Source organism: Phalacrocorax aristotelis, chromosome 4 (assembly GCF_949628215.1).
Source record: "Phalacrocorax aristotelis chromosome 4, bGulAri2.1, whole genome shotgun sequence".
In the NCBI taxonomy this organism is placed as follows: Eukaryota; Metazoa; Chordata; class Aves; order Suliformes; family Phalacrocoracidae; genus Phalacrocorax; species Phalacrocorax aristotelis.
Genome location: NC_134279.1, coordinates 69,463,759 through 69,607,937, shown reverse-complemented (window position 1 = coordinate 69,607,937; position 144,179 = coordinate 69,463,759). Strand labels below are relative to the sequence as shown.

The following is a 144,179-nucleotide window of genomic DNA, read 5'->3' as shown; positions in this document are numbered from 1 at the left end:
GCAGCCTTCTCTTCTCCAGGCTGAACAACCCCAACTCTCTCAGCCTGTCTTCATAGGGGAGGTGCTCCAGCCCTCAGATCATTTTTGTGGCCTCCTCTGGACCTGCTCCAACAGGTCCATGTCTTTCGCAGTGCTCCAGGTGGGGTCTCACAAGGGCAGAGCAGAGGGGCAGAATCACCTCTCTCGACCTGCTGGCCACACTGCTTTTGATGCAGCCCAGGATATGGTTAACTTTCTGGGCTGCAAGAGCACATTGTTATATCTCTAATGATGCAGACATTTGTCTGTTTGAGTATTACCTTCAATCATGCATTGGGAGATACTTATGCTAGTGGCATTATCATTACTGTTATAAAAAGGGATCATTTCTCTTTTTCTTCCAACAACTTGACTCACCACTCTATTAAGCTACATTTGTTCATATTTAGAAGCTATTTTTCAGATATCCATTTTCAATCCAAGCCAAAAATTCTTTTCACAATTTTCTTTCCACTTCAGCTGAAAATGACACAAGCTGACAAAAGGAGATCAATTTCCAGGTAATGTTTGTCTTTCTATTTTTACTAATCCCCTTGTTCCTCTGTCTGTTGGTCCCTCTGTAGCCATCACTGTGAGCGATTTTACAGAATAGTAGAGGAGGTAAGGACATGTGGTTTAGTGTAGTACCAGGGGCAGAGGTCACCTGGCGTGAGCAGAGTCAGGCAACCTGTGCAATCATGCAGCTTCACAGTGAAGTACAAATGGGGTGGACTACATACACCTTATGTATATCTGGTAAATCCCACCCCAGTTCTCAATAAAGAACTAAGAAGCAGCCAGGATAGAAAAACTCATTAATTTTTCATTCATGTCAACTTTTTCAGGATTCTACAGAAAAAAATGGTCATGTTCCACAGCAGGAACTTCTAAAAAATTTAATTGATTGCAGGATGTTGCCCTAAAGTTGAGGTTTGCAAACACTCATGAACATTAGTCATTTTACGTGAACACCGTCACACTGACGCTGGTCCTGTGGCTGCAGGCACAGCTACTGCTTGAGACAGCAAAGGACTGGCTGTGGCTTGAGGAACCAGTATGATTCTTCTTCTCTAACGTATCTTCAAGGTAAATTAGTGATGTAGCAATAGACAGTGAGGGTTGATGAAGCAGGGTTGGAGGGAGGAGGGAGGAGTGGGAGAGGAGTGGAGCTGAAGGACCCGTCGTTGGATTGGCATTGAGAGGTGGCTCACTTACAGACAAGGAAGAATACAGAGGAAGAAAGGGAAATCTGGAGAGGATGTTTACACACTGGAGGTAAGAAACTAAGAAAGAAACTTAATCAAGTGAGTAACTGAAAATTAGTATTATTTTCCTTTGAAGAGAAAAAGTAAAATCTCCCTCTGTGCAACTCTTCCTCTGGAGTGACTACATCAGTAGACAAAGGAAGAACAATGGTTTTCATCTAGCTGGACTTCTGTAAGGCCTTTGACATGGTCCCCCACAGCATCCTTCTCTCTAAATTGGGGAGATATGGGTTTGATGGGTGGACTGTTTGGTGGATAAGGAGTTGGTTGGATGGTCACATCCAGAGGGTAGTGGTCAAAGGCTCGATGTCCAGATGGAGATCGGTGACAAGTGGTGTCCCTCAGGGGGCTGTACTGGGACCAGTGCTGTTTAACATTTTCAACAATGACACAGACAGTGGGATCATGTCTACCCTCAGCAAGTTTGCAGATGACACCAAACCGAGTGGTGCAGTTGACACGCCTGAGGATGGGATGTCATCCAGAGAGACCTAGACAAACCGGAGAAGTGGGCCTGTGAGAACCTCATGAGGTTCAACAAGGTCAAGTGCAGGGCCCTGCACCTAGGTCTGGCTGACCCCCAGTATCAATACAGGCTGGGGGATGAAAGGATTGAGAGCAGCCCTGCTAAGAAGGACTTGGGGGTACTGGTGGATGAAGAGCTGGACATGAGCCGACAATGTGCGCTCACAGCTCAGAAGTCCAACCACATCCTGGGCTGCATCAAAAGCAGTGTGGCCAGCAGGTCGAGGGAGGGGATTCTGCCCCTCTGCTCTGCCCTTGTGAGACCCCACCTGGAGCACTGTGTCCAGATCTGTAGCCCTCAGCACAGCAAAGACATGGACCTGTTGGAGCGGGTCCAGAGGAGGCCACAAAAATGATCTGAGGGCTGGAGCACCTCCCCTATGAAGACAGGCTGAGAGAGTTGGGGTTGTTCAGCCTGGAGAAGAGAAGGCTGCAGGGAGATCTTATTGTGGCCTTTCGGTACTTAAAGGGGGCTTATAATAAAGACAGGGACAAACTTTTTTAGCAGGGCCTGTAGCGATAGGACAAGGGGTAGTGCTTTTACACTAAAAGAGAGTAGATTTAGACTAGGTATAAGGAGGAATTTTTTTTACAATGAGGGTGGTGAGGCACTGGCACAGGTTGCCCAGAGAGGTGGGAAATGCCCCATCCCTGGAAACCTTCAAGGTCAGGCAGGACTGGGCTCTGAGCAACCTGATCTAGTTGAAGATGTCCCTGTCCATGGTGGGGGTGTTGGACTAGATGACCTCTTAAAGGTCCTTTCCAACCCAAACCATACTATGATTCTGTGATTCTATGAATTATCAAGGAAATTTGTTAACAGTTATAACAGCTACGTGGGGAAGGGAGGTGAAGTAGAAAGCTACAAAGACTAGTGATGAAATTTGATTTCTTTTTTTCCCCTCCTGGCTCCCCCTAGTCTAGAAGGTGATTTCTCATCTCATTATTGTCAGGTTTGAGTCATGATCTGAGCTGTAGAGCTGGCAACACAGCAATTCCTAGTTAGGTCTAGAAAGACAGATGATTTTATCCTTTAACTGGAAGAAGTAAAGATCACAAACACACCTGGGACATGTCCCCAGAAGCCTAAGAAATGTTGTAGAAGGGCTTATCTGCTTTGTCTAAATTTGTTCTGGGAAGCTGGAGTTTGAACATCCCATCCCAGACAAAAACAAAGCAATAAATCCAGGCCTGTTGCTTGCTGTGCTTTAACCACCAGGCTATTGTAGCCAGGTGAGCAATAAAGAAAGGAACGAGCTCAGAGGAGCTCTTTGAAACCTTCCCAGCAGATCTCAGTCTCTGGACCCCAAGGGCTGAAAGCTCATCCACCCACCTCACAACCCTGAGCTGAGGCCCAAGATCAACTCCAAGGTCTGGCATTTGATGCCAGCTCTAGACAGCTCTCTACAGCACGCTGGAGATCTTTGGGTAACCCTTTTGAGGCGTCCTTGCACAATATGGAATCTGGACACCTGCCTGTGTCTTTGTACTCCAGCCTGGAGGCCAGGCTGTCCCCCCTCACTTGCGAGCACTGAGGTCCTTCAGTAGCCTTAGACCACAGCAGCTGAGATGTGGCTCTCTTGCCTGGGTGCTCACTTCTGGCTAGCCTGGATATTTTATTCTCAAGTGCTGACCATTAGGACAATCTTTTCATTGAAGACACGTTTAGAGAGAGTATTGGCTCTACGATGTAAACTTTCTGAGTTGTGTTTGGGATTTTTGATCCTCAGAATGAAGCAAACCACAGCTGAGAGGTGTGGGATATGCTGCTGAGGTGCAGTCCGGCATTGCTTGGAAAGGGCACGGAGGGTGAAAGGAGCCTCCTGCCTTTATAATCCCAAATGCCCTCAGTCAAACCTCCCATGTTTTCTTATGGGCCAGGCCAGGCACTTGCTAGAGTCCTTGTAGTTGCAGACTGCTCTACCAAGGCTGGGGAAAACATGGGTTCATGAATTACTTTACCAGCTCCATAACAGGCTATCAGCTGGAAACATGTATCCCATATACTCTGGGAGGTTAATAGGCCTCTTTTCTCCACCATGTTTTGCAAAAGACCACTTGACTCTGTACAACTGCATGAATTCCCAGCTCAGGACTGTGGTAGAAGCTAAAAGAAGACCTCACTAGACTCCTGTCTGTGTGTGTTTCACTGGGCTTCCCTGTATCACAGAGGTTTGATGGTATTTGGGAAAAAACACATCTGTGTATCTAATTGTCATCATGTTATTCATTCATTTGCTCTGGAGTTGTTCTCATTCATGCAAAACTTTCATTAGCTTCAATGAAGCTCTCTCTGCAAAGTCTCTGGCCATGGTCTCTTATTCACTGCTATGGCTCCAGCAGAAGGGACGTCCCTCAGCTTGACTTTGCTAGCCTGGACAGCCATCCTTAATCTGCAGTGAGCCTTCCTGAGATGGTTCCTGTAATTTAAAATAAAATAAAAATACACTAGTTCAAAATGGCTCCACCTCATCAGCATGAAGCATGATTTACTGCAATAGCATTAAATTACTAATGACCTTTGGGGAAGAACTTATTTTTCTGAAGCTACTCACTTTAAAAGATCCGAAGGTTCTTTGAAAGCTGCTGACATATTTGAAACATCACTAATGATCCCGTTGGAAGATAGGTTAGCAAGTGAAGATGAAAATGCCCAGAGAGCAAGTAAGCTATATTTGTTATATAATTCTAGTTACAGCTTTTTACCTGCATGCTGTTAGCTCCTTTTAAGATATTACATATACCTCCCTAAATTTGTCCACATCTTGTGCTTTTGGGCTGATTGTGGTACAGACAGTGCACACCTGCTGTGTGCAGCTGAGCTGAATGCTGCTGGGTTGCACTTCTGTGCTAAAGCTGCAGTTGCTTCTGGCCAAAATGTGGCTGTTTTCCTGCTACACCCCCGCAGCATCGCAACCCCGCCGCCCCTGCACCGGCTCTGCATTACACAGCTGCAAGCAGTGCAAGCTGGCTGACCTTTCTAGAAAAGTCCATTTTTCTTTACAAAGGTCTTGACATTAAACTGGCAAATGTGCTGAGAGGTGTGATGAGTCCACGCCATGGCTTTCAGAAATATATGAATGTAATCATTTGATTAAGGGCTTGAGCATATACTGAATCTTACAAGCTGTAGAAAAGTTTGCGAGGCAGTATCTTTAGCTTGTGATAGGTTACTTAGAAATCTGTTTCCTCTGATCACCTTCTCCAGGGCTTTAACTGGTTACTCTGTGTTGTTCCCCACAAGACGGGTGCCCATTTGAGAGATGAATCATCTCCTTTTGCTTTTAGGCTTTTGACTTACACCCCATTGGAGATTCGCTGGAGAATGGCAACAGCTTTATTCCTGCAACCTGCATTGTCTACTTGTGAAATCCCCAGGGAACTTCTTTAATAATATTGTGGTTGCTTTAGTGTGTCGTGTTTCCATGTGCAGGTCCTCTAAGAGTCTTCCAGATTCCTCCTGGGGCTCTGCATCCTTTTTTAATTATTTCCATCCCTCCTTTATTCCAGCTAAGAATAAAATGCTCATCAGGCTTTTTAGATTTATGTCAGAATGAGTCCTCTCCTTTTCTTCTGGGAGGCAAATGCTTTTTCAGTATTCTCTGTTTTGCCCTCTGTTGCATATCTCACTGCCCTGACCTGTACTTTGCAACTCCTGAGCTAAGCAGAGCTGCAGTTCAGGGTCTGGCAAAGAGCTCTTTCCACTCATGCTTGTCAAATGGAAAGTAATTTTTGGAGCGCTGAACTTGGGAACTTTGGCATTTTCTTTCTGTCTTGGATTTTTACTAGTTCAAAATGAGTCACCTCCTGCCACTTGATGATCACAAAGAATTAAGGCAGCCATTTTCTTTTAGGAAGCTCTGGTACAGTATGAAAAACATGGTGGGCCAAAGGGTGGCTCTCCTCAGCCTGAAAGTGCAGCACTGTGCTTGGACGAATGGCTTTGCCCTGTGGCTGAGCACTGGGGCATCAGCTCTTACTTTGGAAAGTACATGGAAGTGTCTAAGAACAGTAATTGTATTGTCAATAGGCTTTGCCTCATACAGGAATGTGTGTAGGTAGTGGAAACTTTTTAGGAGCCAGCAAAGAGGCAAACATTGCCAAGTGTGAACCTGGAAACTGGTTTTCTGGTTTCCTACTCCATATTTGAAAAAAACATAAACAGAAAGTTTTGCATAGCATTTTCCTGAGAGATAGTGATGCTACACACTATCACTGTCTCCGAAAAGTGGGGAAATTGGACCTATTACCAAGATGCATGAACTCTGGACAGTGCTCTGCAGTAAGATATAACAGAGAAATGAGAAACAGCTCATCAGGAACAGTCCTTGGCTTGTCCCAACTCCCAGACTCTGCCTGGGAAGTTTTTGGGAGACTGCCAGTTGGCATGGGCCAAAGCTGAGCTAGGGACCGCTATAGTGCTTTCATGCTATAGACAACTGTAAGGTTAGAGTGACCAGGCATGTTTCCTTTTGGTTTACAGGCTCAGACTTAACCGTCAGAGATCATAAAGAATATTGTTATTTTTCAGACTATCTGGTCTCACCAAGACAGGTATTGTTCCTCTGTGCACCTCTGTTGCACCCTCTGACCCCACCAGCCTGTGTGGGATTTGCAGGGGGAGCATCTCTGAACGTGGCACATGTCTGTGTGCCCTGGGATGTGCATGCGGGCTGTGCAGAAGGGAGCTTTCACCACCACGGACCAGGAGCACAGGCAACAGTGGCAGAGGGATCAGCTCTGGTCACTCTCTTGGCCCCACCAGCAGCTACGCTGTGAAACCATATGGAGAGGCAGCCAGGTTGCTGTGATGTACGGCAGGAGGTTTCCACTAGAGACCAGGCAGCTGCTATGACCATCACCTATTAGTCTTTCAAATGAAACATAAATTCTGGCTCTGCAGTAAGGGTGCAAATTAGAGAATTATACAGGACTTGCATGCAGGTCTTCACAACTGCCTGGCTTTGGATGAGAGCCTAGGAAATACTGACTTGTTTAAGAATAAATTTAGTGGCTAAAATCTTTACCAATGAGAAGGGCCAGGCGATGGTGTCCTCTAGAGTTTAAACATAACCTGCTACTCTGCTGGGCTGAAAAGAGATATACGGTAAGGGAGACATTCATCTCCTTTGCTGGTACAACAGGCTCGCATCCTCTCTGGTGTGATCTGAAAGGTAGTTTCCAATGCACAATAAATTTTGCTTTGCTTTATTATTTTAATAGCGGTCTTGGGCCAAACTGCAGCTTTCCCAGGGGAACTGCAGTGTTCCCCAGGGGTCTGTGCTGGGTCCAGTCCTGTTCAACATATTCATCAATGACCTGGATGAAGGGACAGAGTGTACCCTCAGCAAGTTCACTGATGGTACCAAGCTGGGAGGAGTGGCTGATGCACCAGAAGGCTGTGCTGCCATCCAGCGAGACCTGGACAGGCTGGAGAGCCGGGCAGAGGGGAACCTCATGAAATTCAGCAAGTGCAAGGTCCTGCACCTGGGGAGGAACAACCCCATGCACCAGTACAGGCTGGGGGCTGAACTACTGGAAAGCAGCTCTGCTGAGAAGTACCTGGGAGTGCTGGTGGGCAGCAAGCTGACCCTGAGCCAGCACTGTACCCTTGTGGCCAAGAAGGCCAACGGTATCCTGGGGTGCATTAAAAGAAGTGTGGCTAGCAGGTAGAGAGAGGTTATCCTCCCCCTCTGCTCTGCCCTAGTGAGACCACGTCTGGAGTGCTGTGTCCAGTTTTGCCCCCCCCATTTAAGAAGGACAGGGAATTGCTTGCGCAAGTCCAGCAGAGAGTTACCAAGATGATCAGGGGAGTGGAGCATCTCCCTTATGAGGAAAGGCTGAGAGACCTGGGTTTGTTCAGCCTGGAGAAGAGAAGACTGAGGGGGGCTTTCATCAATACCTATAAATAGCTGAAGGGTGGGTGTCAGGATGATGGGACCAGGCTCTTTTCAGTGGTGCCCAATGACAGGCCAAGGGGCAATGGGCACAAGTTGGAACGTAGGAAGTTCCACCTCAATATGGGAACAAACTTCTTTCCTGTGCGGCTGCCAGAGCAGGGGCACAGGCTGCCCAGGGAGGCTGTGGAGTCCCTTCCCTGGAGACATTCAAACCCTGCCGGGACGCGTTCCTGTGCCCCCTGCTCTGGGTGTGCCTGCTCAAGCAGTGGGGTTGGGCAAGGTGATCTCCAGAGGTCCCTGCCAACCCCTACCATTCTGTGATTCTGTGATTCACCATCTTTTACACAGTTTTTGTTGTGAAGCATGTGGGGAATGTACTAATGTTGAATTTAATCCTAAGGACAGGAGAGTGATTCCAGAAATTATCTGTGACACATTATGTAGTAATAGGTTGTGCTTTGGAAGTTGAATTCAAGCCTTTGTAGGCAAGAAATTGTGGAACTTAATGCACATCGATTACATGCTATAAAATGTCTTATGACTTGATAGAAAAGTATGTTTTCTGCTGTCAGCTGTAATATTACAATTAAATCAGTTCTAGACACCTGGCTGTAATATCTGAAGTAGCTTGGAAGCGGAGTGATGTCAGTTTATGCCAGGTGGTTCAGAGCCTGTCTGTATGTGAATCCAATGCACACCTTAATTTTTAAAAAAGGCTCTAGCTCTGAAATACTTGAATGCTGGCTTTCCAGAAATGTGGACCAGAGTTTGGTGTGGTGCTGTGTGGATGTAAATAGGAGTCAGGACTTAGGATGACTTACTCCCAGGAATACCACTAAAGAAAACAGCTTCTGCTACTCCTGCCCTCCCAGATAAACTGTTTACAAATAATGCACCCAGCCCTTCGCAGCTGGAGCCTGAGACACGGTCAACAGGTGAAAGCACTTGCAAATTAGAAAGTTTTGCAATGACTGAATTAATATTCTGCAACAAAATGCTATCTTTTGTTTATGCCATTGCCAAATTGCTTTAAAAGTCCATTTAGGTAAATGTCATAGGTAGAAGGAGTTATTTTTTTCTAAAAAGCACAAAACCTGGGTACTGCACAGTCTGATCACCTGTGCTTTTAATGGCAATAATTAGCATTACACTTTAGCACCTGCCTTTGACAGAATCAGCAGAATTTGATTAAGAATCAACAGAAAGATCCAGGAAATAAAAAACTGGAGTCTAGATAAAGTCTATACTTATTTGACAAAAACAGCACATGGAAATGGATATTTATATTTATACCATCTTTTCTGGCTGAAGGATCTGCAAACTTTATACAAATTAAGTCAAGTGATTTCTCAAAATACAAGACATGCTATTTGTTCATTACCATCAGAAGAAACTACATATGTAGGTTGTTTGTATGCTATGAATAGGAGTAATAACGTTTACACAGCAACTCTAGGCATGAAACAAGTACTAATTGAAGTAAATGGCAAAGGGGAAAAATGTAGTAATGGCCTTGTGTTCTTCATCATAGCCTTTCACACTACTAGCTATGCTTGAAAATAAAACTTCAGTTAGCTGCCCCTAGAGTATCATTAGACAATGCACTGAAGGTACTGTATCTTGATTCTTCATGTATGTAATATAAACAGTACATAAATATCTACAAAAGGCACTTCTGATAATCTACACCACTGACAATTTGTGACAGCTAAAATCTTTTGCTGTGCTCTGTGCAACTCTTGTGCCTCCACCTCCGTCCCCTGCTTACGCCTGCCCAGGGGCAGCCTGGCCCTGCCTGGGGCTGCTGGAGCACGGGAGGAGAGGCTGGAGCTGGGCATCCGGGCTCCCATCTCATTCCGCCGTGGCTGGCCTGGAGCTGTCAGATTATGGGGAAAGGTCCTGCTTGGATTGGGACAGTAGAAGAGCTTCACAGGGCCTGTTCAAGCATGGCAATGGCTGTAGATCAAGAAAGATCTAGTGAGCAATAATCAGTTGCCTGTGTAGGTTTGATCTTTTGACACCAATATGCATTTCAATACAAATCCCTGGAAAGGAGCTGTACCTTTTCAGTTATATTGTTGCCTACATTTACTACAGAATGAATACCCATTTGCAAGGCAATATTAGAAAAACAGGCTCATTTTTGCCCAGTTGGGCTCATCTTCCTGGCTGCCCTATAGTCAAGGGAGGGAAGGACACTCCAGGACACAGTCTGGGGAGCAGGCAGTAGGCAGGCAGCCTCAGGAATAAGGCCAGACTTTGTGGATGTCTCTCAGTGCCTTGGCAAGCCTGTAAATCTTTTCCTACTATGAGCATCCTTTATCACCAGGAGAGTTTGCATATTTCACATTTCATCTTAGCATAAAATTTACATTTCTTGGGAGTGTAAAGGACCGGGATTTTATCACCATTATAGTGACGTAAACCCAGGGCCAATGTATGCAAAGTTACATAGGCACAATAACAGTCAGAATCTCACCAGACTCGAGAGGATTATTTTTACTTTAGGAAAATATGATTTTTTCAGCTTGTGGATCTAAAATTTAATTATATGACTGTGGAAACAAAGCCCTGCATCCAGCCCTGGCTACAGCTGGGGCACTACTTTTGGTGGGAAGTAATGTAACACTATCATCACTTATCACTGTGGTATCCAAGTGTTACTTATTTTTCTCAGTCTTCCTGCAAACTGCACATATTTCTCAGCTTTGCAGCCTGATATTCCTGGCAAAAAGTGATTAAAAGTGTGACTCCAGCAACCCTGGTATCTCTGACAAAATAGGCAATGTCAAGATAGACAGGGAAGGAATAATTTAGATAATTCATAGGTTCATTTTTTTCCCCCCTCTATGTCACATCTTTCTATTTAAAATTAATTTGTGTAACCTGTAAAATAGGAAGGAGATCATTAGATTACTGCGCAGTTGGACAGAAATTTGACTGAGGCAGATTTGATCTCTGCATGAACCCTGTTGCAAAGAGCTGGAACTTGAGTTCACTTCCTTAAAGACCAGCTCAAACCATAACATTTTAAAATTATTTTTAATAATTTGAAAGAGTCATATTTCAAAATCTGTCTGCTTGCTGCATTGCAGCTGGATCTTTTCCCAGTGCTCAGGTGCTGACAGAGGAGCCCTTTTTCAAAGATGCTCATGGCCCAACTCACTATGCTCATTTCATGTCAAAATCTAACCACTTCTGTTATTGCTTAAATGCATTTCAAAGTCTCTTGAAAAGCCTATCCTTTGTCAGTAGTTTATAAAGAGTAAAAATCCAACAAACTAGACACTGCCAGACACTAGTGTCAGTCTGTGCGCAGTGGATGCATGGGGCACAAGAAGTGTGTGTCCGACAGTGGGATGGGGGCTCCGGGGAGGCAGAAATTTTAAAACTAGCCCTTATTTTTCTTATTCTGGTAGAAGAAAGCATTAGACTTTATGAGCATTAAAACTCAGGGTGCTGCTCTAATTTTAGGGTATTCCTTTGTTTTCATTATACTGTCAAAGTTCTGTAATTTTTTTCCTGAAGATCTGAGGTCATTCAGCTATTTTAGCAGCTGGCAAAGTGCCACTGCTGAGTGAAGATAACTTTTGATATTTGCCAGTTATTCATGACATTCATCAACATGAAGGCTTTTTAGACTGCCTTCTCATAGGTAAAGAAGCATCCTATGGACAAGATGATTTTACTGGCCGGTAGATTGGTATATAACTGAGATGCTGTAATAGGAGCTTGCTATACATATGATAGTTGACACCCCCTACCCCACCACCTTCTTCCCCCCCACCCTGCTCCTGCCTTTCCCTCCGATATGTCCAGTGTTCACTCTTTGCTTGTCATGTGCAGGATGCTCTTCTTCCTCCTCTGGGCTATGGATGCTGCCAGCATGGCCAGGTGCCTCCGTGTTTGGCACTTCTCTCCCTCTACCTGTCTGTGTTTATTCAGAGCCTGTTACAGAAGTACTTCTGAATGCCTAAATCCCAGCTAAATTCTCTGTGGCAGGGGTCAGTAGCTCCACTGACCTCAGCAACTCTGTAAATGCTTTTAAGTGGTCAAGATTATGGGCATAAATCAGGTACTCCAGGAAGAGTTTTGTGTTTGACAAGCAAGATATAATGACATCTACCCAGGGCTCCTGCAGCTGCTGTGGAGAACATTTCGTGTCTGATGTGGTTGTCTGTAGGATAAGCCAGGTAGGATGATCCCATAGGAGATGCTGCCTGGCTGGCTTGGTCACATAAATGTGAGCTTCTGAGCCAGAACAGTCTCGCTGCCAGTGAGGTGACATGACCCAAGGCGGAGAGTTAAGTTTTAACTGCCCAGGAGTGAGACATGGCCCATGAAGTGTGGATTGGCCACATCTGCACTGCAAAATGCCTTTTATAACAGTAGTAATGGAAAGAGATGACAGTATGGAGAGAGAAGGCCCCTTCCATCCCCAGGTTCACTGGTACTGAAGTGGGTTCTGGCTCTGAATGTCATTTACAATTGAGCATGTAATAATATACCTTCATCCGCAGTTTCTAGAGCCTGAGAGCAGATTGCAGTGGATTTATCACAGACTCACAGGTTGGAAGGGACCTCAGGGATCATCTAGTCCAACCTTTCTAGGAAGAGCACAGTCTAGACAAGATGGCCCAGCACCCTGTCCAGACAACTCTTGAAGGTGTCCAACGTGGATGAGTCAATCCCTTCCCTGGGGAGATCATTCCAGTAGTTGACTGTCCTCACTGTGAAAAGTTTCCCTCTCGTGTCCAATTGGAATCTCCCCAAGAGCAACTTGTGTCCATTCCCCCTTGTCCTCTCCATGGGACTCCGTGTAAAAAGGGAGTCTCCATCTTCTTTGTAGCTACCCCTTAAGTACTGGTACATGGTGATGAGATCCCCTCCAAGCCTCCTTTTCTCAAGGCTGAACAAACCCAGCTCTCCCAGCCTATCCTCATATGGCAGCTTCCTAGTCCTTTGATCGTCTTGGTGGCCCTTCTCTGGGCCCCTTCCAGCCTGTCCACAGCCTTTTTGTATAGATGGGACCAGAACTGTACACAGTACTCCAGGTGTGGCCTGACAAGCGCTGAGTAGAGCGGGATGATGACTTCTTTGTCTCTGCTGGCGATGCCCTTTTTGATGCAACCCAGCATCCTGTTGGCCTTCTTGGCCACAGCAGCACACTGTTTGCTCATGCTGAGCTTTCTGTCCACCAGGACCCCCAGGTCCCTTTCAACAGAGCTGCTCTCCAGCCAGGTGGATCCCAGTCTGTGCTGCACTCCCGGATTATGTTTTCCCAGGTGCAAGACCTTACACTTCTCCTTGTTGGCCCACTCTTCCAGCCTATCCAGATCTCCCTGCAGAGCAGCTCTCCCTTCTGGAGTGTCTACTTCCCCACTCAACTTGGTGTCATCAGCGAACTTCATCAGGATACACCTGGTGCCGTTATCCAGATCACTTATAAAGATGTTGAATAACATTGGGCCCAATATCGATCCCTGGGGGACTCCACTAGTGACAGGTTGCCAGTTTGAGAAAGAGCTATTTACCTGGCAAAAAGTAGGTTAGGGATGTTAGACGCCTCCTCTCTCCCTGTTTGTGTGTCCTGGTGAGGTGCTATGCTCCCAGTTAAGAGTGGGGGCAGAACCATGTATAGCCCTTTCTGCCTCAAGCCACTACTGCCACAGAGCAGACTGTGTTACATTTAGTTTTATCCTGCTGCTTAGAAGCACTATGACTTGCTTTGGCTGTGATAGGGATGACCAGCTTCCCCGCCTCCTCTCCGCCTCATCTGACAGTCTTTGTAAGGGAAAGAGTCATCAGATTCCCCTGTGCCTCCAAATGCCCTCTCTGACAGGAGAAAAAGACCTTGAGAAGATGACGAGCAGAGATGAGAGCAGCTCCTTTGCAGTCCCACTGCTCTGCTCTCAGAAGAGGACGAGCAGAGCCTGCAGATGGGTTGCACTTTTTCCCGTCGTGACAGCTCTGATACCAGCACAACTCCATTGCTTGCTGTGTGGTGTTAGCCAGTGCCGCTGTGATGTCTGAGATGCTGAGAGAGGTCATGGGCCATAGTTCACCTGTGATATATACATTAAAACTATTACTAAGTTGATGTAAACATGCTTTTGAAAGATAATCTTTAAAATGTACTTTACAGGGTGTCTCCCCTCCAAAAGATAGCTATTTAAGGTAAAGCACTATGTAGCTACTAGAAGTAGATTGTGAGCTATTCGAAGTTGATTACCTCTGCTAATGAAAGGACTAAAATTCTGCAGCTGTGCAGCTTATGTTTACTGTGGAGCAGATGCTAGGATTTTGAATATATACTGAAGAGACTCCATTTTCTGTTTATTTTCAGCATGGTGTTTGTTGCTTGAGCATATATTATTGTGACTCATTTGGGAAGATTAAACTTGTGCCTACCAAGTTCCTAGTGCACAGCAAGGTGCCTTGAAGGTTCTTGATGGTTGATGGTAGAATTCACTCCTTCATTTAACCACGCTGTCTTAATGAGGAGTGCATTTACAGCACCCACCAGTCCTGTCCAGATGACACAGATTGGAGTCTTCCCACTCCAGAACACCAACACAAATTGCTGCTGCCACTAAAACTGAGCCAAGAGAATAAAATTATTTAGCAGTGATTTTTTTCCCCACATGGCTTTAAAACAGAGTGTAGTTTAGTATTGTGGCATTTCTCTGTTGTAAAATTCAGCTGTAATTACTAGAGACTCTACGGATCAATATGTTCAGCATTTTAAATTTTAGATGCTAATTAAAACATTTTTCCTATTCCCATTGATTTCCTTTTTTTTTGACTTTTTCCATCACAGTCAAGAGGAACACTGTTATACCCTGTCTCTGTGGAAAACGTACAGCCGAGAGCAGCTAGCCGTGTTTGAAGCGGTGTTAGCTAGAAGTGATACAACTAGTATGGCTAACTTTTCCTCTGATGGACTGTAAAACAATGTCAGGGTAAAATACATTCTAGGCAAGTAAAAAATGATGATCTCTGCAGCCTACTCCTTCTGGAGATAGAAATATATGGATTAAGAGGAGAGAAGCTTTTCTGGATGAAGTAAGTCAAAAATTCAACAATTATCTCTTGTATCCTATCAGTTTAGAAAATTGGGCTGAAAGGCTTTCATTATAGTGAAAAAAAAAAAAGAAAGATTAAAGGAGCTGAAACACAGGTTATTCCACATGGAGTTAGAAACATCTGTGTCTGATCTGTGTCTTGAGCATTGCCTGCTTGCAGCTCTCTCCTGGCCAGGGCCATGGGGATTCGGGGCACTTCAAAGGAGTGAGAGGAATTGTTGTTATGTTCCTGCTTGCTATGCAGATTCGGGCTGTTCATAGTCGCTTTGTGATGCTCTTGGCTTTATCCTGCCTTGTACCATGTTGCCAATGATTTACTCCAGAAGTCTGAACCTGTGAGCCCCAGAAGAGTGTCGCACAAGGCCATGGCAGCCACCTAGTACCTTGTCAGAGAGAGATTAATTGCACCTAAACCACCTTTATACAATTTATTCCTTAAACTAACCCAGAGTGGAACCTTCCCCAGCTCCCACAGCCATCTACTCTAGAGTCATGCTATCTTTACTGCTAGAAAAAAATTCAAATTACAATTGAACCCCAGTAGTTCTTACTGCAACCAGCAGGAGCACAGTTAATGCCCTCCATTTCTGCAGCAGCCTCTTACATCTATGGGTTTCTCAGTGAGGTGAGGTTTGTTTTTTTTAATGCTAAGCCCTGGTTCTTTCATACTTTCCTCAGAGACTGATGTCTGTCAGTACCACAAAAACTTGTTTCTCAAAACCTTTGCACTGAGTTTGTTTCGTGTCAGTGCATTGTTTTGTGATTTGCTGTAACGACTGAACTTACCTCGTTGTGAACCCTGAGCAGTGGCTCAAACAGCTGTGGTCGGCTTGAAGTCTGAGTGGAAAACGTATAAAACACAATTATCTTCAAAAGCCTGCAGGACTGCAGTCCTGCAGAAGTCTGTGCCCACGATGCATAGGCTGACAGAGAGCACAAAACAATGTAATACCTGGATAGTATGAGGAGAGGGTTGGAACTTTGTGAGGAGAGGAGGTGCCGTGGAAATCGTGCTTAAAAGAAGATGCTGAAACTAAGGAAAAGGATGTTCTCAATGGATTGTTGTAGTTTTGAAATTGATTCAACAGGTAGGCTGAATAATGTGATTGTCCCCTCCATACCTCCATGTCCTTAGTGGTTCCCCTAAAAACATCCATCAGGAGCAGGGATTTTGATGTGGCCAGGCACGTTTGTGAGCACCCACTGAGCCAGTTCAAACATGGAGAACAGTTCCAGTTTGTGTGGAAAAAATGGGGGATTTTGCTTTGGAGGACTAAATTGCAAATTGTTTTACTGTACCTGAGCTAGCTAGTCATGTGTAATCCTAGGGTTTAGCTGTCAAACCCGAAAGAGTCTGAACCTATGATTTCACACACATTTTTTTCTATAAACATTGTGTTAAAGTATATGATGCAGGCATCAATAGATTAATATAATTCCCCATTCTACTGCAAGTGTAAACTAAGCAGTACAGAAAGAACTTCATTATTTCAGTATTAACAAGATCATAAATATTCATGAGGCACTCAAATCTGCTAGTTAAACTGTGTGAGAATTTCTGAATATGCTTTATATAGGACTAGAATGAAAATAACTCATGAAAACTTATATTCAGTGGCTTTTTAAGCTGCTCTAAGTTTGGCAAGAGTTATGATTTGCAACCTATTATTATTTGGCCCTAGATTTGCACAGACAGCTCACATGGAAGTACACTGATAGTTATTACAAACTTTGCATCTATAACTGGGATGAAAGTAGAAAAATCCAAACCAGCAGGGGTCTGCAATCCCTCTTTGCTCATTGTTCACAGTTGCATTTGTTTTTAAAGGACTAGAACTATTCCAGTGATGATCTATAGAACTTCTTTATAGCTAAAGAAAGCAAATCACTAAACCCTTCACAGATGATACATAAATAATTTAATTTAAAAATCCGTGAACTTAATTTAAAAATCCAGAACTGGTCTGGAGAAGTGCTTCAGTTCATGCAGTTTAATAAAGTCATACTTAATCCAACATGTGCAAGAAGATACAGTTTACTGTATTTATGGATTACTGCTATTAGAATTGGGAAACTTATTCTTTTTAAATCTTGTAAGGCACATAAAATCATAATTAGATATATATTTATATATATATAATTAACATATATATATATAAAGAACTCTGCACATGAAAATACATATATAATTATTCCCCTACTGGGCATATGATTTCCATTATTCTGGGAATGGATCTGGTAACAGAATGCAATTATTCCAGTGACAGGCCATTTTTGTACACATGCTCTGTTTTGAATAAAAAGATCTCTCTGCACTTGTAATTTTGGAAATTAATCACATAGCTGCACTATTACCCAAGACCAAGACTTTGCTTGAGTCTGAGGTGCACATTTCTCCGTGCATGATGATTATTTGAATACATTGTAGGAGAAACTTCTGAAAACAGCAATTAGCTGAAAATTATCTGAAAATGTCTATTAAAAAAACGCCAAACCAACCCTTTCATTACGATCATAACAACAGAAGGCATTTAAAATTCATGAGCATTCTTGATAATACACTGCATGTATATAAGGAATAACTAATACTAGCTGTCTAATGTATGTTTTGCCTTCTGTTTTGCATTGGGACACATCTGATGCAGAGCAATTAGTCACTGCAGTGACAGAACTGCTTTTGATGCACCAGATAAAAGTGAGATCTAACCAAACTGGTACACGATTGCAGTGTCATTGTCAGCGGGCTACCACACCTGAAGATAAGCAACTTCTGACCATTACACATTTTTTTTTTTCCAAGCAGTGATTTTTGCTTAAGCTAGAAATATTTGTAGGCATTTATGCTATGTGTTAAGTCTAATGTGCTGAGGATGCACCTTAGGTCAGAGGGTCAGCTAGCAGAGCCTGGCTGGTCAGAGCCTGGCATTTAGCTGCTATTTCTGCTTCTCACATCCCCTTCACAGGTTGGTTTTTGTCTGAGAAGCTGTGGGAAACATAAGCAAAATGCAGCAAGGTAGAGCGGTGCTGCTCCTCCTGACGTGTGGTAGGAGCTTCGCAGCCCCCAAAACTGTTGTGCAGGTGAGAGGTGAGCTGGGTCCTTCCAGGACAGAGGCAGCTGGAGGAAGAGGGTCTCTTTGAGCCTCAATACCTTTGTGGACCTTTATAACATTTGCTCTTGTGCTGCTTCGCTCTTCCTCTCTTATGGCCCCCAGGTAAATCGAGCTGACAAAAATACAGACTTTGAAAGGGGTCGTGATGATGTTATTTGATGAGGTATTAAATAAATAAAATTCAGGGTTATATTTTGGTTTTATAATGTAAGAGAATTTGATCTCCCAGGTGTCTACACCTTAGAGAGAGGCAAGGGATGGAGTTCTTTTGCTGTGAAAAATTAATGTACAAAAGAAGAGACCACCAAAAAATACAGAATGAAGCAACTCTTGAAATTCATAAATATGAGACATAAAAGGTCATAGAGCAGATTAAGCATTTATGTGTCCTCTCAGTAAGTTGTAATGTTTTGTCCTTTAAGTAACAATTAAAGGACTAAACTAAGCACTTCTGCCAGGCAGAGGGAGAGGGACTGGAGCTCAGGTCTGCTGCCAGCAGTGACAATGTGCAGGAACTCAGTCCAACCCAATCAGTTGTCAGGAGAACAGATAGTGTGCTGGTTGAGTTGTGTATGTAGGTCAGATGAAATATTACAGCTAAATGCCCAGGGCAAATCCATTCATTATACTAATTTCTACAGAACAGCTTCTAAAAGTACAAAGCAAATTGTAGACGTGGTTTTGATTTCACTCTTTTTAGGTGGTAGTAGTATTCTGGTTAGCTCCACAATAAATCTGTAGGACCACAGAGGTGGGAGACAGTAGTATCTGCTGTTTGAGGAACACGGACCCAGCCCCGCACATTTTTCACCTTCTGACTAGCGCTCATTTATGTTGGTAATCAATCACTTTCACACTGCCTCAAGCATTTATGTGAATATTCAATGCTGTGTAAAAGTTTTGAGTGAAATCCTGACCTGCAATGGAAGGTAAAATGCCAATTAGCTGCCTTCAGTATAATGCCCATCATTACCTACTTCAGATCCCATCTACAATATTTAATGGTAGAACCTCTCCAGGAACTATGGCCAGGAAATCCGGAGCTGTGTCAGTTTTACACTTGGCTATTTTGTCATTTTTCTTTTGATCATGAAGTAGGAGCAGCCTAAAAGACATTATCATGTGGGGCTGGAGAGAATTTTCTACTGCTGGTGGAGCTGTTTATGGTATAATCATAGAATCATAGAATCATTAAGGTTGGAAAAGACCTCTAGGATTATCAAGTCCAACAGTCAACCCAACGCTACCATGTCTCCTAAATCATGACCTGAACTGCCACATTTACACATCTTTTAAATACCACCAGGGATGGCGACCCCACCACCTCCCTGGGCAGCCTATTCCAATGCCTGGCCACTCTTTCATTAAAGAAATTTTTCCTAATATCCAGCCTAAATCCCCCCTGATGCAGCTTGAAGCCATTTCCTCTTGTTCTATTGCTAGTGACCTGGGAGGAGAGACCAACACCCGCCTTGCTACAACCTCCTTTCAGGTAGTTGTAGAGAGCGATAAGGTCTTGGTCAGAAGTGGCCATCACATAGGGATCCCTGATTTAATATTTTGTATAGAAGAATGTATTGTGAACATATTTCATTTGAAAGGAAAAATAAATGTCTTTGCCTTCAAAATCATATTTTTAAGTAGTCTTGAGTAGCTTAATGACAGTGAAAGCATGTATGATGTGTTACAATTTTCTGTCACTTCTCAATTAAAAAAAAATATTGTGTTAGAGCTGTGAACGCTTTTGCATTCCTGAATGATCATCTCTTCAGCACCACCCACATTGTGCCAACATCACCACTTCATTTGGACTTCATTTCTTCAACCCATTAGTTTGGACTGCAAGACTGACCCCATTTAGCAGCAGAGTTTGAGAATATCTAAAAAACTACCTATTAGGCTTTTTAAATTTTAAGCAATCGAAGCCATCTGTTCTAGTTCATAGAGCATACACAAGCTTGCCAGGCATGCTGAGTCTCCTCCTACCATTGCTGAATTGTTACCTTTTTTTCCTGTCTTGCTAACAGTAATTTCTAATGGTTATTAGTTGAGGCTGTGAGCAATCAAAAGAGGTTGAAAGTTGTACCATATAACGGCTTTGCAAAATTGAATTAATAAAATGTAGCAAAGCTCTTAAAAGAACAAAGAAAACTCAGCACACAATTTCCCAATGATTATCACTAGGCATACTGTTCCAATCTTCATCTGAAAAGCTTCCTTGGATGGAGAAAACGTAGGGGTTTATTTTTGGAAACTGTTGTGAGACTTAGAATCTGATTTATTTATTGATTGGTCAGTGCTCAGATTTCTCCACTTCTATTGCATTTTGGGTCAGCTCATAGTGCTCACTACCACCAGTAAAAATTATGACAGTGTGTCTGAGCAATGAGCCACATACAGTGATGTCTTGTCTCCATAAATTATCCATATATCTCAAAAGAAGGTGAAAGAATGATATAACGACCAACTACAGGCTACTCAGGTCCTCAGAGAAATTTCTTATCTCCTATTAGCTGTAGCTTTTCCCTTTTATATACTGTTGCCTAATTTAAGTTTGAATATCATAAATTTAAATATCTAATCCTATAAAAATTAATTAATTCTAATTTGTGCCAATGATTTCTAGTCTTAGTTATGCATTTTTAAAATTTTCTAGAGTTTAAATTGATTTTTAGTTGCTCTTTGAATAGGTCCTGAGTCATGTACTGTAATAACAAGCCATCCATCTGTCTTGCATCCTATTTTCCTCAGCCATGTTTCTTCTTAACTTTTAAAACTCTCATTTTCCATTAGAAAACTTCAATTAATTATCACCTGCCTCCTCCTATGTCCCTTTTAAGAGAGGGGGATCAGACTTGTGATATTACATTTTTCTTGTGATGCCTGTTGCTATCCTTTTGGCCCTTTGTTTTCTTTGATTACTGTTGCAAAGTGACCAGCGCTTTCATCATTAGCTCAGAGTGATACCTGAGGTGCCTTCCTATATGTTTTATACTAATTAAATCAACCCCGGCAATGTCTAGGCCACTTGGACAGTTTCTCAGACATGGATTTAATCTATCAGCAGCTGCCCGGTCACAAACTCCAAGTCTCTGCCATCTTCCTGGTGGTTACAGCGTTCATGCCCTCTCTAAAGCCTATTTAAAAAGTTTAATAGTGAAGCCATACCTTTCTGCAAGAGGTCCACAGGTTGCACAGTGTCATCCTTTGATCCCGCTGAGAGCTGAGCCCCCTTTCTGTCTCTTAATACTCTTTCACTTCTCAGTTGATGAAAATGTCATTTCTGATGACATGCTGGTGCCCCTCATCCTGGAACATGCTGGCACAAAAGGCAAAGCACAGCCCATGGCAGGGGAAGGTGTTGATGGAGGAAAGAAAAGAAGGGAGGGGGTGGCAATGAGGCCTCCCTGGCAAAAGGCTGAGGGCTTCCAATGTACAAAATGCATCCGAGTTTCACTAGATACTGGAAGAGTGTATTTGGCTTAGTCCAGACTGGATGCTAATACACCCTGCTTCTTGAGGGACTTTAATACAAATCTGTCTTGTAGTTGGATGAAAAGCGCTTTAATGTTTTCCTTTGATGCTTCAAAAGAAAACCCAAAAGTTACCATTAAGGACAACTTTTCTATTCATAACTATTGAAGCCTATTTGACAAAAGGAAATTGGTTCTCTTACTACATGTTGGCAATTATTTTAGCATCGATGCCCAGAACTGGAGCTATCCTGAGAATGATTCCCCCCAGCTTTGTGTCAAGATGATTCCTGTGCTGTGCAACAAGCACGTGAAAAGCTCTTGTTGACTATTAGTTATCCAGCTGATCAGTCTATCACAGCTCAGTGAGCATATTGATTAGGAAGATACGGCTTCAGCCAGCCAGTGATGGAATATAAATTGTCCAACCTTGGTTTATTCTATTGTTGTGTTAAAGCAATATATAATTTCTTGTATTAGCTATTTACCTCACACTTGTTTAACAAAACATAGTTCCACCGAATTTAGAAAAACTCCATTCTTTTTCCTTTGGAGCAAGTAAACCATATACTATCTATGTATAAAAATATGATGTATATAATACAGCAACACATGAATAAATGTTATAAATAAAAAAATTTAATTAAATTATATATATATTAGCGTAGCAGTTTCCACCTAGCAGTTTAGAAAAGTGCAAAAAGAAAAATCTAAGGCTGGCCAGAAGTAGGCAGCCTTGCTAGACAACTTTTCCAAACTTAAGATCATGCAAACTTTAGCTCTAAAGTTTGTTAATGCAAGGGTCTGACTGCCATCAGTCTAGTTCACAACTTGACATAATATCCAAATGGCCCGACTTCTTTTATGTATGAGAATTAAAGCAACCGAACTTTTTCCATGGGATAACATAAAAGTCTCTCTCTATATACATATGCATATATATAGTCTGTAGAGTTTAATTCAAAGGGAAAAAATCATATGAAATTCGGATTTAAGTGATTAACTCTTGAACTTATCTTTGAAAATGTCAGCCTCTAGAGAAAATTTTATTTATAATTTTTATAATCTTTGGCATGCTTGCTTTTCCTTAGTAACCATTGCTATCCTGTTTTCAAATCTGAACTGTAAAAATATTTATATAATTGGGTACAAAAAGTCTGAAACAAAAGGTGGAACAAATGCAAAGATGTGAGCATTGCATTAAGCTTGACTGATTTTTTAACTGAGAGAAACAAGAGAAAATGAAACAAAAATCAACGTCTCTGCATGGCAGCTTACAAAGCAGCAGACAAATTATCTCCTACCCTTACAATATCATGCTCTTATACTCATGTGTTTCAGGGGTCTGACAGAATTATATTTTGCTTTTTACCTTTGGGGAATTATATTAAGACAACCAGCAATGGCAGCAGTCTCATGCTTGGGATTCTTCTTTGGCTTATGAACCAGACTACTAGTGCTCTCACTTAAGAAAACCCAACAAACCACCAACCAACCAATCAACCAACCAACCAGCCAACTCCCCTCCCCCAAATTCAGAAAAGCATTACATCAGTGCTTTTGCAGCATCTGAATGATTATATTGTTTTCCCACATTGAGAAAGCACGCCATCGGTTTACTATCTAAAGAAAAAAATGTGCAGGGTTTCCTAAGCTTAGAACTCCTTTATGTATACCTTGCCTTTCTTGAGTACATTTGTAAGCTTGAAGACGCTGGAGGAGACTTCTGTTGACTTCACTAATCACTGGATGAAAGTCTCCTGAAAGCTTTTCTTCTATGCTTTTTACAGTTTGAAACCCGAGGTTTAAAAGAATTTGACTGGAGCATAGCCTTAGCAGGAATGTCTCAAGAAGCAGCTTGACCATCCACTGCCTGTGTTTCTCTTAGGTCATGGCAAAAGCAAGGTTGATGCAGCTTAGCTTGCAAGGAAGAGGTTTGTAGTGACTCAGGTTATGCAAGATTGCTTATTGAGCTGTGATAACTCGATGAGGAGTCCAAGTACCAGGTTTTTGCTATGAAATTCACCTTTTCACAGGGCTCATGCCCAAATAAGATCACTTGCAGAGAGAATTAAGTATGGACCCAAACCTGAATTTTTTAACAGCTTGAATATTTGCATTAACAAACCTGCTTTATAGCTTAGGTCCATATAGTCCAGGTTTTTAGATTGTATCCGAACTTTATATTCTGGAGTCAGGCTGAAAAAAAAAAGGCTGCAGGCATCTCCTAAGAAAGCTTTACTCAGATTTGTTCTTCCTGCTGTGTGAGGTGATGGAAGCTCTGATAGTTTATATGGTAACTTCAGTACCAAAAAAAGCACATAAAAACAAAGGGAAGAAAGCAAATTTCAGAGAGTTGTTTCTGGTGTTTCTTTTTTCACTTTACTCTGAAGATGAAAATTGCCCCATATGGCTGAACTACTCACATCTTCCCCCACTAGAAACCAGATCCTTGTGGAGTGAAAATTGGCTTCAGAAACTTAAGTATGAAATTCAATTTTTTATACATGTTTCAGATCTCAGGTTTTGCATATCTTTGTAGCAGAAATAGTCATTTGACTGAACTTCCCATCAGAAAGTAGAGCTTTAGCAACTCAAAGTCATTCATTGCAAATGCCAACTTTCTGCAAAAAAGCCTCACCAGATTCAGCTATTTTTATAGGCAGTTATTATTACTACCAGCCGGTTTTAATAATTTACCTCTCACTGATATCTGCACTTTTATTTCTAAAGCCCAATAAAATGTAAGAGAGAATGAAGTGTGGAGTCTGATTTGAGAAGCAAAATGTAAACAATGTTTTAAAAAATATACAGTTTCAGCGATTATTTTCTTCCCCATAACTCCTAACCACCCAACCGTGAAGTCCAGAATTACTCGGGTCATCCAGACGTAGGACTGTACAGTCTTGTGTTGGGACACACAAAACACCAAATACAATGAAACTTGTACAGCTGTAGATATTCAGATTTACCCAGAACAAAACCTACATCATTTTAGTTTAATTCCAAAGGTTTATTTTGCAGTCATTGCGCATGGACATAGTTGATCACACACACGTAACCCACCTGCGGTACTCGTACAAACACCATCTCGCAGTACCTCATCCCAATGGTACAGACAGGAAAAGAGAACGTGGCACCACACAACACTCACTGACAAACACGTGTGCTGTAGACAATTTGATACATTCGACAAGAAAACCAAATGATAAATTGCTGATATTTTCCACTTTGTCCTCTCATTGCTGGAGAAGCTATAGCAGCATAACAACAGGAAAAACCATTACGGAACAACTTGAAGATCAAAACAAAACTCTCATTAGGGTCAGAGATGAGAAAGTTAATGCAGTACCAGCACATCTGAAGTTTCTTCAGAATCTTCCACAACCCAAGGCAGAGGAGACTGCAGCCACCTTCCCCTGCCAGTGAGCAAAGCACCTGCACACATACACATCTGGAGACTGGAATTGCTTTTAACCCATACCATGGGCTGGAGCAAACTGCTGGTGAGACATGCTACCACTGTCCCATGGCATATTCAGCATGTAGCAGCTCTCTTTGCAGTTGCACCGAAAGTGTGTATCTGGAGTGTGCCTATCTCAGGTAGGGCAAGAGATGGGCAAACGGGGTTGCAGAAGAGGAAAACACAACCCCCTGATGTTAGATCTGTACAAGCTCCTGAGCTGTGATAGGAAATTCTATCAAACCATCTCTTTACCAACACGTTCAGAGCTGGGCTCCAAATGAAACTGTAAGCAACTGTAAGACGATTTTATTGTGTTGCAGAAGCCCAATACAACTGCTGTATCTGGCCAAGAGGATATTTTACTGAAGCTATCCAACGGCAACATTATCAACATATAGTGCTTCTAATGTACATTCATGAAAGCACTAAGTGCTAAATCCTCCTAATTCTGATAATAATGGTTTCCAATCCTGCTACCTTGATTCAAATCAGATCATACCGTACCATGTTAGTGGCCCTACCTGCAATTTAAGGTAATTCTCAATCTAAATGAGAGGGTCTGAACTTGCCAGTCTTGCCCTGCAGGCAGAAGAGGAAGAATTTCTTCCTGAAATTGTCTGGAGGGGTGGCATTCAAGCTTGATTTTTACATAGCCATTCACTTAGCAAGCCTCATGTAACACATGGAATAGGCAACTAAAGCCACTGAAAGATGACACATTCATTTGCCATATATATAATTTTACAAGCGGTTATTAGAAGACATCTATCTTCAGTTTTTTCCACAGTATTTGATTAGCTTCTGTATATGGTTATGAGTTGGTACAATCCTGATTCATTCTGTTTCTTAACAGTAGCACCAATACAATAAATCTGATTTTTCATGCTTAATTCTCTTGCTCACATATATTTTTATTTTCTCACTGCTGCTGTACCTCTATCCCAGTAAAATAGCATAAATCCTGGGATAAAGGTTCGTAACAATTTTTCTTCTATTACCCTGTAGTGAAATCGCCCTATTAGGTCAGCTCAGTGTGTGCAGTAAATACGTTACATATAAATAAATCACAGTATAAAACCATATACATAATTTAGTAGTAACAGCTGAACATTAGGATCTCTGATTTTGATTTATGGTATAATTTACAGTGTAAAACAAAACCATAAACAGCTTATTATTTGGGGAAATCTGAAAAAAACAAGTATTGGAAAGCAATTCTCCATTGTGTGTATATATATGAATATAAATATTCATATATTTCTGTATGTAAAATATACAAATATATATGAAGATATACATGATTATTTTTCCAACACACATCCAAATCTATGAACTTCTGGATTAGTAAATATAACTTGTGGAAGCAGCTGGCTCTACCTAGATGCTTCACTTGCTTCTTGTGCCTTACTCCTAATGGAGAGCAGCCCTAAGACTTACTGACTTTCCATATAAAACAGCTAACTACTTGATTTAAAAGTGCTTATTACCCCCTCAGCATCCAGGTACCTAGAAGGGTCAAGAAAAACTATTATTAAATTACAAACTGGAAAGATGACATTCATAAAAAAAAATCCCACGTGGAAGGGAATGGATCACCTAACCCCCAACAGCCTGCTGAGTCTTTCTATCACAAATTTAAGGAGAGGACAGTTTTATAAAGCATTAAATAGCCTAGAAACTTATTAATGTGAACTAGGTCTGGAGCTTCAGGATCTAATGCCCAAATGAAAATTAGTGTTTAAATAAGAAATAGGCACCCAAATTCCTTTGGAGATCTGAGTGTTAAGAAATGACATCTATTGGGTCTCAGGGAAATTTTGGCTCCTAACACTTGTTTTAAAAGGAACTTGAAAAGAAAAGCAAAAAAACTATCAAAATACCCAACCCATGGAAAACCCAGTGTTTGATTTTTTTTTTTTGGCTACACTCTACATGTACCATCAGAGTTCTCTCACTTCATCATGAGGTTTAGTTTTCTTTTCATATTAAAGCTTGTATAGGTATTCTTAAAAAATAAAATTAAAAAAAAAAATATATCCACAGAAAGGCAGTGCCAGCAGACCCAGAAACTAGAGGCAGCTCTATTATTAGTCAATCAGGATTTACAAGAGAGACAAGGAAGCCTATCAGGACCCCGAACTCCCCATTTATGAGAGGCTGGGAGATGTTGAGAGGAAGCAACTGAAAGTCAAAAGAGCTGGAAAAGGAACGGGAGGTTGGGGGAGTGTCATGAGTCTTCTTTCAAGCCCTCAATTCTCATCTGCAACTTTATGACATATTGGGAAATGTGGAGAAATGCGAGCCAGTACCATTTCAGGTTTGCTTGCATCGATTCTTAGCAGACCCCTGCTGGGATCTCTTCCCCTTCCCCTGCCTCCTCCTCTTCCTCCTCCCTGCTGGTGACTGCACACATACCTCGCCGTGAGCACACAGGGGTGCTCACAACCCCTGCTCCCCACCGCCACTTTGCTTCCCCGAGCCTATACTCCCCACCCCACTCACCACAGCACCTATTTCAGAGGTGCCCAATAAAACTCTGGCTCTTATTTATTTAATCAGCTGCCACTGCTCCCACCTCTCATTTCCCCAACCATGACCCTAGCTGCTAACGAATTCACCCATACTCACTTAAAACATATTCAAGGGGGAAGCAGTTCATGCTGGCACATAAAAAAATACAAGTTGTGCATTGCTATAAATGTACTGAATGAAAAGAGCATGTTTTCCCCTGTCCCCCGAAAGAGCATCCTGGGATTTACACAATCCCTTTTTTGGTTTCCCCGTTGTCCACTGAAGACGTGAAGTTTGATTCTTGTTCTGCACTCGATTTCCTCTCCCCCGCGTAGTGGTTCATTTCTTGCATTTCTAAAGATACTTTATTCCTTTTGGCAAATGCCTGGCTGATTTCATTAAATGTCTTATTTTTTGTTTCAGGCAGGACAAAAAACAGGTAAGTAGCTCCTGCAAAGCAGATGGCAGCGAACACTAGGAAGCAGTAGGTCTGTAAACCACCCTGCAAATAGAAAACAAAGGAGGACATTATAAAAGGGACAATAGTCAGAAGAGAAGCAACATCAGGAATAGTTTGAAAGAAAAAACGTGTGGTACGGAGCAATTTTTAACCAAGTACAGTAAGTCCTGGCTTTCATTGCAAGTCAGAGTGCTTAGAAGTTCATAAAAATGCATGAATCTTCAGTTCTTCCAACACTGCCTGCAGCCCATCGATGGGAAAGCAGGTTCCTGGCAGAAGCGCGCAGATCTGCAATCTGGGCGACGCTGGGAGACACCAGACTGAGTTTAGGCACTGCGGGTGTGAGGAGAACAGGTGGCAGCAGGGCTTCTGCTACATGCACGGCTTAACTGAGCCTTGCGCTGCCACGGTATTTCTGGAAATGAGGCAGATGTTTCTCCGGGTTGCTCTGCATAGTGCCTCACAACTTCTAGGTACAAAAAATGAGGCATGCTTTTGTGATGCTCTGCACCTGTACACAACACATGGGAAACCTGGCACAGGCGGCGGCATCTGCATCACAGCAGCTACAGACTTTGAGATTTGCAAAATAAACACGGAAAATAACCCAAATCATAGAATCATAGAATGTCCTGAGTTGGAAGGGACCCACAAGGATCATCGAGTCCTACTCCTGGACAAATGACAGACATTTGTATTATTGCTAAGGTAATGGGACCTTACAACAGGAAAAAAAATCCATAAAATGCACGTCTTTCATGCTGGAGACTAGTGTAAGAATTAACTGAAAATGAAGTACAGGCCATATTTGAATGTTTTGGATTTTACTTCACTGCAAAAAAAGTAAACAGCATAGACAGAAAGAAGTTAATTTGTAAGCTGATTATAAATGTGCATACCAACTAGTAGGATCTGCACTTCACTGAAATGTAAGTATTTCTCGCCCGGTGATTATTAGATCATTTAGTAGCTTTCAGTTACATTTCAATAGTACAGTTTTGAAAAATATTTGATAATTACAATATTGCCAGCTGTGCTTTGTTGAACTAGGAAGAGGTTTGGTATTGTGGCTCCAGTGAAACCTGCCAGACTGTGAGGAAACCTCCCTTCCTCCTCTACTGATTTACCTCACTCTGTGTCCCGGAAACAAATGTCCAATGAACACATATTTTTGACCTGTTTTTATTAACAAGGCTGAATTAAACCAAAACGGGTATCTCTGGCTCCAAAAGTAAGGCGACCTTTCTGTGGTGCCTTGTGTGAGGTCATGAACAGTGAATCCAAGGAGGGCTGTACCCCTGACACCCTCCCCAGGTGTTGCAAGGTGGAGATTACCCCAGGGAAAATCACTCAGGATGGCGGAAGCAGAGGTGGCTTCCTATATATACATATTTACAATTGCCATTAAAGGTATGTATCTGAAACAGTTAAGACAGAGCTAGATAATGGCTTAACCCTGAGTTTTCACATTTTTCTAATACGCTCCCACCATCATTAGTTATACCAGTCCTACACTGCAGGCTGGTTAACCTCCCTGTTTTGGGGGCTCAGGGTGTATGCAATTCCTAGGACTGTTTCTATGTTTCACCTGCTCAGTATACATCACATATGGCATGGAAGAAGAATGTGAATTTGTGTGTGGAACCAGAAAGAAAAAAAGGAAAAACCCAGCTGCTTTCTCATACCGTGGCTGATTGCCAGCCTGCCTAGTCACAATGTTTGCCATGGGTAATTTATTACCTAATCCAGCCCTTCAAATCCTGTCTGTAATAGGAAAAGCTGGAAAGTGCATTCTCTGATATTGACTATGGGCCCTTGAGATCATCAAGTGCTTTTTTTGTTAACTTCTAGAAGCATGAACTCCTGAGCAACCTGACAATCACAAGCCAAAGAGCATGGGTGATGAGTGGGAAAATATCCCGGCATGGGAACAGATATGACTTTCAAGCTTATACAGAGGCAGAAGCAAATGGATTTAGTAGACAGGAAAAAATAACTTCACAGTGCCTCATAAATCATCCTGTCATGTTAAGAATTCAAATTTTGCATCTGTATCTTCTGCATTTGAAATTGTTGTTCAGCCGAGTGGCAGAGCTCCAATCCAGGATCATGTTTTTCCCTTTTTAAAATCTTCATTGAGCTAAATATTGTCTGTGATGAAAACGAACCATTAATGCCTGGTATGAATAAGACTGGCAATCAGATGCCACAAGTTACCTGTGCCTCTTGGTGGTGCAGCCACAACTTTGTCCCACCTTTCTTATTCCTCTTTATTTCTTTGCTGTCTATGATTTGTTATCTTCTTTGATTCATGTCTCCTTGAACCTTTTCTAATGGAACTAAACACTCTCATGAGTGCACATTTTATTTGCAATTATTTTACATAATGTATTTACATTTATTGGTAATAAACTTGCTCTCCTTAGTTTCTGCAGTCCCCTCCAGAAGCAGCCCCCAAGGGCCTCTAACTGAAGTTCCACAGAGAATAAGCTAAAAATTAAACTTTGTTATAAATCCTACAAATGGGATTCTGGGAAGAGACCAAGACTTCACACTCCTTGTGTTCAGCAGTATTAGCACAACAAAGGCCTAATTCCTGGACAGGAACACTGCAGGGCGATCACAAAATGCCCTTTTCCCACCAGCTAGTCTTCAGTCAAAATATTACCTTAAAGCTGGGTATTATTTTAAACACAGAGGAAAGACAAACACTCATTTTCAGAAGCCTTTCGTATCTCACTCAGAGTTCAACTCATATCACCCAAGCCTGCATTTGGCATAGAAGAACGTCATGTGTGAATTAAATTACTCGTTATAAGCACAAAACCACCTACCTGCTCCACACAGGTGTAGGACAGAAGTACAGGATAAAGCAGAAAGAAAATGTTAAATCTCAAATCCTGACTCAACAGAAAACCTTAGTAGGACACAGGTGGGATACAGCTCAGCCTAGATATTTAATCCATTTTTATCTGTTTATGATGTATTCTGAATTGCTTGGTACCGGAGGAAAGATCTGAGGGGCGGAACAATTAATAGACTGACTACAGCATATCTGATGTGCCCATCAAGGGATGCAGAAGGTAGGGATAATGTGCTGGGAAAAGGGTAAATGCCGAGTTATTGAATGATGACTACTACTGGCAAAAAATAAAAGCTACTGATAGATCTGACAGGAAAATGGATCTGTCTTTGTTCCATCAAATTATTATACATTCTCTTATTTATATTTATTATGCCCATGAAGCCTGTATCTCTCATTTACTCTGACATCTGTAATCTCCAAATCCATAGTCTCTCTTTGTTGTTTTACTCCTTCCAACTTGCTAGAGACAAGATGTCTATGGAGACTGTGCAGCTGCCACTCTAGAACTAAGACCCCAGAGTTTTGCTTATCTTGGGCTGGGGTGGGAGTAAAACACTGAGGAAGAGCTTCAGTTGAAGTCTTTAGTGGCAAAGCACAGATACTCTGTGTATTTGGCCCAATGGACATGGTCTCAAGATCCTTTACTGACATGTGCATTCTCAATGATACAAGAATAATGACAACATATATGATGAAATTTGAAAAGGTAAATATTTTTCTATACTTTGTGACATTATTTCACTAACTAGGTTGGACAGATGCCTCGATGTTCAAAAATTGAATACTTTTATCCACCTGAAGAGTAATTTGACTCTTAATAAAAAATACCATATCCAAACAGCTGGAAGGGGAGGGTTAAAAGAAGAAGGGAAGGCGGCAAAGAAGCAAAAGCAAGCAAATTCTAACTAAATACAGAATAAATTCAAGGAAAGTATGCGATTTCTGTTACTTTTCATCTTTCCCGTGTAAGGACACGTTACTTCCTTATAGCCAGCTCTTAGTGCCAGGTACATCAACTCTGGCCACACAGGAGGCACTGAGCCAGTCCCATCCAGACCCCCCTGCCGCATCCACTCAGGCAAGTCTCTTCAGACTGCTCAGATTGAGAACAAACTGCCACTGTCACCAAGGTTGTTCTCCTCCTCCAACACCTGGCAGGCTTGCCAGAGCTAGGAACACATTTCTTTAGCAATACTGGAAGCCAGGCTTTTACATACAAGGTCAGAAACCAAAAGGTTTCTACAACAGTCCGTGCTTTGTAGCTGTTTTCCCCAAACATTTCTTCAGCACACCATCTTGCATGAACATCCAAGGTTCAAAGTTCCCTAAACTTTCAGGTGGTTTCCTAAATAACAACAGTTCTATCTCTTGATAGGCTCACAGGTATTTATTCAGAGTCAAGGTCAGATACACAGGTGAAGGTCCTTGAAAGGCCAGGCTTTCCGTGGGTTACTGATGGTCACCTGCCCTCCCAGGTGCACAGGGGAGAGCAAGAGAACAGCAGACACACTTACTGATGCAATCTCCCAAGGAAAGAGCCTTGGATACCTACAGCCTGTTCCTAGTTAGTCAGCAGGCTAATAAAACCTCTCCAAAGCAAGATTTACATTGGATCTCTCAAGACTGGCGAGGGCTATTGCTATATGGGATTTTAAACTCATCACCTTCTATTTTCATAGCAACTTTTTAAGGAGGCTATTTAAAACACAGCATTTCTGAAAACGTCCTGCCAGCTGAATCCTGAATTACTCATTTTTATCTTCTCTTTTCTGCAGCTGATCAGGGCTCTGCGGTTGTCAAAAAAAGGAAAACCAGGAAACGCTTCACCTAAGACATGCACGCAATTACCACAAAAAGAACTGAAGTTGAAGGACTTGGGCAATTCCCCCAAATCTGATCCCAGGTGTGGCAAGCAATCAAACCTGACTTTGAGGATGAGATGTAGCTGCGTAAGTGAGGTGTATCAATAAGTAGGTGCAGCCGAGCCACATTTTCTTAGGCAAAGAGGTTAAGAAACACATATACACATTAGGCAGAATCTACAGGCATTTGCTCCACCACTCTTTAAATAAAATGGTAGATAATACTTAATTTTTACCATTATGAACAGACCTAAAGTGCCCAGAATGAATGAGCAAAAGAGCTCATTATTTCAAGCTAAAAAGTAAACTGAAACAAATAAAAAACCTGGCATTGAAATGATCAGATTTTTGGTTTTGATAAAAAAAAATTAACAATTTGCCACTTCTGAAGTTGGCTAACTGAGAACAGTCTTCCTGCTAATAGCTTACATGCTGTGAACACTGTAGTCTGGAAAAATACAAAAGTATTTGAGTAGAACATCATTATGTGCTACTTAACGATGGCTGCTTACTGACTTAACTCATTCTGTAGCAAAGGTTAAATTCTAAGCAGGACTGTGATACTGAAAACAGGAAACCAGATATTCTAGGGCAGACACAGCAAAATAAATGAGCAAATGAACAAATTCTGAATCAGATTTAGGAAGCTGAACAAATTAATATTTTTAAAACAGAACTTTTGGCTCTTCCCAGCAAATGCCAAAATGTGATTCTAAATTCTCATCTTGCAATGTCACAGTGCCTTGTCATCGGCAATGGGTGCTTGCATTTGGAAATTGCCATGAAGATTAGAGTCCTGAGATGGGTGTCAAATAGGATTTTGAAGCGATGAGGTCAAATGATAATGGTTAGATGTCTTACTAAAATGATCAGCAGCAAAACAGTTATTCATGTAGACCTTTGAGACTTTACTTACTTTCAAATTAATATAACACACTGAAACAAATGGTTGAGAGAGTTTGTGTCCTTTACCCCTTGTCCTTCTTCAGTTTCAGACATAATTTAAGGTTCCGCTGAAGGTGCAGGACAATGAAGAAGGACAGAGCACTAAAATATAATGTATGAAACATTTCCTAAGTAAAAAATAGAGACATTTTCAAACATGAACTGCAATTTCAACCTGAACCCTCACACAGTCACTACCTCCTCATAAAGAAGTTAACAGATCCTTGTATTTTATACTTGAAGTGGGTTGCTTCTAATTAAGAGCATTTTTCTCATATCTAATCTTCAAATAGTCTACAATCAACTTCTCACCTTTGAGGGAAACTTCAGCCATTTCCCTTAATACAGGTGCACTGTAGTTGCTTTAAACATCAGATGTATTTGTAAAAGCTTAAAATAGCTTGGCTGAGGGAATCTATGTATAGGCTTCTGTGCACACCTTTGCTACAGAAACTCTTGTACTGCATAATAGAAAAAGTCAAGGTGTATTATTACACAGTAAGGAAGTAATAGGGAAAACCAAAAAGACAATCTTGATGGGTAAATGAATCTTGATGCATGAGAAGGAAAATCTCAAGTGTAAAAATAAGGAAAAAACAGAGCAGAAGTGCAGGAGAGCCTCCAGTAACAAGTACAGTTACTCAGAAGTATTACTTCACAGGCAGAAATACATTCGTTTCTGAAAGGGGGAAACTAGTCAGCAACCTGAACTAAGGCTACAAGCCTTGCTGCACCTGTATCTCATGTGATACTGAGCTCCATCTGGATCAAAATCCAAGCAGGTTATTTTTCAAGACACTTACTAGTCTAAAAATAAAGTAAAATAAAATCAAAGTTTACTCAATTTCTAGCTCGTGACAATTTGCACTTCACCTCTTTCAGATGCCTTCTACCCTAATGTAAGTAAAAAGCTTTTAAGAAGACACATGAATATTCAGAGTACTGTCTCTGAGCTCCTCACTTGAAAACCCAGCTAGTAAAAGCACTCACTATTTGGGGGACATGATATCCCCCCAGCTATTTGTTTTCCTTTCCTGTCATCTCAGCATCTGTCAGCCAAAGCGCCAGCCCTGACCTCCTGTGCCAGGGCTGTCTACACCAGCTCAGAAACTGGGCACAATCTGACTACGATGGGCTGCGATGAGCTGCACATCTACAGCTACATCCTCATTTTATTGCCCTTATGCAGAAAGATTAGGCAAACATCAGCACTCAATGCCAAGGATTTCTTCATTGAAAAGGTGTTTCCCAGCCACAACTACAGAGGATATAGGCAGCTCTTCATAATAAATATTTAAAATTGATCTTTTGTCACACACTATTTACTATAGAATCTCCTTCATATCCTTCTTTGCTCATGCTCTTACACTGCTCATTGTTCTAATTTTCTGAGAACAAAGATATTAGTAGGACTTTTTAGTTATTTTAAAGGTTTTCCTAATGTTTGCTATGGCTCAGAATACGTTATCACCTTGTTGGCTGAACCTTCCTGTGAAAATGCAAACCATTATGGGAGGGACATTGATGGGGTATGACAGGACAGCCCCAAAACTTTCCATCAATTTCTCAGACATTACTGAACCCTGCACCAGATCTAGTGACTTGTTTCTCCTTCATAAAAAGCACATAATTTTCCATTGCAAGTGAACCAGACAAGAACTACAGAGGTAATTTCTGTCAGTTGCTAAGTTCCCCAGCCAGAAGAGCCAGGCACCTATCTATAACTTAGGCTTTTTACACAAGTTTTCACAAAGGTCTGAGCATTCATCTCTGGAACATATAGCACAATATATATCTCTTTATCAACATGCTCCAGTTTCCAATGACAGGGAAGCAATGCAAAAAAATAGATGAAGGGGGATAGATATAATTATTATGAATTTGTAAAGCCAAGCTGTTTTTTTTAATAACGGGACAGAACATTCAAACTGCACAGTGACATTTATTAGTCCCTGCAAAAATGAGATATTCTGTGCTACTGCTCTGCCAGAGAGCTGCAAAACATCTTGCAGTTTATTAGTATTACTGCTTCAGTCTTGCTGCAAAAATGCTGCAAGAGAATGATGCCTTTGTATCCCAGTTTTGGAATAACATGTTTCTCCCGTGGCAGAAGAGGGGAAAAATCCCTGCAGTCCTCAGGGACTGTATGTAGGCCTGGCAAGATGAAAAAGAGGGACTCCTGTTTCTAAACGAACCTCATTTAAGTCCTTTCTCCCAGGAAACCATAGCAGCAATTCAGTTGTTTGTCATTTCGATAGGGAGCTACATCATTTTGTGGTACAACCATGTGGAGAGATTTGAAGGCCTCCATCGATCACCTCCCCAGCACTTCTAATGATTTCAAAACTCACTCTTTCCTTGCTGTAGATGTGTAGTCCCCATCCATTACAAAAAAACCAAACAGCACCTTTTTCTAGGTAACACGTAATTTAAGGTCTGCTACACTATTGGATTACGTAAGTCTGTCCCTGCAAACTTACTGTTACTGAAGAGTAACAGCTTAACACATGCCTATTCTATTGCACCAGAGGTTTTCAAGCCTTTTAGATTGTGCTTTTCTGCTGCTGTAAGTTTGTTGTCCCCACTGGCTGCTCCAGCTCATTGCACCTATTTCCACATACACATATACTCTAATTTCTGATTCATGCAGTGTCCCTGTTCTCCACAGTCCAGCACCTCCTCAGCATACCAATTTCTACCAGCTACCACTCACTCTTCAAAATAGATTTTTGAACCACAAGCTCCAGCAAAGTCAGGCAAGGCCTCAGATTTTGCTTCCAGCAACATCAAATAAAACAGAAAATCTAGGGAGGTGATGCCAAGCAATATCCACCCGTAAGAATCTTGAGTCTGGCTAAATTAATGAGGGTGCGCCTCTATCCATTTGTGTACGTACATTTACAAGATTTGGGTTTTGTTCATTTGAGTGCTTTGGAAACAGTTTCTGTTTATACATGTGCCTGTGAGAAAGAGTAGCAGGAGGCTTATGGACAAGCAAGCATATTTGGTTATTTAGCCATTGTCGTGGTTCAGCCCCAGTCGGCAACTAAACGCCACGCAGCCGCTCGCTCACTCCCCCCACCCCTGTGGGACGGAGGGGAGAATTGGAAGAGCAAAAGCAAGAAAACCTGTGGGTTGAGATAAGAACAGTTTAATAATTAAAATAAAATAATTATTATAATAATGATGATTATTATAGTAATAACAATAATGATAATATAATAAAAAGGAAAAGGGAAAAAAACAGAAACACAAATGATACAACCACTCACCACCCGCCGACCAACGCTGCCGGTGCCCGAGCCACGATTGCTCCCTCCCTCCCCCGGCCAGCCCCTCCCAGTTAATATACTGAGCATGACATTACATGGTATGGTATATCCCTTTGGCCAGTTTGAATCCGCTCCCTTGGCTGTGCCCCCTCCCCTCCCAGCTTCTTGTGCGCCCGGCAGAGCACGGGAGGGTGGAAAAGCCCTTGACTAGTACAAGCGCTACCCAGCAACAACCAAAACATCGGTGTGTTATCAACATTTTTTTCATACTACATCCAAAGCACAGCACTACGCCAGCTGCAGTGAAGAAAATTAACTCTATCCCAGCTAAAACCATGACAGCCATCCATTATTCTTCTATTTAAGAGATTCTTGATTAAATAAAAAATTGGAATAAATATCCTGTGGGATGAGAACTTATGGTTTGCGAGTGACTTACAGAAACTCCACTGCTTGAAATACATTTACATGAACTCTTCAGCCAGCAGTTAAAAATATATCAAAACCCCTAGTCTGTTCTGTTCAACAGAAGATTAAATAAACAGAAATTTGCAAGCAATAGAGTATCTGATGGCCGAACGGTGAAGACAGTTAAATTTAAAACAGAAATTGATCCGATTTAGAATTCATCACTGAATACCGTATTGAGAAGTATGAAATCCACTGGAAACCTTCAGTGGTAACTCAGTATTGTACATGTGAGACACATTCTAGTGCAATTAGAAAATACTAATGCAGAAGTGAGTGATATCTGATGCCTTGTACCTTAAACCAGAAAAGCATATATAGGCTCCCCGGTCATATTTTTTTATTTTTAGTCACGACTGCCAAAGGGAAAATGATCTGTTTCCTCTCATTGTCCATAAAAGAAAGAATATATGAAATAGTGAAATAGTAATAAACTTATAGAAGGATGACTAATATAACCTTGAAGGCTTTCAGGTTAGAGATTCTTCAGATTTCTGTGGATGCTTGGTTCTTGCCCAAGCAGTTCTGAAAGTCACAAAGTTTTCTCTGATGTGTCAGAGAAGTTTAACATGTTCTGGTCCTTTTGTACTGAAGAAAATAAGTTATCTTTTCTCCCTCCTCAGCTGTTCATGGTTAGCCTTTCCTTTCTCAAATCTTTTCTCCAGACAGAATACTTTTAGGTTTGCTTTCTTTCACTCCAAGTTCCCAAGTTCACTGCAGTTTTTGCCATTTTGCCCTCTTAATTTTTCTGCATTTTTCAAGATTATTTAGCCCAAAGCATCATTACAGCATTCCAACTGTGCCATCACCATTTCCAAGGAAAGGAGTAATTGCAGTTGTCTTCTACTTTTTTTCTGGGATTTGGATTCTCCTGCCACCACAACCTGCAGCAGCCCTTCTTGCAGTGCCATGTGATGTACCACGGTAACAAAATAAAACACAACCCACCTTAAAGGAGCCACTTGCTGTGTGTACACTTAATGAGAGACACTTCCTGCTCTGAAGGATTCAAGATGTCAACAAACTCATAGAAAACAAGGAACACAGATGCTGGCCAGTCCATTCCCATTACTAATGCAGCCTCGGTTCTTGACAAATGTCTGTCTGCCTGTCTTTTATAGCTCTCCAGTAATGGACAAGCTACAATTTCTCCACACATCATTACACAGTTACACTATTCTCATGATTAAAAGGTTTCCTGATACCCCTCTTGATGTAGTTATCTGAAAATATAACACACATTCTCTCTGCTTCATCACCCTTCTTGCTGGTGAAATCACTGAACAGAACAGGCCTGGACCCAAGATAAACAGAGAATGAGGAAGCAACTGCAAGTGGGTCTGGCAAGCCTGGAAACTTTCTAAACTACGTTGGGTATCAAAGCACCTCCCTGCTAGAGCTGTTAGCTGAACTAACTCCTTTGCGATGCTGAGTTACTGCAGAGGACCTTGTGTTGGACCTCACTAAATGCAAACTTCACATTCACTGTAGCAATCAATAAAAGAATACTACAGTCTCTTAAGTGCTTTATTCTTTCTGTATAACCACAACTAAAAAGAGTATCCCACAACCACTGCCATCACCCGACTTTTTGAATGTGTGGTCTCATCCACCATTGAATATTTTGTCCTTGGTCTTGCAGATTAAGGCATATCACCATCTGGCAGTTCTGCCCTTGATTATATTAATAAGATTCCTAAGGACACACTACTGGACCAGTAAACACTACTACCTGTGAAATTGGGTCCAAGTACCCTGCTGAAAGCAAAACACACTGTTTCCAGATGAGCAGGGATGCAAATTTAAGTTTTTTGCATTTCAAGACCCTCTTCTGAGAATAAGTTCAGGTGCAAATGCAACCGCAGTCTTGTTTGGGGTGTGGGTAGGTAGGGAGAGATAAACCATTGTTGCTGGAGATTGTACAGTGCTAACATAAAAAGGGAACTACAGGCACTAATATTGTTCCAAATGTATCCATATTTAGCAATCAAGAAGCTCTGTGCAGGAAAATAGCTTTGCATTATTTTCCATTATTAACACCCTTCCCCCGGCAGTGCTGAAGATGCTCTTAACTGACTTTGACCTTAAAGAATACTTATTCTCATGTCTACTATACAAACATTCATGTTTTCATAGTGTGGAGTCACTTTCCAGGAAAGAAAGTTAAGATTTGATATCTGACAGGCTCTACATATTGGAACTACAGTCAGCAAACTTAAAACACATAATCTATTATCCTGGGAAAAACAGAAGCCACATAACCACTTCTGCAATTAGCCTAATTTTAAAAGGTCTGCAAATGCAAGTCTAGATTAAAACCGCACATTGCTAGGAAGAAAGCACATAACACAAAGGAGACCTTCAAAATTCTCCTTTATGCTACCTAGAAATAGGTACACTTTTGCTCCCTGTGTAAAAAGTCCACTTCTTTTTTTAAGTCTGTTTCTGAGTTCCAGTCAAAGACTAATTGATGTCATGTATTAAGCTTCTTAGCAACCTGAAGGGTTTATAGAATACCTACAATGTAATTATTGAAAAGAATGCTTCAGTCTAACCACGCAGATGTCACATATTACACGTTACTCCTATTAAAATACCTGGAATTACTCACTAAAACTCACACTCTTAGCGAATCAACAATAAAAATTTAAAAATATATATGCTCTTCTTCCCCCTAGAAGTTCCATTGGCTAAAATAAATTAGGGAACTAAGAACTAATTATTCTGCCGGTGCTATCCATTCTAGTCAGTGGATTTAACCTGAAAATCTGACATATTCAGGTTTGTTATCCTGAGCTGTGATTTAGTTATATATCACCGTTAATAAGGTTAGAACAGAGACAGAACAGGGCATTTAAAGAGGAAACCCCCAGTGATGAGGAAGATCTCCATGTAAAGTACGTCTTGGTGAAGGTGGGCTTCCTGCTCCCCTAGCTGGGGACAATGCTAGTTTTACTCCCAGCATGAAAAGATCATTATAATGACTTACTCCTACAGGAAATAACAATAGCATCATCAACACTTGTGCTCTCACCAAAATGGTATTAGTATTTTTCTCAAGAAGAAACTACAGAAACTGGTTGCCTGGCATTGATTTCTGCAGACCACTAACATCACTGATCCATAAAGAGTAAGGTGAGAAACATCCCACATACACCTGCAGATCTGTGTATCAGGAAGACCCCCTGGAGTCCCTTCCAGCTGGAACAATTATGTAATTATATCCACAATTGCCCAACGCTTTCACTGCAAAAATTTGTTGGTTTATGTCTGCTCATTTGAGACATAAAATATTATCCCCATTCCCAAGGGATGATATGAATAAATGATGGAATTATTTTTTGTGGATGACTACAGAAGCTCATTCTCAATGCACTTTCTGCACACACGCAAAAAAAAAAAAAAAAGCTAAGTACTCACAGGCTTGCATTCTGAGCATAACCTCTTTTAAGTACAAGCAAATACTTGGAGTCTGGTTTATGACAATCAGTTTGCTCCAGGTGTTACAGCTAGCTTGGAATTTACTCAGAAAAAAGCCATAAAGAGAATCTGTGTCTTATACTCCCAGAAGCTAAACTATTAGGAAACAGAAGTTACACTAGGAACATGCAGAGATGATGATTAATCCTGAGCTTGCCATGCCACAGTCATACACTGAGATAGCTGTTGAGATCATAAAGCAACCAGAAGTCCATTTCCATCAATGCATACTATTTTAAAATGAGTAAGTGAATTTTCTCAGTAGGGACAACACCTTAGCACTTTTTCTCAAGAAGAAAGACAACAAACTGTCTACGAGGTAATATCAAACCATATTCATGCTCCCACTGCCAGCTCAGCCGTGATGAGCTGCATGCAAGATGTCCAAGATGGAAATGCTTATTTTAGACCTCAAGAAACTATATTATTTGGAGGTCTCAGGAGAATTGCTAGCCTTTGGAAGACTTGGTTTCGTCTCCTTTTCATTCTCTAAAATAATTTAATATATTAAAGTGTCACATTTTCAAAGACTGATTTGTTATCAACACATCAAAAAGAACAGTTGTGCTTTCGTATGCCTTCTGAGAGAGAAAGTGCTTTAAAACATTTTTCAGAGGATATTAGTCACAAAGGGAATAATGGATTATTTCTAACACTGCGCATCAAAACTGCAACACAGGGCTTAAGTAAGGATCAACATTATTTATCTTGATTGTGAGACAAACCCTGATGCTGCCCTGAATTACCTACAGCAACTCAGTCATCACTAAGAGCAAACAAGGGAGCAAGATTTGGTGTTTGAGGGAGTTTAGCTGAGCTGGGTCTTCACCCAACCAGCTAGTAAATGCTTTCTGTGAGATGCTGACTCCAAAGCATTTCCGCTGAAATTTCAGCAACACAGCTGAAAATCAGATAAATTCTGTAATTTAGTTTAGAAAATTACAGGAATCTCTCTTTGAAAATTTTGACCAGATAGTGTGGTATCTAGCGCAGCAATTTAATTTATGTGGAAGAACACACTGCACATATTTTTTTTTAAAATTTGAATCATTTATGTAAACTTTTTTGTAAAAAAAGGTTTCTAAATCTTTTAAGAAAGTGAAAAAATTAGACAAGTGCAAGGAAAAACACTATTATTTTCATGTGTACCTACTGAAACAATGAAAAATATAACAAAACCAGAAAACAGACATGAACTGAACAACCAATACTGCATATTTTAGGTTCAGATCTTTCAAACGCGTATGAACGCACATTGATAGCTTTATGATTGCAAGCCACCTTTAAATCAAATGCTGGAATTAAGCGTTTGCATTAGTCTCCAAGAACAAGGACACACCATACCTATTTAGATATGACAATATATTCAGTAAGCTTTTCGTCAGCTCACAAAAATTTTGAACCTTTCTAAACAGCTATTTTAGTTAGCTCACAAAAATTTGAGATTCAAATCCAATTACAATGCATTAAAAGTATAAAGTATAGTATATAATGTAGGGGCAAAATGAAAAGTGTTAAAGTAGCAATTATTTCAGATAAAGCATTTTAGTTCCTTCAGGCTTACACAAGCATTATCATGACTTCAAGCATTCTTTCCCAAGTGGCCAAATTACTTTTTTACTATTACATGGTTGACTCAATCAACGTTGTCACATCCTGTAGCTCCATTCTGCAGAGAAGCTCCCTACGCCACTGCTCACGTGTGAAGCAGGAGGTTGTTTATGGATGGCTATGATCTCCTGATACACAAGTGCTATGCATAAACGTGAGATATGCAAGTCAGAGGAGAGGGCAAAGGGCTGAAGTGCTTTCTTACTCCAAATATTCCCTGATGGATGTTCTGCGGGAATGTAAATTTGGAGATTTGGCATCCAAATAACAGAGCATTATGGCCCAGTCCTAGCACCTGCAGGAGCACTGAAATGCTTTGAAGGGAGGGGTTACCATGTCTTTAAGAACTGTTTCAGGCACCTCTGGGCTACTGGCTTAATCAAAGCTGTCCTTGTCCCTTCACAGCTTGTTGTTCAGAAAAGCCTCATGCCTTCATTCTCAAGTGATGGCAACGGGAAAGAGATATTGTTGAGCATCACTCAAGGTGACATGTTTGACATTTCACAAGGTCAAGCTCTATGTTAAATACAAGTCTGAAATGCCTTCAGACCTAAAACCATATCTTCTATAATTCCTTTGTATGTTCTAAGATCCCATGCAATAAGGCTTCTGCAATTACTGTATCGTGCACTAAAAAAAGATTTTTAAAAAGGCACATTTTTGACACCTACTGTCAGACACCTCCTAGTAATCACATAATATCAAATGTACTTGTGAATTCAATGTAGTATCGGTTGCCATTTTAACCTCAGTTCTAATCCTTCACACAAACAAATTTCTCAATAGCCAGTGATGAGGGCTGGAACAGTAGCCACATCTTAACTTCTTTTGTGATTTGTCAAAAAATGGTTTGTATACTAGCCTTTCCATCTCATACATATATTTTAATGTATGACTCAAGACAATGTTTTCTTCTATTACATGTATCTACAGATGGTTGAGGGAAGAAAATCTAGGCATTCAAACTAGTTAATTGGTGACATTTGGAGAACTAACTACCGGTTGATTTTTTTAATAACTCTAAAGTTAGCATATTCATTTCCCAAAAGTTTGGGATAATTTTGTGGAAGCACACCAATGATCAAAAAAGTGTCAATTCTCTCTCAAGCAATCAGATTAGTATTTAAATACACAGAAGGGATTATGCAGTAATTCTGTGAAGGCAGTTTAAAGATTTTTTTTCTGTTTTAGAATTACAAAAATGAGCTAAGGAGAAGCTATTGCCTTTCTGTAAAGAAACAGGTGACTCACAAGCTGAATTTTGAGAATAAGGTTGACTGAAATAGGAAAAAAGTGAAAGGGAGTGAGGAGACATCTCAGTTCGATCTTGTGAAAGCGCTTTAAAAATCAAAGTCTGAGTAACACTGCTTTTATCTTTAGGTGCAAACTCCAAGCTCTTTCTCTTTATTACTTCTTAAAGGAGAGAAAACCAAAAACCCTGCAAGGTGGAAATATAATTTACCTTCACTAAAACTAAACTGGTAATTTTTTAATCACACAATGGGAAATTTTTACGACAAAAAGTGATAAATTCCCTAGGGCTACAGCAAGCTTCATACGGACACACACTAAATCACTAAAAAACCTTTAATATGCATATGAAAAGTCAGAGAAAGTAGTTTGTGTTTTTATTTGAACTTACTGAGTACCTTTTCAAACAGTTCCCACCAGGTGATCTGTCAGGTGGGATTAGCAGGACAAGAAGAGAGAGCCCTGAGTTGCATGAATTTGGATCTGACTGACAGCCAGAGCCCAAGTAACTCCTTGGTTTTGTGCAGGAGGCAGAAACCACAACTTTGGAGAAATGTGATTATTCCTTAAATGTCTCTAGATAATTTAAAAACTAACAAATAAAAGTATTCTGATTATACACCCCTAGATTTGAGACCTCATTCCCTGCCACCTGCCTGGCCACCACAGAGGCAGGCAGTGGGACTGCTAGTGCCTGGCCAGACAGGGTAGAAGGCAATCCCCAATGCTGCTTAAATAGTCAGTCTCTATCTTCTTGGAGAAACAGCTATTAATCCACACAGAAGCATCCACTTGCTGGGTGAGGTTGTGGCTGCCTCCTGGACCATACTGAAGCTGATGACTAAGGCTGGGTTTTTAAAAACACAAGGAATTGTGTGCCTTGTGGGCCCCAGGCTTTGGGAACCAAATTCCTAGCTGATCCAAACATAGACCCACCATCAGTGAAGGAAGAGTTAGTACATGGATTATTACAGGAGCTTGACCCCTACAAATCAATGGGCCCTGACAACATCCACCCGAGGGCGTTGAGAGAGCTGGCTGACATCATTGCAAGGCCACTCTCCATAATCTTCGAGAAGCCATGGAGAACAGGGGATGTCCCAGAGCACTGGAGGAAGGCAAGTGTTACCCCTATCTACAGAAGGGCTCGAGGGAGGATCCGGGGGCCATCACAAGTCAAATGAAGCACGTGATTGGGAAAAGCCAACGTGGCTTCACTAAGGGCAGATCATGCTTCACAAACCTGGTGGCCTTCTATGACAAAGTGACTTGCCTGGTTGACATGGGGCGGGTGGTGGACATCATTGTCTACCTGGACTTCTCCAAGGCCTTTGATACAGTCCCCAACAGTCTCCTCCTGGAGAAATTAATGCGTTATGGCCTAGACAAGTGGTCTGTGCAGTGGGTGGGGAACTGGCTGACAGGCCGCACCCAAAGGGTGGTGGTAAATAGCTCTTTCTCAAACTGGCAACCTGTCACTAGTGGAGTCCCCCAGGGATCGATATTGGGCCCAATGTTATTCAACATCTTTATAAGTGATCTGGATAACGGCACCAGGTGTATCCTGATGAAGTTTGCTGATGACACCAAGTTGAGTGGGGAAGTAGACACTCCAGAAGGGAGAGCTGCTCTGCAGGGAGATCTGGATAGGCTGGAAGAGTGGGCCAACAAGGAGAAGTGTAAGGTCTTGCACCTGGGAAAACATAATCCAGGAGTGCAGCACAGACTGGGATCCACCTGGCTGGAGAGCAGCTCTGTTGAAAGGGACCTGGGGGTCCTGGTGGACAGAAAGCTCAGCATGAGCGAACAGTGTGCTGCTGTGGCCAAGAAGGCCAACAGGATGCTGGGTTGCATCAAAAAGGGCATCGCCAGCAGAGAGAAAGAAGTCATCATCCCGCTCTACTCAGCACTTGTCAGGCCACGCCTGGAGTATTGTGTGCAGTTCTGGTCCCCGCTCTAGAAAAAAGATGTGGACAGGCTGGAAGGGGTCCAGAGAAGGGCCACCAAGATGATCAAAGGATTGGGAAGCTGCCATATGAGGATAGGCTGGGAGAACTGGGTTTGTTCAGCCTTGAGAAAAGGAGGCTTGGAGGGGATCTCATCACCATGTACCAGTACTTAAGGGGTAGCTACAAAGAAGATGGAGACTCCCTTTTTACACGGAGTCCCATGGAGAGGACAAGGGGGAATGGACACAAGTTGCTCTTGGGGAGATTCCGATTGGACACCAGAGGGAAACTTTTCACAGTGAGGACAGTCAACCACTGGAATGATCTCCCCAGGGAAGGGATTGACTCATCCACGTTGGACACCTTCAAGAGTTGTCTGGACAGGGTGCTGGGCCATCTTGTCTAGACTGTGCTCTTCCTAGAAAGGTTGGACTAGATGATCCCTGAGGTCCCTTCCAACCTGGGATTCTGTGATTCTGATTCTGTGACGGAATTGTCTAATTCTCCACTGCATTTGGTAGATGTTCTAACAACCTCAGTGGGAAAAGAATTATGTCTGTATTTTCTTTTGAAAATCTCACCTTAAATGTCTAAGCTGGCAAGTCCTTACTCTGTGCAGTAAGACTGGTGAAAACCACTCACTGATTTCAGCAATCATGAAAAGAAACTTAAGGCTCTGAGCAGTCTAACTGAAATTAATGTCAGCAGCAGCACAGACTTTGGAAGGATGACAGCCTTTATACTCCTGTTGACTTTTGAAGGTGATCCAAGTAATCAAAATGAGTAGAGACTTTTTCCTTTTACAAGAAATTTTAAATTAAGTGTCAAACTTAGATCAAGGGTCAGACTTTGTAAAACTTTCAAGTTCTCCCATAAACTATCTCATACAGATAATTTTTAACAGTACTACTTAATAAAAGCAGTTTTACTTGTCAAATGAAAATGAATATATAGTCTTACAATATAATTTTACAGTATCTGCAAATAATGTTATACAGTATTGCATATGATAAAGTATCATATAATTTTTAGCTGTAAGAAGGCACAAACAGCATTAACACCTCCTTGCCTGATTTAAATAACAGAGATTTAAATCTCCTACTCAGAGATGATTTGTAGGGTAATCCAAAATGTCTCTCCTGGTTGTGAGGAGCTGCGAGTTGCCTGGAGGGCTTGCTTCCCTCTGTGCCCTTTCCCTGCACCTAGTATTTTCCTCTGTGCATTAAAAAAAAACACAATTAAGACTTCTTTATTTTATGCTATAGCTATAAGCTTCACTCTTAAACTGTTATCAGTGGAGCTGGATGGCTCTTTAAAGAGTTTAGACATGGTTGGTCAGGGGACTGATCAGCTGTCCTTCAGCTCCTGAGATAAAGAACCAGTTCCTGTGTGAGCTCCAGAGACTGCAGCCGGTCCTTGGCAGAGGTTCATGGTCAGGAAAAGGACCTCAGTGTGTGTTTGAATGAGAAGCTGCTTGAAGCTTCCTTTGTCAGACAACAACACATCAACAATGAGGAAGTGTCCTTAGGAATCAGAAGGGGAAAAAGCTATTCTATGTTGAACTCTAAATTTTAATCTTTTTAAAATTTTAAATATTTTTTTTAGAAAATAAACTTTTCCTGTTAGAATAAAAACATCATTTGTCAGGCAGCTCTTGATGAAACTGGCCTCAGTCCTCCATGAGCCTAGTTCAGCCAAGGAAATAAAGCAACCCACTAAAAGCAAAGCTTATGGGAGCCTGAGGAAGCTGGGACAGGAATGAATTCATCCATGCATCAACTAGGCTGGAGCAGGAAGGAACAAGCTAATGAGAATAAAAGCCTGACAGAAGAGATTTAAAAAAAGAGAGCCATGAAGCCAAGCTTAGGCAGAGGAGGACAGGAGAGGACCTATTCCCCAGTGAGACTAATACAGATTCTCAAAGGCTAGGGTAAAGATGGGTGGCCTAAAGGCTGAAGTAAAAGGCAGTAACAATCACCATCAGTGACTGTGAACTCTTGACACAGCCATCAGACTGAATTGCTAAAGCATTTCTGTGGGGAATTTGCCACACAGGGTCGTCCACAGTTACAACAATTTTTCTTTTGCAGGACAGTTTTCTCCAAGGCATTCAAACAAGGAGATATGTGGGTAGCACAACTGAACTGTATCAAAAATATGGTAGGAATTTTATCCACTTCAATAAAAACATTTGTTATTATCTGAAAATTACAATTCAAACATCATATGCTACACTATACCAGCTATATCATAGCATATCAAATATCAAGGTGGTGGAGTACCTGAATGAAAGGGAAGAGCAGTCCGACTGCGAAGTTGGAGAGCCAGTTGACTGTCCCAGCTATCATGAATGCGGCCGGCCTCTGTGACTGCTGGAAAAACTCTCCGGTGAGGACAAATGGAATCCCACCTGAAACAGGGTCCAACAAGTCAGTGGTTTTAGTAAACTACTTCTGCCAACAGCTGTTTCACTTACAGAGATGAACATGCTCTGTGCTACACACCTCAGTGACTGGCACTGCTCTACAGCTCTCTGCTCAGGTGTACGCAGGGGCTTCTGAGCCAGTAAAATGTGATTTGTCAGAATCATACTTTAGAGAAGTGACACCTTCCTCTTTCACGCCACCACATCTCCTGTTTTACATCCTTCCAGTGATGGCAAGCAGGTTCAGCAGTGAATCTGCACAACAGCTTCTAGAGTACCATGTGACGAGCCATTTATTAAAAATAAGAATTATTGTTTCTACTGAAATGCTTGAAATTCTGAAAATTCAGAAATACTCCAAAATACTTTTAGACCTTAACAGTTGGAAAGATGGCTCCAAAGGAATTAAACAGGGTGGGTTTTTTTAATCATTATTACCGACTTTATTTCAGCAATAAAAAAGGCAAAACATTTACTTCTCTATGAGCATACTTTTCATCAATGCTTATTTAATAGTTTCCCTTACTAGATATACCGCTGGCACTTCTGGCAAGGTCTATTTCTCCCATCAGCCAAGGACTCTGACCTCCACAATAACAAGCTCAGTTGAATACCACATTTGTCACTCGTGTTTCCTTCCACTTAGGCAGTGGACTATTTTGTACAGCAATGGCATGTCGCTGGCATGACAATAACCCCCAGGGAATAGCTGTCTAGTAGCTGAAAGTCTTTGGATTCCTTCATTCCAATAGGATATTTCAATAGAAATATTTAATTTTTTATAGAATAAGACATGGATTGCATTTGCTGACTGGCTACGTATTTCAGTTAACGTTGCACATTAGACATGCATCTACTTACACAATTATTTCACCAGTTTGGAGCACTGTAAATCTAGTAACATCAGTCAGGTCTCTGGAGCTACCAATTTCTACCTCTAGGTCCTCATGTCTGCCGGTATTATCTGCCTCACTGTTTAGCTTTGTAGGCAAGATCTACATACACACATACTGGGTAAGTCCTTTCTCTGTTTTAAGCATTTTAAAAAGTTTGTGCAAACAATCAAAAGCATATTAATGGACACAGTTCCTCTCAAAAACCTCTACAACAATCCTGACTTCTGGAATATATATAAATTAAGATAAACACATCACCAGAGACTTATGCCTCCAATGGATCTTATTGTATGTTTTTGCTTGATCCATGTGTTTATCTTTTGTACTGCCCTTACTCTTGGACAGTTGTGAATACATCTGTAAGTGCTTTATGGCAACACATTGTCATGTTGACCCTTGTGCTCAGTGGCACTACACTTAAACACATGCAGCATGTAGTATGAATAGGAGCTTGTAAACATGTAGATGACACATGGTATCAGATATTCCTCCATTCCAGATCTTTCAGATGCAGAGACTGAACACATGCATAAAAGAAAGGCAAGAGGATGCACCGAATGGCTATATATGTTAGTAGGCATCACTCTCCATCATCAGCTAATGGGACTTTTTGTGAGAACATACCTACAATGGTAGCAAAGGCTTCAACTGAATTTTCTGATCCAAAGACTGCCAGTATAAATAACACCAAAAAAAGTACAGAGCAAATACATTTATTTACTCCTACTTTATACATAGGAAACTGAGATATGAAGAGTTTAGGCCATCCAAGCCCTAGTTTAGTGTCCTTCTACAAGCCTTATACAGTATGGCTGAACTCTGTGACTAAAAAACTGACCTCTCCCAGTAGCACTTTGAACACGTAGAATAAGCGGCTGAACTGGCATAGCTTATCGAAATTCAAGCAACACGTGGTTTATCAGTCCTCGGTGGCTTCCACTGCCTAGTTTATCATACACTTGGGATTTGGGTTCAAATCCCAAGATATGGCAGGCAAAACAACAATCACATCTGTTCTGTCAGCATCTGTTTTAGATCTCAAATGCCATGCGAGGCAGTGGTTTGCCAGGGCACTTGCCCCTTGGAGAGAGGAACTGGAAGCACGGAAATCATGTAAGCTGATTTATTTGTGATCATTTATTCTGTCATGACTTTGCTGTAGGACAGTCTACAGAGGTGTTGCTGTTCTTGTCAGTATAATAAAAAATGCTGTTCGAGACTGATTTGGGAAAATATACATTGAGAGAGGAAAAAAGCCAGAGGCAAAAAAAAAACACCCAAAAAAATGTACAAAAGGACAGAAACATATCAGAAAGCATAAATGTTATGGAAATAAAAATGCATGGGCACTGTCTTGGAAAAAGGTTCATTGAAATTCAAATGTAATTTCTAGATACATACTAATCATCACTAAAACTTATTATTAGTCACACTTGCACAAAAACTTCTCAATCTAATTTGGAAAATAATCAATTAATCTAGTGATGGTAAAAATAGTATTTTGCAAAGTCTATAAAAAAGAAATTAGCAGCTGCTCTGAGTTCTTTCAAATGTTCTGTAGAGGAATGGGAAAGGTGACACTGACAGACCTCCAGACTTTCTCGTGGCATAGACAAGCATCTCCACAGCATCACAAAACAGAGAAAGTCAGTTTCTGTAGAAGGATGACTTAAGATAAAATATACTGAAGAACCAATGAGCCTGCAAAGAGAAACGAAGCCAGGTCATTGCTGCCTATTGCTATACGTCTAGAAGAGCAGAGACTTGATCTTACTAGGATACAGAGCAGGGGATGTGAATGCCTGCCAAGAGCCATGCCGCTGTGAAGAACACACTCCACAGCTGAGTGAAGTGAAAAAGAAATTATGGTAACCTGAAGGAAAAATGTAAAACCTTAAGACACAAACAGTAAAGACACCTGAGATTAGCCAAACTGATAGCTCCCGGAGACAATCCCCAGCCATTTCACAGCGTCAGAGGTGTGTTCAGGGACCCCTTTTCTCCTGGAACTTGGTTTATTTGAGAAAGAAATCTGTGTGCATGGGATTGAAGGAAGCTGTAAGTATGCTTTGACTAGGTCAGTTTGGATCCAGGCTGCAGTGTGCCACTGCTCAGTCTGCGGAAGCCGGCTTGGTCCTCCCCCCCTCCCTCTTCATAAAATCCCAGGATTTTCCACCTTACTTTTTGAGCAGTTGAGTCAGGACAACAATATGGCACCTCACCAAACACTCCTTACAGAGTCAGTCTCATTGCAAGGTTCTCTGCATAATCTACACTAGGCTAGATGGGTCCATACTGGCCTGTGTTTAAATATAGATACTTGGAAACCACAGCCAGAAGCAAACCAACAAAACCACTGTATTTTTGAAACAGTCTTTTTGTCATGGGTTTTGCAACTTTAATATGTGTTTGAACGTCGGTGAAATAATTTCACAAAAAAGCTAACTGGTGTTCTTTCTCATGGGGGATGAACCTGGCATTAGCATTTCCCCTGGAAGGCTTTCTACACAATTTTCAGTGAAACAGCTTTATTTTAGCTCTGATCATAAAACTAAAAATGTATATTAGGATTTCCTGTAGGAGTTTTTCAGAAAGGTAGCTTCTGAACATGAATTTAAAGAGGTAATGCATTGACCACAATAATTACAGTGATTAATTTCTAAGATGTTGTTCTTTTCAGCATTGCAGTGAACACAATGGAAAAAGCTCTTAACATACTGCAGTGCCATTAAACAAAGATTGTTATACCTGTTAGCATGCTACATCTACTGGAAATTACAAATTCCCTATTGCAGGACTTGCATATCAATGGGTTGTTTAATGAAACTAGATTAAGCCCACATGATACAATAAGACATGCAACAATACTTCTATATCTCTGTATTTTATTTGCTTCCCTCTGTAATTAGTCCAGTTACACTTAGAATCAATGTCATTTGCTGGTAAACATCCAGAATCTCAACCCAATAGTCCTTTATGTGTGAACAGAAATAATATTCTTGGTATACACACTACAGATTTTCAAGTATATATTAAATTTGCACAAGTATCAACATGTTTTCTTATAAAAAAATTAAGTATACATATTTATTGGTTTGTTCAGTGAGCACTAAAATATAAACACTGCTTAGCAGACATTACTCAATTCAATGCAAAAATCTGAATATAGAAAACATGAAAAAGGAAAGAAAATACTGAGATCCTCATTCTGTTTTTATTCAGTACCCAACTGGGAGCTGAAGTCGTGGCTATATGTATGATTTATGAAATGAAACTGTTAAAAGAATAAATGCCTAATACAAATCAGGGAGATTTATTACATTGGTAAATCACCTCTAAAGGTGATGGAAACTTTGCCCCCTAAGAACCAGTAAAGAGAAAGAAACTTACTCCCTGAGCCAGCAGCTCATCTTTCAATACACACTCAAAAGAAAACTCTGTGTGTTCAGGCAGTGGCTCCACGGTCAGCTGTGGGGTTCCCCCCCAACAGAAGGACCACCCGTGGCCACACAGCCTAGTGGCCTCCTGCACGACTCAGCACTCCAAATTCTGTCCTTACAGGAGGGAGACTGGTAATCCTGAGAGCCCCGATTAGGGCAAGAGCTCCCAGACTTTTCAGTTCCATGCTTTGAGAGAGGGAGTCTTCAAAGTGAGATATTTAAGAAAATATGCAAGTACTTTACAACAATGTTCTGTTTTTGGGGGGGGGAAAAGAAAAGTCTGTGCGGCTCTAGACAAGATCAAGCAAAACAGCTTTTGACTGCAAGGCAAAGCATATAGAGAAGACAGATATATCCTAATAGGGTTGGGAGACAAAGTACTATCTCAATGAAAGGCTTCAGTATTTGCAATTCAAGGGGCAAAAGATAACTCCAGAGGGCAGCTGTGGGAGAGAAGCAATAGAAGCGAGACAAAGATCGTGGAAGAAAACTGCTGGAAAAAAACCCTAATACTCTTCAGTGAGAGAGCAAAAAGCTGTTAGTTTCTACCCAGACCTTAGCTATTAAAAAACCCCAAACCAACCAACCAAAAAACCCCAACCAACCAATCAAAACCCAATAAAATCCCCACCAAAGCCCATGGGAAAATATACAGTGGGAGTACTGCCAGTGAGTGATGCAATGCAACTACTGAGTTTCTTCCATCTCTGTGGCCCTATGGATGGAATAAGAATTTTGCAAAATATATATCTCAGTCTTTAAAGAAGTGTTCTGTAACCTGTCAGATTATTTTAACTTGTACGTTGTATTTGATAGAATAATACCCCACCCCATAACAACATTACATAGTCAGATATGACGGATGTACGCCCAGCTCACTCTGTTGACAGAACTGGGAGCAGAACGTGTGATAGGGGTGTACTGAGTCACAGCTTTGTGCTACCGACTCTGTTATCTGTCTCCAGCTCTTCTCCATGGGACAACTGTTGATCTCACCTACTACAAAATTAAGCAAAATAGGCACTTGTATAAAACAGTATAGAGCATTAACCACATTAATTTGTACCATTTGAAGAGCAAGGTCTTTTCTGCCTTAGATTAAAGGCCACTCGAATAAAGAACATTTAAAGATAAGACAGCCTATGGCAAATGAGAAGTGCAAACCATGCTTGTATCAGGAATAGTGTGGCCAGCAGGAGCAGGGAGGTGATCGTGCCCCTGTACTTGGCACTGGTGAGGCCGCACCTCGAGTACTGTGTGCAGTTTTGGGCCCCTCGGGACAAGAAGGACATTGAGGTGCTGGAGCGTGTCCAGAGAAGGGCAGCAAAGCTGGTGAAGGGTCTGGAGAGCAGGTCTGATGAGAAGTGGCTGAGGGAACTGGGATTGTTTAGCCTGGAGCAGAGGAGACCTTATTGCTCTCTACAACTACCTGAAAGGAGGTTGTAGTGAGGCGGGGGTTGGTCTCTCCTCCCAGGTCACTAGCGATAGAACAAGAGGAAATGGCTTCAAGCTGCATCAGGGGGGATTTAGGCTGGATATTAGGAAAAAATTCTTTACTGAAGGAGTGGTCAGGCATTGGAACAGGCTGCCCAGGGAGGTGGTTGAGTCTCCATCCCTGGAGGTATTTAAAAGATGTGTAGACCTGGCACTTCAGGGCATGATTCAGGAGACATGGTGGTGTTGGGTTGATGGTTGGCCTTGATGATCCTAGAGGTCTTTTCCAACCTTAATGATTCTATGATTCTATGAAATTAGAAAACATAAATAATACTAAACCTGGCAAAAAAACAATAATGTAATAATTAGCACTTATTAACACTCTAGTTTTTAACACAATATTTTGTGGAAAGGGGTTTTACATTGATTAACTGGCCTATGATTTAGCATTTATAAAACCTGCTACTCTAACAGCATACAGAAAGCCAGTTCTGGAAGTATTCTGAATTTTGTTGGTCGTAAGGTAATCCACATCATTCAGGGTAAATAAATAAACTAAGCAACATACAGAACAAAAATATTGATATACTCTGTTGCAACATCATTAGTTAAAATGTTCATCCTTGGTTCTCAGGTAATTTACACTGAAATGGCTGACATACAACAACAAGGCTGTTAGCTAATGAGGGAACTACACAATATTCTTTCTACGTCCATTTAGGTAATATTTCTTAAGCAGATAATCCATGTAATTTTGTAATGCAAAAGACACAAGAACACCCTTATCTAAACCACCTGCTACTTTCTTCTTCAGTAAAATTCTCCCTCTTGAATAAAAATTAGTGCATTTTCCTAGAATTTTTAGTTCCACATGGCAGTGCTCTCAAGCAGAATTTTATGAGCAGTCAGTTACTAAATAATTTTTCTCTGAAAAATTTTAATGAAGGCAAATACTTACTACATAACTGATGAACCCCAATACTTTCAGTACTTTTAAGATATTGTTCTTTACATGAATTATAATAATTCCTTTTAAATAGAGCTGTTTCCTGGAAGCCTGAGTAATATCTAATTTTTAATAGCTTTTCCCTTTTTGCTTTTTTTATTGTAATAGAAGCCAGCAGTCCAGATATAAGGCCATTCTGCCAACTGCTGTACAAATCCAATACTTTTTTTTTGTGTTTTGGTAAGATTTTCAATCTGGTGGGGTATTTTGTGATTTTTTTTGTTATTGTCATTTCATTGGGTTTTTTTGTTGGCTTTTTTTACAGTAAAAACTTAACATCAACATTAAATTTCTACTGTGGTATTTAGCAATATTTCTTTTTGTTTCACCATCATAATTCTGCATAACTACTGAAGAATAAAATACAATTAAAAAATACACTCAACTTTAACGACATGTAAATAGCCTTTTAAAAATATCTGCTATATTTTCAGACTGACTTTATCATATCAGAACCCTAATTATAGCCTGACTTTCTGTTCTTCTATTTGAATGCAAAGAAAATATGTCTTTATGACCAGAAGTCTTTATGATATAATTAATTTTATAATTATTCTCAGGAACAATGATGATTAGACACTGATTAACATCACTTGTTAATATTTCATTATTAAAAACAATGATCTCAATGATGAGACCAATGATGAGCGTTTTTACTCTCTGTACTTTAATAAAAGCACAGAAGTGTCCCTTACATGTCTACTCTACAGATGGAAATACCTGAATTAAAGACTCACACAAGTGTGATCAGCCCTAGGTAAGTGAAATACTTATATGGTCACATCACTATGACAGGACTGAAAACAGAAAAAAACTCAACCCCTGTCTAGTCTAGGCTTATTGTTTCTACAATAATCTACTGAAAAAAAACTTAAAACATTTCCCTGTCAGGAATTGAGGTTGACAGCACAAAATGCTGCTAGTTGTGAACCTATGCAGGCTAAAACAGTCTTGAAAAGGCAGTGTGGCATCTCAGGCTTTTCTCATGAGATATTTTAACAAACAAATTAATCATAGGAGCAGCACACAATTATGTCATTATACAGCTGCATTCATCCTGAAGGACCCCAAGAGTAAAAGTAGTGGACCAAATTTTCAGAGAAGCCAGGACAGAAGAGTCTCTCCCTGTCCTCCTCCTCCTGTTTAAGATGGGTGACAGATCACCTCTTCACTGTTTATGATTTCTGGAAACTGTTGAAGTCTTTAGGACATGGAGCCTCAAATGCCAGTGATTGAAGAATTTGGCTGCTGCTCCAGGATGGTAGACAGAGTATGGAGAGCAGTAGATGCAGAACTAATGATTGTAGGACAATAAAAATATTTTATTCTCCTTACTGTGGCCAATAACCAAAATAGATACAGCAAATAGCAATATCTCTTTCCTACCAAACAGAAAGGAAAATGAAGAGAGAGCGAGAAGGTGCCCTTTGACTAGAGAAGTACTAGCTTGAAGAAAGACAGTAACAGTCTTGCTGCTATGAAAGATATAAACCTTCTTTTTGATGAAATTCAGAAAGAGGCCACCAAAGCCATAACTGAGTGTTCCCAAAAAAGTGAAGTTTCCGGAGTAGGACAGATAACATCCAGAGATTCAAAGGAAACAACTGCTTACTTGGTCAAACTCACACCATCAGACTACCCTTGCTCATGCAATTGTCCTTCTGACCTATTTTTCCCCCAAACATCTCCTACTGCTGTTTATTTAGCTTTCTGTGTAGTAAGCTGACTATCAAGAAACACTGTCTAGACCCTAGAGCAACTTTCACAGCAACATAAAACTAGTAAACATTTGCATTTAAATGTTAGCCATGGAGCTTAGCCAAAATAGATGAGATGTACTCAGAACTTCCCTTTGCTGTGCATTGTGCCTGGGCACAAGGAAAATAAAATATTTTCATTGTCTTACATTCATTAGTTCTACATCTACGGTTCTATATGTTTATTAATTTGCACTTTTGTAAGTATAAATATACTAAATCACAGGAGAAACAGTATATTTTTTACTAGGCTTTCTATATCTAGTCCCCATTATTCTGAATGATGTATCTAAGTCACTTATGCAGCTTTTGAATAGATCAATTTTTCACGGTTACATGAAGCTCTAAAACATATGGGGGCATTTTTCCAGCAGGAAATTTCTTAAGTGTTGGAGTTGTGAGCCATCAGCAAGTAATTAACTGTCATTCAGGAAAACATGCTAGTGCAGGTAAGAGGAGTCTCTCAAGTGTCAAAGCATTCACATTTTGAAAGCTTCAATTAAGATAATTTGTAAAATCTATTGTTAGAGGGATAAAGTTAATAAGTTTTTCTGATGCTAAGAACTCCATGTGTCATCTCCAGCAATTCCTCTATAGTTACATTAAAAATATTAGAGGTTCGTTTTTCTTTAGAACTTCCACTAACTGTAAAGAATTGAAACCACACCTGTAACAGAACTGTTAAAAGCTACACATTTACTCTATGCTGCTTTTTATAGAAAGAAGTATTAAAAAAAAAAAACCAAAAACAGAACAGGTATTAATCCCAAAATATATGTTGAATGACACTGTTTTCAATATATTCAAGGGGCATGTTATCTTCCCCCCAGAAAAAAATTCAGTGAAGATGTGGCCAGGTTGAAAGCAATTTTAGTTTTACTTCTTAACAGCCCAAAAAGTCAGTTCACTGAAAGGCAACCAAAGGTAAATTGTCATGTAAAGTCCTTAAACTTCCCATCCTTTCATCTCCTTGACTTAGAAGAAGCAGTTGAGAATACTCCCACCCCATGTACAGGCAGGAGCTTTTTCCATTGATAGAGAAAACCAGAGAAGGAAAGGTAAATCACATCTCCTGTTGCTGTTCCTTCACAGCCCACATAAATTAAAGCAACGGCAGGCTTTAATGTGGCAGGCTGTGATGGCTGGCAGCTGGGAGGCTAAAATGCCAACTGTAAGGCTACTTGTGCAGGATGGAGTGGCACAACAGGGCAGGGGATGGGGCTGGAAATCCCTCAGCAACTGAGACTGGTATGTATTTTATAATTATTATGTATCTCCAGGTTATTATGAGTTCCTGAACTGAACTGTAACTCATGTTTTGAATATTTAACTGCTTTTAGTACAGCATGTTTTAAACCTACTGTTACACCCACAAAAGCCTTTTGATACAACTATCAAAAAACCAAACCTTTTCTTAAATACACAGGAAAATGAAAGAGTATTTCAGCACAAATACCCTTCTTATCTGATGTGGGAACTATTTGACTTTATCAAAGGATGCCTACCTGCTGGAAAAACTGTAAAGGCTTCCAGTTTACAGAATAAAAGACATTTTGAAAATTAACTTAAATTTTCAAATCTACCACTTTTTAACTAAATATATAGCAACATGGGTTTATGTTTCTTTTTAACATGATACACTTTTCTAGTACAAAGAGAAGTTTTTTTTCCACTCAACAAGCTCCAAACTCTTTCTCAAAGTGCACTAAAAAAAAGGTGCACTAAAAGAACGCCTCTGTGGGAGGCCACGAGCATTAGAAATTCCTACATCCCACTCTAAGTGGAGAAGTTAACACAACATCACACAAAGCTTCTGTAAATGCCTATTTCAGGCAATAATACTGATGTTGCCTTTGGTTTCCGTACTTTTATGTCTATGTGTGCGCTTTCACACCTTTGTGTTTCACATGCAAGAGAAGATTATTTTTTTTTTTCTTCCCTGATGGCATTTCAGATTGAACAAACCTCACAGCTTTCAAAGCGATGCTTTTATCACAACCACTCAGCTCTCAATCCAGCTGCATGTTGGCATTCAGAGTAAGAGCACAGGCTGAGTTACACTTTAAATATCAAAACATCTTTGATACACCTCAGGACACAGTAATGATTTCCTCCCAAGTTTTCTTTTGTTTACTTCATAATGTCAATTTAACACATGCTGAATATACCATTCTCATGTTTCTATTGTGTCTGTATTCAGCTGTGCTAGGAAAGACTTCACTCACACACCATAAACTATGGCAGGTATTATAAAACTCAATTATAAGACAAAACTCTCAAAAAAAAATACAAAAAGTGAAACATTTTTTCTGAAATGGTCTGCTTTGTTAATGTTTCTTAGCTGTGTCTGAAAATGTAATTGCCATAAAAACCAACAGTCAAAAAATTAAGATCTTACTACCATAAAATGACTATTTTTTTCAAATTTCCCTTTTCTGTGATGAGAGTGTGACTGGAAACATACCACTGATCTGATTTTGTCATCCTTATGCATACTGAACAGGAGCCTATTTTAAATGTAGGAATTGAAGCAAGGTCACACTGATTCACATTTGATCCTATTCACACTAAATTCAACCTTACACAAACTCCAGTGAAGTCAGCAGGACTTCTTCTCAAGGGAAGTGCCACTCATCCACAGAAATACCTACAGGATTTAAGACCAGAATAACTTACAACAGTAAAGGCAAATGCCCTGAAGCTACTATACAAGAACTAACCAGAGACTCCTGCTTTCTTCTCACCATAGCACCACTGATTTAAAAATAGCAGCTATTGATGTAAATTAAGTCAGGGGCTGCGTGCTCTACATAATGACCAGCTGGAAGATCCTCTCTAGGAACACGCTCATCTTTGTAGACACATGGGCTTTTTGACAAATGGAAACAAAGACAGACTTTATATGGAGGATCAAGCATCTCACAGAGAGATAAAGGAAGAACGCAGGACTTGGAGATAAAGGAACGCAGGATCAGATTGGATCATCCGGTTCAAATCCAATCCTTGGCTCTTTTCAGGCAACATTTCATACACCATTTTTAGAAATTCATAAACCTTGTGTGTTTAGTTTCTCCCTTTGCTGTTTCCATTGAGAAGCTGATATAGAACTCAGCTGCTCTAGTGGATAGGAGTTTTCTTCCAATTTCTATTCTAAATTTATTCATGGCTAGCTAGCACCTAGGTTTGGGTTTTTGTTGTGATTTTCTACAGCAACATTTGCCTTCAGCTTATGCTCTCTTCTCAGTGTTAGTCTCCCTTTCACCCATGTATTTAGAAACAGAAATCATATTCTCAGTCTTTTTTGTTAGACACTATAAAGTTATCCTGTATCTTTTCATACAAAAACTTATTTTCTTCACTTTCACCGTAGCCCTTCTTTGCAGCCTTCCTGGCAAGCTGCTGCATGAGCAGTTTTGTGCTCCAACATTCACCTCTAAGTCATCATCTCAAAAATGATGACATGACACATGACAACTCAATAAGTATTTTTCACATTACAATACAGAGAGACAATGCATGACAATATGACGCATTAGGTCTCTAGGAAAATATGTAAAAGAATGCGCACAAAGTGTTAACGTAAAACAATCTTTCAAATTACTTAGAAGACAACATATAAACAGCTACGGAGAAGTTTTCCATGTGATGCTTACAGATATCATTCTTCTATTCTCCCTTAGCTAACTGGCATTTTCAGAGATCCTTAAATCCTTACCCTCTTTCTGAGTTTCTAAGCTTCTAAGCCTGCCTCTCTCTCCAACTGCCTGCAGTCATACATGCCCTGTTAGTAGAAATGGGTAAACTGTGAAAAACTAAGTGAGATTTCAAACAAATCACTAATCTCAAACTTGGAAGTGCTACCAAAATAACACAAATTTCCTACACAAAGATATCTTGAGTTATGATAATCAAGTAATGGATAGAAAAGCAACCCCTCAGATTTCTGGAACTTCCCCTAGTATTACTGCTTGTTGTAATGAAAGCTGATTTTTTTCCTTCCAGAGGACTTTAAGGAACGCCTGGGGAGCATTCCATGGAAGAGGGGATGTTACTGCATGCCTGCCTCGGCACACGTGTGATTGACCTCCCTCCCAGCAACAGTGATCGAAGGGAGGGCAACACACTTGTGCTACACAAATACATTTTACACGTCTTACTGCAATGACAGGGTCTTGGGTTATTTCTACTTATTCCCAATGGTAAAATAATTCCAGTGCTCCAGTTCACTGTGTTTCCAGAGCCACCAAATATGCAAAGGTTTGATTCAAAAGAGAAGACTTTTTCAATTTCTGAAAGAAGGTGATAAAGGAAGGATTACTTCAAAGACAGGTAATTATTAAAACAGTCCACATCCTCCCACCCTTTCATTTAGTTAAAGACAGGCATCATACCTAACCTTCCCCACCATGGTTTCCTTTCCTGTCTCTGCAGCATTGCCTCCTCCATTTATCAAAATTGGACAGAAGGATGTTACACCTGAATAGAATATTCTTCTAAGGAAGAAATATTAATAAATCTCTTCCTACAAAGTTAATGCATGGAAGTGCTTTATGCCAAGTTTCCAAAGTTCTCAGGGTCGCACTGTATTTTTGTCATGCTTATTTCCATTGGGGAAGTTATCTGGAAGTACATGCCAAGATTGCTGTAATCCCCAATTAATCAGCTGATTGCTTATTTTCCCTGCAAATTTCACCATCTGCGGTGAATCTCTTGACACATGGCAGAAGAGCCATTATCTGGATCAGAGAATGAACATTTACTTGTTATATACAAATTGGAACAGCATCAAAAACAAAGACTGAAAGACCCTCATCCCAGAATACATGACAGCCTCCCTTACAGGTGGGGTCACGTCCCTGCAGGGAAATAAGGAAACTGTCCCTGGATTGGACACATTCCGGTCAGTTGTTTTTGTTGTTTTTTTTGGTGTGGGTTTGTTTTTTTTTTTTCCTAAACTATTTGGCTCGTAGAGAAAAGGGGTCAATCTCCAGCAACTTTAAAACTATCTCCAATCACCCAATGCACACACATGCATATATATATTTTTCATTTTACCCAGCAAAATCAAAAATTGTTTGTTTGCAGGGCAACTGTTGCAAAGGCACAATGGATGAACTGGGAATTCAAGTAAACCGATAAAAATAAGCATAAAAATAAAAAAAACACTTTTTCTGTTTAAGTCAGATTTTAGTGTGGTTGTTCTGAAAGAGACAGATTCTGCAAGCAAAGTTCAACATCCTTTAGTGTTCATGAACAGGCAGCCACACAGGTTTAACTGAGAAAGCAGGGATAACTGCTTTTAGCTTTTCCTTTTTCCTTAAATACTGTCTAAGACAAGGTTAAAGAAGGAAGACATTTTACACGTACCTAAGCCCATCTATCAGTACCCAGATTTCAAAGGAGCTGCACATTTTTTGCCCACTCAGTAAAAGCATTCCAAATCAATGCATTTGCTCATGACACCTAGCCTGAACATCAAAAATGCGTTGTGGAGATACTGAATATGTACCAAATCACACACATGCCTGAATGTACCTGTTGTGAGCATTACTGTTTCAGTCCATGTCTATATGCCTGAAATGCATCTGCAAGCTGAAAAGCCAAGTTCAGAATAATGAAACAAGTAAAAAAACCCCACACTTTAGAGTAACAGCTGATCCTAGCTGTAAAGGAGCAGATGGGACTCATCCATATGCTATCAGAAAGTGGGAGACCACACAATATATAAGCTATCAAGAATGTATCAGATGTTCTAACAAGGGAGAAAATGTTGTATTTTTAAAGTAAATTTTATTGAAAATTATAGCAGTATTTTTATAAGCTCAGTTCCTCACATTATTTACTGCTTTCAGATGGGATAATTCTTCCAAGTACCAATAGGTCAATGAACATAAACTGCATTCATCCCAGATGAAGATCTGTATCTGCAGAATCATTACAAACCATGTGGGATTTACTCTGAAGAGTGCTGAAATGCTCTAAATAACTACAGAAGGAATTAGAACAGATATTAAACGTTAGTAATACCATGCCAATAGTACCTTTTTAACCAACACAAACAAATGACGCTCAGCCTTCTACGAAAGGCTAAAACCATTAAAAATCTGCAACTTAATAATAAAGGCTATGAATTAGTTTTCTTGGGAAAAAAACCCTTTTATTGACCAGAAAGGTGGGAAAATTATTCCTAAACTTCGTCCTTGTCTTGTATGGAATAATCACTGGAGGTGACTTAGAAATTAAACCTATGTTTTTAGAAAAGGTACAGCATTGAAGAAGCTTTCAGGGTAGAGTGCAGCTAATATGTGACGAACCCATTCCGCGGAAGTTCCCTAGGCCCGTAACCTTAGATGTCGCAATGCCAGGAGAACGTGGCATACTGACTGTAAGAGGAGTTGTCCGGAGGGTGGAGCGGTGTGGAGGCATCGCAGCCAGGCTCTGTGATAAATGGAAACTAGTGCGCTGCATATTTGCCACCCTGGCCCAACAGTCCATCATACTTTTGACAAAATGCTGTCCTTTTGGTGAACTTTGCTCATTATAATATCATTATAATACCAAAACACACCTCCATCCCAAATGTTACCCGCCTTTAAGGTGCGACCATCCCTCACTGGGCATGCGCACTGAATTTTTCTAGTCTACACCTTTAGAAGCAAAGCGAGGAAATTTTACACCAATCATAATCAAGGCATGTATGACTAGAGTCACTCAAGCTCCACCTGAAAGGTAAAAAATAGTATAAAATGTGTGAAGAGAAAGAGGGTGTTAGGGAAGATACCATCGCATACCACTCTGACTTCTGTGAACAAGCTGATGGGCTGAGCCTCTCTTACCCCCCCACCGGGACGCCTTTGGGTAAGATTTGAGCACTTGGTTGTACCAAGTGTTTCCCCGGGAAAACTTAGAAACCTCTATATCTTCACTTTAAATCTCTGATGCATTAGAGTTGCTTCATATTTTCTTAATGACCTTGTAGGCTAGTAGAGTTGTTAATTTCCTTAGTCATAGTATCATAGAATCGTTAAGGTTGGAAAAGACCCTTAAGATCATCGAGTCCAACTGCTAACCCATCACTGCCAAGCCCACCACTAAACCATATCCTCAAGCACCACATCTATCCTTCTTTCAAAAACCTCCAGGGATGGAGACTCAACCACTTCCCTGGGCAGCCTGTTCCAGTGCCTGACAACCCTTTCGGTGAAGAAGATTTTCCTAATATCCAATATAAACTTCCCCTGATGCAGCTTGAAGCCGTTTCCTCTCGTCCTATCGCTTGTTACTAGGGAGAAGAGACCGACCCCTGCCTTGCTACAACCTCCTTTCAGGCAGTTGTAGAGAGCAATAAGGTCTCCCCTCAGCCTCCTCTTCTCCAGGCTAAACAACCCTGGTTCCCTCAGATGCTCCTCATAAGACTTGTGCTCTAGACCCTTCACCAACTTCGTTGCCCTTCTCTGGACACACTCCAGCAGCTCAATGTCCTTCTTGTACTGAGGGGCCCAAAACTGAATGCAGTACTCGAGGTGCGGCCTCACCAGTGCCGAGTACAGGGGCACGATCACCTCCCTGCTCCTGCTGGCCACACTATTCCTGATACAAGCCAGGATGCTGTCGGCCTTCTTGGCCACCTGGGCACACTGCTGGCTCATGTTAAGCTGGCTGCCAACCAACACCCCCAGGTCCTTCTCCTCCAGGCAGCTCTCCAGCCACTCCTCCCCAAGCCTGTAGCGTTGCATGGGGTTGTTGTGACCAAAGTGCAGGACCCGGCACTTGGCCTTGTTGAATCTCATACCGTTGGCTCCGGCCCACTGATGCAGCCTGTCCAGGTGCCTGTGCAAAGCCTTCCTACCCTCAAGCAGATCAACACTCCCACCCAACTTGGTGTCATCTGCAAACTTACTGAGGGTGCACTCAATCCCCTCATCCAGAGCAGTTTTATCACCAGTAATTCAAAGAACCTGTGTATCTGTTGCTTTAATAAATTGCACTATTCATTAATCTACCTGTGATCATTGTCATTGAATGTGACCGGCCAAATTAGTTTCTAACAACAAATACTCTGATGGGTGGTTACATCTACAATCCTTAGAAAATAAACCGTTGACCAAGTCTGAGACTAAGACTGGGCTTAGCCGCACCTAGACTCCTCTCGGAGGAGGAGTTTAAAAAGCAAGGGGTCCAGTCTGGACCTTGTGACTCAATGGTAGGGTCTCCCCCTAGCCACTCCTCAGACTCCTACTATTAACGCAATATCTTGTTAAACTACCAGACTGCTACAAAAGAATATTAGATATTGAAGTGTGAAATCTTCCTGCTGAAGGGGTGCCATAAAATATCACTGAGAAGAAAGCAATAGGAAATAGCCATTCAGTCTGGAAAAATCTGAGGTGATAAGGTAAAAGTCTGCAAGATCACAAGAAACTTGAAGAGGGAGTAAGGGGATCAATTGTTCCACTTCTTCCAATGCACGACCTAAAGGGCATCACACAAAGCAAAACAAAGGATGTCATCATGCACAAAAGGTAGTAGACATGTAGATTTCTTTGCAAAAGGATGCTAAAATTTTGCAGTTTCAGACAGAATTAACAACTTCATGGAAGACTACAAAAGTCTTGGAAACTATGTCTCAGGAAGACCCTAAGTTGAAAACAATGGGTGCTGGTTCTGAAAAAGTGTATGCCTGCTTGTTCGGTTTGTACTTTTCTCTAGACACTCTCCAATAGCATTGCAAATGTGTTCAGAAGTGTGTTCTTTCCTATTTACTTCCTCTTGCTAAAACTCTAACATTAGCAGGAAATGAAAGATAAGGTTAATTATCAGCAGTGACTTTGAAAGAAGTTATGGCTTCGTGTACCGTGACACTCCACTGGCATTGCACACTACCCTGAGAAAAAACTTAGTTCCTTGGTATATGTATGAGGGATATATATACACATGTATGTGTATATATATGTATATGTTGTATCTGTCATGTACAGGGTAGCTTAGTATAACTGTCAGAGCAGTTTTGAACAAAACAAAACTAGTTTTAAATCAGTCAGTAATTGCTAGTGAGTAGCATTTGCTATATTCAAGAAGAACCAGAAATACAGATTCCCACTGGTCTACAGAGTTCTGAAATAAAAAAGCAGAAGTACAAACTATTCAGTTTTGATCTCTGTGTACTAATTAAGGACTCAAAGTCCTTGGTAGCCTGCTCGACTGCCTATAAGCAAAAAGCTTTTCCATATAGTTACTCTGCATCTTTCTTGTTTCAACATATGCCTTTTGTCTCTGAAGTGGTCCCAACAACACAACACCAACAGGAGCCTGGCTCTGTCATCGCAACACCCTCCTCATATACTGCTCTTAGGTGCCCCCAAAGCCGTCTCTTCTCCAGGCTGGACAAGTCCAGCTCACCCAGCCCCCTCTCACAGGGCTCCTGTCCCTGACTCAGTGACTTTCCAGTTGACTTGCCCCAGGTTATAGAAGTCTTTTCTGTACTGGGAGGTGGGAGTGAAAAACTTGACACAGTAGTTGCACTCAAATATTGAAGTCATGCCTTGTGATACAAAAGCAGTGGATATCTCACTTTTTGGTAATACTTTCTTTGTTCAGAAAAGCTCTCTTCTCATTCATCCATCTTAAAACGTGGCTAATAATGGAAGTTGCTTTCATATTCTGAAAGAGAACTGCTCCCAGCTAAGAGGTAGCCAAGTAGTTTAGATTTCCTAAGCCCCACTAAACAAAACAGAAAAGTTTCACTGAAGATAAATCTGGTCCCATTCAAGCCAGCTAAAATATTGCTATTGATTTACAGAGGAACCAGAATATGATTCTTCACAACTTCTTCTCAATAGCTGAAGTGTCAATTAACAAAATTTTCATAGAAAACAAAGCAATGTTCAATGCTACTGAGATATTCCACTATAGTCAGGTATTACAAGTGTTTGAACATACACAGAAAAGTGGAGAGGCCAAGTAGGTAGCTACTGGTACTGCATTACTGTTCTTTGGCTTTAAAAGCAATGAGGACAATGAAAAACACAAAATATTTAGTTCTAAAGAATTTCTGTAGAAAGCAAGTAATATCAAACAAAAACTTTTGTCTTGCATATATCTGCAGACACTGCTCCAAAGAGAGTGCAAAGTACAATAGAAAATCCTGAACAGCATCGGTAAAAGGAAAGAAGCTAAATGAAGAAAACCAGAATCCATTCTGAAGAATGGTGAGGTGAAGGAGAAATGTAGGGAGTTAATCTTAATATGCTGAAAATAGAACATGTAAGGACGCTGATCTGCAAGTTCTAGAAATTGGTGGAATGTGTCTGGATACAGAAAAAAAAAATTATTTGTTTCAACAGAGTTTTTTAGAAAAACGAAAGGTAGATGTTGCAAGCAGCTGCACTTAAATTGTTTGAGCTTCTTAAAACTGAAAGGGAAGTTTTCAAGAAGTTTCAAGTCAACATTTGACTTTCCTCAGGTATTCAAAAGGCAAGAGCAGTTCTATTCCACAGAATTCTTTTTAAAAAATATCTCAGCCTAAGAAACATATACCCACAATACTAGGGACTTAGCTGAACCTGAGATTTGTCCTTGCAGAAGGACAAAGGGATTGCAAGATTGTTTGCATTATTTGCCTTGCAATAAGAGCTGGAGGTGAGGAAGAAGAACAGTCTTCATAGGCCACCTACAGTTCAACATTAGGTGCATTAATGACCCTAGTCAAGCCTGTTTGACTCCCTCCTTCCAGTCATCTGCCATATGCAATGGAATAAGCACAGAGATTAGTGACAAACTATCTTTGCAGAAGCAAGTGGAAAATGAATGTTTTGATCTTCTCCCTGTTTTCCTCTAAAGCAGCATAATTTTTCTTCAGCTTTTCCAAAAGAGGAACCACAGCATTACAGCCATGTTTCATTAGTGTCACACAAAACATCAGCAACTCTTTCTTTCCCCAAATTAACCACAATCAATTAATTAGATCACTTCAGTGGTGACGATGTGTAAACAGTTGATTAATGTTTAATGTCAAGCTCTTAATAAAGAAAAAGAGGCAATAAATGGTGCATGAAAAAACCTGAGAACTCATGGGAACAGAAGTCTTGCTTTCAGTTTCACAGCAGAACACCTGTGAAAAAGCTCCTAAAAAGCAGCGGGTTTTTCCCACTTTTGTGGAGAACAGTTTGTAAGAGAATCTTTGAAAATTTAAGCACTGTTTTGACATCTTATTCTTTACATGTGTTGAATTTGGGTTAAATTCCTCTTTTTCTACCTGCAAATAATTTTTGTTAATATTTCATTATGTGGTAGCTGCAGGATCCAATTCTGATCAAGTATCCAAAGGCTAGAGCAACACTATTCAGAGAAATACTACACTTATCTAAGTATTTGCATATTATGCATATCTATGAAAATGCATTTTCCAAAGACACGATGCAATCACAGGATAAATTAGGTTGGAAGTGACTTCTGGAGTTCAGCCTCTGGTCAAAGCAGGGCCAGTTGTTCATGATCTTGTCCAGCTGAGTTCTGAATAACTTCAAGGACGGAGATTTAAAGGCCTCTCTGAACAATGTCTGCCAGTGTTTAACCACTCTCAGCGTAAAATTTTTTCTGTTCTATCCAGTCAGAATTGCCCTTGCTAAGACTTGACTGTTGCTCTTGTCCTTTCATTCTACGCTTCTGAGAAAGGTCTGGCTTATTACTTTTTTATACCTCAAAACATGTTCTTTGTTAAAGTAAATAAAATACAAAAATTATAACCTGGGAGTACTGGATTTTCTATAGAGTTGTATCCATCTCTAAGTAATCAAAACTGTGCTGGGGAAATAGATCTGATAAACTCATTACAACCTACAGAAACAGTTACCTGAGGACATCAGATTTGAAATGTACGCAGTCAGTAAAGGACTACCAGACAAGAAGCTGCTCCACCATCAGGACACATCTACCTTCTCCATCATCTTCCTAAAGAAACTATGTAAACCCTCTTGCACAGCACTCCTCTGTCTTTGGAAAGGAAGAGAATAAAGGAACCACACACAATTGTCCCCCTTCCTCCAGCAGTGTCCAATTTGCATCCTACTGGCATTGAACTACTAACACAAACGTTAATAAATGAAACAGCTTCCAGTCCAAGTGTTTTTATAGATTTACAAAATCATAGCAATCCTGCAATAATAGCCAACATTTAAATTTGGTACTGATAGCAATTTAGGCACCAGTTCTCAATTATGCTGACAGCTGAGTAGGAATGCGTGTGCACATTGGTTTTTATTGAGAATATTGCTATCACTTTGTGTTGCTATCACTTTTTACTGTCTTAGATTACTTGTGGTCATCAGATAAGGGTAAAATGAAGTTCCCTACAAGCAACTTGTTAATATAGTGCCAGTGCAAAAATACCTGTGCTTTGCTGTACAAAGAAACATGAAAAAATATAGCCATACCTGGTCCAATGCAGAACGATGCGATGATTGCAAGGATGCAAAATATACTGAGGTAAGGAAGCCAATGCACGGTTTCCTGGGTAGATAAAAGACATTCACAGTAAGTGTATTGTACATACCAATATTTAAAAAATGACAGATAATAGACTTCCACAATTCCTTCTCTATTTCAGAATTTAGTCTAGGATTACTTTAGAAAAATCGCAGTATTTCTGTAGAAATTTATTACATGATTTGTATTAAAGGCGTTGGCTCTGTGGAATCCCTGTAGAGAAGCACCGGACAAGCTCTTGCACAACAGAAGTCACAACTCAAAGTTTACAACTTCTTGTGCTAAAGTTCAAGCCACCCTGGAAAAGAGATTTTCTTTCCATTGAACATATTTGGCACCTCCATCCTCCTCAGGTATTTCAGCCATGTTTAACAAGAACAACTATGATGGCCCATAGAGCTTCAGAAGTTCCCCAGTAAAAGGCTGGGCTAAAGTCTAGACATGACAGACTGCCTTTCAGTAGAACAGCTATATCTAAACCTTAGCAAAGCACATGAAAGCCACAGTCCAGGGATTTTAGCCTGAACTCAGATCCAAGCTCTCTAAAGGCACTGAGAGAGAGAAGCTGCAAAACCAGAGTAGATACAAATTCCCTTGAAATCAAGCCTAAATGTACCCCAGGTCCTTTACCTAATCTATCATACTTTCAGATTGAGACACTTCTGAAAGGAACTAAACTAGAAGGCACTCAAACTTCAGAGATTTACAACAGCTGAAGGTCTTCATGGATCAGACTGGGTTTTAAAAGATTTGGAAGATAATTTTTTACTGTTTACTTGCAATAATATCCCTCTTCTGGAGAGCTGTCTTATAGTTGTCATGACAAGAACGTGAAGTGAAGCTTTATTGTGCTGTACGTACAGGTAGGTCAAATAAAACTTCGCAATGGTGTGGCATACACCTGCTAGTCAAACTGATTTTCTTCAACAAAGAAACAAGATTTGAAAGTCATATTCATGGCAAGACACAGGAATCAACAACAACAGAAAAACAACTTGATGAAAGAGCACCCAAACCCATGCCATTGGAGACTGTCACCTTTACTTCTCAAAAGCCCTCAGGAACAGAAAGTAACTATATCCTTATGAAAATGGAAGCTAAACAAGGAGAAATTATTTAGATTGGTTCAATAATCCTCCTCTGATCATTTGAAATAGCTGGGAAACTGACTGCTAATAACATCTGAGAACTTAAGTGCAGATGTTCTGCAAAGGCTAAGTCTTTATATTTTCAATAAAAATATCAGAAATGTAACTTGAAAGAAACAGCAACATGGAAATTTTTCACTACTGGAAAAAAAAAAAAAAACATCCAGGCCTAAGAATGACATATAAAGTATGAAAGAAATCTCAAGAAGACTGCATTACAAACAAAGATAAAAACATGGAATATGGGTAAACTATTTACCCAACTTTTGGTAAAACTGTCTTCATAATAGTTCATGATATGCATGAATCTCTGAGTTAAGGAGACTGACTGTGACAAAGCCCCTATGGCTTTTTAATGCAAAAGCTGCTATGGCTAACCATAGTACATTGAAACTAACAGATTCACAAAGAAACAAGAGAGACCTTCAAATCGTTCTGTCAAATTGATTAAAAGGACTGGCTTATGTAGGAATGCCAAGGCAAACAGGTATCGAGCACCTGATGTTTAGGCAAAAGAGAAAGTAAAAATATCTAGTGACTGTAGTCTTACCTGTAAAGTAAGAGAAACAGTAAGTACTGCAAAGAAGACAACCATCAACCCAAAGCCCCCGATGAGAAGAGGCCTCCGTCCAAGCCGTTCAATAACTAAGCCCTGGAAAACAAAAAGTGGCATTTGACTTTCTTGATAAAGCACTGAAAAACTCAGACCATGTAATATGTTCTCCTAGTAAATATGAACACCAAAAATAAATCCATGAGAGTTGATTTTGTATTACTTCTCAGCTATGATGTGTTCGTAATTGTGTTCACAATTATGTTTACATAATTCAATCTCTTTGAAAAAACTAGTCAGCAGAGCATCCTTATTAAAAATCACTTTAAAAAATGGGAAACCATTAAAACCAGTGCTTGTTAATAGTTTTATGCCTGGATTTCCTCCTACAGAACAAATACGACCATATTGATAAGGAAAATGTGCAACTGGTAAATTCAACTTCAATACAGTTAGTGTGGTAGATTTCAGTTACTACTATGTTAAAATTCTTCCATAATAATTTAATAGTAAAACAAGGACTGTACATTAGCTATATAAAAATAATTAATATGATAAAAACTACACAAAGTTTGATTTTTTTCTCATTTATTGTTTATCTTTTTAGGGGAGAAATAACTCTGCATTGGTTGAACTGCTTACAAATTTACACCAAATACCTATAATAATGTGCTCCATAATAACTTAATTCTGAAATGTCAAAAAGTTCAAATCCTTTGACTATTTCTTAATTTCAACATCTCTCTGAATTTAAGCTTAAAAGGCTTAAAATTTAAGCTTAAAAACATTTTAGCATAGATTAAATAATTTTTAATTACTCTAACATTTATTTTTAATTTCTTTTTTGTCCAAACACAGAGAAGACAGTCATGATCTAGGATAGTTAACGTAATTGGAATAGTCAGATAGAACAAATTCACCCATCAGAAAACTGCTCAGACAGGGGAATGTAACACTGATGCTTGTGCACTCATGCACATTTTGAATTTATTTTTAAGACCTGAAGATAAATCAACTTCATTAAAAGCAATCACAGAATCTGAATACTTATCTGCTAGAGCACAACACAATGAACAGATTCTTGAAAAGCTGTAACATGGAATTGTCTTTTCTTTGCTAGTCCGACTCATTAAAATAGGCTTATATATTTTTAGGTCATAACATCTAATGTACTATTCCTGTTTGTTAACTACTGTAATTGCTAATTAGAGTTGGCTTTCTTATGAAAAGGATAAAACAATTTCATGGAGCCTGAAACGTATCACTTCAAATAACCTGAAGTCAGAATCACACAACTGTTTGCCATGTTGTCATTTACTGGACTCTGAAATCCCCCTTTCACACCTCCCTTGAGCAAAAGATAAAATGAGCAACTAAAATGAAATCTGGAGCAATACCCTTAATTCTGGGAGATGATGCACACCATTCCACTGTAAGCATCTAGAAGAATAGTGTTAGCAAAGTACAAAGTCACCCAGGAAAGAAACACTTTGTGTGGCAAGTGCTTCTCCCACAGCATCAGGTTCACCACCAGATTTTAGGATGGGCTTCAAAACATAGAATCATAGTGTAACCAGGGTGATAAAGTTAACCAAACATGGATACTGCTCTATCATCCAACTGAACATTAAGCCTGGGGACAATCAGTGTATTCTTTAATCATTAATGCAATAGATAATGTCTTTCTGTAAGAACCCCTCTCCTTTCAGACTCAAAGCCTAATTTTGAGATCCCAAAACCCTCACTTCTAGTGCTTAGGGTCCAAACCTCTGTTTTAAGGATTACATTAAAGCCTCACTTTTAGGTAGTAATGATTCAGGGTATAAATGGTTGGGAGTTACAAATACAATCTAGGGTAGCTCAGCTAAGGCTGGGACCTGGAGCCGAAATTTAGCCAAGATAAGGAGGTAGCCAAAACAAGAACAGCCTGCACGACGACAAAACCTTGTTGCTTTAGGGAGTCAAAGAGGCCTCAAGATTCGAAGTACCTAAACAAAGTCATGATGACATTTGGCCTTAAGAAAAGCAGACATACAGAGCCATAAAGATAAGGAACTGCAGAGCAGACACTAAACCAGAACAGACCACCCCTCAAGGGCAGTACATACATTATTTACTGAGTTTGCGCGAACACGAGGGTTAACTAGCAGACACAGGGAGGAAGAGTATGTCCTTCATCCAGAGACCCCTGACGACCCCCCAGAGACACCAATAGGCATGCGCAAATAACGTCTGAGTATGTATATCTTTTATCAGAAAGCTAATGAATATGTATATGAAGCACGTACTTAACTGGCACAGAGAGATCTGATGGTATGCACATTATGAGCAGCGATCCCCCGTGCATCTAGCGCCGCAAATAAAGAATGCCTGCCTTTTAACACTACATTGGTGTTACGAGGTTCATTCCTGATTTCGGTGACAATAGAATCATTAAAGTTGGAAAGACCTCTAGGATCATCAAGTCCAACATGCCGACCACGCACCCTCCTAAGCTGGACCTCTGCACCGGAGACGTGCGCAACACAGAAAGCAGCTCTGGGGCAAGCTTTAGCATTCTTTATTTCTTTAAATGAGGAAATACACTCATTTTGACAGTTTCCACAGCTTCCATAATAGAATTTATCTCAGAGCCATGTTTAAAATAGACCAGCACTGATACTATTCACATTTCATGTCGTGCTCATGGGGTCCAAATGTTCCAAAACTACAAGTGCTGCACCATCAAAACCTCTACAAGATGCCAAGTATTTTCCACTATGATTAATGAATCCATCTTGCAAACACATGTGGGTACACATACACTTAACCAAGACTTTTTTTACAGCTATGAGGGACGAAATGTTATCTGATAGGCCCTAAAGAAGACAGAGAGTTCTGCAATAGATGCTGCACATGTACTTTGGCATACCAGGGTATTTCCCTTAATTTTTTCAATTCTGGATTGGTGGTTGTGATTAAACAATCTTGGTGTTACACCAGCTAGTGGCTTTTGTATTAAAGGAGGGTAAGAGATGAATATTTCTTTTAGAGGCAAAAAGTTTCATAGATGGCTCTCATACAGAGCAAAACATGCGAAAAAAAGAGCAAGATGGTTTCTGGTTGTAAAGCTCAAAGAAAAGCAAACCCTAGTTAGTAAGGGGGACAGTTTGCACTAACTCCTCCAAAAAGATGCGTGCATGCACTTGTGCCTACATGCACTGAGAACGGACATATTTGGGCAAATCTAGGTGGGTTGGTGAGGAACTCTCAAGTCCTAACTGAGAGCAGCCAAGCAGAGATACAGTTACAGCAGACCTGTGGGCTCCATATCCTTTTTACAGAAAAAAATAACAGTTTCTAATATATTTAAATTATTTTTATAATAAAAATAATATTTAAAATAAATATTTTTTATAATTTCTTCCTGAGACAATTCAGGAAGAAATAAAGCAAATCCATGTGCAGTCATTCTTTTCCCTGAGCTGACTGATGCCAGGTTTCTCAAGCATTCATCATTACTATACAGTAGCAATTAGGAACTTGAATGGTTCAGCTTCTGAGCACTCCCTGCAGTTTCTGCCCCAAAGAATTTACAGTTACAATTCTTGTGACATTTCTTGTGGTTTATTGAAGGGACCAACTTTGTTCACTGGAAAAAAATAAGCAGCAATTTTGTCCTTATTCACAGGGATGCTATGATGTACCAAAATTGCTGTGAATCGTATAATAATTTCCAAAGCTGATATGAAGTTAAGTACACTGACAACACTAATGAATCTAAGAAATACAGGTTTGGAGGGCTTCTCAATTAGACGTGATTAACTTGCACAGTAAGGGAGAAAGAAATGCCTACTTTCACTGTAAAGCTAAGGACACCTCTAATTTGTTCAAATGCATGACCTACCTCTTGTGTCACCAGTTCCAACCCAACAAAACACATTTGCTTATGGCACAGATCAAATGAGGCACACCAGTCTCTGCTGAAATGGGATACTACACAGAATCAAGCTCACGAAAAGCCAAGTGCAACAATCAAAACCACGCTCCCTACCTGGTTATAAATGACAAAGCTGTGGTTTCAGGAAAAGCAGCATGTGTGTTTGGAAACACATGGGTCTGTGGCTTTGCTGGTCAGGAGGCAAAGCAGACACATCCCAGGGCCCACTGGCAGAACAAAGTTGTTCAACTGGGACAATCCACAACAGAAAAGCCTCTCAGGAGCCACCATCCTCCATCGAGGCCAAAAAGGTTTTTTGAATCGTTTAAGTGCACACACACTTCAACAGCCATTCCGTCGACCTGTTGAGGTCTACAGTATTTCTAACTAAAATTTTATTTATTTTTGAGGATTTCTTAAAAAAGCCCATGACAATACATCAGTACCTCAATTTTCTCTGCTGAATTGTTTGTTCCCCATTTCTTAATAAAGAAAAGAGCTCTGATAAACTCTGAAGTTTCAGCAAATACTTGAAAAGAAAGGTCTAACATGTCTTCTATAACAGCAAGTTACCCTGATGAAAAAAATGCTGGTTTTGAGGTTATAAACAGACAGTAACTTCATTTTTAGTTATGATTATACAGATACAAAACTTGTTAACTTGCAAAACCCACTAAGATGCTTATGACTCATAAGAAGCGGAAGATGATTCACCAGTTTTCAAGTATTTATAGTTCTGAATGCTCCACTGCTATGCACTGGTAACTGTTATCTATTGAAGACCTATAACAAGTCAAAATTTACTATAAGGGGGTAAATGAAATAACAAGAAATTCAGTATATGCTGAAGTACACTCAAAAAAGAATCTTACAACTGTTTTCTGTGATAGCACACTGAGTTAGTTGCCAAATTGTGTAGGCTGATACTTGTTTATGTGTGATCACAAACATGCATTTGTAGAAGCCTATACCCAGTCATGGTAATTAACACAGCTGAAATTACTGAAAATGTGTAAAAAACCCCAAAATTCTCTCAACACAAATGTTTGGTGTTAATAAGGCAACTGACCTGCAAACTAATTTAACAGTTCACACAACTTACTTTTGTCTGGCAGGAAACACTTGAGAATAACGTTAAAAAAGCAAATGTCAATCTTTTCACTTGAGTCAGCTGCAGATACCAAGGCTGACGTAATGAAAGCAGAGCACATTAAAAAAGATCAGACAAGCTTCTCTGGATAAAATGAATGTGTGAGTGAGTCCTACAGCCCACATGGGAGGTCATTGAATACTATTCCCTACTTATTTCCTAGCCTTAAATTATACTAAGAAAACCCTATTAGATTTTCTTGATGTCTCAGATCTGTAAAGAAGTTTGATCTATATGTTAATGTCAAGAGTAGCCACACTTTTTTCTCATGTATTTTGGATGCAGGTCTGAGTAAGTCTGTACGTCTAGATTCAGACTTCATGTGACAAGCTAACTCTGTGTTATTTCCATTTTAAACAGCAGGATTAAAATGGATAATCACATTTATATCACTGTCAGGTCTACTTATGGCACAATGTGTAGCATCTTGCATCCAGGGAAAGGAGAGGGAAAGGAGAGGAACAGGATACAGGGTTACATTTTTTTATTTGTATTTTTATATATATCCATTTATCTATTGTTTGAATTATACAGCTGTAAAACAAAGAAACAGGTTATTTTATTGAAGTATGTAAATTGGAATTTAGAGGCCTAGCACCAAGTTTGACCACGTAAGCACAAGCCGTAAATAAATCTGTGCCTACCCTGGCTCTCACAACAGTTTGCCTGTATCTGTGTTAATGTCATGATAGGATAAGATCCTACACATCTTCTATAGTTATCCGGCTAGGGATTACTGTCAGCAATGGGTGGAATTGATTGCTCAGTCTGAACTATTTTGCAGTAAGACATCCTTAATCAGCTCCACTTGGCAGTGAAATTTTCCATTCACAAAAGAGGGTCTCCATACTCAATGCCTGCCAGAGCAGCACGACCAAGACATAGCCCATGCAGGGATTTGCTCTAGCCAGCTGCTTTCACCTCAGCAGTCCCTGGGAACAGCCCTTAAGGTAGCACAGAAAACCCCCATTACCTTCTTCCTATTATGTCCCTCCAGTAAACTATAGACATTTTTAAAGCAAAGCTCCTTCTGTTGATGATTTACTTGTTAAAAAACACTAAGTTTTGGCTTGTGTCAGGTTCATGTTGCAAAAGCTAGACTAGATCTTGACCTTGATCTACAACAAATTAACATGGCTGGTGCTTTATTTTCTAATGATGGTATTTGAATGCCCTGATGCAGATCAGCTTGAATAGATTGGGAAAAAATCTACTCAAACCCAATTTTTTTAAAATGCTCAAAAGCAGGAGCTACTTTAAAGTCTTTTAAACTTTCCATTTCTGAATATATCCCGCAGAAGGATTTGTACTACATAAATGCAGTCTCTAACCCGCTATATCTTGCATCTTAGGAGAGGTGTTGTAAGGTAGACTTTCATAAGGAGACTTTTTGTCCCAGAAGGCACTACGTGGCTACTTCAACACATGTAATCTTTGTCTATCCAAGAGCCCAAGTGTAATAAAATGATTAAGAAGGAATAATGTCTATCTAAAATGACCCCATTGACCACTTGTGGATTAAGGTAGCATGCATTAACACAGTCAAACGCTGCAGTTCACCCTGCAGTGAAAATGTGCCCACATGCACTCTGACTGTCAACAAATACCATGCTGCAGGAAGCTGCTTGGTCAGTATCTCTTTTTTGTACTGCTGATTATTTCTGATTACATTTTGCCCAATAGAGTGACATAAATCTGAGTATTTTTCCAATCACAAATTTGCTCCATAAAGATTGTGCGCATTTACATTTGAGTTCTGAAATGAGAATGGATTTGTGACTAGGGAGTAATTAGTGACTCCCTGCATCTAGAAGAATTATTTTATATTCCAAATGAATCACCAAGTATTTTTTTGGATTTCACTTATTGTACAGTTAGCAGTGCTTTCACAGGACTGAGCAAAGCATATGTAAATAATCTAAAAATTCATGCAATTGAAATTTTATATCGGCCAAACAAATTAGTGTGGTAGGCAATTTTGGAAGCCAACTGTTTGCTCATTTAGGCAACTATTTATGGCTGCTTAAAATTATAGATGATGAGCTGCATAAATATTTCTCTTGGATAAAATTAACGATCTTCAGTGCCAGGTAACTACTTCTCCCAAAAATATGCAGTAGCATACTGACTAAAGACTATTTTTTCACCACACAATTTATTAGTTAAAATGAGGCTTTCACAATGATGATTAATGAAAATTCCAGAAACCTTGTGAGTGGATGACAATGTCTGAGAGCACTGGATCTGGGCGGACAGAGCACCTGTCTTCTGTTACACAGGGAGAAGGAAGTCAGGGTCTGGCTTTCAACCCCTGCAAAACACTAGGATGAATTATTAACCCATCAAACAGTTTGACAGCAGCTAGAGGAGAGTAAGGTGGTAAGAATAGTCAAAACAGATTTGCTCAGTGCAGACTGGTGTGACCTCTTTCACGGTTGGGGAAGAAGCTGAGTTGATAGAAAGAAAATTAAAAACATCATAGATTTTGACTTCAGTAAGCCTTTTGACACAGTTCCGCATGATATTTTGTATTCGCGCATATGATTTTTTCCTTCCCAAAGTGCAGTACTGGATATCTTTCCTTGCTGAATTTCGTCTTACCAATTTCAGCCCACATGTCTGATTTCTTATGATCTTGCACAGTTGCAAATACTTTTGAGTTTTTCCTTTTGGAGAAAGGTGGCTTCCTTGACTTTTGTGTAATACTGCAAAGGATTTCCTATATTCTTCTGTAGTCTACTACCAAATTATATTTTAACTCATTCCAGGCTTTACACAGCTTATCTCTGTCACAGGCTTTGGAAAGCACATTAGTAACGCCTTGATGCATCACCTTATGGGAAATACTTAAGGCACAATCTTCTCAATATAGTCACAGCTAGTGTCTTTCTGTGAACGTTATATAAAGACCAAATCTGGTACCACAGATAGCAAAACTGGACGCAGGATGCTTTATTTGAATAACATTCCCTTTTGTTCTATGCTGGTTTCATGGAAGGGGGGGAGGAATCTTTTCACACATTCACTTCTGTCTCCATTTCTATTCAGCCTGTTGCCTTGTCAAAGAAAGGCACTGGCAAATTGTTCTTTCTGTCCACTAAGAGTAAGACAACAACTAAATTAAATTAACTTCTGTCATGGTTTAAGCCCAGCTGGCAACTAGGCCCCACACAGCTGCTTACTCACTCCTGCATGGTGGGATGAGGGAGAGAATCAGAAGGGTAAAAGTGAGAAAACTCATGGGTTGAGATAAAGACAGTTTAATGGGTAAAAGTAATAAAGGTAAAGAGTAATAAAGAAAAAAGCTGCGTACGCAAGCAAAGCAAAACAAGGAATTCATTCACTGTTTCCCATCAGCTGGCAGGTGTTCAGCCATCTCCAGGATGGAGGAGGCTATACCCCAGGAAAGCAGGGCTCCATCACGCGTAACGGTTACTTGGGAAGACAAACGCCATCACTCCAAACGTCCCCCGCTTCCTTCTTCTTCCCCCAGCTCTATGTGCTGACATGACACCATATGGTGTGGAATATCCCTTTGGTCAGTTGGGGTCAGCTCTCCTGGCTGTGCCCCCTCCCAGCTCCCTGCGCACTGCCAGCCTGCTCGCTGGTGGGGTGGGAAGCAGAAAAGGCCTTGGCATTGTGTAAGCACTGCCTGGCAGTAACTGAAACACTGTTTTCAGCACAAATCCAAAACATAGCCCCACACTAGCTACTATGAAGAAACTTAACCCTATCCCAGCCGAAACCAGCACAACCTCAATTACTAAAAATTACAAAAAAAGACACAGTAACCAATCTTACTAAGGAATAAGTTTGTGGAGTCCCCTTGCTGTAGAATTTAAAGAACAGACTTCTAATAAACACATATTTGCCAGGGTATTATTTAGATGTATTCTATCCTGCTTCAAAGCACGGCATCATGTTAGGTAACTTACTGCTGTGACACCTCTGTGAGTAGGAAGTCTATTCAGTATTTCATTCCAGAGGATACCAAACTTCAGAAGCAAACTGAAATTAATGGGCGCTCTCATTAAAAAGTAGCTTGTCTAGCCAGTCATCTAAACTGAATCTGTGTTCAGCACAACGGGTGGAGAAGTCTACAGTTAACCAAAAAAACATCCAGGAAGTTCATATCGTCCCTCCAGGGAGAAGCCAGGGCACCAAGTCCATCATGCTACAACACAGGTATTTCATGAAGTAAACTAGGAACTGATGGTGTAAGCAGGAGTCACAGCCAAATTACAGAAATTACAGGAAGATTATGATGCATGTGTTTCATTTTTCAATACCTTGTTTATGTGGCTTTTGCTCGAGAGAAAGAGGAATGGAGCTGTAGGCAAGGCATGCTACTAGCAGGCATATCAAGTGATCTGAGGCAACACAGAGCTATAAAAAGGATGGGATGTTGTTTGCCTTTCCTCAAGGACTACATCAATGTTATTACTATTATGCTGCTGTTCCCAGGAGACACGTTAAAGGGAGACTTTCAAATTTTTCAACAGTTTGAATGATATTTTATCTCACTTAATGGGGGTCATGATTGGATGAACCCCAAGTATTCTTACTGAGGCAGAGTCTTGTGACCACCTAACATATGCATAATGGTCAGAGGTGGTACATGATTTGACTGTGGAGTGCTCCAAAAGCTATTTCATTTACAAGAAAAAAACTTCCACTTCTATTACTGATAGGAGTATCTACTGAAATCCTGGAATTTATTGTCAGTAAAATCACGTTTCTGCTAAAAAGCACAATATATTAAAAAATACCAGGAAAATTAAGTTCTCCCCTCGTTCTCTCTTGCTTCTTCCTTTCTTCCCTCTGAGTAGTACATAAGACATATGCACCTGACTTAATGCTGTCAAATACATTAAAAAAAAAAAGGCAAAAAGAGCAGCTGAGAGGTTGGGAGTGGGAAGAAATCCCTCATCCTTAGTTCTAGGCATGAAAAAAAATTAGAGGAATTTACTTTCAAAATGAGAAGCTGCAAAACCTTCAATTTAAAAAAGAAACTCATGTTGTTGTTCCTCTAAACAGCAGCAATGAAACATTTATGAAGATTACTGAAATAGAATTAAGACTACAAAGCAGCATATCTTTTGAACTGAAACAGCACGCTTGAAGGGAGTGGAGATATCAATACATCAGCATTTCCAGAGGCACAGCAAGCAGCTTAAACAGAAAAAGTATTAAACACACTCCTCTTGGGCATAAAAAAAAGTTACCACACATACCAGGAACCAAAGCAGACACATCCACCTCATTATATATGAACAGTGTGCTCTGAATAAGCACCATAAACTGATAGCACAGAAGGAACTGAAAAGATGACAGACCCTATTTGTAGAATGGCTTTATGGAATCATCTGCATGTAATTTTCATCTGTTTCCGCAAAAGAGAGGTATACTCTTCACTTAAATCACTAGTAGAATTATCATTATTATTTTTAAATATATCTTAAACTTAGAAGCATTTCTGCAGTATCACAAAGAAGAAGTTGTAAGAGGTAGGGATTTCCATACTTCTTTATTTCCACCTAATAAAAAGAATATCCCTTTAATCAAAGAAAAAAAAAAAGGATGGTTTACCCAAAAATAGATTTGTGGAAATTCACAAAGATCAGAAGAAGATCTTTGTAACCTTTGAGAGTCCTTATGTCCTAGAGTATAAGAAAATATACTTGATAGCTGGATTTAGTTTAACATTTTATAGGTCATAAGCAGTTGCTCTGCCACTGGAAAGGATGTTTTTGCCAAAACCATTCTTCTGACATTTTAAAACACTTGTGTGGTGTGTCCAGTATCGTGCAAATACAGTTGGTAAAGCATATATGAAGATAAGGAAAAAATCTAACAAAGAAAGAGTATTTGCTTTTTTGCAACTTTTCATTCCAAAGACCTCTCCATTGTTTCTTATTTATTGCAGTGCAAACAGAAATGTATTTCCTTTAGCAATTAATTGTATATTCACGCACTGAAACTTTCAGGTTTAGTTTGCTCATTTAGTGTATGTTTTTTCCTAGTCAACTCTTCCATTTTGAAATCAGAAAGAAAACAATCTGCATGGATAATTTTTTCTCTTAACATCTTCCTCTGCATTCAGTGCATAGCAAAGGTACATGACCTACTCAGGAGCTCACATGTTACGAAGGGATGCCTGCTTGCCCTCAGTGAGTGAGACAGCAGAATTTAACAATGCATGGGACAACCTTGTTCTAGCAGCTGCCTTGCTTTTCCAGTAAGCTGGGTTACAAACATTTCCTCCTGTCTTTTTAAATGGCTTCCCAGCAGGTACACAAGAAGGCTCTGAGATGTGAATAAACTGCTATCGGGTAAAGCCATTCTACCAGGTGAAATCATTTAAAAGTTATCACTTCATATACTTCAGGCCGTGCTGTTCCTGCCTCCTTCCTCTTCACTCATACAAAGCACCTCAGGATATATCAACTTTTTACGCTCCTTTTATGCAACTAAAACAAGAGAACATCATCTTAAATAAAAAAACCAAAGCTACAAAACTGGGTTTAGGATTGCTTTATCAACCATTACACTTAATCCTCAATATACTGTTCTGTTTATATTTTAACCTGTATAAGGAAATAAAATCAGTAATATCAAGCATGTTAATGGATTTTTATAACCATACTTACAGAAAAAACAGCAGCCACAGTCTCAACAGCACCAGTACTTAGAGTAACATAGGGGATTGTTTCATGATTGATCCCAGCTTCACTAAATATGCTGTTTGTATAGTACCAGATCTGTAACAGAGAGAAGAAAATGAGTTATTAATCATTATGGCTTGAACTACAATATATAGCTATTCATTTCAAGCATCTGCTCCACCAGAGACCAGACTTGTTAAAACACTGAGTACTCCCAGACGACCAAGGGCTGGGCAGGACAACAAATGAAGGGAAGGTAAAAATTTCAGGTGCATTAGTCACAACCCTGCTGTACTTCTGCTTGCAGACCCAACCAGAATTACAAGCAGCTTTAACTCAATTTAGCTTAATTCACTTAGGAGTAAATGAAAGAAACTCACTTTAAGCTTGAACAAGAGGACACAAATAGGTTTTATGTGGCTGAGCCACACTGCTTAAAAAGCAGGTTGGGGTGGCTTTATGGAATATTTCAATGGCACGTAACAGCAAGGGAGAGAACAGGAGAGAGATGCTGAGAGGTGCTGCAGAGACTGCTCTGTTTTAGACAGAGGGTGTGAGATTTATCTCACTTTAACCTCACTGCAGCGTGGACATCTGCAGCTGAGCCATTGCCCTAATCTCTCTTTATTATCAATAGAAAGAAAAGATACTTTTAGAGTGAGAGTCGCGTGGTGGAAAGTAAACAGCTGTTTTTCAGATTAAATGAATCATAGGCTAGAAGGAGCTGCCAGTAATGGACAGAGACACAGGGAGCATGGGGTTACCAGCTTAAACAGACTTTTGCGTTTGATCAATAAAGCCACATCCAGTGGTGACAATATCCAGAGGGAGAATATATAGTAGTAATACTTTAAAATAACAAGTCTGTTAAGTATCAAAGCCCCATTCATATCACAAATAAAGTCTGAAAATCATATAGTATTCATGTTAGACTCAAGGTGACAACAAAGAACTAGCCACAGATTTTGGCTGCCAAAAGAATGCAACAAGGACAGGCTGCCTTGGAGAGAGAAAAGATAACGGAGTTACTAGAGAAGATGAAAAACAATTGAAACAACTGATTATCAGAAGAAAATAAAGTTTAAATCACAGCTGATTACGCAAGACAACAAAAGTGAAAGACAGAGATAATAATGGCACTAAACATAAAAGTACCAGTGGTATTTTTTCTCTTATGCTACCCATGTGACAAGCCCTAACAGGGCAAGCACTGCTAATGAAAATGCTTGTCTGATGAATGGAAGTCTTTTGATCTCATGAAGAACAGTGTTGCATGCCAGCACATTATGCACATGCTACCTCTGTTCATCAAGCCACTAACTCAAGAGCTTTGGAAAAAAAAACAACAAACAAGTAATTCTAAATTCCCAAATAGCCCTTTAGCAAAGCTGTTTGTCCCAGACCAAAGAAGAAAATCCCACTCATCTTACATAAAACAAAAATAAAATAAAATACCAAGAACTAATAAGTCCCCTATATCACCTTGCAGATAAAGAGAAACTGACTGAAGACTTTTATGCCTACTGCTGGCACATCAGCTCTCACCAGAATAGATGCAGTGACGACAAATGATAACAGCAAACTTCTGTGGATGAAGTAATTTGCCTTCATGTAGCGTGCACTGGTGTTAACTATGCATTTCACTGACCTCGCTGATATAGAGCACTGATTGAAGCAAAACCAAGGATCAGCTCCCACTTCCCTCTGACATTTTTATGCCCATTGATAAATTTTTTGGGACCCAGTACTCTGACAACCTATTCACGTCCCATACTCCTACCCAGCATATAAGCTAAAAAGCACAAAAACACAATAAAAGTAATCTTTTCCTCCATACAACAAGTTACAAGATTGAAAAATTCATGCAGGGGAAGTTAGAAACCATGTAATCTAGGCATTTCATTCTTGGTATCAGCTTTGCGTAGCAGGTAAAGCTTCTAAAAATGATGGCGATATTGCAGGTATGCAGACCTTGAAAGAGAAGAAAGAGGCCAAAGAGTCACTTAACCAGACAACTCCTGAATGCGATTTGTCAAAATGCAACAACTAGAACATAAGATGTTTCACAAGTGGTTTTACAGAAGAGCATGACTGACCATTGATGGTAAGAGTGGTAGTAAAACAGCTAGATTTAAAAACTGGCAGGGCAAAGACAGGATGAGGCTGACTGATTATTAGTCTCTGTAGCAGCACAAAAATAAATTAGGGTAAAAATTAACAAGACATACACATTTCAAAACAATTGCAGTGAATGTTTTTCAGCCTGTGTATTGTTAAACAGGGAAATACATTGCTCGAGGATATTACTGAGACAAACTCAGTAGGCTAACGACGACTACTCTCTACTTCCACTTAAGTTATTTTTCTAACATGGTTTTTGTTAGGTAATGATTTCATTAGCTAACAAAATTAGCTAATGATTGGCTAAAAGTTTTGGAATGAAAGAGCTGTGAAATATGGGGCAGAAGGCCCAAAAACCCCAAATCAACTGCTATCAAGTTCCAAATCAACACAGGGAAATCTGATTTTCTATGTCCATCGTGAGTCGCTGTTGCTTCACAGACTGAAGTAAAACTGCCACTTTATCAGTTAAACAGCAATTTTTGTGAGTTTGGAGGTAACATTTTAGCATTCTTGTCTGCAGATTACAGTTAGCTGCATGGAAGTTTGTTTCTTTGCTTATCATAAGGTTATACTCCTATAAGCTCTTAGCTTAAAGTGGCATGTATCGTACGTTATCAGTGGTGTTCCTAAACTTTCTCACACCATTGACCCCTTTAGCACTGACCCACTTTTCCAGTCCTTTTATTTCTCATTCAGCTCCCTACATATATTTCTTCCTAAGAAATCAAACTCTTCAACAGGAAAAGCAAGCAACAAAAAAAAAAAAGATGGGCAACAACACAGGCATATACACTGTGTTGCGCACTGCCTACTCATCCCTTCCTACGCTACCTGATGCCAGGTCTTCCCTGTAGCAAATGTGAAGGGCATGCTATGGTAGACTTTTCTGCATACTGAAAGCATGCATTGCTAGATGGAACCCCATCCCCAGCATGATTTCTTGCCATTTGAAATACAGCCCTCTACCTTAATGCCAGACCCCACAGAAGTGTAGGGATCCCACTTTGGGAATGACTCTCTTAAAGCAATATGCAGCACAGTATATTTCTTGATATGAAAGAGGATCAAGTTCACCAATGAGAACTTTACTGTATTTTTTTGTCTTCTTTAGAACTGCAATACAATAATGGAAGATAAATAAATTTATTATGGATAATATGTATCATGGATAAATTTTATCAGATGAAGAGAGACTAATACAGATTCATTTATTTATGTCAATTTAGGTCAGACTGTCTGGTATTTCGTTATCATTTAATATATTAATATGATCAAGGCTTCACGATGATTTCTGTTCCAAGTGGAAATCAACAAATGTACTGCTTTTAAGGAAAACAAATTTTTACTGTAAAGCAAAAGCCTTAGAAGGAAGCAAGTGTTCTCAGATACCAGCACGATGATTACAGAAGTCTGCCAGTTGGTAATTTCCCCGGAGAGTGACCTGAGACTCTTGCCTGAAAGAAGTCCAACTTTCCCATATGCCCTGCCCAGATGGTAGCTGTGGAAAAGACCAGACGGGCTAACAAGGCACTACAGATAAAGCAAACGATGGGAGTTACGAGTTAGAAGGAAGTGTTTGCGGCCAGTTAAACCTTGCTGACGCCGACTCATACCCAGCAGGTTAGCTCAGACGCAGGCAGGCAAACCAAGACCCAGGTTCAGCAGTATCTGTCACACCTCTACCTGCCCTCTAATCTCCGAGCTTCAGGTGACTTGAGCAAGATCAGCCAGGAAAACCATGCAGAAGACACAAGGAATCGAAACTTTGTCTCTTAATCATGCGTTATCATTTGACAGAATCACAGAATCATGGAATGGTTGGAATTGGAAGGGACCACTGGAGATCATCTAAATTTGCTTGATTTTCCCTACATGGACTATTTAAAAAAATCAATTTCAGAATGCAAATTTGGTATGAATGGTTTTTTTCATGTTTAGTGGATTATATGGGAGGAGAAACAAAGAAATAATAATAATTTTAAAAAGGGTAAGGCTTAAAACAGCTGCCCAATACACAGGTTTCCTGACAAGAATAGTTTTTCCTGAAGGCATATTTTCATGACGTGGCACCTAATGACACTTGAAAACAACTCTGGTGTTCATTTTGGACTGGACATGTGTCACTATCTGCCCATATCCCCACTCAAGTTATGAAACTGCAGCTTTTTTCTGCCACAGAATACCGGACAATTTCTGTCATCTATTAAATAACCTCAAAGCCACAAAATTCTTCCCTTTTCCCTAAAAATTTAGCTGTGGCTTTTTTTTTTAGGCAATGTGCTTCATTTTTTTATCAGTCTGTTTCTTACTTTAAGTGGCATCTTATTTCACTTATGCATTGATGAATCTTAGAAACAGTGGATGACAAGACAATTCCATTTCTTTTCTTAAAAAAGCATCCACAGTGAGGAACAAAATAGCCTGTCATTAGTACTGAAATCCTGCAACTAGAAGAGAACACCACCTATACAAACATTTTTATAGTTTGCTCCACAGTATGAAAAATCTTCTAACTCCCTCCTAGTATTTCATTACAACCCTTCAGATACCAGAGTTCTAACTGCATTAATCTTTCAAATGGCCATGGACAAATTACTTTGTATTAGGAGTTTTAAAGCTATAGAGATACCTGAGATAAGTCTGAACTAGTTGTCTTAGGCATCAGAAACATTTACACTTATTATCACTGATTAGCCCTGGGGGGAAAAACTAGCTGAAGTATGCACTAATGCACAAAGCCACCTCCTTTCAGCAGCCCTTCATATATATAAGCAATTAACACCTTTGAACTATGACGAAAATGCCTTTTGCTTTGAGGCGCTTCATGATAACGTTCATGTTGTGCAATGTAAAGCACCTAACCCAGAGGTTGCAAGCTGCAGCAAGGGAAGCTCTAGCTGGATATAAAGAAAATGCTTTTCATCATGTAAGCGGTGAAGATACCTGGCACAGGTTGCCCATGGAGGTTGTGGACTCTTCAACCTTGGAGATATTTAAAATTCAACTACACAAATCCCTCAGCAGCCTGAGTCAACCCTGAAGTCAGTCCTGCTTTGGGCAGGGGGTTGGACCAGATGACCTCCAAAGATCCCTTCCAATCTAAATTGTCCTGTGACCCTCTCCTAGCTGATGCAATAGGCTCAGACAGATGGAAAAGGAGACTTTGAAATACATTAGCCTCACATACATTAACGGTCAACAGAACTACTCGCTATTGACTGTTTTGTATCTTTTTCCCTCTTTTGCTCCACTTTCCAAGAAAGGCATATTGAAGCAAAGATTATTCTTCAAATTGTATGAAACAACAACAAAAATCAAACACCCAGAGCAACCTCTTAAAATCACTTACAGGAACTTTCGCTGACTTATATAAGTACAAAACTGAATTAATCCAAGCAGAAATGTCTACTGAAAAGACCAAGTTTACTTAACATGAACAAACATGGGGCATATCAGACCAGACCTTAACTGCCCAGAAACAGAAAAATCTGAGTATCAGAAACGGCACACTCTTTCTTTGCTTATCTGTGCTACCTTTTCATGTATTCCTCCAAAGTTAACATAACATAGCTTCCCTCCCTTTTTTTGTTTAAAAAAAAACCCAAATGATACAGCTCTCCATGGACCTTCCCACATGCTGGTGTAACAAAATTACTACTAATAAGAAACGGCCAAAAATAGAAAGTCATAGAGGTTGCTGAATGGTATAGCACAAACCTTGTATTGCAGAGAAAGAAAGGAGCATCCCAGGAGATGCCATGGCCTGAAGAAGGACACTTACAGCATTTAGCCCACAGAGCTGGTAGCAGCCCATGGTGACGATCACGGTAATGACCTGCCATCGCACAGCACGGGTTCTCAGGAGCTGAAGTATCGACACTAACTTGGTGTTTCTTTGGACTCGAGACTCTGCCAAAACTTCTTCTACTTCATGGGACACGTCGTCTTTCCCAAGGAAGGTCTGAAATGCTACAAAGAGAGGACATGTACTTTACGCCAGGCACTTGGCACTACGTGCATTTGTAACAGACTTGTTTCACAGAAATGGAAATGTGTGATACAAACAGGAGACACACGTGGGCTACAACTTAATGATCCTTCTGCCAACAGTACCATTCTGCTCTGGCTATGATCTGGCTCATCCCTGCAATTGGTCTCAGAAACTGCAACACGAATATAAATTATTTGGCACCCTACCAGATCTCTCCTTATATTATTTCATATATGATATAGCCTATGGTCCAGTGCAGAGTCAAAAACCTGTGTAATCTGAAAAAAGGGTTTAACAGCAAAGCAGTTCTGAACATTGAGATGGCTACTTTTGCAGCTTAACAATATAGCAGACACCATTGCTGGAGATAGCCTGGATAGAGAAGTAATCACATGTAAAAACATATGTAAGTCTGATAAACCAAGAAAAGGCAGACATTTGAAAGGCATAGCTATTATTCTTCATAAAACCACTTGTTTTTACAAGCACATGGATAAGAATTCACTTTGTCAAGATGACTAAAATGAGAAAGAATTGCACAGAGCCGTTAAAGACTTTCTATTTGTCAACGCTGGAGGCATAGGAGTGAATTTACCTGGCAAATATAAGCAAACAGACAACCTTGTCTCCCCAGAAAACCATATCATTTAGTATTATATTATTGCGAAATGATGACTTACTGAGATATTCTTCCACTGTGAATAACAACAGCTTTCCACCTTGCACCTCCTCCAGGAGGGACTACAAACAGATACCTCCTAATGGAGGTGGTGTATCTCCACCAACCTTGTTTTACAGATACTGTATATGCTGATAATACTTTCTACACAATCTTATGAACATACCCCAGGGGCTGGCTTTTTAAGAGATGTTTAAAATGCTCATCATCTTGGAATGACTGCAGAGAAACAATTACATTACACATACCCAAGCAACAAGGCTTTGCAACCCAGTAGGACGCTAACTCTAAAAACAACCCTTTACACAGCACATCACTTAAAACTGTTATTTTTATTAAGTGAACAAGTTTAATTCTCCTAAGAGCCAAATCCACTTTTCTCCTATCCACAGCTTTGCATAAAACTGCCTATAAACAAATGACCTGCTAAAAGAAATGACATGCTAAACACTTGTTAAAATGAGTGTGATGTATATAAAGGCTATGATAAGAAATGTAAAATTAGAACAACATGTGCCTATGGTATGTCACAATCAATGTCTCACTCTTAAATTACACTTTCTTCAGTATTATTAGAGCACTGATAAAGAAAAATTCAGATAAAGATGAAAACAACCAGACATACATCTCCATACTCTTCTTCAAAAAGATTCTGTCAGATTTTTAAGCATCTGGTTTATCAGTGTGAATTAGGTCAGTGCACAATTTTGCTTATTTTTCCTGTCCTTAAAATCCTTGGCATTCCTGTAGGGCACGCAAGTCAAAAATATAGGTGCAGTCAAGTAAAAAGAAAGCAATCTGTCTTTTCTGCACAAGGGAACTTGCTGTATTTCTAAGGGGATCAGGAAGTAAAAAAAATGCAATTACCAAAATTACTGAGTACAAGGCAAGAAAAATATAGACACCTACTTTCTTTTTCTTCCCTCTCTGGTATTAGGACCAGAGATGTAAAAGCTACAAGGAAATTTTGATGGATACTTAAAATTACCAACAAGTCACGAAATGTCAGAAAATGCTATGCTATATATGCATAGTTTTGAGTAGACAACACCCAGTCTTCTTGAAAAAAACGTATCTTCCTGCTACTCAACACATCTTTAGTCTTCTTCCATTAATATTTTTTCAGTACAGTAAGAATCACAATTTTATACATAATTAATGTCAAAATAAATACTGCATTAGCAGGGAGATGGGAAAACTCAAAGGTCTTTCAATGTGTGCTGTTCAATTCTATTCACTTTTCATTTTAAACCCCTGCATTTTTGGCACTGAGAAGCACAGCAGCCATTCCTCTCCCCAAAGCAATGACTCATTTCTCTCCATGACTGGCTGCTTCTCTGTAGAGGGAAGTCTTTATTTTCATGTCACGCTTAAAACCATCTAAGGAGTTACAGTTCTAGCAGCTTTTAGGCCTTTTCCACATTTCTTTTTAATTCACTTGGATCAGAAGGTTCTAGATACTCGTCTTTCAAAAGGTGGTACGCTGCCTTTATAAATAGCAAAAGAAGTGGATGGTTCCAGTCAAGGAAAAAGGAAACCCTTCTATTTACACCACCAGCTTTTAATCATCTCAGCTAAGTGAAGGTGAAACATTTGAAAGTGGTTCAAAAGTCTGAAAAAAACATCAGGCCAGTACCGTCTTTAAAACCCATCAGGCCTTTAAATTAACTGAAGATGGGCACTCAAAACTCAACAACATAGGGAATTACTAATTGTTCTTCTACTGTAGTACTTCCACAATTGTGCAAAGAAAACAGATGTTATCATAAAGACTGAATTAGCATGCAAACTTTGAGAAGATGTTTAAAAGGATCAAACTGCTTTTGTGTGGTTTATAGAATAGCGTCAGCCCAGCCAAAAGGAGGCTGAAAGAGAAAGAAGGTGTCACAGGTGGTCGTTCAGGCGATAGGGCTTATGCCGTTAAAAACTGAAAAAAATAGAAAGTTACATGAGTATTTTTGTCATCTGCTTCCCATGGACACATTCACTTTCACTTCACTGATGATTAAGTATCTTAAACCCAGTGTCTTAAACAAAAAACTTTGTCTAAGCTCTGCTTAAACAGCATCTTCTTTGGCCGCTGTGGGAGACAGAATACTGGGCTGCATGGCTGCAGTCAGGCATCTCCTATTAATGCTGGTCGCTGTTCTGACTGGCAGTATACATACAGGGTGCCTCACTATTTGCCTGAACACTTGCAAAAAGTTCACCCAACTTCAATGCTTTTGAATTGGAAATGTAGTAATTTCCCTGTAGTAACTTCATGTCAACACAAAAATATTTGGCAAAATGAAAAACAATTATTTTCATATACCACTAACTTTATTAGAGAACTGAATAGCCAGAAGAATAATTTAGATGTACCTTACTAGAAGAGATTTAAATAGCTATTTAAATCTAGCAAAATATTACTTAACTACCAGCATGTAGCATAGCAAAGTTTAAGAATAAATCTCAAATTTGCTATTCCAATGCAGTAAATGTAACTACAAGCAAAAGACTTTAGGCTTTTCCCAGATGTTACCTCCTTCTCCTTTTAAGTAATGGAACACACAGATCTGCTGTGAGTTATTATCCATCTTGGGATTACATCTTTACCTGTTCTTATGTCTGGTTTCACAGACCATCAATACAAAATAGGCCTGTTCAAGTTGACTTGAAACTAGCCACAAGACGTATGGGTAAAAAAATATCCACACGCCACCCTAAAATAGCACAAGAATTGGTAAACCGAGTTGTATCAAAGGTCCGGTGAACCAAGCATCCTTTGTAAAGGACAGGAAGTTTAAGAAAAGCTTAAAACCAAACCAGATCCACCACAATCACTCCAGCTTTTGGCAGTCAGCAACCATCTGAGATGGAGTCTCTACCATAAACTATAAGTGTAGTAGTCATGGCTGTCTCTTCCCTTCCAATCAGCATGGCTTATAATGCTTAGAGACATACAAAAAGCACAGGTAAGCAAAAATAAATCATATATGTCCTTGCTCTCAGTCATAAGAACCCAATTTACAATCACTGGATTTGCAGCAATTTGTTCCTGCTGTAACTTTGGTTTTAATACCTTTCCTGTCCATGTGGGCCCCAGGAGGGGCTTTGTAAAAAATTAGCTAACTTTTTAAAATCAGGAATGGCCTCGTTCTTTTATCACATCAAAAGGTATCAACTCTAATGCATCTTTCTAAGAATTCAAATCTACACTTCTCATTATACCTGGTGTAATGCTTCTTTCATAACCATGGGAGCGTTAATGTGTGACTGAACACACTAGATAAACAGATTTTGTATGTCACCAACAGATGTTACTGTGACATTACATTGAAGCTATTTGACCCTTAAAACATAACAATATTCTTGTTCTCTGGCAAGCAGGGATGCCAGCTGAACCTCAGTATTGATTTATATGACATGCTGCTGTCGCTGCACTGAAAATTCAGGCTTCCTCCTCGTAACAGTATTCTTCAAGAGACACATCAAGTCTTCAACTGAGTGTGTTTATAACCAATGTAGTTAGTCAGAAAACTGTTCTGGTTTATCACACTACTACTACTACTACTGCTTTTATTTGTATTGCATCATGGTCAGAGTCACAGTTCAGGGGTCCACTTGGTGCGCAACTAATAGAAAACTAATGTCAAATTATTGTCTTACCGTCCTAGAACTTGATGGTAAACTGCCTAATTATAGCAGCAGGTTTTTCTTTTTCTTTTTCTTCCTGCTACTATCCCTGATACTCTTCACTCCTACCGCTCTCTAGCAACTGAATAACAATACCTTTCCAAAGTTGTTCTCCTCAATCACTTGAACACCCATTCCTCCTCCACTATCTGGTGAGCATTATGAAGAAGGATCACACCAGTTAAATGCCAGGCATTTTTGTCCCTTCTTTTCTTACCAAGAAAGAAGAATGTCAGTTATGGGACCTGGGAGGGGAGCTGGGATGGCTCTTCCCTCTCCGCATTACCAGACTTCTAGCTTTCTCACAAAGCAGGTTTATGGATTGTGTTGTTGGTTGAGCCCATCATTCTCCCCGCCCAACGTATAAATCCGTTCTCCCACATTCAGCAACGAGACAGGAATATGGGAGACAGGTCAGCTCCTGTGGGTCTCAGGGAGTCAGATACAGGATGGTGACCTCCAGGAGGACAAGCACAGCTCGGCTGTTGCCATTGCTTTTGGCAGCAGATAAATGCAAGTCAGCCACGGTGTCTGAACAGCTGACCAGCCAGACATCAGCCCAGTCACCCACAGCATGCACCATTTGCAAATGCTAGAGAGGGGAAAGCAGGGAACCAGGTAGATCCCTGTTAGTGGAGCTTAGGAGACATCACTCATCTGAGGCCTCACTGCTCCTGTGCTCATAGAGTGGCTTCCCTTGTGGTGGTGTGGTTTACGTTTGCACATGATGGCCGCCTCCTCTAACCTCATCCCTTCTCTTTTTTATCACTTATACAGCACATTTTGGTCCCTCTTTCTCTTTCAGTCTCCTATTTGCCACTTAAAGGCATCCTGCTCTTTTACACGACTGCCAAAAAAGAGAATGAAGCTGCTTGTATGTCAGTAGTTATAGCCTCGTTATCTCCTGAGGACAGAAGAAAAGGAGGGGATGAAAGCAGGAACAGAACTTTGTGGAAACTCAATGACCTATTACCCCACCGGATTTTTATTGCTCTAAAACAATTAGGAAGATTAATGTTGTCATCTCCATTTTAGAAGCTTTGACATACACATACATTTTAGAGTATTTTATAAAGACTAATGCAGCCATTTGCCTTAAATACAGCACGCCTTTTAGAAATAACAGTTTCATATTTCTCCAACAAGATATAATCCACAATGAAATGTATATTTGCATGAATAGCCCTGATCTGTTAGGGGAAAGAAAAAGGATTTAGTCAGAAGAAAGACTTGCACATTTATGATATTAATATGCAGATTTAACCTAAGAGGCAAATAATTCAAAACCATTACTGTAGCCTGCTAAAATGGAGAATACCGCATAGTCATTATAATATGGCTTACAAGCAGTAGGTTTTTTAATAACCCACAAACTCCTCTGATCTCCCTAATACTCAGGTTTTCCCTCCCCCATTTATTCAGATAATACTAACATCCAGATGATTTTTCTTGATCGTTGATTCACAGTTATTCACTCTCCTATTTCATGAATTCCCTCCACTCGCTTTCACTATTCCACCGCACTACTCCAAATACCTGAGACTTGGCTCGTGGCTAATCTGGATTTCTCCAAGTGCCCCGGGGTGGCGAGGAGGGATCCAAACCTCCCTGCTGGGCTAATACCACAGGTCTCCTCTGCCCGGTCCTTGCGTGAATCAACCCAACTCCTTCTCTGCCTACCCCCATGCTGAACAGAGATCCCAAGATACTCTCACTTGTAAAATCTACATTAGGAGAGAGGGGATTACAAAGGATGTGCAACGGTAAGAAAATTACTTGCGTACCTAACGTGCTTCATAATAAGCATGTGGATACTTTATGGCACAGCGGTAGAAGATGATCTGATCTATGCTGCCTTACAGGTGGATTTTATGGGTTAAGAACTCCAAAATGATGTTTAGGAACCATCCTTACATATTTTGCAGCTGATATCCTTCAGACCACCTTCCCCATGCAACAGGGTGGCCAACTCTGGAAGCATGGCTGCTTGATAGGCAAGGAATGGGAGGGAAATTCAGGGGGATGGATACACCTCACTGCTCTACGGTGCTTTGCAAATCTCTGTCTAGAATCATCAGTCTCTAGTATTTTTGAAAGTTCTGTAAACTACCTCAAAATGAGTTTCTCTCTGTACTACAATGTATCTCAGTATTAATTTTTTATTTTAGAATTAATCAGATCCAAAGACTTCTATTGATAAGCAGTTAATTTGAAAAGTTTTTTGTATCAGCTTCCTCTTTTTTCCTCCGAGTGCCTAAATTTATAGTCTTTAAGGTGGCTCACGAAAGCCACTTCCTCATAATCAGCAAGCCAGTTGCTAAAGCCGATTTCCCTTCAACTGCTGAATAAGGTGTGGTAGCAAAGGTAACTTTGCTGTCCTGATGTCGTCTTCTCTAACATCCACCTCCAATGCTTCTAGATTAGCTTTCAAGTAACTAACCAGAACATGTATGCTGAAAACATCCCAGACAGCAGTTGGCCAATTACCAGCAACAGTAAATGGTGAGAATTTCAAGGCAGGTGGTGCTATTTTACTGCCAATTTTTTACAATTTTTAAACTCTACCTATAAGACGCTCAGCTTCACTGTCAGTGCGGAGGTTTCCAGGTACCATGGTAGTATGTCCAACAGATCCCTATAACAAATGTGCCATTATGCAATAGCATTGCAGATGACGACTCTTTGCCAGCCATAGCTCTGGAAATATATTAACAATTTTATCAGGTAAAAATGAGCCAGTTTAAACTGAAAGGTGTTTCTTCCCAACCCAGCCATGGTGCTGCAGAAATTACTACCCAAGAGCCAGCCTCAAGCTGCTCCCACTGCATTCCTGCTGGGTGCTCTGACCATGGCTAACGGGCAAGCCCTCTCCTTCGCAGTCCCTGGAAAAGCTGTTCTCTGCCTCACCAAATCTCTCCCGGCTCTGTAAAGTTAAAGAACTCTCCCCAAAGCCTTGTTGCTTTTACTCTTTCTTTTCCTTTTTTCTTTTTTTTTTAAAAACACTCCATTGTGTCTTTAAATGTTCAAGGCTCCAACATTTACAAAATTCTTCATTCAACACCGAACTGAGACAACATGGGAGTCTCTCCATCAGTGTGCCACTTCTATTTCAGAGTGCTCATCAGAACAAGGGAGGCCAGTTTTTCATTTCATAGAAGAAGAAACACTATAGTGTGAGTTGCATTAATTTAATGCTAAAAGATTATGAAATTTAAGTTTCAGGAGCTGATTTGCACTTTGCAGGTAATTCTGCAAGTAACTGAAAATGTTAAGAGTTATATTCAAATTAAGGTTTTAGGAATAATTTTCAAACCTCAGTTATGTTCTGCAAACATCTTGGTATTATAATCAGGCTCCTTCATTCTTTATACACTCCTGTTTTTAATGCATCCCTATAGTAAGGAAAAACCAAATTTTAATAGTCTCTCAATCATACATGATGATATATTGGAACTTACAACTGACCACAGTAATTATAGTGGGGCAGAGTATACAGCAGCTGTGATCACACAAGCAGATTTTTTTATACATAGAACCTATAGAAAGAACAAAATATTCTGGTCTGTGTCTGTGAAACTGAAGCATGCTATATGGAAGCACAGAAAATTTTCAGTTAAATAGGTGTATGAGGGGTTTTTTAATATCTACCAGATATACAGACTATGAGCCTGTGAGTGCTGGTCTAGCTTAACATCTTAATCATTTGGGTTCTCAACAGAACTGATTAAAACTTTTTGTCAAAATGTTTTTTTTCATTAAGAAATGATGCATTCATCATTATAAAAATCTGTCAAACAATAAATACTTGTAAAATATTGTTTATAAAAACAAACTGATGCTTCTCAAAATTTCAGTTTAGGATTTAACTACTTCAGCTACGAATATGTCCTATATACTAATATACTATACTGATATATGTCCTATATTCTAATATACTGTGTATTCTTTGTTTTGAAACAGCTTTTCTGAATAAAGTTTGTAAATGAAATAAGTCAGAAAGAAGGCCAAAATCCTTTTGACTATGTTGACAGAAAATATTTTGATTGAACCCAATCCATTTTGTTAGTGATAAGGATTCATTCCATTAAAAATTTCTGAATGCTTTGTTTTCCAATTTGGACCTGAAAAACTGAAGTAGGAGAATTTTTAATGAAACAGAAAATATGGTTCCTCTCTATTTAAAATTTAGCTCAGTGTTAAATGTAGTTAAGTTGCAGTTCAAACTAGAATTAATTACTGGCTTTATCAGCTAAATATAATGCTTTTGTATCAATAAGTTAGACGAGAAGATACCAAGGTTGTTTAGTTACAGAAACACATGGTCAAATACAGTGACTACTGAACAAAACCCAGCCATAGAACTGGTGTTTTTGTTAGCCAAACTGTGAAGACTGCAGATGAGAGAGAGTCACAAAGACTGAAATCATCTTTCACCCTTGAATGAACCCTGCATATAGTGGCTGATGCACAAAAGCAGGATGTTTTTGTTAGGTTTGCATCACTATGCAAAATACTATATAGGTTTGTGTGCTGGAAATTTTAATTTATTTAAAAAAAAAAAATCAAAGAAACAGTTACTTTTACACATACACACAGACAAACAAAAAAGGTGAGGGGAAAAAAGCTGCCAAGAGAATCTCTCTTATTGGAATATTCTGCTTTTACTCTGATACCACAATTACTTTCCAGCCTGCATCCCTACAATAAGCATCCTTTGTTGCAACAAAGTAACACATCATACCTTTTTCTGCCTTGCTCGTGTTATGTTTTTCAAGTAGGAGGTAACGAGGACTTTCAGGAAGAAAAGGGAGAATCACAACTTGTATCAATGAAGGAACAATGATCGCTCCAAATAAGTAAGGCCACCGAGATTCCTGCAAATGGATGCAAACTTAAGTCAGTAATAATCTCCCATAATTATCCTAGGAAGAAAAATAGCTTTGATAGGAAATGCTGTAACTTTTTATCATTCAACATATTGTGTCAGTGAGCAGAGTGATGTGTTCCGCCTGAGCTTAGTAAGCAGCTTGAACATTTCCCCCTCAGATCACCTTACTCAAGGGCCAAGGAAGAAAGAATTCAAGCCATCAACTGACTGAGCATGGAGAGAGGCAGGGAAGCTGGAAACCAGCAATACATAACATGCTTTTCCTTTCTGTCAGCATCAACAACTATACATGTAAAAATATGATATATACTCAAATATATATACTACAAGTCATTCCCACTCACAGTAGTATCACTCATTAGCTTTAAGAAACAGTACACCACCATTTTCATATAGTTACATATACCTGTATGTTGTCTCTTCGTCTAATACAACTGATCTAAAATATATTTATGCTTTTTTGTCTCAGTCCTCTGACTGTCATAGTATGGGTAAAATCCTGATAACACTGCAGCTAATCTGCAGTTCAGCACAGTTTTGTGGGTCTCAGTGTAACGCAGGCAGTGACTGTTCAGCATTTCACAGCTGTTGGGAATAAACCAAACTGGCCTGAGGTCTCACGACAAGCCTTTTTTACAATATTTGCCTTACAGGTACAACTGACACACAGTTGGGCAATTTTAATTTCCATTAAGAAAAGAAGGCACATACAGCTCAACACAATTAGAGTGAAAGACAGCTAAACAACTTAATGACAAACAAGATATGTGGGTATCTCAAGTGAGGTTACCTTTATGAATGTCTTTTCTTCCAACCATTGATTGGACCTCTTAAGCTGGTTTCCATGCTAATTTAAGTGTTAAAAATGGGTCTTACCTATCCTCCTGCCCAAAACCATAAAATCACAGAATATCTCAAGTTGGAAGGGACCATCAGGTCCAACTCCCTGCTCCTCACAGGACTACCTGAAACTAAACCATATGACTAAAAGCATCATCCAGACGCTCCTTGAACTCTGGCAGGCTCGGTGCCATGCCCACTTCCCTGGGGAGCCTGTTCTAGTGACCGACCACTCTGTCAGTGAATCACAGGACCTTAAAGGTGTCCTTTGGTTCCATATAGTGTAACTAGAATAATATATTATACAGATTCTCACTCTGAATTAGCTAACCTAGCTCAAATGTTCAAATGAAATAGACAGCCCTGTTCCCAAGTCCATGAAATAGAAAGTATTTTTCTATGGCCTTGGAAGTGATCTGCTGGAAGTCTCCAGCAAGGACCCAAAACGCAAGAGCCATCTGCAGCACCCCCGCCAACACAAAACACTGATGACACCTCCCTGAGGTAAGTCCCCCCTACAGAAGCCAGGCAGTTTTAACCTGCCAGAGCCTCACCATGTTGTAGGTGAATAGCACAAGGTGCTGCACTATCCAACGCTTTTTATATGAAACTACTCAACTGCTAGCAGATTTCAGGTACAACTTGACTTTGATAATTCTTTTTGAAATCAACTGAAACAAAGTTGTTAACATCCTCAAACATCTTCATTATTTAAAACCAGCTACAGGGGGTGACCTGAGCAAAGTTCTTTCAGGAAAAGGCTGGGAAAGGCAGTAAAGAGCTCATCTGGGCTTACTCTCAAAACAGGATATTTTCAAGTAGCTGAAGGAAAAAGGTGCCAGCAGTAGTATTTTCTCCTGCAAAATGGCCCTCGATCTGTCCATGTTCTTAAGACGCCTTCTGTTCCAATTGAATGTCAAGATGAAAGTTTTTGGTCATTTTCTCCAAGCTCAGCATTAATCTATTTAATTCAGTACTTTCTAATTTGAGACTTGGTTCTTAATTGAAAAGCCTGCTGAGATTTCAGTGGGCCTACTGTTCAGGCATCATGTCTAGCACATTTTCAAAAGCTTGGCTAGATCAAAAGCAGACTGCGCTGCATCCTGGCTGACTCAGCTCCGAGAGGCACCAGGGGTTTGGATCCTGTCCCTCCATCAGAATTAAATCCATCCATTCAGAGCCCACATTTTCCCCAAACAGACCTAGATAATTCTTATTCCAATATCACAGTTAAATCAAAGTTCAAAAGCCCCCAAACTACTTTCTGTTGATAGTTTTGATTTTACATTCTCCTGCTTTAGCTATGCAACTGCTGAAACAACTTACTGCACTGTAGATGATGTAATCCAAGCCTCGAACCTGAACTGGGGCCTGAGACAACTTAATTACATAGAATATGCAGGATATCTCCTGATGAAACTTTTCACCTGCCCTTTAAGTGACAAGTTTGGGGTTTTTTTTACATCTCCTGCAATGGGAAAACACCTTGAGAAAGGGATTTTTTTTTTTTTTTTTCAAACAGTGTAAAGCTCAAGGTTATCAGTCTTCCTTAGAGCCTCCACGAGCATGAGGACTTCAAGATCCTGTTTCTTCATTCTGAATTTTATTTTTTTTTTAAATGCAGTGGAGTGGAAAACTTTACCTAATATAGGAAAACCAAGAGTGGTTAACAATCTGTTTAAAAACAACGAGCCTCAGTCTTATTATAAAAATTAGAAAATTAAGCTTATGTTAAGACTTCAAGATCAGTTAATATATCACATTAAAAAAATAAGTACCTGTTTGTAAAGAATAACTTAAGGAAACAGGCAGAACAAATGATCAGTTTTAGTCTATGTCTGTCTGGAATCAGACATTTCTTCCATACAAAGTTGTTAAAAAAAAGTCATTGTTTTCATTAATCTCTAACATTATTTCCTATAATATAAATACAATTGCTATGTACCATAGAAAAAGTTTATAGGGCGTTAGAACGATTTCCACTATTTCTAGATTAAAATCTTACTCTTGATTAGCACATCATACTTCCTGTAGGTTTCTTCCACAATGCCAAGGACACTTTTTAAAGGAGGGGAGTAGTGGTGCAGGGAAAGTCACTCCTGCATAGTGTTGTTTTTAACATTCTGCCAACCTGTGGAGACTTACTTAGAATAAGCTTTCACCCATTTTAGAGTCTCTCATAGTGTATAGTTTTTCAGTTGGTCACATTTCCCTCAAATAACATCTTCTGAAAGTGTTATTTTGAAAAAGCTATGAATGAGACTGAACTTCCAAACTCACCCTGTGCCATAAATAACAGGCCTTGACAGTACAATAAAAAGCCCTCTATTTTCACCACATAAGACACTGAGCTTCCTTTATTTCCTCTGTGAAAGATTCCTGTTTTACTTTTTGTTATGTTAACTTTTAAAACTTTAAAGTAAAACAATCATAAATATGCTCCCACTTGCCCTTGCTGACATGAGTTGATCTGTAAGTCACTGAAGTCAAAAGAAACTTCTCCATCTATTTCAAAAGTTTTTGATTACACCTATTCAATGCTATAGAACATGCATTCTACTTGCTTTTCTCTTAATTTGCATTATTGAGGGTCAAATTCTTCATTCCACTACAGAAAAGAAATAGGAGGACTAAAATGAGTTTAAAAGGTCCATACATTTGTTGTATAAAATTTGTATAAAATACAAATTGCTGGAAATCAAGCTGAATTAGACCCTACAAAGAGAAATAAAAGAAGCAGAGAAAAGAAGGGTTTCCTAACCTTTTTAAGAAGGAATAGGACAAGTTACAAGTGGGACAATACTCAGAAGCAATAAGGTAAAGGCAGAAGACAGCATAGACATGACTTAGAAGATGCATTAACACTTCACCTCAGTTGTCATCAGTAAGGGGAAGCACAGAGGCACTGAGAGAAATGAAAACAACCGCATCCCATTTTGTCTCAGGAAAAACATAAAAGAGCATTACATATTTTAATTACAGGGAACCTGACTCATCACCTGCTCAGAATTGGTACAAATAACATGTCAAGATGGTAAGATTTTAATTTTAATCTGTTGCATTATGGATATTTGCTTAGGTTGGAGCATGAAAAACCCAGCTTTGGTCTATTTACAAAAGACAGTTAAATAGTAGAGAGAGTTTGACAACCACAAACTCATTCAACAGTTGATATAATAAAATGCAAAGCTGCAGAAATACAAGGTGGGGGAAAAAAAGGAAACTGATAAAGCATGACATGGACATTGTGCCAGACAGACCCTCCTCTTAGGGAAGTCTGCTGGGGCCCAGGTTAAGAACATCACTAGGAAACTCATGAGGTTCAACAAGGTCAAGTGCAGGGCCCTGCACCTAGGTCTGGCTGACCCCCAGTATCAATACAGGCTGGGGGATGAAAGGATTGAGAGCAGCCCTGCTAAGAAGGACTTGGGGGTACTGGTGGATGAAGAGCTGGACATGAGCCGACAATGTGCGCTCACAGCTCAGAAGTCCAACCACATCCTGGGCTGCACCAAAAGCAGTGTGGCCAGCAGGTCGAGAGAGGGGATTCTGCCCCTCTGCTCTGCCCTTGTGAGACCCCAGCTAGAGCACTGCATCCAGCCCTGGAGCCCTCAGCACAGCAAAGACATGGACCTGTTGGAGTGGGTGCAGAGGAGGCCACAAAAGTGATCAGAGAGATGGAGCACCTCTCCTATGAAGACAGGCTGAGAGAGTTGGGGTTGTTCAGCCTGGAGAAGAGAAGGCTTTGGGGAGACCTTATTGTGGCCTTTCGGTACTTAAAGGGGGCTTACAATAAAGACAGGGACAAACTTTTTTAGCAGGGCCTGTAGCAATAGGACAAGGAGTAATGGTTTTACACCAAAAGAGGGTAGATTTAGACTAGGTATAAAGGAGGAATTTTTTTTACGCTGAGGGTGGTGAGGCACTGGCACAGGTTGCCCAGAGAGGTGGGAAATGCCCCACCCCTGGAAACCTTCAAGGTCAGGCTGGACGGGGCTCTGAGCAACCTGTTCTAGTTGAAGATGTCCCTGCTCATTGCAGGGGGAGTCGACTAAATGACCTCTTAAAGGTCCCTTCCAACCCAAACTATTCTGTGATTTATCAACTGCAAATTAAATTATACCAGAATAAAGCAAACATTACTATGCCAGAGATTCATCAGCTAAAGTGCAGAAAATGGAACTCACAGTAACAATTAAAAGGTGGAAAAGAAACTGGCATAGGGAACAGTCACTGCTGACAGCTGAACTGCTGAACTATTGGTCCATATCACGTTCAATGACCTCTTGAAGCACTGGTTACATTTAATATTTTCCCTAATTAGGAAGATTCTGACAAAATTTGAAGCACAAAAAAGGCTAAGAATATGTACAAAAACTTTTAAAGGGTCAACTGAATCATTGACAAAGTCATACAACGGAGGTTGGAAGAAGTACTGTACTGCCCTGTCGTAGGCACTCATTTTTCAAAAGATTGAGTGAGGCCAATTAAGTATTTCAGTACAAGATGTATGACACGATAAAAAAGACTAAGGAAAAAATACACAACTGCTACAGGTTCTAGTCTCTCTCAATAATTTTATTCACTTATTTAAAAAGCATAATCGGGACATGCACCCACTACACCACAGTCAGGCTCCTTGTTTGCTCTCTGCCCTGAGTTTGGTTTTCTTTGCTGCGGAGACCCCCACTTGCAGTTGAGCATCCCTGACCCCAGCTGCCCCAGGGTATGCTTCCCATATTCCTGTCTTCTGTCCATTCTAGAGCCCTGAGGAAATTACTGCACCCAAACACAAGCCCCAAGCACCTCCTCCTAGGCAGCATCCTGCACATGGAGTAGCAATGGGCACTGCCCAGAGGACTCCAGCCCTGCTTCGCATCCCAGCGTAACAGCCATGCCACCTCACGGAGCTATCGAGGGCTCATTTGGCTTTACTACTTGAAACTGGCAGGAGATCGTATCAAAGAAGTACTCACTCCCTTTTTTTCTCATTCACTGCACAGGTGAACTGTGATCTCTCAGTGAGCAGGTCTATTTACCAGTTGCTATTCCAAACTCCTTTAAATATTAATTCTGGAATTAATTCCTTGGTGGGGTGTGGGGTTATAATGCATTTGACAGCACTGAGCACTTTACAAACAGCAATATTTTTTTTGGTATAATACCTTTCTAATATAAAATGAGTAAAATATGCCATTTGACATATGGGGAGCAAAGAGCCTCTTGCATCCAATGCAAGATACTGAAAATGTCCAGGAGCTAGCGATTTGGCAGTCTCTTCTTTTACATGTTCCCATAAGAAGCAGGAACACATTTAAAACTTTAGTTTAGCAAAATATAATCGCACACACAGAGACAAAAAGAATGACATCTAGTATAATTTCTAGATGCCTTGAAGCATCTTGCCTCACCTCCAAGGGTCTTCCATGTCACATCTCTCAATCCCACAGGGACATCAAAATGGTACTGTATGCTTATGTTCAAGTAATTGAACACAAATTAGCACAAAAACTTTGTATCATATCAGAAACATTCTGTTTAGCCACACACACAAAAAATCACATCCCTGCTCAGAACAGACTGAGTAGACTTAATTGCGTGTGCAAAGCTGAGAAGTCTGCACGAGCCCAGCATTTCTCTGTTATACTATTACTGTGTCACATAAAACACTCCTAAAGGTAAAGGACAACCTCACTGGCCTGGGGCCAAGGACTGAAAAAAGCATCGAGATGGAATTAATTTCTTAGCCTTAGAATTGTCTTTTCTTCTCTGAGTCAAGGATATTGCACAGAGGTGATGATCATGAAGCAGCTGACAAACAAGTACATCTTCTGTACCTTCAACTTCAGACCAGCTCCTCATATAACATGCAGGACAACTACCTTCCTCTTACCTTCCTCATCCCACTCCAAACACAGCTCTACAACCTCCTCTGGCTGCACAGGAGGGCACTAACCTCCTCATCTAACAGTTGCATCCCTGCTGGACACAGTTTTTTGTTTGCATGACCATTCATGTAACCTACTTCTGTCAAAATATATTTTAATAACAGAGTTACGAATGGCTTACCTTCTTGTTTAAAACAGAGGCAACCCAGAGAGTATGTGTATTTCACCTCTGTTCTGTACCCACATGGATATTTATTTTTATATGTCACTACTACAGATAGAGCTCTGACAAGATTACTGAAGTCTCAGTGTCTTCCAGGTATTAAACGGTTCAGATAGTTACCAGACTTAAGGCTGTAAGCTAAAATTCACAGAATTCAGCAGGAGGTTTTTGTTACTTAGTAAACCACCTTTGGATCAGGACTTAAAACAGCCTCGAAAGTGGTTGGTGTCCAAATCCTATGACCTTAGTTCAGTTAGAACAACATGTTAGATCATGATGTACATATTAAGAAGGAGAATTAAAGTGTCTGTTACAAGTTTCCAAGATGCATTTTGGTCCAACTTTTTACTGTAGTAACAGCTAGCTTTTTCTGAACACTGAAATGGCATAATTTGTCTTCGCTGCCTACTAATTTCTGACAAAAGCAAAAATTTCTGAGAAAAGCAATGGGAAGTGGTGAGCTTTCAAAGGGCTCTTCAGCAGCCAGCATATATACTTGAGCTTCTTTAGTAAGAAATATTAGAGGCATCTTGGAGCTATGCAAAATTTCAGACAAACTTCCTTTCAGAAATGCATGTAGACTCAGGTTAACTTCCATAAATAATGTAATATAAAAAAGTAAATTAAAATAACAGTAAATTACTATAATTGAAGAGGATAAGATTCAGTTGCTTGAACATATGAATACAGTACCATTTTGGTGCCCAAGGGTACCTCAGATGTCCCTGTGGGACTGGCAGATGTGACACACACAACTCCAGACACCTGCATCCTCCTGGGGCTGCAGCAGGAGGCAAAGCTAAATGCTTCAGGGCATCTAGAAATTATATTAGATGCAATTCTTTTTTTGTGTGATTATATTTTGCCAAACTAAAGTTATAAAGGTTAGACTAAGGTATATCAAAGTTAAGGAAAGAAAAAAAAAAACAACATAAAAACCCTCAAAGCACACTTGTTTTAAAAACAACTGAAACAGCTGAATATTTAAACTTGACACTTTAATGGTGACATCTGTTTTAGATTTTAAAAATCTCATTTTAATTTGACAATCACTTTAAGTTAAAAAAATCCTTCAAAACACTAACCACGAATATACCTCTTGATTTTTTATTTTTGCCAATGGTTTCAAAAGCAAACTAAGAAACGCAAGCTGAGAAAATACACCCTACTACTCAATACAATGACTACATGCTACCCTATGATGCTTGACCAATTTACCACAGCATTAATATCCAATTTGTAAAGGACAAATTTACATATTAGGAAATGACTGTGCAGTAATGGGTGATTTTACAAAGAATAATGGAAATTAAAACTGAAATGTTAATCATCCAGAACCTTCAAAAAGGTTTAAACAGTGATTATCACCCCAGCGTGTAAAGCACACTGGGAAGGAAGTCACAGGTCAAATAATTTTAGATTTATTGTTCAATAACAGATTTGTAAATATTATCAGATACTCAAGCACTAAAGAGACAAGCAAATCTTCATCTAAAAGGTTTACTTGCTCATAAACTTCTGAGGCAGAGTCCAGCTAACACAGGGTAAACATGAGGTTTGTAGACAGCTACTATCTGTTATTAGGTCAACTACAATAAGCAAAAAAAAAAAAAAATCAACCTTTTTTAAGTCTGACAAAGAAGGAAAAAGTCAAACCTTATATATAAATAATATAAACAATTGCTCTAAGTTTAGTTACATGTGTTAACTCTGTTTCAGTGGATCAAGAGAAAGCAGTTTGACAAATTATAAGCAACTGCTCTCAACTTCCATGGTGTTTTGAAGTCTTTACATCAGACCTGTTGAAGGACTCCTTTCTGTGAAAGTTTGTCTACTGCTTTTCCAACTGACCTTATTCAACTGAGCACCGCTACATAGAAACCTTATCTTCTCAAGGTGGCACTGTTTCAGCTGTCTATGAGACAGTAGCCCTCACTGATTATAAACTGTATCCAAACATTAGATGCTCTGCCATTAAGTCTGTTGTTCAGCAGCAAGTCTAAAAATAAATGTATATATCCTCTTTCTTCTATAACCACAATTCCACTTCTATATTCAGACAAATCCTTTCCTGCAGGATGCTCCCCTTCACAAATGCAATACTGCAACATTTGAATATTACATATGGTTGATCAGCCATGTGTTGTTCCTAAAACTTCAGGAGGTGAAGTCTCACAGCACAACTTTAATGGACTGAAACTCATTTGCAAATACGAAGACTCACAGCTGTTTTCCCAGGCATTACTTAATGAGTTCTGTACAGAAAAGGGATGAATTAATACCTTTGTGCCTGTCTGGGGGAACCAATAAAACGTTGATTTATAATCTCCAGTAAATACATAATCTCAGCTGGTCCACAGCAGATATAAACAAAATACCTCATTTAATGTCTCCATTACAACTATATCAACACCCACCACATCCCACGAACAGGGCTAGTGTAACAGAGCAGACCCCCTCTTCCCATGGGTACTACTGAACTATGAATATGCATCTACCTAAAGGGTCCTGCCAGCATTTCTGTACCCTTGTCAGCACCACCAAGGCAATGCATCTCTAGCTTGGTGGCTGCACAGCAGCCTCCTTTGGCTGCAACAACTATTGTGTGAGGTGACCTCCAAGACCCTGATCAGCAACTCACAGCTTGTAAACAAGTGCCTTGATAAATGACACAAAAATTGCTTCAGCCTAAGAAAGTCTGTGCCTTATGTGTTACTGTGAAGAGGTGAAGGAAATTTCCCATCGCTAGGTAAAAAAGGAACCCAGTGCATACTTCAAAAATGACTGCCAACTTCGAAATCACTATCTAAAGCAACTCTTAATTGGCTTGTCTGGTACCAATTTGGAGGCAGGCAGATTTCCATCCAGATACACATAATCAATCCAGGCTCAGAAAGGCATACAAACACCTGCTGAAATAAGTGATTATCTGAATAAATGCAGAAGTTCTGGGTTTCTGTGCTGCTTCTTTTGGTTGTTGTTCGGGGTGGGGGTGGGGGTCGGGAGTTTAAAAGATTGTGTTTAGGAGCTCCTTTCTTTGTAAGGGTGTTGTTCTGAGCTATTTAAATGCCATTACGGATTTGAGCAGCCATTTACAAGTACCAGTCTATCTCCTGTATCCTTAGCAGAAGTTTTAAAATACTATTCTGGGAAGGCTCTAGCCTTTAAGTCTGAGTTTTGCATTTTACTACAAGAACATAAAGAAGCTTTGCTTCTGTGCTTTTAAGAAACACCAGACAAGCTCAGCAGTCCAGAGGAATGTCTAGGACCAGGGGAACTTGGAGTCATCTTTTGCAAGTTTGTCTCAATAGCAGAGCATTTACAGGAGTACTTGAAACCAAACTCTTGCTCCAAATTTAGGTGACTCCTGATTAAAAAAAACCACAACAACAAAACACAAAAAAAACCCAAAACCAAACCTGGGGACCAGAACTGATAAGCCAAATTCCTAGTTTATTCTTCCCATGTCCTACACTAATTTTTGCTCTTAAGATCTAACTAAAAACTATCAATTTGTATACTACAATAGGCTCCACAAAACAGCATGTTTCTAAGGATATAAACTGTCCCACTGAAATTAACAGGAGTACTCGCACATTTGGGCATGTGGTTTAGTTGAAGTCTGAGCTCAGGTTTAAGAGCCTTAGGAAATCACTCTTCAAAAGTTCAACACAAATACACTGAGATCTTTGCAATGTAATTTTTATATACAATTCTGGGTATAGTCAGTACATCACAGAATCATAGAATGATTGAGATTGGAAAGGACCTCTGGAGGTTAACTGGTCCAACCCCTCTGCTCAAGCAGGGCCACCTAGAGCCAATTGCCCAGGACCATGTCCAAATAGCTTTTGAGTATCATCAAGGATGGAGAATTCACCACCTCTCTGGGCAGCCTGTGCCAGTGTTTGGTCATGCTCACAATGAAAAAAGTGTTTCCTGATGTTCAGAGAGAACCTCCTGTGTTCCAGTTTGTGCCCACTGCCTTTGGTGCTGCCACTGTGTGCCAATGAAAAGAACATGGCTCTGTCTTCTTTGCACCCTCCCTTCATGTATATACATTGATAAGATCCCCCTGAGCCAAGCCTTCTCCAGACTGAACAGCCCCAGCTCTCTGTCCTTCCTCAGTGATCCAGTCCCTTCACCATCTTTGTAGTCCCTCCATGGACTCTCTCCAGTCTGTCCATGTCTCCCTTGTACTGAGGAGCACAGAACTGGACACAGCACTCCACATGGGGCCTCAACAGTGCTGAGCAGAGGGGAAGGATCACCTCCCTGCTGGCAATATTCCTCCTAATGGAGCCCAGGATCCTTTTCTTTGCCACAAGGGCACACTGCTGGCTCGTGTTCAACTTGGTGTCCACCAAGATCCCAGGTCCTTTTCTGACAAGCTGCTTTCCAGCTGGGTGGCCCCCAGCATATACCGGTGCATGGGGCTGTTCCTCCCCAGGTGCAGGACTTTGCACTTCTCCTTGTTAAACTTTATGAAGTTCCTGTCTGCTCATTTTACCAGCCTGTTGAGGTCCCTCTGGATGGCAGCATGACTGCCATATCAGCTACATCTTCTAGTTTGATGTCCTCTGAAAACTCTTGAAGGTGCACTCTGCACCATCCTCCAGGTCATTCAGGAAGATACTGAGCAGGATTGGACCCAGTATTGACCCCTGGGGTTACCAACTAGTTACTTGCCTCCAACTAGACTTTGTTTCACTTTGCTATATTTCTAGAATATAACTAGGCAGAATGAAGATGTTACATTTTTCTACTGTACACAGCCGGATGTTTGAAATCATCAGAGACTTTGGAAATTAGAGTGATTCTGGAAAATGCTGAAGTAGTGGATGCTTTTGTCCTACTCTAATGGAAGCTACAAACACCTTTTTATATCTGTAAACAGGATGTATCCTTGAGGTATAGGCTGCTTTCATTTCCAAGACGCTTCACACCGTGGCATGAGCTCACCTGCTAAGTTCTCCTCTGTTTCTTATTGCCACAAGAGCTCTTGGTTCTATATTCTGAAACAAATTCTCACTCATATCTTAAAGATAAATACCTTTAACTACAATCACTGTCATGGCTCAAGGAGAAGATAAACACAACAAAAGAGCTCACAGAAAAATATGAGAAAACTGGTTGATCCACACTTTGTGTTATCATGCTAATGTCTAAGATTCATTTCAAGAGCATCTCCAACCAACCGTTTTGTCATTGGTGGCCACCAGAGCAATTCTGAATTGCTTTCATTTCTCACCTACAACTTATTGACAGTTTTTAAGGAATCCTTAAATGAGTCAAGAGTCTTAGGAAGGAGGATCAGTTAAGAAAAAAAGAAAAAAAAACAAGGAAAAAACACACTAAAAATAACGATTTGACAAGTAAAATCAAAGCTTAGTTTTCAGAACAGCCTTTAACTGCACAGGCTGTAAAACTACTATTCCATCACTGCCTATTTTAGTGCAAGTGAAGGAGTATTTTTAAAAGGACTTGGTAAAGCAAAATGAAAAATTCCTATATAAGGTTCCCTAAATACACAACTATCCATCACTTCAAATATGTCATTTTTAAGAGGTCTTGTAAAGAAAATTAGAGTTTGACACAGCATCTACGGAAGTCCTTAGCCTGATTTAAAAAAAAAAAATAAATCACAACAATTCCTTGGCAAGGACCACTTGGATCAAGAACGACTAACTTGAAAGGGATTCACCACACAGATCTTTCCTTGCTAGACATGTAGTACAGTATCTATGAAGCTCATTAGCCCTTTCCCAAATTTAGCTCATTTTGATGTAGAAATTGATATTTGTAGCAACAACAGAATTTATTTGCTAAAATAATCAGTTGTGGGGGGAGAACAGCTTGTCCAGTATCACCATGTGTCACAGACTTATTTCCAGCTAACTCTTTTTTTAAAAAACGGATAATCTCTAGCCAGACATGCCTTAAAGCTACTCAAATTCCTCAAAAAAAGTGGAATATAAAACTGTAAATCATGCTGTTCAATGACAAAGATAACATCCAATTAATAAAGTTCATAACCACTTAAACAGCAGTTTGGCAAATACCAAATGTGTTTTAAAAAAATTGAGGAAAATCTACACAAAGACACCAATTAAAGACAAATTATGAGTTTTCTCTGCTGTACTTTGTTTTGCATTGAGTGTTTACCCAGAAAGGGGTGACCCATAAGGGCTGTCAAGCCAGCCCATTCTCCTCAAGAAGCCAATTCCCATCTCTAATCATTGCTGCTCCCTCCTGTACCTTATATTGCTTGATTACGTCTTTTAAAAGCAGGATGACCAAAACCACCTGCAACGTTCAAGAGATGGACAAATCAGGAATTTTACAGTTTTTCTGTTTGTTCTACTCTTTTTTTTTTTTTCTGGAAGCACCTACAGTAGCAATAGGGATTAATCAGAAAGTGTTGTCTCAATAAGTCTTAGGATGCAAGCCAAGCAAGGTTTTTAGGACGACATACTATGAAACAGTACATGACCTACAAACATAAAAAATAGGGTTCCCAAAGTAAATAAAATCTATTTTTCCATTAGCCTACCTATGGCAAACAGCTGTTCTGGCTAGAATCAGGCCAGACAATATTCCCCTAAGAGGGTAAGTGTAAATTTTCACTTTTAAAACTGAAGTTGACAATGCACTGGCCTTTGTTTTGCAGGGAGTAATCTGTCAGAAAAATGGCCTGGGTGATTAAATTGCAGAATCACAGAAACAGAGAGAATGGAAACACCTGAAGGGCAGTGTTTGAAGAATTGACAGGTCTGAAACAGTTCCTCCATATCTTAATATCTGTTTTTTCCTTCAGTCAGATATATGGAAAGCTGTACATGCTACACAACCAAAAATGGCCCAAATAAAATAATCTTGTAGCCAGTAGCAATAATTCAGTGCCCGCATTACAGCAGATAACATGATTGCACTCCTGTGGGCCAGCGCTAAGTTGTCACCTACAGCTGCCATGGCTTCCTGAAGAATTAGGGACTCTGGCTTACCAAAGACTAAAATAAGATGCTAGCGCATGAAAATGAGCAACGCTTCTCTCAGCAGTCAGGGTGGTGAGGAGAAGCAGGTCACCAGCATGTGAAGTGGTGGTGCTCTGTAGTCCGATCACCAGCCAGCTTTACCATTATGTAATTTCCCAAATCTCAGTGGAGACATAGTAGATGTGGTTTCCTACAGGTTATGATCTACAAGAATCAGAACCCTGAACAAAAACCATTGCTAGGATTTGTTGGATGGGAGGGAATTAAGACAGGGGAAAGAAAATAAGGATATTAAACCACAGCAGCAGAGAGGACCAGTGTCATGACTGCAGCTTTTCTCTTTCGGAATAATCACTCTTGGTAAGCGCTGCTCACTAGAGGAACACCTTCATACCTAATACTCTAAAAATACCCCTGGAGACAAATAGAATAAAAGTCTGTATACTCAGAATCCAGAAGAATGCTTGTATTTAAGTATTACAGTCATTATTAGATTTTTTTTGCATCTGCTCTATTATACTATAATTTTAAAATTGGATGTAGTAGTGTTTGGCAAGTACATGTCAACACGGTATGACAGAAAAAAAAAAGTAAATACACTTCTAGAGTATTTTAGCCTAAATATTTCCAGGAGAACCAAAAAATAAGGGAATACTCCATGTAATTCTACTTTAAAAGGTACCATTTCTTCTGGGCTATCTGTATAATCTTGTTTTCTCAGGTTCAAATTTAAAACCAAAATTGGTACAGAGAAATGCACCTAGGATGAGGAGGAGATTAAAGTGCTTGTTTTACTAGATGAGATGAAGTCTAACCTGAAACACATGATGGGGGTAAGTCAAAGGAAACACGCTTGGGCAGGGGTAGAGAAAGATATTAAGGGATAAATAACAGTTGAACAACAGAATAATGAGAATAAGCCGACAGAACTGACATGAAAAGGTATCAGAAGGAAATCAGAAGATCCTCAACCATCAGCCCTTCCAGTAGAAATCCTGGAAAGGCTTCAGGAATAGGAAATAGCCAACCAGCCTTAAGACAGTAACACAGCCAAAGCTGACCATTGCTGTCCAGCACCTGATTTGGGGCTGCCCACATGCCTCCTGCTTCACCTGGGCTGGTCTTCATAAATAAAAGATTGCTTAAAGAAAAAAAGCATCACTTTGGGGCTGCTTAACCTACTTGACACAAAAATCAGTAATGACTTTCTGAATGGCCTCAAGCAGTAAGTGCTTTGGAGCTTTTTTTAATCACACTTCCATGTTTAAAGACACACTGTTGCTTTCGATAACAGGAAATAATCAATTAGGTTGTTAAAAAAAGCTTGTAAGGCTATGTCCCACAGCCTGCATAAATGCTCTCCTTTTCTGTGGAAAGACTTCTACAGAAGCAGAGACACCTTTGTAGCCAGGTAGTGACCTGACAGTAGTTGTTATGACATTGTACCTGACGCTGTAGTCAGGTAGACACCTGACAGTGCAGGAGACTTCTACAGAAGTACGGAAGGCAACAACCCAGTATAATCCAGAAATATGCATCAAGCTCCAGTTTAAAAGCCAAATTTTCTGCTCAAGCTACTTCCGCTGGGAGTCTGTTCCAAACATCACTCTGCTGAATTTCAGCATGGAATTACTCACAGAACATTTATAAGTTATTCTTGTAGCAATTCTGTCCTTGAGATTAAGCCACTTTAGTCCCTCTGTAGTTGTTCTTTCTTGTGTTAACATGGTGCAGTCAGTTCCTCTCCCTTCCCTCTGTTTACTTGGCCACACAAGCAATGTTTCTGTCATCTGCTCTTACAAGACAGGACCTTGGCCAAGCCTGCAGCCCTCCCCATATCCACTCCTCTTCCAAGCAGCCTCTTCCAGCAACATGCTTCGGTAGGTCTTTGTCCCACCTTTCTTCAAATCCATCACTGCTTAGATACTACGGTTAATAACCACTTAGATACTTGCTCAAGTTACAAGTAACACATACATGAAAGAGCTCAGGAGCAATTGTTATGAAACTACGACAGAAGACAAGTATTTGTAACTAGTATTATTTACAACTGACTGAAAGAAACAAGCAACCTACCACAGAGCAATAAAAACCACGCCTGTGAGTTTTTAAGCCATGATCATTAAAAAGCTGGACATTGTTAGACAGACTTAACAGAGGTGGTTTTCCACAGGCTGGTGCAAACAGTTGTGCAGATCAGTGATCACTGGCAACAAGCTCCTACTGATCGCAGCTGTCCCGTCTATTTTCTTTAAACAATTTACGAATTTTACAAAGGTAGAACTATACCACAGAGTGGCTTATTACAGCCTTGGACTAAGTATAACACTATGTCCTCAGATCCTGAGGAAAGCGAGTGTTTGCTTTACAGTTACAGCTGAAATCATTAAGACACCATGAATGTGAGGCTGTCTCCAAAATACAGTTGCTGTGGATCTGGAAACTGGCCTCACTTCAGATGCAACAAAGATTTCTCCAACAGAAGAAATGGCAGAAAAGAAATTAAATAATATGGGAACGATTTGATGCAGACAACTAGAATGGCCTGCAAATGTCTTAAGCCTACTTTTGAACTTGATTGAACAAAGTGACAGAAATTTAAGCAAGGTGTTTTCCAGGGAGGGGAGAAAGGAAGGTGTTGGAAGGATTAAAGAACTCAGAAGGAGGACACCATGTTTGCTGTCTCCCAGCTTCAACAGAAGTGAACTCATCACATGTACCCTCTGCAGCAATGTCCGCTGGCAATGACTGCTGTTCCTGGTGTAAAACACCCACTGACTTCAATGGGAACCACACAAAGCTAGGGAAGGAAATCCTGGCTTGACTGAAGCCAACAGAAATTTTGATAAAGCCTTCAAAGAAGGCTAAGATTACACTAGGGAATCATATTACAAACAGCCTGAGGTTTCCCCTCAGTACTAAATTTTATTAATATATTAAAAGGAAAATACACCCACATACCCAACTGGAAAATTCAAGCTGGCTCCAATAATTTTGCTGGAAATATGCTAATTCACACCAGCCAAAACTTTGCTCCTCTTACATGCTAATTCACCCATCTTGAAAAGAACTAATTCTACAGATAAAGCATATTTCTTACACAAATTAAAGGCTATCTTTCATGGGGCAATATTAATTAACTCCATGCTAAAGCAGGTTATAGAAGCAGAAACACAACCTTCATAATTTGGTAGTGAGGAGGGGAGGAAAGCGGAGAAAAGAAACAAAAAGAGTGAGCTGAAACCAAGGAATAAGTATTTCTTATTCAAAATGTCTCAAAGACCTAACAAGGAAATAAGAATTTGCATAACACCTCACCTTTAGAAGTGCACGTGTTTAAAAAAAAAACAAAACAAACACCAACAAAAACCCCCACAAGCCAAAAACCAAACCAAAAAAACCATACTATGTAAGTGCTGACATATATTCTAGGCAGTCAAATCAGCCTCTTGACATTTAATACACTCATTTGTAACAGACTAGCTTTCAAAGCAAGAGAAGGGACATCTGTAGAAGCCACACAATGAAGGTCAGTGAAAAACATGTTAAGCTTTTTTCCTAAAACCTGTTGCTTTGGTGGGGGAGCAGGGGGAAGTAATCTGTCTTTCAGTAAAGGGTAAATTGAATCAAAACATTTGCCTTCAGGAGAGCTAAACAGGGTAAATGAGCCCAAAGATAAAGGGACAGAATAGGAAAGCCAGTCAGACAAAAATGAAAGTGTCGAGGGGGATGGTATCATGTATTTACAAAGGAGTTGAATTTGGATGGACACAGGAAGACAAGCTCCCCTCGCTTTTCAACTGTTTACTACTTTTGCTGGCTGTCAGAAGGGATTCTTAGTTCGGGTTTCATTGCAAGAGGATTGATGCAGACGTTTCCTCCATACTGCCTTGAAGATTGATCTCCCAATGAAAAGTATTTCCAAGTGCCAGCCTAAATAAACCTCGACCTCATTTATTCAGAGTAATGACGACATCCAGTGGCCACCAAGTTAATCTCAGCCTATGACAGCAAGATAACCTCTTTCAGAATAGATAATCTCTTTCCATAAAGGTATATATTAACTCTGCTCTTCCACCTCCTAGTCTAAAAGTAGGAGTGCATTACAAGGAACACTATAATCATTGAGTAAGAGTCTTTCTATTCAGGTCCTCATACAAACTCTAACCAAGCCTTTTTCAGTTCTACCTCACACTGAAAAACTATAAATTAAAAACACAAAAAAATCTCTTAAACACTTCCATGGTACTCAAAGAAACTGGAAACCAGCAAAAATAAATGTGTCAAGAAATGGGAGTGGGGTAGGAGAACCTGCGTAAGCACACACACAGCAGCTCAAGCTATTGAAACTGTTAGCCACCTCTACCAAATTCAGTCACATGTTCACACTTTTAAAAGACATGTAAGAAACCACTTTTCAAAGGACTTAAAAACAAAAAAAGTGTTTGTGTTTTCCACTTTTCTAAGAACTCAGTCAAAATTTGGAAATATAACTCTTTAAGCATGCTTGTGTTCTTTCACAGAAAACATCTGTTAAATACCTACTTGCCCAAATATTTCTGGCAGCCCCAAAACTTGACCAGTGAAAACACCAATACAGATGAAAATTGCTGTGACTTGACCCAATGAACCACGGATTTCCTTAGGAGATATCTCACTCAAATACATGGGAAGGGCACTCAGAGAAATGCCTGCGAAGGAAGGGAAAAAAAAAAAACATTAATTAAGTCAAATTGCCTTTTCATTATGCCAGGTACAAAACAAAAGTCTACAGAAGGAGTTTGAGTGCTAATCTGCTCACAAGAGGGGCATAAAAACATGCAAAGAACAGATTTATATCTATTCACAGATAATATGATTTATCTTCTCTGCATGTCTAATTACTCTTGTGCCATTTAATAACCATGGGATTGTTTATCTATTACAGATATGCAGTGATGTGCATAGGCTGCTATTTGATGAGAAGCACCAAAGGTTACTCAGAGATGAGAATCACCAGGAGAATGGATTTTATATTTTAAATTTGTTCATTCCAAAGCAACCAAAGTCACGGTAGCACTGGTGCAGGCAAGGGAAAAAAATACCAACCCAATGCATCAGGCAGAGAGCACAGATACTGTCAGATGAAATATTTTTACTGTAAAAGGTATTAGCAGATGTTACTCTCAATACAGGCTTACAACTGCAATGAACTCTTAATAGCAGGCATAAAACAAGGGTGAGAATGCTGCTCAAAGCCAGGAGAAAACAGGCACAACACCCTGCTCAGTACAATGACAATATTTACAAAGCTGCGGAAGTTCAGTTATTTGGTGGCAATCTGAGACAAAAATTAGCAGTCAGCACCAACATTACCAATGAACTTCATGTTGCAAGTGACAGACACATCCATTTTCAAATGGTAGCTTGTGCTAGCTGACAACATAGACAAAACCTGCCTGGAAGGGGGCTTAGCAAAGCAAAGGCCAAAGCCTGTTCCATTGTTTAGAATCAGGCAACTACACTGAGAGGGTAAAACCATCTTAATTCATCAAGTCTGTCTCCATGTTAGGTAAATATTTCTCACCATCTACTGATCTGTGAAGTCTCCGAGAGCCTCACTGCTAGCTGCACAATTATTTTGGTGCACCCGTGCCTACATGATTTACTTTTAAGCTGGGAAGACCATGTTGTTAGGAGCAAATGACAATGTACCAAACTTTCCATTTAATCCTACTGGTATTAGCATGGGATCCATTAGCTTCTAAACACAGAGCAGCAAACAGCTTTAATAAACAGATTACACTGTCCTAGCCAAAGGATTTTCATGGCATGAAGACAGATGCACTCTACCAGGGCTGGAAGAGGAAAGGGGGAAGAACAACCTGGCTGGACAGCAGTGGCTAGCATCCATTCCAGTGTCTTCTCCAAACATCAGATCCTCCGACCTTTATTCTGCTGGTTTGCCCAAGAGAAACCAGTGTGACTAGTCCCTGAAAAGCCTCTTTAATGTAAAGAAAGATCTAACTGGGGGAGAGGAGAAAGATTATGCATGGCACCAGCATTTTGGATATGTACAGCATGATAAAAGCTTACCTGCATCAACACCCATTATAATGCGGCCCAGTATGAGCATTTCAAATGACCCTGCCAACAAGGCAAGGGACATCAACAATGCAGCTGTCACTGCGAACACATTATTGAGAAGCAATGTACATTTCCTAAAAAGAAAATATATTTTATGTAGACATCAGCATGACAATAGTTAAATCTAGTCACATTCAAAGCACTCTAGGCAATTATACTTAATTATCCATAAATAAAACCAAAAAGGGCCTAACAAACACTACCTCTTGCATGTTGCATAGAGTCCCAAAGTACAACACTATACCCAAATGGATACAGTTCCAAACTTGTGCCACAGCCTTAAAACAAAACATATCATAGTTAACTAAAGAGCGGTACTTCAAAGGCATGGCAATTACCCATCCTAAAAACTTGAGTGCCATGCCAGAGACTCTGTATATAAATATAAACAAGCATACTCTGGGTAAACGTATGTATGTAGGAACCAGAGAATATACTTCAAACAGCAATAAGCTGACATAACTACAGGCATTCTTATGCTACATATAGTTTTTGCCATTTTGAGAACTTCCCAACACTGACATATTTATGACATTATAATTAATCCTTAAACCCATGATATTAAAAACATACACTGAGGAAAATTACTTACTACTTGTAGAGTTAGAAAAAACATTTGGGCTCACAGGAGTGATAAAAATCAACCTCCTTCCAAAAACTGTTGAAATTAACTGAAAAACTGATTTACACCTTCTCCCCTCCCCCAATTTTTAAATTATTTAATTCTATAGCAGTCAAATAAAATGTGAAAAAATATTTCAAAGAAAATAAATGTTCTTTATGGAAAATTATTACTTTGTTGAAAAAATATAAAGAAAATCACAAAAATATATTTTTAAAATTTCAAAGCATCTAATTTTCTCATTCATACTATAACAACATCTGTATTTCTTAGCTCTCATCTTACAGAACTTTCTGCTCTAGTTTGAGGGACTCATTAATTCAACAGTGACTCGTAAGCCTCATAACTTCTGCAGAAGGAAATACTTTACAAAAGAAGTTATATGTAGGATTTGATGGGCCTTTGACAGATTCAAGCACTGACATCCAAGGTCTCATTTCCTGAACACATGGAAGAGTGGTTAAAGTTACAAGATCAGTAGCTGTGCTGCAATGATTCTTTATTGAAAGATGAAGTAGAAAATCCACCCAGAGAACCACGGCTACCTCTCTCCACAAACATGGATTTAAGTGGCTTTTTCCTACATTACAGCCTTCAGGTGAATGGCTGGAGAAGCCATTATCATCTGGTTCAGCCTTGTGAGCGACTGAAAAGTTTCTTAAGATTCCCAGGCAGAGTCACAGCCAGGGCTGGGAAATCTGCCGGAGATGTGCTGGCCTCTCCCCAGCACATCACAACCAGATAGCTTTGCATTACGTATGATCTAACACAAGACAAAACACCACCATTTTCATAATTACATGGCAAAAGAATGATCGTACCCTGAGTTTTCCATCTGTGAGTCACCTCACTTAGTTCTACGTGCTAAAGCAACAGAACTTTGTTTTTACCAGTCACATAATTAAGCACAGTTTTGTTTTGGCTCTAGAGGCACAGCTCAATACTGAAGCCTCCAATCCCACTCACAACATATGAAGAAAACGACTGATTTGAAAACTAATTTGCCTGGAGATAAACACCACTGATGAAGTAATATATGAGGATTCTATTAACTTTGATAGTAAATGGCACAGGCTGAAAATATACCAATTTTATTAAAAAACTGAAGTGGTATTAAATTTGTAAGTATTGTCAATGGACTTTCAGTCTCTATATACTATAATTTCCATGCAAAAGAAGAGCAATGACCAGCAAGGCTGTCTACCCTCTTCTGTTCCAAAGCAGGCGGTCCTCGTTCTTCTTGAGTTCAACACGTAGGTACCAACCAGAAATCTCCCACCCATTGAACCAGTCATCCAACTTGTTACAACAGATCAATACATTTTGATAGAAAATATCTTTAATACTGATTTTTAAATTACTTTTCCTGTTTTCTAGTGGTTTTTTAACATTGTTTGAATAACACTGAAGATCAAACAATGAGATGCAACATAGCTGTCAAGCATGATGACTTTACCATTTGAAACAGATTTTTCAAATGGACATAACTTGAGAAAGCTAAAGCGTTATAAATAATGCCAGAAATGGAAACAAAATGTTCATTCAGGTCAAACAAGTGCTTCATCTTTCATCTTTTTACCAAAAAGTGATTAATCTCAAGTTATTACTTTCTTCTTCTTTAATTTAAATAAAACCTAAAAAATATTTATCTTTTTAGAAGTTGGCCAGTGACCCCTTATTCTATGCAGCAAATAACAGAAAAGTGCAGCCTAACTAAGATAAAAACAAAGCATTTTGTCTTTGCCAGATTGAAAAAAAAAAAAAGAAAACAAGAAAGTAAGACGCTGTTTAGAGTTTACTGTATAAAGCATGTAAATTTTTGGTAATGAAAACACTGTGCTGGGTGTCTGTTGCAAGGTTTTGGAAGTGAAGGGGCTGCAGCAGCAGCTTCTCTGAGGAGATGGAACATGGGAATAATAAGGTCAGTAGAGGAGAAGGCGCTCCAGGGCTGAGCAGGTACATCCCCAGAGGAACTGTGGCCCATCGAGGACCCACGGTGGGGTCAGCAGAGGGAAGTTGCTGCACTCTGACTCCAACCCCCTGTTTCCTCACTGAAGGGACTGAGCATGATTTGCAGTCACAAGGGGGAAGAGAGGAGCCTGCAATGATGTTCAGCCTGGGAAAGTGGGAGGAAAGGTGTTTCAACGTTTGTCTTGTTTCCCAATACCTGATCAGTAATGAAATATTTATGCTAATTGGCAATAAATTAAGGTAAATTCCCCAAGTTGAGCCTGTTTTGCCAGTGACCGTAATTGGTAAGTGTTTTCCCCTTCTTTAGTTTGATCTATGAGTCTTCTCACTCCTGTTCCTTGTATTTCTCCCCAGTCCCCCCCACCCCACTTGGGTGGTGGGGAGTGATGAACAGCTGGGTGGGTGCTTTGGCTGCTAGCTGGGGCCAAGCCACCACAAACATAAACAGTGGGAACAACTTCTCGTCATAGCTCCTAAGAAAAAAAAAATACAGCAAAACCCTCCAAACTCCCCACGATGTCCGAGTTTACTTCCAGTCAGGTCACATTATATTCAAAATAGCTACAATTATAAAAAATCCTACGCTTTCTTGGTCATGTAGGCCAAAACTGTACTACCTTCGCAACAAGGCATAGGAAAAAGAAATCAAAAACCCAAACAAACCACTGCTTGTATAGCTCTAATACAAGGTATATAAAGATACCACACTTAAAGCACTGCAGCAGACACCTTCCCTTGGGAAGGTCTAACCACTCTTGCCAGATAACTGTGCTCACCACACCTACAAAATGTAAGTGTGCAAACTTCATTGCTAAGCCACCATAAGAACAGACACACACTGATGTGTTGGCCAGCCTAGTCCTTTCTCTCACATTCCAAACCATAAACTGACCAAGCAATTGTCCAAATGATACATGAAACCTATTTAAGTATAAATGTCATACCTAGTTCTTACAGAGCACGTTTCATTTTCAGTCTTGCTGAAGGTTATAGAGCACAATAGCATCCCTATTTCTATAACTGGGTAAACAGAGGAACAGACAGTGAAGTGTACTCAACCTAAAGCTAACATGCAAAACAGCGCCAGACCTGGGAAAGGGAACCTGGGCTCAAGTTCCAGTCCAGAGACCCACACAGCTCTGCTGCAGCTATTGCACTAAAAATACTAGACTAGCACTCACTTAGATACGAAGATTTTTATTCCTTCCATTCAAATAATTCAGAATTTTCTCCAGCCAAAAGAAATAAAGCATTTTTGCATTCCAAAAGGAAGATGCTTTCAAAAACTTCTGATTGAGCATGGGGCATTTGTCAGAAGCAGCTACATCCTAAGCCAAACAGTAAGTTTTGCAACATAGCGCCAAAACTGGTTCTAAGACTATCTGTACTGCTGCAGGAATATAACTTCCAATCCTGTGCTCAATCTGAAGTAGTCCTAAGAGAAGAACTGACATAAATCAGTTTCTTACAAGCATTCCTGCTGAGACAGACAGCTCACCCATCAGCTAGACACAAAGAGAGCTAAACTTTAAAGATTTTTTTCTGCCTTTCTCATTTTTAGGCATTTTGGATATTGAAAACACTTGAGAATCTCTTCCTCAGAATTGTCCCTGCCTTTTTGCAAAATCACATATGATTAATCTCCCGTAATTTCAAGGTTGTCATTTGCTCTCATGATATTGGATAGTTCCAGAGGCCAGTACAGAATCCTAGCAACTACGTGCCCTCCACGGCTGCAATAACTTTAATTAGGGATTTGAATTAATAATCCTTTCATCTAAAACTTGCAACCAGGAAAATGACAGAATTAAAGTTTCATCAAAAATATATTGCTGTCTCAAAATTCAGTAATAAGAAAACCTCTAGAAGCTCCACTTGGGAGCAAATATGATACCTTATACAAAAAGTACAGTAAGGAAGCTAGGTGTTTAAATAACAATCTGTGTGTTCTTTAGCTAGGTGTTTAAATAAAAGGCAGTAACAGATTGAATACTGGATCACCATTTCAACTACAGCAGATACCTTAAGAATAATGAAGTGGTAGCATTACTAAGGTAATCCAGATAATTTCCCTTAATCGCTTCATACTCAAAATGGGTCCCTGTGATAGAGTGAAGGCCTTGTCTGTCTCCTGCAAACACCTCCCTAGAGATGGCCTAAGCAATCCACTGAGCATATCATGGGTGTTCAGGATACACAACAGCAGCTGCTCTTTGGTAGAAGAGGAGAATTTAAATTATGAAGTGTCAAAGCCACATTTGAACATGGAACTTATGTGGATGAAGGCTCTCTCTGAAGAAAATACATCTCTTGAAGTAAGCAGGGCCTAAGACTCTGCTAATTTGTTATTAACCTTACAGCAATACGAATCAAAGGGGCTCTTTTTAAAGTCATACATTATTTCTGGCTAATGCTTTTGATCCTCCTTAGTTCATTATTCTGTGTCAGTGTAAATGGAGATGTGCTTCATCATACATACAACCCTCCAACCTACACTTGAACGATTTAACACTGAAGTATTTTATTGTTCTGTCAACATTTCATAATGTGCTCCCCAATTACCATACCGATAAGTCAGACTGGTCTCCTAGACCAGATGAACACACTGCAGTGTGAACAGCAAACAAGAACCACCCTTTATCCAGTGTCCCTGAGAGATGCAATCCCTTCTCATCCCTAATCGAGTACTCATACACCATATCTATAAGAGAGCTATAAGTTTTCACAGTTTAACAGGGATAAACTTAATAAACAGGACAGAATCTGCAAACTTTGAAGCTCTGCCCTGGAAATACGATCTGCTCCCACCAAAGTGTTATCAATACAACTGAGATCAGACACCACTGTAACAAACCTGCACACAAAGCTGTTCTTCACCAAAAATTCAAGCCTTCTATGAACCCATTTTTTACTTCACTTTTTAATAAAGTAAAGAAGACTCAGCAACAATTCTGGGAATTAATCAGTCTGAGTCAGGCATAGTTTCATATATTTAAGAAGTGTATAAAAGCCAAATTGATTATTTGGCAGAAGAAATTGCAAACCTGAAAAAAAACAATGTGACTATGAAAAATGTTTAAGAACTGAAAATCAAATGGTGGAGTGAAGGGACAGAATAAATTAATGACGAATGGATAATAGATTTACTGTAAGCATGAAATGGAAGAACCGAAAAGCATGCTCTTTGAGGTGAAAACTGAGCTGTGGGAGTTGGGAGAATGACAAACAGGTCTAGGAGAGTACAACCTAAAGTGATGGGAATAGTAAAAATGTAGAACAGAAAAGTGAGAACAGTGGAGGTAGATGCTTATATTTAAGCCTTCTCCAGTGATTTAACTGAGCAAAAATTATCAAATGATAGACAATTTACAAGTAAGGAAAAGCCAAAGGAGCAGTTAAGATGAATGCTATAATGGCTTTTTCTTTTCCATGCCCTTCTAAATATACATAAATTACAAATTACTTTTAAAATTCTCTTCAGAAGACACTATGAAACAAAAATTTGACAGAAATATCTAGTTAGTACCTGCAGAAAAAATGCAAACACACACCGGCACAAACATTCCTAAAATACTCATATTCCCTATGTCCAAGACTTGGTCAAAACTGCATTGCATAGAGCAGGGAAGGCATCCCCAAGCCTGGGGAAGACCAAACATGAACTTCATCCTAGTTTAGTCCTTCAAACTGTATTTTAAGTAGAGACAAGGGGGAAAAAAAAAAAAAAGAGTAGATTTTTATTACCATATGACAACAAATGTTGTCAACAAGCAAACAAGACATGTTGATAGGTTTGTGTACAGTAAGATATTCAGCAGACTCTAGAAACAAGAATCTGCCAATCTTTTGTAAAGTCTTTCCTATTTTACAGTATTTTCCTTTTGCACTCTTGACAATTCAACCTCCTTGACATCTCAACCCACTGCCTGTTCAGAGCAAATGGCTTCTGTAACTCAAATGATGCAAAGTCAGGCCAGAGAGAAAGGTGCTAATTTTACTCTTGGAAATTTGGAGCTTTCATAACTTGAGGTTTAAGTTTGTATTCTGGTGAAGAGGTTTTTTTAAAAAAAAAAAAAACAAACACAAAAACAAAAAAAAAAAAACCACAAAAGTAAAGCCTTTTAAAGAGACCAAGTGAGAAACTGCCTTAGAAACTAAAATTTTTCCAATACACTTACCGTCCGAAGAACTTCACAATTGGGGTTACAATAATGGCACCCACAAGGCCACCAATGGCAAAAATAGAAACAGTTATAGACCAGAGGAGAGTCAGTGTGCGTTCATCCACTGAGAAGCCATATCTTCTTTCCCAAGTTTCATTGTAAAACTTCTTGATATACTGAAAGAAAATACATGTAAAAAACACACATTAAGAACACTACTGACAGAAACAGAATAAAAAAATCCAGTAGCTTGCTTGCAGGAATCACCCTTGCTTTTCCATCTCCCTCCTCCAAAAAATGGGGCCTCACTTCTAGATGCAACTGCAATACAGACTAACTGAACCAGACGAAGCATACATACAGTTAACTAGATGCCAGTCATAAACAAGGTGGGGAAAAAAACACAGGTATACACAAATGTAGAAGAGGTTTATAACAGAGAAACTGCTATAAAGCAAGGACTTAGCTTGCCAGTACAACATTAACAACAGTTTGTTTTAGCCTTACTGTGTACATATATATAAACATTCCAGACCAAACTGGGGCTAAGGGCTCATACACAGAATCACAGAATGGCTGAGGCTGGAAGGACCTCTGGAGGCCATCTTGTCCAACCTCCCTGCTCAAGTAGGACCACCTACAGCCTGTTGCCCAGGACCGTGCCTAGAGGGTTTTGAATATCTGTAAGGAGGGAGACTCCACAAAAATCACACCACCCACGCTTGGCAAGGCACTGCATGTCAACTGAGCTCCACTCACTGCTCACATACGTACTCTTAACCTCAGGCAGGTGATGATCACATCCTAGCGTAACAGTTTTTTGGACAATGGACAAACCAAGCGAAACTGCACTGCCCAGCATTTGCAATGACTTTTAAAAAAAGAATAGGCACAAATGCTTAATCGGTAACTACCAGTGGTCAACCAATTTGTTGAGTCACTGATCATTAATCGCACTCTTACATTAGGAGAAAGTAGTTTTACAGTTTCTTCATGGATCAAATAACTTGGAAATAAAAAAGAGGGAGGGAGGGAGCGAGGCTCCAATAGTACAGAGAAGCAAAAATGTCTTTAAAAAGTTGGTGAATTGGCAGAAATGCAAAGGTAACAAAGAGGAAGGGAGTTGCAACCAACTCCTGCCAGACAGCAATATGACTGACAATAAGAGAAGAGTTTGGCTTGTCTTACAGGACACAGCACCAAGTGCCATATGTTGATAGGTTTGGGTGTGTTGGCGAGAGTTCACATGTAACTTAGGAAATTCCCTGGGAAATGTTTAAAGAAGCTTTAAAAGTTATATAAGTAGGAATTATTTTTGTAAAAGCCTACACTGTGCTCACCATGAAACTACATTTTTCTCATCCCTACTTTATGTATCAGTCCTAAAATGCAGATCTCAGATTTGCTCAGAATTAAGAGCCTTTTACCAGACTATATTTTCCAAAGGACAGTATTGTAAAAGTGACTCTATAGCAATTCTTTAGCATAACACCAGGGAAAAAAAAATTAGAGTGAATTAGAGTGAACTGGCATTCATGGATTGAGGGAAGAAGGGAGGCTGTGTCCACTTTTACACTATATTTATGACATTGCCGCATCTGGCAGCCATACGAAATCAAGGACCTACTAAGCCAAGCAATGAAAGATAATATTTTTCTCCCAAAGAATTTACAGCCAAGACAAATAACTTTTAGCTCCAGTATGACATTTTTACATAGTCTCTGTATCGCTTGCAGAGACATTGCCTATTTACTTTCTTTTTAGTCAAGCTTCCTCATTTTTATGCTGTTCCCACTTCAAAATGAAGTAAAGCTCTGATGCCACCGTGGCGTCTGACGTTCTGGAGAGGATACAGTACCAGGCAGTCACTACTGCAGAAGCGCACAGCACGCCTGTGTAACACACTCACCCGTTCTGTTACCACTGCCTGACAAGCTCTACAGTATCACAAAGTTTATTCTTGGCACTTTTCCCCAGTTTCTTCTCAGATTTCCTCCAGCGTGTCATAGGTACTAAATTAGCCTAGGGCAGGACTCAGCAGTATAAGCCTAACACCACATTTTCCCTGCTCAAATGAGGAATTTCAAACTTTAGGTATTCCAGCCTTGGACAACTGGACTATTCGATTTGAGAACTTAATTTAGTTTGAAACACTACCTCTCCACCTGCAAAGTACCTAAGGTGGAGGTAGATTGTACCACTTACTTTCTTCTATCAAGTTTCTTGTAGGCCTCTTGTGCCCTGAATTAAAAGTTAATTTGGTGCTTGGTCCATTTAGAAGAATCTCACAGTAAACTTTCAAATGAATCTGCCATTAAATCAAGTAATATATCTTATCTCTTTAACACCAATACGCAGATTATATTTAGATTCAGATACCTTCTTGTTTATCTGAAGCTCATTTCTGATAGTAATGAATACTAAAAAAACCCAAAAATTTTTAGAACACTATTAGCATTTCTTGCTAATGATAATGGCTAAAAATAGTATGCAAATTATACTCCCCTTGTGTTATGACTTAATTTTCTCAGCAGAGCTTTGTTATTTACAAGGAGACATCTGACAACTGCAAATATTCAAGAAAAGAAAGTACAAACACTCAATAGTAACAGATAAATGTGCTGGCATGTACATCCCCCATGTCTGGATTCCCACTGCCAATAAATAGGAAGCTAATAACACATACAGGCTTTGAAAATTAAAACCCAAAGAACAAAACAAATCTGATCCATCAAATCCACTAGATTTGAATCCATTGAATTCTGTGGAAATGCTCCTTTGAGATTTTTGATCCGTTGTTTGAATAACACAAATGGCATAAACATATATAGAAAAATTTTAGCCCCTAACCAAAGCCTACAAGGAATGGTAGCTGACCGATACCAGTATCGTGTATTCTGCTACCTCAGTTCATTAAGGTGCTAGGGTGGGAAATATAAGGGGCATATAAGGAATATATATAATATACACACATATATAAAAAACCAAGGTATATATTTTAAATATAAGGGAAATATTTTCCTTGTCTTTTTAACTATAAATAACTTACATCAAGGGAAGACATGAGCTGGTCTTTAGAGAAGAAAAAGGACCTTACCCATAGTTACAAGGGTCATTCCCACATAGTGACAACTATCCAACTGGTTGACACAGGAGGCTATACGTTTTTGCCATAGTCTCGCTTTCCTCATATCAGCTCCAAAAAGAATATACAGCTGCAGCGTCTACAAGAAGGGGGCATGGGCTGCGTGGCAGTAAGTAGCAGAGACTTTGCTTCCCACACCGAGCACAAAGCGCATCGTTGTTCTACAGACCTTGCCCACAATCAGTCCATGGAATGAACTGTAGAAATTCAGCTCAGAAAAAGACAGCTTCAACTTGTATTCAAGTTAAAGCATTTCTCTTCCTACTGCCAAATGCTCCCATACATTTTTAATAAATTCTGGTTACTCTTTGAACAAGCCCATGGAGACTTTTAATTCTGGATTCCTCCTGTGGAGAAGCACTGTGTGCAGGTGGAAGCACACCTGCGACGGGCAACTGCTCTTTCCCACAGAAAAGTAGGGGACTGAGTGGGAAGCAATCTCTGCTCCAAGCAGAGCTGGCGCAGTTTATTCCTCCCTTGCAACAAAAAGGAAGTTGCACTGACTCTGCCTTACGGGGTGACCTGCAGTAAAGTTCACTGGTGAGAACTGCAGTCTGATGAGCTGGCACAACTTTCAGCACCAAAAGGGAAGGTACACAAGAATTTACAAACAGTTCTTCAATACTTCAGTCTTCAATGAACTTCCCCCCCCAGCTCAGTCATTGTGATGATGTGTTCAGTTCCAGGATCCTGGAAACACTCCATGTTTTAGTCAACAGTCATTATCAAGCATTTTTTCAATACCTCTCAAATCATCATACAGTCCTTCTCTTGGAGGACTTTAGGCATCAAAAGGAATTGTACTGAAATAAGTAGGGGCAGAAGATACTCAGCATCCTGCAGAGAGATGCTCATACAAGGCAGGCTGTAAGCTGCATGTCACCAGAACAAGTCATTTGTCCTACCAAGTTTATAAATGAAACTCAGCTTACAGCTTTTAGGAATTACTGCACTCCCAAAATAACCTCTTCCAAGAGTGCTCTTTATCTGCGGCTAACAGCTGCTCCCCTTTGATTTTCTTCAGTCACCACACATCAGTATTCCTGAAGGGCCACCTTGCAGAAGACTGATTTGGTGATGTACAGGAAGGAAACAATGGAGCAAAGGTTCCTTTTCTTGTGTTGCAAGAAGCATAGCTTTGGTATGGCTCGCTCCTCCCCATCGTGGCTATGAGCAGAGCCCAGACTCTTCCCTTCAACCTGGTCACTGCAGCTCTGGTGACAGGGACAGAAGGATGGTTTGCCTAGGCAAATGGACGACACAGATTAATCCCAGGGCTAGAGAGAGGACCAGAGGCCACACTGGTATTTTGCTCTTGAGCTACACAGCTATGTATTCCTTGTCAGTAGGGTGAATAACTAAGACTGCTCCTTAGCCCAAGCTAATGTATGGCTTAACGTGAATAAGGAGGACACAAAGTTCTCAAACACTGCAAGACCACATTGGAAAAGGGCAGACTTCATGCATACCTGTCAACAGTATGACCAAAATCATCAACACAGTGCCCAGTTTCAGTCCAAAAGCAACAGTAAATATTTCAAACAAAAATGGACAATCCTGGAAGTGCTACTAACCACAAGGCCTGGAATTTAGCACTTCTCACAGTACAGTTGCACCTTCAACCTATCCACTCGCACTCTGGTCACCACTATAATGTATCACATGGTTTAAACCCAAACATTTTGAGTATTGCCAAAGAGCACATCCTACCATCCTTTCTTTCCTTTACTCCTGTAGAAAGTGGCAGGAAAGCTCTGATTATCAGGATGGCCCATTTTTTAAATGAAGCTTAAAAGTTTAGAAACCCTATCATTCTCGCTGCTCTGTTGATAGTACCAATACAGTGCAGGAAGGATGTCTACCATCAGGACAATCAATAGCATGGCCCACAGAATTTCAGCTTCCTGCTCATTTCTTCCAAGCCATGTTTATCTTCTGATGACTGCAAATTGAAGTGATGACTTAGACATGTCATGCTAGAATAAATATCCAATCTGTTTAATCTCATGTTATGGGTACAAAAAGTACCAGGAAATTCAAGAAAATTCCCAGCAGTTACGAAGGGGACAATTCAAACTTCCTACACAGCGAGTCTCTTCCTGGTCCTTTGGGCTGTCCATTTACCAAATAAAATACACAGATGAAACATAAATTTTTAAAAAAATTATTCTTTCCTTATTTGCATAAATATTGCATCCGTCTCTAATGTGACCAACCTGTTTAAGTGGAAACCTAGCCACACATTATAATATCAGATTTCCATAAAAGAAGTAGCTTAGCTTTGGCAAAGAACTATTTTGAAATGGGATTTCCATAGTTAGTTCCCCAAATTTACTAGCTACTTTTCTGAAAGAGTGTTGCTGCAACTCCACTGAATTGCTTACTGCTGTGCTTGACTGAATTAAAAGGATCTCTAGACAGTCTGTGTAAAACCAAAACGTTCAGATTTCCATTTGTGAAAGCTGATATTTTAATGAAATTCCCCCAAATATTGTAGACTGATTTCACAGTACTCTGTTCATCAGATCTATTCCATATGTTGCAGCCAACAGATGGTCAACACAGCAGTTTTGAATTCAGAACCAAACAAGGCATCACTATGAAACACAGAAGAAGAGGCCCATTATTTAAGAGGAAGCCAGAAGCATTATTTATAATATCAGTACTGTGGGAATGAAATGTTGTGCAACCCTCCAGAACTGAATGATGTGAACAGAAGTTGCTGAACATTTACACAGAGCTACCAAATACTCACTAGTCAGACAGACAGACTATTAAAAATACCTTACTACGCAAAAATGTGCAAGAAGATTATAGTATTATTCTGGGCTTGGGGAGAATGAGAACCAAACCATTTGCACCCACTCACCTCAACAGCAGTGTTTAGTTTTCCAACAGCTACTGAATTTAAGTGAAAACCTCATGGACAGCAGAAAAAAGCTTTCAGGCAAATGGGATTTAACCTCTTCTACTACATCAGGAGGATTACAAAAGCAGGATATTGAGGAGCGCACACTAGCTGGATAAGGCTGCCCTCTACCGATATTCAGATCCAGTTTTGTCAGTCACTTACCGCTGCAGGAGCGTTCACCACGGAGAGATTGTAACCATAAAGAAAAGACGACCCAAAAGCACCAATTAAAGAGGCTACAATAAGACTCCCAGACCAATTCTGAAAAACAAAGAAAAGATGCAGCCATTGTTAGTATACTTTAAAATGTACCTCAGGTTTTAAACGTTCCTTATGCTATCTTGCACAGCTCCTGCAGGCAGAGCTCCTTGCTGCAGAATGGCCTGAAACACTTACCCTTGCTACAATCCAAAGAACAGTAAATTTGAAGTGACAGCATCTCAGTTAACATTTACCGAGGCATAAGTGAACATTTGAACTTCTTTCAACCTCACAGATTTTTGCTGCAAGCATCCCATCAGCCCCCTCACCAAAAAAATAAAATGCTGGAGAAGCGTATTCTCAGCAAAGGAAACTGTTGGCAACATACCAGTAACACAACGACGCACGGAGTAGCACATATTTGATGCAACAGGTCTGTGGGCAGACCTGACTTAGGTGAAAACCTGTGAGGTGGTGTGCCCCCCACTGCCATGTATACAAGGATTAGAGAAACTGTGACCAAGCATACTAAAACGATGCCTACAAACAAGGCTTTGTAATCCACGTGCAGGTCTCCAACAGTAATTTGCTGCCACACACACATATACACACACACTCTGGTGGAGGTACCATTTGCTCTTTTTCCCCAGTGACACACCTGTACCTCTCCCATTCCAGCTCTCCTCCCTCCATCCCCCTCATCCTGTTTTTATCCCACCTGTGCCAACAATTTCTTCTTCCACACCAGCTGTTCAATAAAAGACTGGATTGCTTAGATACTGGAGTTTCAGTCAGTTAATTTGAGAGATTTTGCATTTTAGGGTCCCTTCCACCTTCCCCAGTACTACTTCCTGCCACTCAAATCTCCTGCTGCATTACAGAGAGTGGCAGAAGTGACCATTGCCATTCCCAAGAGACGTTAAAGTTAGTGTTTTGGTGGCTGGTTGGTTGTGAACATTGTTTTGTAGACTATGGAAGACAACTCACCTTTCTTGGCTTCTGAGTACATTACAGTGGATGGCTTTTTAACATGTTTTGAATTCAAAAAAGAAAAAAAAACCTCTAGTAAGAATTAGAATTTCAGGCACAGCTCACTGTCTTGAAGCCTCAATCCTTTCAAGGGGAGGAAGGTGTGCTTAAGGATGCTAAGGAAGCCTAACAAATTCAGCTTCAGTTATATAACACAGCAGGCACAAGAGGTTAACGAGTCAATGCATTCTATCCACCGCACAAAGCTCTATGTTTGCTTTGGAAAATGAAGATCTGGAGCATGAACTACCTTTGTGCAGCTAGCACGTGGCATAGCAGCAGTGACGATGGACTGGAACGAGCTCCACCAGCCTCACAGGCAGAGCAGGGCAAGCGAACGCCCCGTGGCTTGTTAGCATGTACCAGAGCTCACATTACACACTGTTGTCGTAGACTCACTATGACACGTGGGGAAGGGATGAAATTCTTGGGTGCCAGAGCATACAGCCCAGCACACATGGGGTCTGGCACGCTCCATAGCTGCCGCTCCTGGGGGCTCAACTCCCTACTTCAACTTCTTCTGCACAATGTGGGAACTTTTTAAGAGATTACACAGTTCATTAACCAGCCTGTTTTCAGTCAGGTCAGGAGGAAGCATACAGGGTGAGGAGAAAGCCTCCTGTAAGAAATATACCCCGGCAAGTTCATTACATAAGCCAAACACAATTTCTTACTATTAGTCAGCTTCTTAAAATGAACCTGCCACACACATAAAGCTTTGCACCACTACTTTGGTAGCAAAAAGCAGAAATTTTGACACAAGGCTTTATTTAGCTTCTGGTGATAACACCTCATATTAGGTGTCCATTATTTCTCTACTATGCACAAGCATTCCTACACTTAGGAGGAATTGCTACTACCCTAACGATGCTGAGGCGAATATTCCTGGAGGTCTACTAGGCTGCTCCCAAAGGGTTCACGAATGATAAGTGCAAGTTCACAAGTGCTATGTGGTAATCTTGATACAGTATTGCTAAAGGGCTCTGCTGCAACAGTGCAGAAAAATCTTGCAAGCAAAGCGATTTGGATCATGTAGCCTCGTGTATATTGAAAACTCCAGTGAATGCCTAAACCTTTCAGCACAAGCAAATTATATGCACAAGGGGCTAAGTGGAAGATAATGCAGGACAAATCACAGAAGTGCTGCCAAATTAGAAAACCCCACATCCACTTTATTGTCAAGTGCTGCAAATAGCTGGGTTTAGAGCCTACTTCAATACCAAGAATTTTTCAAGTCCACAGCCTGCTGCAGAAAACCTCAGACTTACTCAATTCAGAGTTTTACGGTTCCTAGAACACCATCTTCAACTTCGCCATGACCTGTCTCCTCATATACTATTTTAAATATTTGCTCAAGCTTCAGCAATACCAGATAAAAGATGAAAGGACAACGAAGCAAGAACGTGCAAAACAAAAAAAAACAACCTCAAACTGTTGCTCAGAAAAATATCAACCCTGTGGCAACACTAGGAAAAGAAAAGAAAATAAAAAACCTAACATGTTTTACAGTGACTGGGAAACAAGACGGCGACTATGCCTCCCTCACAGGTGCTCCTTCACTGCCACCGCCATCGCTAGGGCAGGCAGGTGTGACCGCCACAGCAAGAAGCGTTCAGCCAGGAAAGCTACATGTCAGTTCGCAGCAAAGGCCTCCAGGTTCCTCGGAACTGCCTGCTTGCGAGAGCCCGCAGCCTTGGTCTTACCGCAGATCCCAGGGCACCGTGGTCCGAGAGGTGCTTTTCCCAACTCCCGTCCTTGTTCAGCGTAGCATTTGTGTCAACTGCTACGAACCTTAAATTGTCTTTTTAAATGCACGCCAGTTTGCATTTCAGTTTTCAAAACACGGTTTAGAACACCGTATTTTGGCTGATTAGCTATAACCCCCTTCTCGGATTTAAACACACGTGCAAGTCCACGTAAGGAAGTTTTAATACTCCTAAACGAGTACTGCTAAGGCTTTCTATTGACACCGGGAGCCTGGACTGTGGAGCCCCTTACCTGACACCCTTAAGGAGACCCGCTTTCAGGGAAGCACCGAGGACGCGGGCACTCCGGAGCGCAGAGCCGGGCCGCGCCCCGTTAGGCGCCGCCGCCGCCGGCCGGCTCCCGGCAGGTGCGCCCGCTGCCGCGGCGCTCCCGCCGGTCGCTCGGCCCCCGGGGAAGCAGGGAAACGGCCTATCCTCCCTCCCCGGCTCTGCCCTTGCCTCAGGGACCTGCCGACACAGACGGTCTCGGGAGGGAGCGGCTGCTCCCCGGCTCCGGGCGCTGCCCTCCGCCCGTCCTCTGGGTCCCGGCTCGGAGCCGCGGTATTTTTAGCTCTGCCCCCGCGCCTGCCCGCCGCCGGCCTCTCCTGCACCGGCACCAACAACTTTCCGAGCGGGGAAGGGCTCGGCGCCGCCGCCACTCTGCAACCTGAGCCCTGCCCCGGGCGGGGGGGAGCAGCGGCGAGTTGCGCCGGCTCCTGCGGCCCCCGCGCACCGGCCGCGCCTTCCTCCGCCGCCACCACGCCGGGAAAGGGCCCAAATCGCCCCCTCTCCGGTCAGTCGTCCCCGAGGCACGGGCAGCGCAGGCCGGGCTCCACCGCCCGCGCAAGCCGTCATTTCCAACGGAAAAAAAATAAACCCACAAAAAAACCCAAAACACAAAAGACGGGGAGCCGCGGCGCTGCTCCGCGCTACTTACGCTCCCGCCTGGGCGGCGGCGGGCGCCCCCCGCCGCCCCCGACACCAGCGTGGCCGCCTCCGGCCCCGCCGCTCGGTCCATGCTGCCGCCGCCACACGTGCGCCGCGGCCGCGCATCCCCGCCGGGCCGGGCCGGGCCGGGCCGGGGGGGCGGCGGGGTGCGCGGGGGTGCCCGGGCGGGCGGGGGCTGCCTGGCCCCCCCTTGGCAGCGCCGGCCGCGGAGGAGGCGGCTCCCGGGAGGGGAGGGGAGGGGAGAGGCAGCGCCTGGCCGCACGGCGGCCGGGGCTGCAGGCCGGGCTCAAAGGATGGAACGGCCCGGGGTTATCTGTCTGCGTGCTTGGACATAACTTAAGCGAATGTGCGCGCCGGGTGCGCGGTTTCCCAGCAGGCCTCTTCCCTCCGCAGGGATTTACCCGGCAGCGCGGGGAAATGCCACGAGTGGAGGCTCACGGCGGCGCCCCCCCGAGGGGCACCGGGGCGGGGGGCCCACGGCTTGCGGGGGGGTGTCCAAGCCGCGGTGCCGCCCGGAAAGCTAGGCTGCCGTTCTGTAAACGGGGCGCTGGGGTAGGGCGGGGAAGAGCTTTCCTCTGTGCCGAGGCTGGGAAGCGAAGGTACCGCAAGACTTGTAGCCAATTAAGATGTTAACCACACGTGTGTGGATGTTTCCACAGCCTTAGGAGGTTTACATCTGACACGCCACAGTCCTGCTGTGTAACAGATGGTGATCAGACAGGCTACCTGGGGAGGATAAAAGCTTTCGGCTTTTACTTTTGAAGGTACCTGTTTGCAAACATCACAGACTCACAGGTTGGAAGGGACCTCAGGGATCACCTAGTCCAACCTTTCTAGGAAGAGCACAGTCTAAACAAGATGGCCCAGCACCCTGTCCAGACAACTCTTGAAGGTGTCCAACGTGGCCGAATCAACCACTTCCCTGGGGAGATCATTCCAATGGTTGACTGTCCTCAGTGTGAAAAATTTCCCTCTGGTGTCCAATTGGAATCTCCCCAAGAGCAACTTGTGTCCATTCCCCCTTGTCCTCTCCATGGGACTCTGTGTAAAAAGGGAGGCTCCATCTTCTTTGTAGCTACCACTTAAGTACTGGTACGTGGTGATGAGATCCCCTCCAAGCCTCCTTTTCTCAAGGCTGAACAAACCCAGTTCTCCCAGCCTATCCTCATATGGCAGCTTCCCAATCCTTTGATCATCTTGGTGGCCCTTCTCTGGGCCCCTTCCAGCCTGTCCACAGCCTTTTTGTATAGATGGGACCAGAACTGCACACAATACTCCAGGTGTGGCCTGACAAGTGCTGAGTAGAGCGGGATGATGACTTCTTTCTCTCTGCTGGCAATGCCCTTTTTGATGCAACCCAGCACCCTGTTGGCCTTCTTGGCAGCAGCAGCACACTGTTCGCTCTTGTTGAGCTTTCTGTCCACCAGGACCCCCAGGTCCCTTTCGACAGAGCTGCTCTCCAGCCAGGTGGATCCCAGTCTGTGCTGCACTCCCGGATTATGTTTTCCCAGGTGCAAGACCTTACACTTCTCCTTGTTGAACTTCATAAGGTTCTTGCTGGCCCACTCTTCCAGCCTATCCAGATCTCCCTGCAGAGCAGCTCTCCCTTCTGGAGTGTCTACTTCCCCACTCAACTTGGTGTCATCAGCAAACTTCATCAGGATACACCTGGTGCCGTTATCCAGATCACTTATAAAGATGTTGAATAACATTGGGCCCAATATCGATCCCTGGGGGACTCCACTAGTGACAGGTTGCCAGTTTGAGAAAGAGCTATTTACCACCACCCTTTGGGTGCGGCCTGTCAGCCAGTTCCCCACTCACTGCACAGACCACTTGTCTAGGCTATAACGCATTAATTTCTCCAGGAGGAGACTGTTGGGGACTGTATCAAAGGCCTTGGAGAAGTCCAGGTAGACAATGATGTCCACCACCTGCCCCATGTCAACCAGGCAAGTCACTTTGTCATAGAAGGCCACCAGGTTTGTCAAGCACGATCTGCCTTTAGTGAAGCCATGTTGGCTTTTCCCAATCACGTGCTGCAATTGACTTGTGATGGCCCCCAGGAGGATTTGTTCCATAACTTTCCTGGGGATTGAAGTAAGGCTGATGGGCCTATAGTTACCCAGATCCTCCCTCAAGCCCTTCTTGTAGATAGGGGTAACATTTGCCTTCCTCCAATCCTCTGGGACATCCCCCGTCCTCCATGACTTCTTAAAGATTATGGAGAGTGGCCTCGCGATGATGTCAGCAAGCTCTCTCAACACCTTGGGTGGATGGCATCAGGGCCCATTGATTTGTGGGGGTCAAGCTCCTGTAGTAGTTCATATACTAACTCTTCCTTCACCGATGGTGGGTCGGTGTTTGGTTCAATTGGCAATTTCGTTCCCAAAGCCTGGGACCCTACAGTGCTGGTAAAGACCGAGGTGAAGGTGGTGTTGAGGACCTCTGCCTTTTCTGCATCATTCGTGATTGATTCTCCTTTTCTGTTTAACAATGGGCCTATGTTTTCCTTCTTTTTCTGCTTGTGGCTGACATGTCTGAAGAAACCTTTCTTGTTATTTTTCATGTCTAGAGCCAGTTTCAATTAAAATTGGGCTTTTGCTTTTCTGACTGCGTCTCTGCACTCTCTGGCTATGCCCCTGTAGTTCTCAGTGGACAATCCTCCACTTCTCCATTTCTGGTGTGCTTCCCTTTTGGATTTGAGTAGACCCAGGAGGTCATGGTTGAGCCACGGGGGCCTCTTGCTCTGCTTACTTCCTTTTCCTTTGTGGGGGATAAACTGGTTTTGTGCTTCCAATAGAGAGTTCTTGAAGAATTCCCAGCTCTCACTAGCTCCTTTGTATTCCATGGAAGCCTCCCATCGAATCCCTCCCAGTTGAGCCCTGAGTGCACTGAAGTTTGCTCTTCTAAAATCCAGAACCCTTGTCTTAGCGGTGACCTTCAGCACACTCAGCAGGATCCTGAACTCCACAATATTATGATCACTGCAGCCAAGGCTATCACTAACCGAGATATTACAAAGCAGGCTTTCTCGGTTTGTGAATAGCAAGTCCAGCAGCGCCTCCTCCCTGGTTGGCACAAACCATTTGCCTAAACATGGGGATTTTGAACTGCTAAGAGTTAAACTACACCTTTTAGTTGGCAATGGATGAGTATTAAGTGCATCTGGGAGCTATTCCCAGAGGACTGTAGTTAATATTGGCGTAAACCTGTGCTGTTTCCACTTCTGACGTGCTACGTGCCTTTCAACTAGCTTAGAGCTCTCAGAGTCACAATAACTAATGCCGTAAAGCACTGCAGGTTTGAAAGCAGTTTACAGTGCAGCAGCTTTGAAGTGTCTTTGGCTCAGATCAAGCCAAGCAGTGTTTGAATAGAAAGCCAGATGCTACTCGTTAACATGTAAAATTATCGTACATATTGAGAAATGTCATCTTAAATGGATGATCCGGGCATCATTTAGAATCTCTTTGAATGGTCAGAAGCAGTAAAAATGTCAAGTTAGAAGAATCAAGCCTCTAAAATACCTGGAGTGTATTTGAGGTTAATCAGACACCTGTGTTTTGTTTAGCTTCATTTTAAATAGCCCAGTCCAAGTAGTTCAGTTCATACTTGAATACAAATAATATGGCTGCATGTGATGTACATAATTTCTCACCTTAACACACTCACATTCTTTGACCTTTTACAATTCCTGTTAGTAAGTTACAGAAACTAAACGCATGCTACTCTCTACACCCCTCAAATTTTCATCCTAGCAGCTTCCCCTTCCTCAAATCTCCATGTACCCATGCAAAGAAGCATCAGTTTGCTCTTCTCTTACATGTCAGAGTGGAAGGGGAAAAAGGAGAATAATACACAGCTTTGCAGATTCTTGTAGAAGAAAGGTGTCAGAGACAAAATCAGTGCTTTTTTTCCACAGGATGCATCTTCCCAAAATTTCCATTTGAAGGCACAGAAACTCTCCTCCAAAATGTTACCACTTTCCTTGATGACAGAGTGCCTGCCATAGAAGAGAGGCTTTTACCTATTGTAAAGTCACGTAATCCCAGAATGATTTGCCTAAACAGTTTTTTGGCTAGTTCAAAACCAGACGTACATATGAAGAGAAACACAGGAAAAAAAATAGAGGCCTGTGATTCAGCTGCACAGTAAGCCCAGTAGCAGTCCAGGTACTAAAGGGAGAAAGGAAGCAGCAGCATCCCTGTGTTTAGGACACTGAGCCCATTTCTGCAGGTATTCACACAGGTTCCAAACAGTTATTTTCCACCTCCAGTACCCAAATAACAAACAACTGTGTTAACAGAAGATTTGGGGAATTCACTCACCATTTTTTGTTTCACCGCCTTTTTTTCTTTCATCTCACCGTTGCTTTGCTGTTTGTTCTCCATTCTGCTACCTTGTTAGGTAATAGCTGAGGAAGGAAAAAGGGAATGTTGTGGTACTGTACAGCTGAGGAAAATTTTCTTTTTAATAAAATCATAAACCTGACCCAGGAAGGACTTGGAAAAAGTGTGTAAGAAGCCTAGCTACTCCCTTCAAAAGTCAGACCCTTGTTCAGGAAGGCACAACAGCACCAAGATGAATGCAGTTAAAAACAAGAAACAATACCTGTTAACTGTGTTTATGTAGTTTACTTAGGGGGCAGCATGCTCTTCAGAGCAGGAATAGTAGTTCTTAGCACAACTAAAGCATGAAGAGGAAAAAAGCTACGGTATCAGTCCCTTCAGTGGACGCGCTGTCTCTGTTAGAATAGGAACATCAGACCACTGCAACTACAAAAGGAGTTTAGATAGGTAGAACTACATTACTATGGCTGGGTGGCAGCCAGGACATTTGGATTAATTGGTGGTGTGATTCTAATGATTATTAGACCTTATATTAGCTGGGGCATTGCCTGAACGCATTTGCAGAGGAGGGTTCCATTTATTTACTGTTCTGTCAAGAAAATTCTTGCCTGACAGAACCATATGTGCTTTAATAGTGTTAAAGGACATTCTAATAATCATTTATTAAGAAACTAAACTGATCTCTGGGATTTCAGAGACAGTGGATTATCTGTTATTTACACTGTGCTTCATTGTATGACCTTGGGCAGCCTATCAGTCTGTTCAGTTCATTTGGAATATGGATTACTGGGTTCTTCTATCGCAACACCTTGAGATGACAGCACATTTCAAGACCTTTGCTTGCTTGGGCATCGTGGTAATGATAGATCCGGTCTTGAATACAAGTTGTCTTGTAGACAAGAGTCCACAAGATAGTAAGCTATGATACATGGGGAGTAACAGTCAGTTTAGTGAAACAGCAGGTTGGAGTGGAAATTGGGTTGAGGCCATAACACATACAAGAGCCTTTCTAGGAAGAAATTCTGTCTGATAGAAGTACTGCGGTTGGCAGTACTGCGACCATTATTTCAGATGGTTCCAAGAAATCAGGCTGAGCTTTTAAGCAAGAGAACCTAGAGATGTGACAGCATCCTATAAGTACTAAAGCTAGATAAATTACCTTCTTCTCTCTCTACCTCCCAGTGTAGTCAATACCAAAAACCTGCAAACAATTCCTTTGCTTCTGCTGCAAGGGGCCTTAGTCAATTCCTGCTAAACTACTCCTCAAAAAGAGCTTTCAAGGCAAAGTATTTCACTTTATAAGAGATGCTTAGTCTCATCATTGAACAGTTCACCTGTCCCACGCCACATTTAAGAAGCACACTGAAAATAATGTCAGACTTGCTCACTGCAGCACCCGCATGCTATACAGTATTTCATATATAGATAATGTTAGATGATTAGCTTATTGAAGGTTCTGACAGAGCACGAACAAAGCATGATCAAACAAATTTAAGAGCTTACAGGACAAAGAGTATATGGGGCATAGCACTGAAACAAAAACAACACAAGCTCAGTCAGAAACAGTCTGCTAAGCATCTAAAGATACGTAACTCAAGCTCACAGCTAAGCTGCTGGCAAGAATGACTTGTGTCTGCCTTCTCTCACCACATTTCTTTTTATACAGCTGATCCTCCTTTTGTTCTTTGAGCAATCTTTAAAACACTTTAAGATATGTCTGTTGTGTTTGGAAAGTTTAATTGCTAACAGTGCACCATCTGCAGAATTGTTCAGATTGAAATGTCCCTCCAATATTTTGGGTAACCCCAGTTTCACAACTTTTTAAACATATCTACTTGACTGTAGAAAAAGGAGTGTTACCATACCCAGGACAGACATCCAATGTAGCACAAAATGTAAGAAATCTGGACTGGGGAGGGAGTAGAAATCACTGAAATCCTGCATGAATTTGTCAATGTTACTTTTGCCGTCTTGTTGACTTGCTTGCGGGGAAGAGCGACATGATTACAGCAAGCAGAAATCTGATCTTCAGATTGCAGTGTTTGACAAAATCTAAATAATCTAAATAAGTTCACTTAGGTGAATGAAAGTCTGAGATTTGCACTGCTGCTGGTGGTGGCCATTCACTGAAAACTGTTAACAGATAGGATGGAAAAGTGTATTCCTTCCCCCTGAAGTTCCTATTGCTAGTACCAGGTAAGTTGCTTAAGTTGTGGATCCAGAAATATTCATTCCTTATTCATTCTTTATCATGGGAAATTAGATCTGTCTGCTCCCTATCTTGTACAGGAGGCGACCCATGAATCAGGAAAGGCTCATTTGTGTCACGGCAGGGAACACCTTCCATTCCAGCATTGCAAACAGAGCTACAGTTTGCTTGCTTACTTGTCCAGGAGTTTACTTAGCAATGTGTAGGTTGAGTTCATTAGTAGTACATGCAATCCAACTGACTGCCACAAATTGTTAGCCTTGCAAAGATGGCTGGGTAGTTCACAGAGCAGGAGCATTATGACTGGTACAGCAAAGTGACTTGAGAGAGGTATGAATAAACCTAATATAATCTAGGTTTGGTTTGGAACTTCTGTCGAATATCCAGCATTCATTAACTAACTGCATGTCAGGAAAAACAAAAGCTATCAGAAAGCTGTCATGTTCACAAAAAGAAAATATGCAAAGGGACCAGTTTCAGAAGAACTCAGGTTTTAAATAGCCTTATTTGTTACATAGATGACAAAATCACCAAGGAGTTGACCACCTCAGAAAAGCTGAGTTATAGGTCACAGTTACCAAGAAAAAAACCCAAACTAAGAAGAGTATAAGGCCTGGAATAGATCAATTTATGTTGTTGTCCAGTCTGAGTGCAAACCACGTTTGGGCCAGTACCCAGTCAGGGGCCATTTGGCATCTTGTTCAGATGGCCTGGACTTACACCAAGCCACTGGTCACTCCACCCAAGGCATAACAGCACCAAGCTTCAGGCAGTTTATCTGTGATTTAAAAGGTTCTGCTGACACAAATTCCTCGTTGTGGGCATACACTGCTTCCCTGTCTGTCTCCCAAGTGCAAAACATATTACCTCTATAAAAAGATTACGGCTATGTCAACATTGCGCTACTATGCACAGGGAAAACATGGGAGTCAGAAGAGCAGCTTCCAGCTGACAAAATTCATTTGTAATTATAAACTAGCACAGCCTCTCAGGGATGTAAAGGGACTGCTCTGCACTCCTCAGAGTAAACTTCTTTCAGGTGTAGCACAGAATAGTCTGGTTTCTTTTAAAAATGGGAAAAAGAAGCACTAAAGACACAACATTGCATTAGGGTGTTGATCGCAAAGCTTTAGAAAACAGTGTGAATATAGCCTGGACAGACTCGGTAAGTCCTACTGGGCCACGGTAGACTGACTTATAATAATTTTTGCCTTTGGGAAGGCAAAATGTCCAACTTGAGGACTTTGGTTCCCTATGCATTGTACTGGAAATAAGGAGGTGCTTCAGAAGACCATTTTTTTTTCAACACTAACACTCCAGTAGAAGAGGATGGAGGAGAAAAGTTTTGAATCTCACTCCTATCCCGTAGCTTGTGTGCTTTATAGCTACTGCTGAAACCTTTTTCCACTGAACCCAGAGCTGAAATTCTCTGTGGCTCACAAGTTGTGCCTTTCAGTGAAGGAGCCATCCTTGCAAGGTAACAGGCTTAAGGTGAGGACTTCCCTGTGCTTCCAGCTAGATGCTTCTGTCACTAGTCTATGGCGTGAACTTCAATGAATGTGCTGCTCTCCCTGGTACTGTAAATCACACATACACACTCACGCAAAAGAAATCCAGTGTCATTTAATGAAAAGATTGATTAATTAGAGCATCCAATATGAAGAACACATTCCAACTTTCTGTGTTCCCCAAATCAGGAACAATTTATGTATTAGATCCTGATAAGTGACATAACTATGAGGTTAAAATAGGTATTCTGGAACTCCATTAAGAACTGAAGGGATTATTTTCTTCTCAAGTAGTTTTGTTAAACTAGATCTATTGTGGTGCAAGTGAGACTGTACAAGTCAATCCTTCTATACTGTTTATGGAAAATATCAAATAGTACCTATCTTAAAATATCATTGCTGGAGTCAGGCGTGGCATGCCTTTAATTTGGCGCAGAGCATTCCTATGGTACTGAACCATTTAGCAAGAATTAATCTCAAATACTGTAGATACCCCAGCTTCCAGAAATACCTGTTATCTTAAGTAATCAGTTGACAGTGTTAAAAAATATGCATGCCTCTTTTTATCTATATCTGTACTATCAGTCCTAAAGTGTCTTTACAAGATGATGAGTTATTGTGTCTGGATTTAAGTATTTCATAAAAGTCAGAATCTGATCTCTTCTACCGAGAAGGGGAAAGATTGAATTCCTATTTCAAAATGAAAGTGGGGTTTTTTTTAATATAAATTGGGGGAAAAAGTAAAGCTATTTTCCATAGAAATCTATTAACCAGGAGAAGAAGATCGAGATTTGAGAGTTAATGACTGCTTATATAGAAGCTCAGTACTTGACTAGCCCAGGAAATTATTTGTTGACAAATTTCACAAAATTTGTTTATACCAAGATAAATCTATTCCTCCCTCCTCGAGTCAAACCCTTGAGAACATTGCCAAATTTGAGAAGTTGCTCCAGAGTGTCAAGTCCAACTTCTAGGCGCTACTCACCACTTATCCAGTGTTCTTCACTTCCAGTGATTTCTGAACTTCAGTGCAGTTCTGAAGCAGCCCTCTTCTCTGAAATAGGGACAGTTAAATCATTGAATTAAACTCAGAGTTAGCTTTAACTCTTTTATACCTTTTCAGAAGTAATAAATGATTAACAGTAAAAACAAAGAATAGTATGACTCTTCAGCTGGAATTCATGCAGTAAGTCTTTCCTACCCAATAGAAAACAAACTGCCTTGTATGGCTGCAATACCATACAAGAGGTCTTTGTTTCAGTTGCCACACAACGTGAAAAAGCTTTGCTTCCCACACTTGAACCAATAGACATTTGACATTCAAACGCCCAAGGCTAGGACTCGCATTCATATACTCTTAGCCGATTACAAGTGACCAGGTGGAAGAACACCCACAGTATTCCCTGTGCTGTAAATGGCTTTTAACAGTGACATGTTGGGCCAGTACCTGTGCATGTGAGACAGCGTATGGTACTTGTTGGGAGTCATCCCTTTGCAAGGTTTTGAAAGGCTGGGACAAGACATAATGTACAGTAACAAAAACCACAGTA

At 40.5% G+C, this 144,179-nt stretch overlaps 1 protein-coding gene across 3 annotated transcripts; it reads right to left on the bottom strand.

Annotated features, from left to right (window-relative positions):
* Positions 1 to 24,368: 24,368 nt before the first annotated feature.
* On the bottom strand, positions 24,369 to 138,978 carry SLC2A9 (solute carrier family 2 member 9). 3 transcript variants are annotated; one of them, XM_075091875.1, is made up of 12 exons: positions 138,892 to 138,978; positions 130,803 to 130,901; positions 124,600 to 124,760; positions 117,778 to 117,902; positions 116,248 to 116,393; positions 97,610 to 97,742; positions 88,302 to 88,489; positions 82,382 to 82,492; positions 70,660 to 70,761; positions 68,910 to 68,985; positions 47,800 to 47,927; positions 24,369 to 27,855 (listed from the first exon to the last, which is right to left on the bottom strand). In XM_075091875.1, the coding sequence occupies exons 1-12, from the start codon at positions 138,952 to 138,954 to the stop codon at positions 27,598 to 27,600; spliced, it is 1,590 nt and encodes a 529-aa protein (XP_074947976.1). In that variant the 5' UTR covers positions 138,955 to 138,978; the 3' UTR covers positions 24,369 to 27,597. The 3 variants fall into 3 exon arrangements, with proteins under 3 accessions (XP_074947976.1, XP_074947978.1, XP_074947977.1); XM_075091877.1 differs by lacking the exon at positions 138,892 to 138,978 and adding an exon at positions 134,553 to 134,789; XM_075091876.1 differs by lacking the exons at positions 24,369 to 27,855; positions 138,892 to 138,978 and adding exons at positions 33,495 to 33,588; positions 134,553 to 134,830.
* Positions 138,979 to 144,179: the final 5,201 nt, after the last annotated feature.

Coding starts and splice junctions, on each gene's coding strand:
- SLC2A9 (XM_075091877.1), bottom strand. CDS start 134,633: ATGGACCGAGCGGCGGGGCCGGAGGCGGCCACGCTGGTGTCGGGGGCG. Junction 130,902..134,552: donor GCCGCCGCCCAGGCGGGAGC/GTAAGTAGCGCG, acceptor TTTGTTTTTCAG/AATTGGTCTGGGAGTCTTAT. Junction 82,493..88,301: donor AGCTCTGTGGGCTAAATGCT/GTAAGTGTCCTT, acceptor TCTCTGTTACAG/ATCTGGTACTATACAAACAG.